The sequence below is a fragment of the Chiroxiphia lanceolata genome, chromosome 11 (assembly GCF_009829145.1).
Source record: "Chiroxiphia lanceolata isolate bChiLan1 chromosome 11, bChiLan1.pri, whole genome shotgun sequence".
Classification (NCBI taxonomy): Eukaryota; Metazoa; Chordata; class Aves; order Passeriformes; family Pipridae; genus Chiroxiphia; species Chiroxiphia lanceolata.
This window is the reverse complement of record NC_045647.1, coordinates 11721355-11853403: the sequence shown is the minus strand read 5'-3', so window position 1 is coordinate 11853403 and position 132049 is coordinate 11721355. Positions and strand designations below refer to the sequence as shown.

Genomic DNA, 132049 nt, shown 5'->3' with positions numbered 1-132049 from the left:
CAGGGGGAGTTATCAGCGGTCTGAAAGGAAAAGGTAAACAGAAGTCAGAGGAAAGATTAAAGCAAATAGAGGTGTTAATACAAAGCAATTAAAGGCAGTGTATACACTCTATAAAATGCATAATGGCTTCCACAAATCTCATTGATATTTTCTAGGTGCTTAGGTATGCTTTGTTTGATTATTTGATCCCCAGTTTTCTGAGATTAATTTAAAAGACTAGCCTAATTCCCATTTAATTTTTTTTCTTTTACTTTTTTATTGGTGGACAGTATATTTGCCCTTCTCCTGGCTTCTGAAACCATGCATCTCATCTGTGAGTTATTGAAGACATCTGCCAATAGGTCGGAGAATATTTAATTTTTATCCATAGTTGCTCATTTCAAAACATTCAGTTTATTGAAACTGGTTTTAACCCACGCATTTCTAATTAGAGATAAAGGAGCTGCTTTCCAACTGACACACTGTCTGGCAGAGTTGGTTTGATAAGATTGTTTTGACCTACTAATGTCAGCACTGTGCTGGTTTACCAGAGCTGATAAAGAAGGGAGAACCAGGAGTGGTTTTGTGGAAGTCTGGACAAGGAAGCACAGCAGTGATTAGGGGGATCAGTGGTAGAAGCATGCAATGAGATGCCAGAATTTGCACAGTCACACATGCTTTTTCAATAGTAACCTTTGTCTGTGCCACAAGAATAGGGAAAAATATTTAATAGACTGTTATTCTTTGCACGGCCCACCTGTCAGTCTTCTTGTGTTCCTGGGTTTTTTAAAATTAATTTAGACAATAAAACAATTTTGTTTTCTACTGTAAAAAAATAAACCTTATAATTACATAGAATTGACTACTTAGACATGGAGGATGAAGATTCATTAGATTCTGCTGACATTTGTATTTTGTCCATCCTGGATCTGAACAACTTCACATTTTGGATGAAGTGGGTACAGTCCTACAGGTGAAATTTGCCATTGAAGTTCAATTCTAGGTGGCAAAACATGGTTGATGAAAGCAAGCTTTCTTCAGACCTTACAGCGAAAAAAGAAACTATTTTGCTGACTGCAGTAGAAAACTACATAGAGAGGAGACAAGTTCAGCTCCTTTAAATAATCAGGTGTCACTCTGAAGAAATGAAAAGCAAAAGAAACTGAAGATACAGTTCTTGGGGCATTATTACAGTAAAGCCATGTGAGACACCGAGTCAAATTTTGGCCTGATATGACTCGCGATTTTGACAGTTTATCTTAGAGTGCTATTTTGGCAGCCAACTGCAGCCTGTGTGACAAAATGGAATTTTATACACTAGGGCTGATTTTTATACTGTTTTGGAAGCACCTACTACTTCAAGAGGACTCCGTGTAGAGTGGTGCCAGCTGGTACAACTGGAATGATGATGAGGAGGAGGAGGAGGATAGCATGTAATTTATAAACTGCTCTTTAGAGAACACAAACATCTGAGAAACAGACGTAGGTTTTAAACAGCCTGTTCTTTTCATGTTTTGCTATTCTTCTTTGAACCAAATCAGTCCCTCTTATATAACCAAGCTAATCCTGCTTCAGAAATAATGTAATTTAGGACCACTAAAAACATTAGTATTCATTTACTGGCACTGAAGTTTATTAGCCAGTGTGTTCCACTGTTTCACACAGTGCAAATCTTCAGCATTTACTGCAAAATTATATGTCTCAATATACCTCTATTGCATTAGTGCAAAACTGATGTTTAATTACTGCTTTTAAAATCAAGTTTTCCTCTGTGACAACTGACTACAGATGCTGGACTCAATTGTGCTGAATTTTCACCCTGATGCAAACAGTGAAGACTACATGATTGCTTCGATAGCCAGAGGTAAAAAGCAGAAAACAGAGGCAGAGAGAAGAAATGGGGAGAGAAGCACAGATATTTTCACTCCCTCTAAAGAGTTCCTTTTTATTCTAGTGTCATTGCTTGCAGAAATCAGTTACAGTCTCTCTTTGAAGAGATCACATTTTTCTCATCTATGACATGCTCACACCCTGTTCCCACACCAGTACGTTTTACCAGGGTGTCAAAGTTTGACTGTTGCACTGAGTCGAGGCCTCTCCTTACCAAGGAGGACAAAGGAGCTGCAGTTACCCAGGTCTCATAGCCCCTGTGGGCTGGGATCACCAGGGGGCATTACAAAGCTGTTTGTGTGTACACGTGTCTGTAAATACATACATGCAGACAGATGTTCACTTTGCAAAACGTGGCTAGTTAATACCTGTAGCATCAGTCTGCAAGAGGGGTCCTGCAATGTGTGCTTGGTCTGTTTAACATCAGTGTTCATGTGCAGTCTGATTTTTGATGTACAGGTTCTGCTAGTAGTAGTCTCTCTAACCACAAGGTGGAAGAACTGCTTTACTTATGATGTCTCCCTCAGCTTGTATGAGATGTACACAGCAGTGCAGGCAAGTTTTGTTAGTCATTATTTAATTGTTACAGTGCATCAATGCCCAAGGGCCACGTTCAGGACCAGAAGTCCTCGTGTTAAGTGCAATGTAACACAGTCCATAGTCCTGCACGGAGCTCCTGTAAATAGATCCCAGGGCCCCATAGAGTGCTCGGGTCTGTGATGCTCCAGAAGATCACTGTGACCTCTTTCTCTGCACAGCACAGCTATACTGTGAGAGATCCCTTCGCTTCAGTGAGTTCCCCGAAGAGACCAGCACGTGGGGAGCTCCATGTGATCATGCTCAAATGTAGCAGCTGCATCTCCAATGCTCTGACAGAGCATTCCAGGGAACAACCACAACTGTGACATGCTTTACCTCCCCTTTGCCTGCCACCCCCATGCTGTCTGTCAGGCTGCTTGACAGGTGCTTGTCAGATGTCCTTACTGATTTATTCATGCAGGTAGATGGGCTCTAGAGGTGGTAGCATGAGTGAAACAAGGTCATAAGTAGAAGCTCATGGTCTGAATGACAGCTGAGCACAGACATATAAGGATGACCTTCAGGAAACCCTGAGTAGACAACATTCCTAAAGCAAATTGTTTACAATTCTACTAACCTAAAAGAAACTTAACTGCTAGCTCCTTTAAGCCAACAGCCTAACTCCACTGATTTCATCACAGCTAGAGTTTCCCTTGTAGTCTGTAATCAGGAGACAATCTCCCAGCTTGCCTGAGAAATCTGAGGCAGTGTGCCAGTCACAAGTGGTGTGTTCCCCAGGGCTCAGTACTGGAGCTAGTTATGTTTAATTTCTTCATCAAAGATTTGGATAAGGGGATCAAGGGCAGCATCAGTAAGTTTGGTGGGAGTGTTGATCTGCTGTAGAAGACTCTGTAGAGGGGTCTGGACAGGCTGGACTGATGGGCTGAGGCCAATTTTATGAGGTTCAACAAGGTGAAGTGCCAGGTCCTGCATTTGGCTGTTTCACAGCTGTGGCTATTTGCAAAAAAATTTCCAATTTTGATACCTAAAGTGAGATATCCAAACCACTGATTAAGCAGAATATATCAAAAGAAGTATGCTTAACTTCCCTGCCAGGTATAAGTCTAATATTACAATGTACAAAAGCATTTCCAACATCATTATCAGGACATGAGAGGTTAACTGAATGTCTTTCTACCGCTTTACATGAAATGTTTTGAATCCTGAACTCCTGTTATGACTCACACCCCCATTTCTCAAATTTGTTCACCCAGGTGCTCCTAGAACATCACTTTATTCCGTGCATTGATGACAATAGTTAATAAGGTATCTAAAATACTGTATAACACTGTACCTTTAATGAGCTGTGCTCCCAGCTGGCAGTATTACAGCACTGCTTTCTCAATAACTAGGATCCTGATTTCTGGCTCTGATAAAACAGGCATTCTATATAACACACACTTTGTGTAACACAAAGAGTTGGTGGCTAAACCCCGATCCTGTCAAAGAACAACAACAAAACTGCAACAGGACCAGCATTTCATCCCGCATCTTTGGGTGAAGCCTCAATATTTCAAGTAGAAACAAATCGTAACATGTAGTTTTGCAATGAGAGCAGCGCTATTGATTCAGAAAAAGCTCAGTAGTAAAGCTACCTTCTGTTTGCTAAATTATGCCACAAGGAGAGATTATAAAAATTATGGTAAAATTATGCAGATCAGCAAACAAGGTCAGGCAGATACTTGCCATTGTCAGTAAATGCAGTTGAAATATATGCAAGAATGGTGAAGAGGTTTTACATCCTTCCCTGAGGGGATGCAATGTTGGCTAATGCTGGCCACAGCATCAATGCAGACCGGATTGATAAAGGCTGGTTCTCAGCTGATAGCCTACAAATTGTACCTGCTCATGGTGAACCAACAGGTGAGTATTTCACCAAGACTGGAAGGCCCACAGCTAATACAAGGTTAAAGTCTTTGTACCATCTAAACACTTCCCACATGTTCTTTTCCTGCTTTTTTTAAAGGTTTCTGAAGTCTTAAGCATGTTTTTTTTTATGTAAGAAAAAACAACCCATAGATTGGTTAATTTTCATGCCCTGCTTGTTTTACTGTGGCTTACCTAACTGGATTCTGTAAAAAAATTATAATAGAGCTAGCTAACCCAAACATGTTATATTTCTAGGGCATTGAGAACTAGCTTTCACTTATATGATCTGTTCTTTAAACCTCAAACTATTAACTTGGAACCATTGTTTAGAGACAAAAAAATCCAAAGCAAAACCAACAAACATCAGGGTTTGAAACATTAAGAAAAAGAGTGCTTGCCTTGGAAATACTGATGCCAATTTCCCTTAAGGGCCTATAGACTAGTAACTAGATACATACAGCTCTGATAATGGACTCATTTACATAAAAACCACTGCCAGCTTGATTGGAACAGTCACCCTGTGGAAATCAGCCAGGACTAGAATCATCCCTATTAACCTGAGAGCCTTTACACCTTTACAGAGACAGCTTTTGGCACAGAGCATTAATTTCACCTAGAACTTTATGAGTCATTAGCAAAAATACCTTTCATACTAAAAACACATTGGACCTATATTTGTGAATGGAAAAATACCAGTAAGAGGAGGCTCTCTGGTTTACAAGTCAGCAAATCTTAAATGACACTGGATCCCTTTAGTCCTCTTGGAAAGTTCTGACAGTAGCCAAAAAAATAACGACGTGAACATTGGATTTCTGTATCAGCTGTTGTTTTTCAAATCAATGTTCGGATATTGAATTTGAATAACCTCGTGCACACAGTGACATGGAGTTACACTCCTCACTTGTACATGAAGCAGTTCTGTTGGGGTGCACACAGAGTGGGGCTGAGCTCTGCTTGTAGTTGCATAACTTTTTCGTGCAAATGAAACGTGTAATACATTAACATTTTTGCATGCAGTAATTATCATATGCATACTTGAAAATAAAATGCTGCACATGCAAAATTCTGCTTTTGATCCTGGAATAGAACTGATTTCTGTTTAATTTATGGATATTTGCAGCTTGCTGAATAATTCTGGGAGTCTTTCAATTTTGAGCTCTTGACAACATCAGCTTTTAAATACAAACTGTTTGTAAACTACCTTTTGAGCTACTGTCTTTCTCTCTCTTTTTTTTTTTTTTGAATTCTGAGCAGCAGCAGAAATTCATCAAGTAAATTATCTTCCTGGCTTTAAAACCAAAGCTGAACCCTGGGCTGTTCCGTTTGATATGTAGTGAAAGAGCTTTGATTTGATTTTTATTGTATTTCGTTCAAACTTTATTATAAAACATCTCCCAGGGACACTTGCATGAGAAACACTTTGCAAGTAAAAACAGCATTGCATTTCCAGTCTCCCACTTATAAAGGTTATTATAACATTTTTATCATGCTTGCTTATCTCCATAATATACCACTGTATGGAAGACAACTGCAGCAGTTAGGTCATAGAGCTAGATGTCTCTATAGGTTTTTCTAATGGATTTTCTTTTCCCATACAACAAAAGGGGTTTCAGTGTGTCATTAACCCAGTGACCAGTGCTTCTGCAGTTGGACTGTGGGCTGTCCCCAGGCAGCTATATTTCCGGTGTTCTCTGACTCCAGTTTTGTCTCCACTGTTTTACCGACATGAAACTTGGTGTAGATTTGTAACAAATGCCCCTCAAAAACCTACTATAATTTAAATAGAGAAGATTACCTTTGTGGGTGACTCTTTATGAGTGGGTTTTATGTTGATCCCAATAGCTGGTTCCTTCTCTAGAATTGATCCACCCATATTTTTCAGTGGAACAATAGTGACTTTCAGCAGCTGGATACTTTCAGGCTTGTATTCAGGTTGAGCATACAAAGTGCTTACTTGATAACTCTTTCCTTCTAAAAATTGCAGTTTAAATCCAAACTAGATATAAATTACAACGTGTCACATCTTTTTATCAACTTTTGATTACTATTTATCTCTCAGTCTCAGAGAAAGCTTTTTAAAATACTAACAGGATGACAGGCTTGGGTTGATCCTGCTCCTATTGCAATCATTTGCCAAAAATCCTACTGGGTCATAGCCTCTGAGTGGATCACATCCCTGTGGATCTCCTAATGCACTTTATAAAATGTATCCAGTAAATCCCGTAACAACAGAAATATGATTAAATACACAGAGCACAGATGGTTCCAAAAAACCCCGAGCTATAGCTCCACTTTGAATTTTTACTTATAAAGATTTACTTTCCTTATAAAAGTAAGCCGTAGAAGTATTTTTCAATATTTATCTAGCTCAGCTAGGGAAATAAAACAGTAACTACATGCTGATCTGTGCAATATCATAGAAGTGCAAACACATTAAAGTCCTCCTTAAATGCAAGCGAGCAGGCCCCTGGCCAACTGGGAAGAGCAAGAGAACAGCTAACTCGGCTGAGTTTTATAGACATGCCAAGTGGCTTAGCAGCCTTTGCTGAATGCTGCTATTACAGCGGCTTGCCTGAAATAAGAAACAAAGAAATCAGATTAAAGACTGAGCTGCTTAGGACAGCAGCATTAGTACAGCAAATTTCCTGGCAAGAGAGCTGTGATTTTGGGCATCAGATGAGTGCTCCATGCTGCAGTGCTGAGCGGGGGTGGATTCTTAACCCATTTTGAAAAATACTGAATGAAAACCTTTAGGAAGGTTTTATCAGCTGTGAATACTGGAAAGAGGGTGAGCTTCCTATCCTGTGGTTTTGTTCATATTCTATTTGGCATCTTTGTGTAAGAGCCTGAGAAGCCATCAAGCAGTAAGCTGTTAATGCACCAGTTGCGACAAGGCTTTGGAGCAATTATCAATCTCTGTGTAGTCTTTGACTGTTTGTCCTCTTAGAGCACTCTGAAGAGCCAGCTTTATAGTGGGCTTACTCCAGAGCTGAGGTGAATGCTGGTGCATCAAGGCACAATTTGATGAGTGAATTTTCAAGTGGCAGTGCTGGCACAAGCGGCTGCCATTCCACACACCTGTTAGTGAGCACTTGCTCCCTGTGCCTCTCTCTGTGCTGTGCCAGTATAAGCAATTTGTAGCTTCATGACAACATGGACTACAAAATGATCTGGCTGCAAAAGACTTTTTCAAGTCCTGCAGCTGAATTACAGAGTTAGTCTTTTTCATACTCATTTAGGAGTTCTGACTGCAACATGAGTGAATACCTTAGTTATCTGCAGTTGAGCCTGACAATTAATGAGAGCAGCAAGCATGTAACAGCTTGGGCTTCATGATGGGCTGTCCAAGCCAGCTAAAGATCACACTGAATTGCTACGACAGCTGGCACCTGGACTATTGAATCTTCACATGCTAATCACTACATCACTACATCTGGCTTGGGTACATCTATTCAGCTTAAAATCACCTCTCACAACTGCAAGATGACTATAGCTATAGCTTTCTTAAGTGCAGGTGTGTCCCAGCTGACAGAAAAGAGGGGCTAGAATATATCAGAAACCTTTGAAGACCACTTTTCTTCTTACTTTTTTATCTTCTTACCTTTCCTTATACATTTTGTAATCTACCTGTAGAGTGTTTAAGTAGTTAAGTGGGCAACACAACCTTACAAGGTGTCATCACGGAAGGATGGTCGAGGAATGAGCAAATTAAGAAGCCTTTTAAGTTTTACCTAGTTTTACTCAGTTCTGTAACTGAGCAAGTAGATGTCACATTGTTTACACTTCAGCAATATCCTAAAACCCTTTTATGCATATTCTGTAGGTGATTCCTTGGATGCAGCAGTGCCTTTTAGCGGCTAGTTAATGCATCACAGGTTTGTTACAGAACTCCCTGGAGAGCTGAAGCTTTCCTATCAAAGATGTGGTAGATCATCTAAATTCAGGTCTCAGTTACCCAGTAAATCTACTACACTTCTGCAAAGCACCTTCTCTTTCTTTGCCTTATAGCAACTGTGGCTATCTGAGTGGAATAATTTATTAAATCAAATCTACCTTGAGAAAAATACAGTTCATTCATCTTTCTAATTACTACTGTTCAAATTTAGCCTCAATTAGTGACCTCTCCATTCACTGAGATTAGTTCTGCCTGTGTACAAGCGAGACTAGCTATGAAGGCACATGCAATAAGCCCTACATTTCTTCTACTTAATGTATCACAGGATTAGATATCTGTTGTTGATTTTCTATGAAGCAGTAAACAAAATGCCCTTGTTAGCTGCAAACAGCTCCTTTCCCAGGAAGGCTCAATTTCTGAATGTTATGGACAAAAAACATAATGTTATGTTACCAAAAATCAGGGAGATGACAGAAGTGTAACAATGTTATTGTTCTACCATCGTATAACACTTTTTAATATCTGGATCTTAACATAACATCACAGACACGTGAGCCACTCCCTCTAAAAACACAGCAAGGCAGACCCACAAAATGAGTAGAGGTGTATTATACTATTTTACATGGGTGAACCTAGGAGGGGAGACCAAATGCCCAAGGCTAGTAAATGGAGTCATTGAACTGAAAACACACTCCAGAGGTTCAAATTTCCAATCTGTGCTCTAGTTACAAGACATCACCCCATAATCCTCCTCCTCATACTGGAAATCCTGGAAAAAACCTATTGAATGGCTATCATAGCTTTTTATGTTTGGATTCAGCAGTTGTTTCAGCCACATTCGAAAGGAATGAGTCAGAAATTTGTGTATGTGGGAAGTGGTTTCCTCTCACATTACTGCATGTATGGATGAAATACATTTCCTCTACTATGAAGCTGCTGAATGAGAAAATAAAGTAGTGCAGCTGACTGGCATTTTAGTGGTTGTACTTCGACCCTGATAATGAAAAGCCAGCGGCCTCGGGAGGCCAGTTTGGATAATGCATTCCATAGGAAAGCTGATGAAGTCACCTGCATTATTATGAAAGATGACTAGAATAGGACAAAATGGAGAAAAAATACCAATATTAAAACCAGATAAATCAGAGACTCAGTTCTTTAGTGAAACCTGGCCTGGCTGAAAATGCGGGAGGAAGTCAGGCTTTAAGACATGAGCTGTAGTGAGATAATGAAGACACCTCCCTCTGTGCTTCAGTCAGTTTTTCTAGCAACTAGTGTTCAGAAATCAGAGATAATGATAATGGCTTGTGCCTGCAGTCATTACAGCTCTGGCACGCACAGTATGCAAGGCATTTAATGTCAAACTTACCAGCACCACGCAGGGAGACAGCGGCAGGGCTAAGTAGAACACAGGTCACCTGCCTTCCAGCCCCAGCTGTAATCAGAGGACCAGTGACACTGCAGAGCAGGCAGGTTTTATTTGGTATGAGAATGAACAGCAGAATTTGGCCTGGGGCTAGAACCTGCCCAAAGATGAATGTCCTCCAATCCCAGGGGCTGGTGTGATCTTTCTTCTGTCCTTCAAAGATGATTTGATCCTGGAGCGATAGGTTTTTGTAAGGTCTGGAGCCTGGTGAACACCTCGGGTGGCTGTCCCTAACTTCTGGGGAACTAAAGGGGAAACAAAGGAGTTCAAGGGCTGGTCAGACAAGTGGGCTGAGGCAGAAATGGGATTAAGGGAAGAGAAACAGAAGAGTCTTGCACAAAGCTTTCAAGAGAACTCTGAGCTTCTGAGGGGAGAGCTACATCCAGCAAAAAATTGGAGAAGAAGGAAGATATAGAGGAGTAATAAAAGATTTCCCCATTTGTTCCTTACCTCAGCAGGGAATTTAAGATTCTTTTTGACATGAAGCCCAGAATTGTTCCAATTATTTAAAGACCAGCACCTTTTTAAAGTACTTTGATGAGCTATGCAGAAGACACAGTTGCTAGGTATGTTTTATAAAAAAGGATCTTACTGCTGTCAGTAAAGAACTTCTAAAACTGGCCTTACACATGTATATATAAAACACATAGGACTGCACATCATGGGACACTTAAATGCATTTTTGTTTGAAGGTAATTCCTTATGGCAAGGCAGGCCAGTCTGTCAGGAGCCACAGCTCCACACCACGCTGGGTCCCTCTGCTCTGGCAGCACAAACACGTGGCCCCAGCCTGATCTGTGCTGTGGTTGCAGTCATGGGTGATTAGTAAATCATTCCATCAGACACCAGGCAGGGCAGTACACACCAAGGGACATTCACCAAGAAAGAAGGAAAGTGCACTTCCGGGTGCTTTTTATGTATATTTTAGCCATTTTCCAATATTTCCTTTGCTTTCAACCTCTGCATGTCAAATGATAGCAAATTGCAAATGTACTAGTTCCAGCTGAGCACAACTGGGGGTGAAATAGCTTTTCTTTGAAGCTGGAGCTAGAGTCCACTTGAAAAGCTGTAGGGAGAGGCACAGACATTTGCAAATGAGTAACTGAATTTCTGACCAGGTGATTTTTCAAAGCATTGTGATTCATGGAACATATTTTCAGAGGAGCTGCATAATCCATTAGGAGAGCAACCTGTGAAAGGGATCATCCCCATAGCTAAGGCAGCAATCACTAGGTAAACAGCTTATTAAAAGAATGTCATCATCTACCAAATCATCAGAAAAGCAACATAGATCTTTATGAAAATATTTTAACATAAAAAGAAATTATAGCATTTTCCCCATTGATTTTCATATGATCATGGATCTCATTACACATTTCAAGTAGATTTAAAAGTACAGGATAAGGATCCAGGGCCAAATCCTTTTACATCTGAACCATGCCTAGGAGGAAATGGGGAGGATCATTCATCCCACCTTGGCTCCACTGCATGTTGTAACACTCTGGGAGCACTTCTCATGTCTTGTTGCTGGTCTCAGTTTTGATACTCCCTCAGCCTCTTACCTGGAGCATATCTGGGAGTGCTGGTAGAGGAGCTGACAGCTCTGTGTGCACAAAGGCAATTTTGTTTTGGCAAATCAAGGCTTTCCAAGCGCAGTGTGTGTCTGCTGGAGCACAATGCAGACACTGCCCCATAAATTTCGATATTGCACATGTGCTAAATGTGTGTGTGTTTGCCTGGCATGGGCAGGGACTGAGGCAAAGGCAATCCCAGCAGGGGTGTGTGAGGGCGGGCAATCAGATGCCTGATGGTTTACATATGTGGGCAGTTCCTGTGACCACACATATGAAAACAGAGATGAGAAATCTGTAGGGATCCTTATGCAATCAGTTATATATGTACAATTTCAAAATAAAACATTAGCTGGGGATAAAAATGGGGAGCTTCGATTAGCTTTTTATAGCACTTCTTTTTTGGCTTTACTCCCTGCATGCCACACAAACAGCTACCTCTCCAAAATTTTTCTTCATATTTGGGAACCAGTGATGTAACTTCAGCACTTCAGGTGAAACTGTTGTATATGCCTTTGCTTCATAACCCCTCATTCATTTAAACAGCTAGTAGCTTCCAGCACTGCTTTGTTTATATTTTAGAGTTATGGGTGATGTCAAATCAGCCTTGATGAAACACTCAGCTAACTGCTGCTCAGACAGAAAAGGGCTGCAGTAAAGTATTATTTCAGTGAAACCCACAAGCTTGGAGAATGCATATTCTGTAATTATTTAATAATTTTTCTTGCATCAGGTTTTGTCATAAAGGAAATTAAGACTCTTAAGGATTTTACCAGCAATGCGAGATTATCCATGGACATAGCAGACCTGCAGTATTCTTACAGTCTCAGAAGGATTTTGGTTGAGATCTATACCTCTCAATAAGTGTGCTTTCTTCCTCTTCCTTCCTCAGCCAAGCTACATTTCCAAATATTGGTTTAGAAATTGTAGTCACCCCAAGGAGAACCCATGAACTACATAGGGACAACATAAAATGAAGAAGTTAGTGCCCCCATTTTAGATTAATAAAAAAAAAAAAAATTCTCCTGCTTGACATACAGTGCTAGACATTCCAACTTGGGCAGAAACTGAGAGGCACGCACAAGTGAGTCCCCACTGACAGTCAGACCCTGTGGGCAGCAGGAGAGGTGATGCTCGGTGCACAAAGGGGGAAGGTCACTTGCCAGTGCTGCATGAAAAATAAACCTGTTAATTGCCCACTACAGCTCAAGATCACTGATTGCAAGGTCAGTATTTAAAATATGTCATTACTCTCCTCAGTTATTAAGTCAGACCTTCTCAGAGTACATACTTTCCTTTCATCCAGCTCATTAAATATCAGTCAAAAAAGCAAAACATATGAAGTGGGAAAGAAACAGTCAGCTCACTACTGGAATAAAAGTTTAATAGAGGAGTGTCAGCTGCATTTCACATACGTGGTCAAATATGACTATTGAAAGCCTGCAAATGTCTTCCTTCTCCCCTTCAAATATTACAAGTAGACTGTCTTTCAGAGAGTAAAATCAAGTAGATTAGCCCAGGCTTTAAACCTCAGGAACCATAAGTAATAGACCATAAAGCAGAGACCGAAGAAAAAACCCCACCCTTTTAAACATTCTTCCTTAAAGCAAAAAAGGTGAAAGAAGCAAAAGCACTACCTACAGTCACAGAATTTCACAAGGAAACACTTAACATATGCTCAAGAACATTGCTTCCAGCTGCCCTAAGAACCTTGTAGAGAAGTTAGAACAAGATTACCTTTACTTCACAGTAACAACAAAAGCCAAAGAGTTTCCAATATCGGATGGTTATCAACTGGAAGGACTTTCCATTGAGTTTGTTTAAAAACCTATTAAAGCAGAGTTTGCCTCCTTGATCTTATGCCTACAACTGCACTTAGCAACCAGAGGGGTTAAGATTGTAGGAACTGGCCACTGATTTGTACTGCTGAAGTTCATGCTTGTCACAGCTCTGTTCTAGGCAGATGATGACCTACATATGAGCAAGAGAAAGAGAAAAGAATGGCTGGATAATACAGAAATTATACAAACACAAGAGTTTAAGCTGTCACACTCATTCTGCTTGGGAAACATAAGGAGAGACAAGTGATTATCTGCTCACAGATTTACTTCTTTTCTACATGTTTTCCTTAGTTTCTTCTCCCCAGCTCCCTTATTATCTGAGCACTTCTCAATGTCCTACTAGTGTTATCAAATAAGATTTAGTGACATTCATGCTAGTAATTTTTACATGACAGCTTAATACTCCCACTGGGTATTTTAGAGAATAGTTCATAAATCAGAAAAGTCAGAATTGGGAAAGGGCTTTCAGGTCATCCTCTCCATCCCTCTCTGCCATAAGCATTTCAAGCAAAAAAACTCCAACCAAAAAAAAATAGCTGATACTTTTGCAGCCTAAAATAGGACTGAAAAAGAAAATAGAGATGCTCTGAAGCGCAATCCTGCAAATAACTATAAACGAACAACCTGATGGATTCCCTCATTTCATTGCCAGTTCTTTCCTTTTAGTTTTGTTGCTGCTTTTGTGGGATCAAAAGCAACTTCTTGCTGACAATGATCATGACAACGATTATTCTCATATTGTCTCATAAAGCATGATATATCATACTTTACTCAATGTTTGTCTCTGACATTCATTCTGCATTGCAGCATACTGTCACTTGCAATTGTGGCCCAAGAGCACAACTGAGATTTCCAATTCCCTTGTCTGTACTGCCCAGGCAGTGACAGACAGATACACTGTAAGGTAGGCACCAGAGAACTGATGAATAGCTATTGGTAATTTAAATGGGATGGTGGTACTATAAACAATTTTCTCTCTAACCTACTGTCTTCAAGCTCTACAAAGGCTAACTGTGCCTTCAGAAACACTGTTTGAATTATTCCTCTTCCCTGTGATTATAGCCAATTCTGTTGGTAGAGAATTTACCTTATGCTACTTCATTAAAGCTATTCCTATTATATAAAAATTTATTGCTTAGCATGTCTAGCCTTTCCCTGTAGCTGCAAAGCTGATATGCAGATAATACTGATCTGCTTTGTTATTCTCTTCTCCATCTCTCAAAGGGAGTTTCCTAACAGAGCTACAAGATCTTGGTCAAAAAAGGCCTTACAAGAGATAGGCTCTATGTGAAAATTTAGGATTCTTCTTGTCTTTGGTGCAGACTGACTGACCTTGCTGGAAGACTTTCTTGTGACTTGTTGCCAAAAGACTAGTTTTCTACTAGCACAGGTTCAGCTCTAGTGGCAAAGATAGGACCTCTTGACTGTCCTGTCTGTGGGTTAGATAATGTTTGCTGTAGCTTGTGTACTTGGCTAATGAACCTTGGCTAATGAGTTTTTTTTTAAAACAAACAAAGGCTTGTCTGTGTTTTCCCTTTGCATTAGTCAGCTATGGTCTGGCACTTGTTTTCATCAGTTAATTTCATATATTTCTTAGCTTCCTGGGTAGCTTAGTAGAACCACGTGTGATGAACAGCAAAGGAGGGTTTTCCGTGGCTAAAGCTTTCTGTCATGTCATGCTCTGCTGTGAAATGAGCCCTGGGCTGCCCCTTGCCTTTGAGGCAAAGGGTCCCAGCAGCCCATGTTGTGCCCAGCACTGAAGCTTGTGCAGCCAGATTGAAGATGAGAAGCCACACACAAAGGCTGGACAACCTTGACTTTCAATCATAGAAGTGCAGAGTACCAGTACTAGCAAATAAAGCATTGTCCAAGAAGCACAGCCCAAAGGCAATTCTGTCCTTAAGCACATGTTGCCATTTCCTCTCTGTGGCACTCAGCTCTCACCCAGAGCCAATGCAGCATTTGTCTCTCCACATTCTTCAGTTCCTGAAGAATCTGGAAGCACTGAGAGTCACTGAACTTCTATTGGTCCACTAAATCTGGGGGAGGAGGGATAAGATCCCGTGGGTTCAGCCGGGCAACAAGGCAAACATCATAACTGTCGTGCATGAGGACGTTGGTGGCCACCACATTCCACTGGTTCTCCCATGTATCCAGCTCAAGGATCTCTTTGGTGATAACCTCGTGACGAGCTGAAAGACAGAGGCAACAACAGCAGGCATCAGGAGGCAAGTCAAACAGGATCAAAGAGGTTTTTGCAGTTGTTATTACGACCCCTCTGAAAGGGGGTAATAAAAAGGTAATTTCTGTGGTATGAATGACTACACTGTGTGAGGAGCACACAAGTTGTCAATGTACAGCAAATGAAATAGTGCAGAGGGAGATCTGTGCAGTGCAGTCAGTCCTCACCCTCTGGGCTCCAGGTGCAGCTGCAGGGACAAAAGCATCAAGTGCTCCATCTTGGCACAAGTATGCAGGTGGCATTTCAGCCTGCAGTCAATTGTCAAATGTTCATCTTTTTGAGGCAGAGTATTGCCTCTTGTTCACAAGTATGCCTACATGCAGTATATTGTCTTTTCTTTGCCCTGACTAAAATGCAGCTCTCAGGCTGCTGGAAGCACTCCAAGACTATTTTTTCCTTGGGTGCAAAGTCTGGACATCCTGTGATTTAGGAGAAATAAAAAACCTCCAAGGCTTTAAATGTACTTTAGATGGTCTGAAGTGCTGAGGAATTTGTCATGAACAGTCAGGTTAGAAGAATGCCATTAAATCACAGCCAATCTCCAGACAAGACGCTTTTTACAGAGACTAACAAAAAATGAAAGAATCCCCATGCAGCAGAGAACCATAGCTGTCAACCAGCAGTGCTATATTAAACTTCTTACAAGACCACAAGCCCTTTCTCTGCTGACAACAGTCCTGAACTCTGCAACAATTGTTACTCAAACCCAAGTTCTCTCCTAAAAATAAAAAGCATCTTTCATTTCTGCTCACTTTTTCTTTTCATCTTAAAGTTGCTTTCTCACAGTAAGTAACCTTAGCCTAAACTTTTCTTACTTTGAGCTGAGGACATGCACGTGCTTTGCTGTCAGATGAGTTTCTGGAGAGATGCAAGAGAACGGACAATCCACAAATATCAGGATAAGAACCATAATAGCAAAAAACCATTGAATACTTCATGCTGTTTTATTGAGTCATAAGAGACTGGTGACAGGATAAACTTTACAGAGTTCAGACTGAGGCTCCCATTCAGCTATCCCTTATAGAAAGCTTTTTTCTAAAATAAAAAACCAAACCAACAACAAAAACCTCCCACCACCGCCAACGCTGTCTCACGTCTATCAGCTGCACCTCATTGTTTGGGCACTGCCTTTGTGTGGAACTGGCAGCAAAGGATTGGAGAAGGGGGAAAGTGAAAAGCAGAAGAACATTCAGAGACATATATTGTTTCCCTTGTTGGAAACAGACAACATATTTTTCCAGAGGACAACAACCCAGGGGATTTAGTGCCCCCAAAGCAGCGCTGTCATGGTTTAGGTTCCATGCAAAATTGGTGTTGGTGTTATGATGATGTTGTGTGGTGGGATGTAAAATACCTCTAAGGCTCCTCTGTGAGGAGGAATTTCAGGATGTGGGGATGTCACATGGAAACAAGACTTCTCCTCCTCCCAAGGTTGGCTTCCTTACTGAGTGCATACAGGAGAGCTCTGCTTTCTGCAGGTCCTGCACGTGCACAAGATCTGTGGATGTTGCAGTTTTATGAACGTTTCTGCACATTTTTGTCATGTTTATCTAAGGAAACCACTCACCAACCATTCACCACCTCTGCCCCCTCTGATAAAGAGGGGCAGCACATTGTTTCTACCCCACCATCCACAGCCTGTACTCATTTTGTCCTTAGTTGTGTCACAATTAGTTGTGATACAATTTTTGTTGGTCCAAACTGAGACCTCTGAGACTCTCACAGATCTCTAGGAGCTTGCTTGAGTAAAATTTGAGTAAGATTTCATGATATAGTCACACCTGAGTAGTTTTGTTCTCTTCCATTCTGTGAAACAAGTTATGATGGTTTGCTTATTGAACCTGGATATTAAAGGAGAATAATAATAATAATCCATAGGAAGGGTACAGTCATTCAAGACAGAAGACAGCAAACTGCTAAAAAAACCCAGTTACATGTGAAGAGAGAAGGCATGACTGACAAACAGCAAACAAATAACCAGCCAGTTACCAGTACCAGCAAAGAGCTCACTTCTATATGACTCTGCAAGAGTGAAGAGGTTTTTCCTAAGAGGCAAATACAGACACAAACAGACCTAACCTGTGACATGGGAGGCTCCAGTCGCTGTATTTTTTTATTAGATCATCTCTTTTATACAATAAATTTTTGTGCCTGGGTTTTCTTTGGCATGGATGATGACAAAAATAAGACAATCAGAGGAAAAATAATCAAACGTTGGAACCAAGACATTCTGTGAGTGATTGCAACACTTCAGAAAAAAAAAACATAATTAAAACATCAAAGGCTTATTCAGCAACCCTTCCTTACAAGTCTTGCTGTGTTTTTTCCTGACCCTGGTGACTCCCCACCTTTGGTGTCCCATGTTTCCCTTTTCTGTGGGATGTTGTAACTGGTTTTGTTCCAGTCTACAAATTCTGCTTTCCAGCACATGGAGTGTTAGTTAACTCTTAACCCTTGAGAGATAAAAAGAATATGTTTTTTAAATAAGGGAAGCAATAATTTCTCTAGTCTTACCTTGTTTAATATGAAAGGAAACAGCACTCTTTAGATGAGAAAGTTCATGTGAGGAAAGGCACTGCTCAAAATAGTCATACTTGAGAAAAAAAAATTACATCTTTTCTTTTTAAAAGAGAAATTAGTTAAAGCACCTCAGTTCTTAAGCCTTTTTTTAAATTATTTTTTAGTTTTTCCTGGTAAAACCAATAGAAAAGATGATTCTTTTCAAAGAGAATAGCACCTTTGACTTCAGGCTCTAATGCTGGATTTCAGCTTTAAAGTTTTAAGCTTGAGGGTGCAAATAATTCCTGATTCTGCTTCATTGATTAATCTTATTTAATTGTAATTTATTTTTTTAAAGGTAATATGTTAGCAGCCAATTTGCTTACAAGAGAATCGGGGAAAACCCACAAAAATAAATTGGCTGTATTACAGAACTTAAAAACTTACCTACTTAAAAAGCCACCCCACACAACTCCCTGTCATCATAGCATTATTCTGCCTCACTTACCAGATGACCACCTTACCTAATGAAAGGATTTCACTAATTTTTTGTACAAAACCAGGCAGTATTTTTCTGCACTTTCTTGTTTAACCATGAGAAGTTTTAAGAAACTGTTTTACACTGTGTTTTTCTGCAAAGGACTTAAAGTGAGAATTATTCTGGTTGTACAAACCTAACTCTAGTGCAGATACTTTTCCAGCAGTAAAATTGTGCTTATAACAGTATGATTTATTCATACTCAGGAAAGGAAAATGCTAAACAGCATAGGGAACATTAATCATAAATTTATCCGCAGTAGAAACTGTGGTATATTAAAAAGAGTCAGAACACTTTTGGTACAGTTATGCCTTTTGGATGTGCAAGTGCAGACTGAAGCTACACTGAACCTAAAAACTTATCTTTTCCCAGTGTCAAGACTTGAGTTTATACCTGAAAACATTTACTATATAAACATTAAAATTTCATTTCATTTATGCAAATACAGCAGTCAAAGCAAAATGAATCTAATCTTTAAATTATCTTTTATATTCTCGTCTGTAAACACAAAACTTTCCTGCAATTTTTCATATGACTTTTTTCTTTGAAAGTGCAGAAGAAGAACAAAAATATTAATTTTCAGTAAGTGCCTGCCTGCACTCCCTATACACAGTCATGCTTTTTCTTTAAAAGATTTTTATGATTCACTCCCCGAATATGGCCAGACTTCATTTTATGATGTAAGTTTTCTCATGTCGTTTGAATGTTTGATGAATGATTCTTGGAAAGGCCCCCAGTATGACTGCAGGCAACATAAATATTTGATCTGCTTTTTCATCTGGGGTTTTTTTTCCTTTTTTTTCTTTTTTTTAAACCACATTCCATTTGTGATTCGGAGGTTGAGGGGAGGAAGAACTTTCCATGTGACAACGGTATTTATTAGCACTTTTGTCCTTTTTTTTGACCTTGCTTTCTCTTTCCTATTCATAACCAAAAATTCAGATACAATTATTAGGGTTTGGGTTGTGAGGGTTAAAGGGAGGCAGATGTAGAAGAATTAAGCAATATGCTTAACAGGTAGAAAATCCATAGTTCATCCAGGATTATTAATCATGCAGCTATTATGTTTGTAAGCCAAGAAAAATAAATTTACTGTGCTGTAGCCTGCTTAGTGTCCAGAGGACTGAACTCAAAAAATGCTGAAATTCCATTCACTGGAGCTAAATCTATGGCAAGTTTGCTAAAATGTGGTCAATATTTCATTATTTCTTCCAGAATTCCATTGACATCAGCTCGTATATTTGCTCCAGCTTATAAGTGAGGAAGCAGAGTTATGGAGATGGTGAGAGCATGTGCCAAGTCACGAGTCACAGTGCCTCTGCATCAGTGCAGGGCACAGACATCCAAAGTAGTTTGGGGACAAGCTCACCTGCCCACTAGCAGTGACAGAACCACATTGACACACTGTTGGATGGCCAGCAGCACCTTAGCAACTTTATCCACAGTAGGCCAGCATAGAACCAGAACCTCAGCACAGAACCACCTTGTGTGTTCGGAGTAGTCTCAATGTCACATCTGTCCTTGAGCTCTGTGCCCTGGGACATCCTCACACAGGCCACTCACCTGAGGTCCTCCTGACATTGTCCTCAGGTTGTCACAGCACCTTTTCCTTTCCAGTTTTCAGTTTCCTAATATGCTTTGTCTTCTTTTGCATAAATCAATTTATATTAAGGAAAAAAAAACACCAAACCTGCAGCAAACTGCTACCTCTCTGCTCTTTCCATGGAAAAAAGCACTTGTACATCACAAGGTGCTTGCCAGTTCCCAAACAGTCCTCAAAATGCTTACTCAGGTGTTTCTTTCACGGGTTTCCCCAGTTCTTGACACATAAAGCCACCCCAGGGTTGCCTTGAAGCAGTTCAGCCTCCACTATTCATTTGTACCTGTTTTTTCATGCCATTATCTGTACCAAAGAATGATTTCAAACATATGGGACTAGCCTCTGCTACTTATCTTTCTCACCACTAATAGCTGCTTTCATAATTACAAGATGCAGAGTTAGGTGACCTGGGAATTCATGTTTGTGTTGCAATGGGATAAAAGTGCATTTAGATCATTACCACCAGATGTCCTGGCTCCTCATTTTCAGTAGGAAAAATAATAAGTTCATCAAGTCTGTGGCCTTCAATCCCATTTGTGTATGTGAGCTGCCCCCAAACTCCACCAGTGTAACACAGGCAGCACCCCTCGTGGGGTCAAGGACATCCATCATCCGTGCCTGTGGGCAGAAGCAGTCAGAGAATACACAGGAGAGGGAACTTGGTTTGGCTGTTTAACATGCTGGCCAGCCTTTGTGATGTGAAGTACCAAGGCAGTGTATCCCACCAGACACAGCCAAAACTGGGAAGAAGGTTACTGTTTTCAGAGCACCTGCACGGAGTAAGGTAAGATATTCAATCTCATAGAGAGGTCCTCTATCCTCCTGCTCTGCTGTGTAATTCTTCAGGATCACAGTTTCACGATCCACCCATTTACTCACAAATCAGTGTTTTAAAAAACATGTATAAAGAACTGGATGGTCTATGGAAGGAAACTTCTAATTCAGTTACTTCAGCTGCTTTTCTTGATTGATTGATCCAGCTACCTCAGCTTTTAAAATCTTTCCAGATTTTGCCTGCAGTTCATAGTCAAGGCCCCTTTTAGGCAATCTTACAAGCACTGGTCCTGCTTGCACTGCAGGTGATAGCAGGATCACAGGTTACAGAGGCAGCAGGGTCTGTGCTCTGGATGTCAATGCACCATTCATAAGAGTGAAAGCTGCAGGATCAGAATAAGAACTACTGGGCCCAGCCCGCCCTGAGATACTGTTTCTAAATGCCTTACAATGAGTTAATACATTATTTATAGATGATACAAAGCATGTTTAGACTGTATGCATGACAGGCAGTTATGAACACAATAGAAGATGTCATACATGGCTACAAGCCATGTTTCTAAACAACCTATTGACCTCTTCAGCAATTAATTAAAATGCATTAAAATATCTATTAATCATTCATTAACACTTTATAAACTATAAATGAGATGTAGCAAGAAGCAGGGCTGAATTGCTAATACCATGCTGCCAGAGAGTGGGTCAAATTTAGATGTGGAACGAGCAGGTGCTGCTCCCCAGCAATTCCCCTGACCTGATTTGGCCTCATTTATGGCAGCACATTTCCAGCTAATGAGCAGGGTAGATGGGCAGCCCTCCCTGGGCAGGCAGCCTGGTGCAGAGATCCCTCCCAGTCCCAGCAGCTCACGCTGGTGCTGGGGGAGAATTCGGTGAAAGATCAAGCAGCACTTTTTGGGGGTGGAGAGCCGTGGCAATGCCTGTGGCACAGTGGCCGGCCAGGAACAGATTTCTGTGCTGAGCAAAACACAGGGGCCCTGAACCCCTTCCACTGGTGGGAATATTTATTCAAATGGTAACAACTGTGGGTAGGAGAGCTTTAATTATTCATCAGTGCTCAGTAAATTTTAACAGAGGGAAACGAACAGTGCTGCAGATAGGCAGCCCGGGGTTTGCACCTCTGCTTTATTTAGCTGGGAACATGGGAAGGTGCTGGAGAAACAGGTTTTGTTCCAATCTCTCAACCCCCAAACTTCACAAGTGCAGTATTTACTGCGCCAGACTCCTTAATATGTCTATATTTAATTTGATTCCAGTAATGTTCCATAACCACTATAATAAAAAACAAGCACTAGAACAATTCTCCATCTAAATCACATAATGGAGGAGACTAAGGGGAACAGCTTTTATAGGAGATTAGTCAAAAGAAATAACTATTAAGCTAGTCCACTGTCAGGAGTGCATGGTGTGGAGATGCAAACTCATTAGCTCAGCTGGAACACAGTAATTACTACACAGTTCTGCGCTGCTGCAAGCAGTGCTGCTTCTATTCCAATGCATGGATTGCAGTTTATGTAAATGAGGCAGAAAATGCTAGAAAATTAATCCAGGGTAACTATTATTTTTTTTTTTTTTAAGAATCAGAATTACACAGTTAGTAGGGCCCAGTATCACTATCATCCATCTTGGCTAACAGTTGCAAACACAAAATTGAGATTCTTGCATAGATAATTTTTACCTTTACCCTTCCTCTGACTGTAACAACCCTTAAATAAAAAATTAATTTCTACTTGATATCAGTAAGTAAATAACAAAATGGAGTTGAGCAGCTCTTGTCCTATGGCTTGTTGATTGGGAGAAGAGACCAAAGCCCACCTGCCTACGATCTCCTTTCAGGTAGTTGTAGAGAGTCAGAAGGCCCCTCCTGAGCCTCCTTCGCTCCAAGCTAAGCAGCCCCAGTTCCCTCAATCACTCCTCATCAGATTTGTGCTTCAGCCCCTTCCCCAGCTCCATTGCCCTTCTCTGGACATATTCCAGCACCTCAATGTGTGTCTTGTTGTGAACACAGAATTCAAGGTGCTGCCTCACCGGTGCAGGGGGGCAGTATCTGTCCTGGTCCTACTGGCCATGCTACAGCTGATACAAACCAGGATGCATCAAGTTAAAAAAAAAAAAAATCCAAGTCTGGATTTCAATTTCTTACTTCAAATCTGTGAGACAGGCAGTTGTACTGACCTCCATAATCTGAAACTAAAGCTACAACCCCGAGACACAGGCTATGAGATCTGTAATTGTGCAGCAACAACAGAAAGTCAACAAACATCTGCCTCTGCCAGTGACAGTGACAGCAGATGACATGGTCCCAGCAAACAGGCACACACCCTTGCCTTCGTTATTTTCACCAGAAAAAAAAGATTTATAATGCTCAGAAGCAGTCCAAAAGAAAGGGAACCCAATATGGTAGGCATTTTATAAGGGTGTAATTCTGCATACCTGAAGAGCTGCTCCCCTCTCCTTCAGAGAGCCGCACTAACGAGGCTCCTTCTGCCAGGCACAGGGTAATGTCAGTAGCTGTCAGCCTGTGCAGGTGACAGGTTTTAGTTTGATGCAAAGGAAATCAAACATGTCAACAAAAACACTGTACAGTCAGACTGCAAAGGCTGGTTTAAAATCCATAGTTAGAGCAGGAAATGTGGCAGTGCATTTTAGCAGTTAGTGAAAAGCTGCTGGCCGTTTGCACACTGAACCCTGCTGAGTACTCATATTAGGGATAATGTTTCCACTCTCTACAACACTATAAACTAATGGACAAAATCAGCCATTTAAAACATGTCTGATTATCCTGATGAATGCTACAACATTGCTGAAAAATGACAACATTCACAACACAATGCTACATGAGCTGGAGCTGAGACAAGCAGATTAATGGTTCCTGTTTGACATAGCAGTTTTAGTAGAAAATGAGCTAATTTGTATAAACTACTGGCTAACAGATGAAGTTTTGCAAGTCTTGCTAAGGAGAAAAATTGAGAACAAGAATTGCTGGTTTTGGGTAGTTATAGTGACTGTAAGAGCATACAACATTCATCAGCTAGTGATACAACACAGAGGTCTCAGGGGTGTTTATACCATCAAACCATAGACACCAACATCCTGACGTGTTTGGCTTAGGTAAGCCAGGTTAGAACCCCTCATACTCTGATCAAAACACAAAGCGCTTTAAGAGACAGGAGAGCTCCTCAGGGTTCTGAATTGCCTTCTGGTCTTTCAGAGCAGATGTAAAGCACCAAGGACCTGAATCTCTCTCTGAAGTGTCTGTTCTTCTCCATCTGCTGCCGGAAGCCTGGGGTCACTAAGGTCTTAGTGTAGGCACTGCAGAGAAGTGTCTAAGCTTCAGCTGAATCAAACCCCTTTCCTCTTTCATGGGCAGGCTTTGAGCAAACTTCTAACTTGAGGAAGCCTTACAAGCTTTACCAACACACCTCAACATTGAACAACAGTTCAGAGGAAGCTTGAGCACACTTTGGAGCTCACTTATCTTTTAGAAAGACTGCTATTGCTACTTTCAGCTGGCCAAGCTGACTTTCCTCTCGAGTAGCTGCAGGTTTTCTTCCTCTGCTCACAAGGGGACTGTTCAGGCTACACCACTTGTCCTCCCTTCAAGCAGACAAAGATTTGTGAGAGGCAATATATACAGAATGGGAATCCTGCCATCACAAGAATTCAGTTGTCACATGAGACTCAGAAAAGATGGTAGCTCAGCAGTATTGACCTTATTGTCCAAATTTAAGGCCCTTTGAGCAGTTGACAGCTGCCTTTCAGCTTCGTGGACTTGGCTGCTCTTGCCAATCAGGCGAGCAAGGGGTGTTGCCAGGCCCAGTTGAGGGTAATTTAAATAGGTCAAGGGAGCGCTGGGAACAGGAGGGGGCAGGCAGGGAGGTAGCACAGCAGTTTGCAGGGCAGTTGCACGGCAGTTTGCCCGTCAGTTCGCGCAGGCACGGCGAGCAGGAAGGGCACGGCCATTCTGCCAGCTCTTACTGGTGGGGTTTGTGATAGGTGTGCGGGGGGTTTTCGTGCTTTTTTGTTCGGCTCGTTTGGTTTTTTGGGTTTTGTTCCCCCCCCCCCCCGACTCGACTAGATCCAGCGACGGTTTACAAGTGATCAAAAGCCATTGCTGCAGCTGCTGCCAGCAGGAGTGTGCTGACCCAGGCAGAACCCCCCAGGAAGGACGCAGCAGTCCAGGTCACCAGCTGCAGGGAGTGTCTGAGCCTGGCATTAGCACCAGAGGACAGTGCAAAAGACACCCTCGTAAGGTGCAATCAGGTGAATGATCTGCTCTGTTCCGTGGCAGAGCCTACGGAAGAAGTGGAAAAGCTGAGGAGCATTAGGGAGAGTGAAAGGGCACAGTCTTAAGCTGTGCCAGGGGAGGTTTAGGTTGGACATTAGGAAGATGTTCTTTACAGAGGGAGCGACTGGGCATTGGAATGGGCTGCCCAGGGATGCGGTAGGGTCACCGTCCCTGGAGGTATTTGAGAAGAGACTGGATGTGGCACTCAGTGCCATGGTCTAGTAGACAAGGTGATGTTAGGTGAAAGGTTGGACTTGATCTCAAAGGTCTTTTCCAACCTAGTTGAATCTGTGATTTAGGTCTATAGCCATGCAGAAAGGCATATAGATCATGATACATACCAGTAAAATTAAGATGCAACAATGTCTTTTGCAGGCTAAATTTCACATTGCTGGATCAAGAGTGGGTTTAAGCAAACGCAAAGGCAAACTGAGGCTGAAGAATTTGGAATAGATCTATAGTATACAAGGGTTTGGTTTCAGCCCCTTAGGCTAAGACTTTTCACTGCAGCAATAATTTTGGCTTATTTGCTCTTGTTTGCTTTTGGGGTTTTTTTGGGTTTTTTTTCCTCTGAAGCACTTTTTCTTGAATGTTCCCAGCAGCCCTTTAGCGTTCAGCAGGCAGAAAACCCAAAGACTACAGCTGTGCTTTCAGCTTGTTCCAAGAACCCCACTTGGTTGAAGCTAAATTACAATGTTTTGTAAAACTGGAATATCCTCTCTTGGTCTCATTCCTCATAAAAACCAAAGTGACATGCCAAGAAGCCCAAAAGACTAAAACCAAACAAGCACATTCTAAAATAACCCTGTCTGCTACTGAAGCAGTAGCAGCACATGCTGTTCTGTACCTTGAAGCTGCTGAGCAGCTGTAATTGTGAAAATGCAGAATCAAGCCACCCTTTCCAAGCTCCCATATGACAGTAACAACCATCTCTCACTCCACCCTTCATCCCTAAAGAGCACATCGGGCAAGAGCCCTTTCTAGCACACAAAGCAGATGGGGTCAGGAAGAGAGGCCAGCTAGGTAACCTCTTCAGGTTCAACATATGGCCTACACTCATCTTTTTCTTCGTGATGGTAGCTAGAAGCTGCTACTGGTGTCAAAATTTAGAAAGCCCTTTTCCTTTAATAACTAGAAAGTCACATTAAGAAGCCTGTCTTTAAGGCACAGGTTTCTCTCAACTCCTCAAATATGTGGTTATACCTGATTTACAGTTGACAGTGAGAATCTTATTTTGGCTCCCCTGTTAATAGGCACCATAACATCTAACAACACAATTATATGCTACTTCTTTACAGGCTTACAGAACACACCCATAGGGGGTCAGAATTCAGGTTGCACAGGTAACTGCAAAACTGGCATTTTCTAACTTTGACTTCCTGTTTTTCAGTCTAAATAACAGTATTAGTGCAGGAGAGTTCTATACATAATTATATAGATTGTAATAGTAGAGTGAGGAATCGGACCCCCTTGAGCTGGCATTATTCAAACATACAAAAGATGGCCTTCCTGAAATCCACAGGAGGACTTTCAAACTCTCCCAGAACAACCACTCCTTATACATGACTCAGTGACAGAACATGGTGGTATTGTACAGAAAGTGTTTTTATGACTCTGAAGCTTCCCTAGTCAGAAAAATCTCATATTAATCTCTTAGTCATCTTGAACAAAATTGCTTAATTTCTCAATGATAACGATCATAGAACTGTTTAGGGTGGAAAAGATCTTTAAGATCATCCAGTCCAACCACTAACCCGGTGCTGCCAAGCCCACCACTGAACCATGTGCCTAAGATCCACATCCACACATCTTTTATATCCCTCCAGGGATGGTGACTCAACCACTTCCCTTTATCAGCCTTTTGAGATTTGTACCCACTAACTTTAGGCTTTTTCATAATATTGCTGAGAAAAAGACAACTATGGTGGCACTATGGAAACACAGTGATGTGTCATAACCATAATTGCTCTGAAGTCACACAACTTCTATCAGAGATGACAGGAGAACAAACCTGTTAGAAGCTGCCAAACAATTGTTTTCAGGAAGCAGCTTCCTCAAACAGAAGCCAATAAAGGGGTTAGAAAGCAAGATGTGAACTAGCTGATGAAAATCATAATTCTAAAATAACAGTGGCTTTATGTTTAGAGGTTGTTATACAAGTCAGTGCAACTGGAATCAGTGCAATAGGAAGACATGTCACCCAGTGATACCACATGACCATTCCTGGGCAACAGTGAGCCTGACATGACATTTATTAGTAGTGGATAATGCATCTGTGCTATTCCTTTCTCCTAGAAAGAAATTAGGGTAGCAGCTCTATGTAGCAGAAGAGTTTAAGTGTGTTTGTTTTGTGACTCTTTGCATTCATAATGAAAAAAAAGTAACAGTTATAAGCGCTGGAGATTTAGAAAGAGCTGAGCACAGCTGGAAGGTTGAAGAAAAAAGAAGAAAGGTGTCCATGAGGCTAGGATTATTTAAAATCACCAGATCTGGAACTTTAGTCTGTTTGTATCTCAATTCCCTACGCAGAGTACTCGTTAAATACACAGTCTTTTCCAACACCGGTAACAAAAAGCATGTAAGTAAATAGGCAGAGATAGAGTGGCAAAGGACAGATGGACAGGGCCTTAACGTTCAGCAAATATACCCAAGTTCTTTAATGTCCATGAAACACTAAGCTCCTGATCTGTAGCTCTGGATATAAATCCAGAATAATTCTGCTGAGGTTTTAGATTTGGAGAGGTTTGGTGCATATTGGAAACATCCTTAAATGTTCATGCTTTGTTAAGGAAAAAAGCAAAGGTTAAACAGAACACAATTCATATTGACATTAGGGGTTGGCAGTCCAAAGGGCAGAATCATGTTTGTGATTCCAGGGCATGCCAGTGCCACCTGATAGGGTTGATCAGTCATCAGATCAGTCTGTATCCTGTGAAAGTGATTTTAACTACACAAGGAATATCGGACTCATTTTAGTACCTGCTCCATGAAATCCTCCACAAAGGTACAGCTTCCCTTCCACACAACCTGCACTGGTAGAGTTTGTTCGTAAGGAGAGAAGAGGAGAAGGCATAGGAGGTCCATCTCTCCAAAAGTCTCCATCAGGGTTATAAATCTCCACTGCATCAAGACATTTTCGAGTCTGTCCTCTGTCATAACCAAGGCACCCAATTCCTCCTGCAAAATATATGTAGGTCAAATGTAGTCCCATGTTCTTCTGAAAAATACATTGCTGGCTGCATTTTCTGTTTACATGTTCTTATCTCCCTTTCTTTTCCTTTTGCAGCTCCAGAAGTTTGTGAGGAAGTAAACACAAAGCAGAAGCTACTGCATATTATCTACAGACACCGAAGCAAGATCCTTTCTGAAGCCTTGTATCTAAATAAGGACAAGCAGCATGTCTTCAAAACACAAAGGTATTTTGTTTTGTTTTCTCCCCATATAGTAGAAATTGTCATAATTACTTGTTCTGTTTGCTGGACAAATTGTAATGGATCAAAAACTATTTTTCAAATACCTTCAGTGGATTTGACCCTCACACATGTTAACCAACAATCATTTCCATTTGTTGGTTAGTTTTCCTCAATAAAAGAAAAATGTAACACTTATTTCTTAAGGCAAATCAATTTCCAGAAACAAACCCATCCTATACACAGGAATTCCAACCAAGTTATATGCAACAGTATTACTGTGGAAGGGTTAATTAGGGTGCTTGAAGGCAGTGTGCAGGATTAAAATAGATCCCAGTTTTCTTTGGCTGGGACATGCTGCAACAGGCTGCAGATATACCTGAGATAACAATGCGTGCTGGAAACACTAAAAATCAGTGTAAACACTGCCTTCCCAAATCCCTTCAAGTGATCAAATCCAGATTTTGAATTCACAGCCTTTGGTTCTCCAGAATTAATATGCTGACGTACCCACGCAGGTTTTCCATCTGTGCCAATGGACACAATACCCATAATGAGCACTGATGGCATGCTGAAGGGGTTCTTTTGTGCATGTGAGTGTATGTGACCACTTTTAAATATAAAATGACTGCAATATGCAAGCAATTTCCACATGAAGGCTGGCATCCCAGATACACGTGTAGGACTGCTCAGTTGTGGAAATCCAAAGTGCATTGTGTGGCATGTAATTATGCCCTTGCATATGCAAAAGGGAAACGACTGCAAGTGCAACCTGTGCAGGGCTGGTGCAGCTGCTTTTAAAATATATTGCCCCTAGAATGCTGTTAAGCTGGTCTGTCAGAGAAAACAGCTCCTAGTGGTGCTCCAAGTTTTACTTGCATATGGTTTTCCGCTCTACATCTTAAAACTGTGTTATTTTTTATAACCTTTTTGCATTCTCCAAAGGTGTTTGCAAGAGGGAGCTATATATAAATGGGGACCACAATGCTCCAAACACTATTTCTGATCTGTATTTTAGAGTTAGGTAAAGATAAAATCAGTTAAAAGCAGCAAAAGTAAAACCAAATTCAGTGTTCTTTATTATCAGCAGGAAGTTTTCCTCTGGCTGAAGTTAACAATATTTGATTTTGTTCAATATTTGAATTTGGAAACCTTAACTGAATTGGGTTTTGAGCTCCTTTTCCATGCACATAAAATCTTTACTTGCCTCAATACCTACCAGCAAGGTCCTAGCAGTTTGGTACCCCTTAGTGTTTACTTGAACTAGGCTGGCATCCATATGCATTTGGTATTAGCTTAACACCCTCAACTAAGCAGCATTTGCTCTGATGGGCTCCTGCTCTGAGGCTTGATTCACCTAAGAGACCTGAGGTAGGGATTAATTGTGGTCATGGAATTTTGCTAATCATTTCCATGCCAAAAAGGGAAACATCACCCCACTTAGCCTTTCTCATGATGAAGTCTCACTGAGCTGTTCCTTGGGGCTATTTAGAAACAAAAATAATTTTCAGACTTCAGATGTTTACTCATTGTATTGTTCTCTATGAAAAAAGCATTATCCTCTTCTATGTAGTATTTTCCACTACTCCTTCATGACTTATAAGAGAGGTGCCACTCTTAGGACAGGACACTATTCCCCTAAATTTATCAAGGAAACTTTTAAGAGCTAATAAAAATGTTTAACTGAAAAGTATTTAATTGATGGTTTATCTCATAGGCTTTCTCATTCTACAGCATCCATTGGTATGATCAAAGATTACAGAATGCAAGACAATTTGCTACCAGGGCATGTACAGTCCACAGAGTGCAGTGTAACGCAGAGAGAGATTCTCAAGGCAGTTTTAACTGGGAACTAATAGTATTAAAGCTCCCCACAGGCTAATTTGACCCCTTCAAAAGACAGCTTTGTGGTACCAAAACCAGATTGCTGCTGATTATCAAGCTGGGTTTTTTAAAATTAGCCCAGGTGTTACTGTACCCCACTGAAGAATATGCACTCAGCCACAAGAAAAGTCTTCATTTGAAAAATGAAAGAGCTTCTTGTTCAATCAAAGGAATGAATGGCACCAGTTAGGGAATGCATGCAGCGTGTCAAAAAACAATAGCTCTGCTGATTGCCTCAATATTTCAGCTGGGAGGGGAAGGTGAACAAAATAGCCCAGAACTCTTCTAGGGCGATAATAGCTGCTTATTTCTTCATGTATTTTTATTGTAATTTTCTAAATAGAGTAACTATAGGGCAAGCTAACTTCAGAAAGAACACAAATAATCAGGTACAAAACTGATACAGCAGTCAGTGGCTTTTTGCAAAAAAAAAAAAAAAAATCCCAACCGTTACCTGTAAATGAAGACATTCAGCTGCCAGTCCAGGGGAGCCATCAGCAAACATTTTTCATATATAGCTATTAGGAAAGTAATTTTCAAGGGCCTATTAAAGCATCTTTTAAAAAAATTTCAGAGCTACCCTATTCTCAAGCACTTATGAAACCTTCATTGGATAGTTTAAGCAACTTATATTTAACCTCCTTTAATCCCGTCATTATCAGAGACAGCCCTGAATATACAAAATATCTTCCCTTTATGTAAACCCTGCACAGCTATTTCAGCTAAATCAAATCTTATATTCAATTTACAAGGGCAAAGCTAAGTTCTCAGAAAAAAAAAAAAAAGGAAAAATCAGAGCAGAATAAAGTTTAATTTTCAAGCTTAGAAAAAGAGCATTCTGAAAAACAAGAAATCAAGAACTTCAACCTCCTCTCCTAAAGCAATTCTAACATTAAAATATTGTTCACAAGGAATCTGAGGATATTAGGCTCTATGAGCTCTGTTTTGCTGTGTTCCCAGATGCACAAGCTAAGAAATGCTCCTCTGAAACAATATAGTTTTTCCTCTATGGAGTCTGATGTCTCAGGACTCTTTCCAAAGAAATTAATACACAAATCAGAAAAAAAAAAAAATCTCAAATTTAAATCAATTCACATCGACAACCAACTGGAGGAATATCACTTTTACCAGGCCATTCATCATGTACAATGTAGAATTTAAATTGGCAGAAAAAAAAAGCTTTCTGTGTCAGACAACTCAGGCCACTTTCTGATCCATCACTGAAGACTGCAGATAACCCTGTCCCACAGGCTTCTTCATTTAGATTTAGGAAACCATTAGGAGGGCAAGTGGAGACATAGGGAATTACAGTTAAGACCACTAAGATTGTCTTTATCTCATATTCTCTGGGTAAAGCAGCAGAACAACTGAGCTCATACTCCTACAGGAACCTCTACATGAAACAGGGATAAGCTTTAGGAAGCTAAGGCAGGGTGCAGAAAGAGGACAGAGGTGCTTAGGTCATCTGAGGAAGACTCTTGTACCAAGTGACCTGTCAACAGTGCATGGTGTACTTGCAATTGTACCTTAAACCACCCAGAGCTATAGATGGGGTCATTAAAACACACCTGCTGTGGTCACAGCCTCCTGAGAGCCCCAGCAGGTGTGCCAAGGGCAGCAGTGGCTATTTCCATGCCCATGGTGTGGAATTTATGCTGGGGAGGGTCCTTCATTAACCCACATTCACAAACAGAGCAGGTGAATTCAACTCCACCTGGCTTAGCTCCCTGCATAAAGCCCTTGTGCTTGTTTTTTGTGCAGGGGAGATGGATTTCTCACTTGGAGTTTCGAACATTTTTGTCATTTTCACATTGATCACACAAGAGGATTGAATCACAGAGCTCAGACTTCTCCTCCTGTCCCTTCCAAATGCACCCTTTCAACACTTTAGGCTTTTTACATTACGTATTTTCCCTAGGAGATATTTCAGATGCCACTGAAGGACTAAAAAAGCCAGTGAAGCCACCTTTGTGTTCCCAAATCCATTAATGCTTGAGAGCTTTCTATACCACGCTTGGATGAGTCTGCAATCAAACATACTTTCAAGGGCACTCTGTAAGCAGTGATTCTAATGGACTTTAAATTTAACATGAAGCTCCATTAGTAAAATAAATATATAAATAAAAATACATGATCTTTATTAAGAAATCAGGATTGAGAAGACAAGTCTTTGATGCAGGAAGGCAAGGCGGGGTAGGTGATGTGATTAGTACATCTTCAGAATCTCAATGAGGCACAGTTCTGTGCTGTGCTCTGCCCACACACTGCTCGTAGCTGGCTGAAGGCAAAGCACACAGCTTTGGCTCAGGTCAGCTGCCTCCCTGGCCCCGTGCTCGTCTGAGAAGACCAAATGCAATTTGAGCCACATCAGCTCTAATAACAGCACACCCTTCCAGCACTTAAGGGGAAATGTCCATAAAGGATGGTGAAGTGGTAAAGAGTCACTGGTAATGATTAGTTCAGCAGGTGCAAAGGCAATATTTCTATAGGAGTGAGCCTGACATGCAGTTGAGTTACAGGGAACATTCCTACCTATGTGCACCCAGTCACTTCACCCATGTCACTGATACTTGTAAAAGCAGGCACTGACACAGAGCAATTGCACTTCTAAGGCACATCCAAACCAAACCCTTTTGCAATTAAATTTCCCAGTCAGCTGGGTGTAACAAGGATAATTTTCTTTCCTACAGGAAAACCACACAGCTCCAAGTCTAGATTGCTCTTTGCATAGACAGAACAGCTGACCAAAAGTACACCTAACAAGGTGGTTTGGGGTCCAGATAGAACTGGAAAGAGCTCTCCATTGAGACTTGGCAGCAGATTTCATACCACTTTATTTGGTTCCCCGACTAACAGGCACCTGAAGTTAGACATAAAGTAGTTTCTCAGCCAGAGCAATATATGAGGGAACAACTAGAGCAAAGCTGTTTTCAAAAGGAAGGTGACCCAGGTAACAAGCTCACCATCAGGGCACAGCTCCACAGGACCAGGGACAGGCAATTGCAGAAGGTCCCACCAGCAGCTGCCAGGCACAGACAAGGTTACAAGGAAGGAGTGACTTCCCAGGCCTGTGTTTAAATGGTGCTCCTGGACCTATGGGCAGAGGGCTTGGGTGGAGGCCCCAGGTGATGCTGATCAAGATGATCAAGACCTATTAGTGCCCTCGGGGCACTGACATTGTTATTCTGTATCATATAGTCAAGTCCTCAGATCATAATAAAAAGGAATGTGTGTTCTTACTACTGTCTCTGAATTTTTATCAAAGGAACCTGGGGAATGGGTAAAAAAAAAAAAAAACCGAAAAGGAGTAATTCTCCAACAAGCAAATGAAATCCAACTTTGCCTCCTGTAAAATAATTCACTATTAAATCGATCTCTGGAATGCACAATGGATTTAATAGCGCTAATCTCTTAGGTAACGTTTCCCTTCATTAACAGCACTCAAGCTGAGTCTCAGCAGTTACGTTTCTCTTTCTCTCTCTCTGCAAAGCAGGGCTGCATAGCTGGTTTCTCAGAGAAATGAGGGAGCCATAAAGCCCTGGCAGGCACATCCAAAGATGAAACGGGGGAGCACTGTCATTCTTTACTAACCCAGAGCACAGCAGATGAGGTAATGTAGCTTGTAGAAGACGTGAGGGCAAAAGATTGATTAGAAGCAGGGCTGAAAAAAACCCAGATGATTGTCTTCCTAAACATGGTCAGTGTTTCGGATCCAGCTCCATTTCTCATGAATTGCCTTTTTCTGATTTCTTTTGATAATCCCAAAGGGTGTAGAGAGCATTTCTGATCTATTCTATCAGACCAATTTTTTGCCTGTTTTTGTTCCTCCCTGCACACTAAGGAGGCTGTTGCACAGGTATAACAGAGCAGAATCAGGCCCATAAGCTGTTACTTGTCACAAGCCCAAAGTATATTTATAAATAGACAGGTTTATTTTAGAAGAAGTTGTTATTCAAATGCACAGTTAATACTCAAGCATGAAAGCTAAAATGTCTCCTTCCAGCCCCTCCCACACACACTTTCTTTTCCAGAGAAACCCCAAAGTACATATTCAAATAAGCATTTTATGATTGAGGCATTCAGTATTTAATTGAACTTCATGTGACTGCTTAAAATTTTTGAAAGAAGCTCAGAACAAGAACTCAGGGAGAAAAAAACCCAAGTTGTAAGAGGTGGGATGCCAGGCTGAGGAGGATAACTGAAAATTCTTTGGTTTCTAAAGCTTCCCTAATAGGATTTCTCATTTAAATCCTTCTATACATTCTTATTTATAAGGTAGAAATTATATAATGATAAAAGCAACATATGGTTAAGGATGTCATGGTGATACAACATCTTTTACCAGTGACCTGTATTTCAGAGACAGTAGTTCTACTGAGTGTGTTTTAACATAAAGTAATGAATATGGCATTCAGATAGATTCATTTGGATAAATTTTCCTAATTTGTATGTTGGCTGTGATAAGTTTTCAGAGACTTAGCTGGAAAGGATATTTTTTTTAAGCAAGAGATTAAAATGCATGACCTTAAATAAAGCCCTCCCATCTGGTTTTCTTCCAAAAGTGTCTCAATTGCCTCTGTCATTAAGAACACAATACTGCTCTTTCTTGGGCTTTCCGACGAATATAGTTATGTTCCTGGGAAAATATGGAGAGAAAGAGCTGAGACCAGTCAAATGAGATGAATAGGAGAAAGGATTTTGAGGCTTAGGAAATGCTGTTCATTTACTTATGAGGATTATGTATGGTGTATAAATAGCATGAGATTCTCTAGGAACATTACACAACAAACAGACAATTACATTGCAGGACTGCTGATTAAGACACACGGTGCAGGTTCCTGAACAATGCTATTACTCAGACCAAAAACTCTAATCTATCTCTCATTTTCCCTCCATCAGTGTGACTCTGGAATAATTCCATTTAAGTCATTAGGGTTTTACATGCTGGAGCTGCAATTAGGCTGGGAAGAGGTTTTGGACAGTGACTACATACTCTCTGTTCTGCGCCAATAGGACTTCTCAGAAATTAACACTTCAAAGGCTAAGCATCAGGTTCTGATCTGAGTTAGAATAAAATGAGCCTGACACAACACAGTTGACATTAGCAGACTACTTAGTACAGATTTACACCTGCATGCATGCAAAAATTGGACTTGTCTGTCAAAGAAACTGCTACTGCACCTTATTCAAACCTAGCATTACGTATCTTCTTTCTGCTTCATATTTATGATAGAAATTACTTTCATACATCAGGGATATTAGAGAGGATCAACTTTCTCTGCAGTGATTTTTTGTTTCTGCTCTAGAGTCCTCAATGTGTTGACACCTGTATAAGTTATATAGAAAGACAGAGATCCTGCTGGAAAGAGCTGACACACTTACATCACTTAACAACTTCATTTTCAAGACTTGTTGGAAAAAATTCTCATCTCTCTGCAACACTGCTTTATATACCCAGCTAGAGCTATTTCTTTATTTCATGTTTTTATTTCTGGGAAGCAGGGCTTGGTCCTGAAGACATACTGAAGATATCTCAGTTCTACCCTTTTACCTGTTTCCTTTTAGCCTCTCTCCCTTTCCTCCCTCTGTCCCCAGCAGCCCCCAGTGGATCTTCTTAGCTGGGTGCAGACTGCAGGAGGCCTGTGGAGACAGTGCACCCTGTGAGGAACAAGTATGATATGAGAAGTGGGGGATGCTTGTGGGGATGCCATTCTATGCTTCTGAATGGCCCCTTCACTGAGTGTCCCCTCAGTGGGGACGTTAGATGTTCAAGTTCTGTGCACACAGACTTCACCATGGGGAACCCCCATTTGGAGCAAGGAGGGGGATCAATAGCAGTGGTAGAGACTCCACAAAAGTATCCCTCTCATCTAGAGCACAAAAGCTTAGTCATTATGCCTGAGTATAGACATCTCTGAGCCACTACATGAGAACAACCTCTCCTCTTCAGAATGTGTCTTTTTGCACAAATCACCCTTGACAGCATCCTTCCAGACTCCCAGAGTGCTCGACACCCTTTATGAAGCAGGGTGATGTCCAAGGGATCCACAGCTTTGAGGAGCCTGCTATGCTTTTACTGCCCTCATGACAGTTGCTATTCTTTGCTCTGTCACTGTCAACCTCTGTTCTTTCCATTTCCATTCTCTCCTGAATGTCATCTGCATGATCAAGTACCACATCAGCCAGAGTAAGAACATTTTCACTGTCTTTCTTTCAATGTCATGAATCTCCCATTCACCTGGCCGGGGTTACCATCACAATTCTTTCCAAAGGAAAACTGGACCCACCTGACAGCCCAGCAGCCTGACAACTCACAGGGTAACAAGAACTTGTCACCATGGATAAACTGTGGAATGCTGCTTTTCTGTGTGAGGTTCTAATTACAGTTGGCAAGTGTGAGTTTACAGCTGGATATGAGGCCATGTGTGATAGCAGCAGAGTAAGATGTCAATGTCATGACTGTATCAGTGTTTCCAAACAGAGTTTGTTTGGAAATTGCTCCATCATTTTGAGAGGCCTTGGAAAATGCTTTAATGTCTTCCACAGAGTTTTCAGATCATGATGGTTAACATTTACCAACTACATTGTCTTCTTAATTTTAACAGATAAATCTCCATTTCCACCCATACTCTTAGAGATGGATTTAAATCAGAATATTCAAAGACAGAATTTGTTGACAAATCATTTTTGGCTCAGTGTCAGGCATGTTTTTCAATTAAAAATGTAGTTGTAATATTATTTGATTTCCTAAGAAAACAAGACTTATGCAATTACCCTCACTACAGGTGTGTTCTCTATCTGGACTTACATTAGTTTCTTTGCCTTTCATAGCTTTTGTGCCAGTTGCCCAGTTTCAACTAAATTTTGCAGATTGATGGATGTTGAAGTCCTCACGAGGTCTGTGAAAACAGGCAATCAGGAGTTTGCAAAAGCAGCCCAGACCTAGGTCAAAATGTCTTCTCTGCAACTGATATTCCTGCTACCTGATGGTAACTCATTCGTGTCTGCACATGCTGCAGTTACACCTTGAGAAGATGGAGCATCAGAAGGGAGGCAGGCTCAGAAATGTAATGGTAAAAATAGCCCAATCTTTCTCAAAAATCTGCTCCCTGGAGCAGCGTGTGAGCTTAGTTACCCTTGGTATAAATCACAAGCAAGTTTGTCCATTACAGTGAAATTACCCCAGATTTACACTGTCAAAACTGAGAACAAACATTGCCTTTATGAGTGCTTAACTAGATTTAGTGGCAAGAGTGAAGGGTCCACTGCAGCAAACCGTTAATCTCAGCATTAAGTGCGTTGGTTCCCTTAGGAATAGGCTGGAATAAGGAGTGCCATGGGAAGGTATGTGAACCAACAAAGTGATGGAGACAGATTGAGAGCCTGTTACAGCCCATGTGCAGATTTGATTGTTAGCAAAGATTCTCTCACACATACACAAAAATTATTGGTATTGGCTAGCATGTAAGAAAGAATTCAAGTCAGTGTTCAGCTCCCTGAATACAGCAACACTGCCAGCTATAGATACAAAAACAAAGCTTTTAATTTTTTTAACATTAGCAAAATGCTTCTGCAGGTCTGTGAGACCATGAACTTGCCTCAATGCCATTTAAACAGGCACTTTTCAGATTTAATGCTGTGCTTTGTGTTTAATCTGTACATTTCATTACTGTAATTGTTCAGATATGCTTCTTGCTTTGTGAGATTTGAGAGAAGAAAATGGATGCAGTTTTCCCTATTAGCCACTCCTTTTCCTTGTCTCAGTGTCAGGCTTGCTGTGAAGAAGACTGTCAATTTGTTTTATCACATGCATCCCAAGGCGGCTCCTTTTTTTGCTCCCTGACTCTCTTGTGTCATCACAGTGTTCAAGGTCTTGATCTTGGAGCACTGTCTTACTGAAATGCATGAATGCAGCCTTTCTCTTCCCAACTATTCCAGCTGCTTCTTCTGCCCCATTAGAGCATCAATGTCAGTATAAATAATTATATATATTTAACCTTTTACAAAGGATGGAGTTTTCACATTTCTGAAGCACCTTTGAACCTGGGCAGCCAACACTCTTATTATTTAACAGCACACTGACATTCTCTATCACTAACCTTTGACAATAATGATATGATTTTCTGGTTGCAAAACTCTCTTTTCCATATGGGCTCCTTTCACCCTTCCTGCTGGTTGTGACTATGGGCCTCTCTCAAGCCACTTAAGAGAAAGAAGTTTCTCTAAAAGAAGACAGATGCAGCACTAAAGGCACTTTATTCTTCTACTTCAAAGATGCTTTTCTTACATACACCCCCTGGAAAACACTTTCTGTATGACATGCAGGGAACAAGCTCTGCTTTATCCACATTATATAACAACCCAGACAAAAACAGAACACCCCGATGCAGGAGGTGTATTATGTTGATAAGACTGTATTTTTTGTTCACTTTGATAAGCTTGCAAGCAGGAATAGTTTGAAGTTGAAGGGATTGAAATGTCCCAAGGTACTGATGAGATTGCTGCCTTCTTCATGTGCGATGCTGCCCATGAGACCACAGGAGCACGGAAGGGTGTGAATCACTCACAGCCCACTTGTGGATTACTTGGCTGTATGAGTTTTTCCCTCACTTCTCCAAGAACTTTCCAGTCACACATCTGCCTGTAATACTTCTCTCTGTTACTTGGACACCTCTCTGACTCCTATTCCCCTTCTAAGATGCCCCTTTTAACTTTTTCCTAGTATCTGCAATGCCTTTCTTCTATAACTGTCTTTCCCTGGCTTTTATCTTTGTTTTCTCTTCAGAAAAATCCCTTGCTTGCCACCTTCTGAGCTGTTTGCCAGTGTTCAGAAACAGGTGATGTTCTCTCTGTTAGCCTGTACATAGGCTGGGATGGGACCATGAAGAATGGTCTTTGGGAAAAGGGTCCTTTTATGGATTTACTGCAGAACTGAGGAACATGGGTGGGAATCATTTGGGACAAAAGATTTTGGGGTAGGAGATTGTTGAACTTTTTCACACAAATCAATTCTTTTGGTCGAAATTCTGTTTTGAAACAAAAAAATTGAAAAGATTCAGTAAAAAAATGACAAAATGAGAGATTTAAGTTTTCAAAAGAATGCACTGTGTTGAGGTGGGTGGAAAAGAAAGATTCGTTGAGTTTTATCAGGATATAGAAATAATGTTGGTTTTGACTTAGAGATCCAAATTTTTTTTATCCTTATGCCATTCTTTCATGGTGCTGTGTACTTTCCTTAGCTGATCAGTGCTCACTTGTGAAATGGTCCTTACAAGGCTTCTCTACTCTCCTTTTAAAATTCATTGCTATTTATAAAACGCACTGATACCCTAAAGAAAAGTAGCTTAAAAAGTGGAGTATCTTTGTTTCATTTATCCAGAACACTGAACGTTCACTTAATTTAATCTACCTAAATCAAGGAAGGAAGAAATAACGAGGGGAACAGACAACTTTAGAAAAATACCACCCATTTAGTCCAGCGTACTTTGTCCTACAGCACATAACAAAGGGTGAGATATTTCACTTCACAGAGGCAAACTGCTGGAAAGAAGAAAAAGTCATGGTGCTATCTGTTAAAAATCTGTTTCCTCTTACCCAAGACATAAATCTCCCCGCTGACTACGGCTGTGCTGAAGCGGTACTTTGAGTACTTCATTGGAGCTCCTTCTGTCCATTTGTCTTGGCCCGGGTCGTACCGAAACGTTCTGTTACTTAATCGATCCGGCTCATCGTCAGGCAGATCCATCTGTATGAAATATGACAGCCATATAATAATACAACATTTGGAGCCCTCTGCACATGCCTGCATGCAATTAATCACGGCAGACAGCTCGGCAGATAAATAGCATAAACACATCAATTACAGCCGCAGGGGATTGTACTCCCCAGGGTTTAACAGCACCCGTGGCTTGTGGCTGGGAGTCCTCTGTAGAAGGCAAAGGAATAAGTGGGCATCTATATTCTGCAGCCATAAAGTGGAGGATTTGGGTAATAACAATACATTCATGGTCCCAGCTCTGGAAGAACGTACCCCTTTCACAAGGCTGCTGTACAGTCTTAATAATAATGAGGGAAAACCAGTCAATCTGTCTTTTTTTTTCCTTGCTGAATGTTGAAATCTATTCCCACTGTTATTCAGACCATACCATGAGTCTCAGTGAGGTACTTTTCTGGCCTTTTTCAGGCCTATATAGACACATAACTTATTCTAATAAACATTTGCATGTTTATTTAGTCAGTCTCATCACTGTAATGTTGTTCAACTACTGTAACTTTGATGGTTTTCATAATAAACTCCTAACCCCCTGCAATATCTTTGCTGCCATAATACTTCTTTTATATTCACTCCTACTCCTCTTGTTCTCTGTAATCTTCTTCCCCCTTCTCTGCAATCTTCTTCCCCCTTCTCTGCCTGTCTCATACGATGCAGGGAACTCAGATTATGTTTTCTGGGTACAACACCCTTGAATGTAAGCAGTGGGATGTGGGGGGAGGATCCAGAAATATTTTGGGTTGAAAGTTTTCACATAGAGAGAGTGAGAAGGAGAGAACTACTTTTGCTTGCTTGTGATGGTGTTATATGTGTTCCCATTTTTCTTCTTATTTTTCTTTCCCAAAAGACCTTTCCAACACTAATGCCATGGACAGGATAGTAGGAGACAAGCTATAAAGTAAATATATAGGCCCTTGGTTACTCTCTGTAAGTGCCCAGGGCATGTTCATTCTCCATGGTAAGTGTGAAACACTAATTTATTCACTGAAAGGGGGGTAAGCTGTGTGTTTTCCACACAGGCTAAGCATATACTTAGGAGCAGGCACCATTTGACATGCTGTAAATTCATGTCCAACCTCATTTTTTGTGGTAATGCCTCAGAGTGCACCCTGTGCTCTTTACATACAGAAAACATAACTTTCAGCAGCCCTTCTCTGTGTCTCAAGGGTCTGGAACCTTCCTCTCAGCCTCTCCAAATGCTTCCTTCTGCTTTAACAGCCCCCAGTTACCAAGACTGGAGTTGCTTGGGTTTCTAACTCTGCTGGCACCAATGAGGTCAGACCAAAGCTGAGCAGAGCAGTGCTAATGTGAGCAGAGCCCTTGCCCTCCTAAGCTGTCATTTGATGTCCTGGCTTGACTTTGTCTTGTCTTGTTTCAATTACAAAGCCTGAAAGGGAAGGGAACATGTATTTATCTCTGTCCTGTAATGGACATGTGCACTCAGGGCACTCTGTCAATGCTGCATCGTTAGTGTTTGTTCGGGATCGACAGAACATTCAGTGCTGTTCAAACAGAGGGACAACCCCTGCCTTGGAGAGCTCATTTGCTTTCCCAGTGCAGCTGTGGTATCCCCACATATACAATCGCTGCATCTGACAGGAGGAAGATATATAGTACCAGAAGAATTCAGCACTCTGCAGTGCTGGTCTTAAAGCACTTTTTTGAGAGCTTGAGCTAATTTATTCTCATTTGTTCTGGTACGCCCTAATCTTGCAAAGCTGTGGGTTTTAATCAATTACTGTTAATTTGCTCATCTCAAACCTATTTATATATAAACTCAGACTCCCATGCATTGTTACTGATAGTACTTGTAGGCAGGTATCCAATTTAGGTGTTTTTTTTAAACCATTCTTGGCTCAATATTCCTGACTTGTGCTTCTAAGCCACTTTCCCCTCTCACAATCTGTTCTGGAAAAAAGCTTAACAAAGCTGGTTGTCTGACTTCAACACCTATCTTTGTTATATGACATATCTTTCAGTTCAAGTTGGTTTTTTTACAGACAGACTATTTCTACATTAAGTGTTTTCATACTTTAATTCTTTAAATAGTGAGATACCCTTGCTCAGTTGCTTCTGTATCAGAAATACTCTCTGATCTTTCTGTTGTCTCCCTGGGGACTCCTGCACTCAAAATATCCAAAGAGATGGAATTCTTCTTAGCTGAATGCATCTCTCTTTTAAATACTTTAATTTATTTCAAGAGGATACAATCCATTGAATTGTGATGACAGTCTGAACATATTGCTGTCAGCAATGAGGATTACAGATTGTCAAGTAACTGTGGGACCTTATCCTGAACTCTCAAATTTAAACTGCACCGAGCAGTAAATAAAAATGGACTATGCTCTTAAAAAAGATCTTTTGCACTGGGAGCAAATGGAGAGGGCATGCACTGCTCCTGACATCCATCTTCCTTGTAGCACAGTTCTGTATATTCCCTGTACTACCAAACATGTTACCTGTGGCCCTGCAGAAAATTCCTGTAAAAACTTTACATGGCCAAGCAATACAACTGAAACAAATTAATGGTTTGGTTAAAGGACTCTGTTTTCCAGAGAATGCTTTGACTTTTCATTTAAAATGTAATATAATTAAAATCAAATAAATTAACTTTAGTTAACCAAGAAAGCTTCCTGAGAAATTGAGGTGAACTTTAAATGTCATGTGTAAATCTGTCCCTGAAGTGTACCTGTGTACATGCTTTTTGAAGACAGGGCACAGTTAAAGGTGCCTGTATAATTAAATACCATTATTTATGATTTCTGGAAAAATTAAGAAGATGATAAATAAGGAATGGAAAGGCTGGAATCCATGATGACACAGGAGATGTATTTTAAACTCTTGCTCACTGTACACATCTCTACAAATAAAGAACTGCCCTTCCTGAAGTTGGTGTTTACATCAAGGATGCCACAGATGGATATTGTTCTTCCTCACCCTGTTTGGTTTTCCTACAAAAGACCAAAGGAATGTGAACAATTTATTCTTCTGTTATCACTGATGTACTTTTCCCATGCAAGAAGCACTGTAAAATGACACAACGCTGCTTGTTAGTGCACAAACCAAACACAGAAAGAGGCACATTTCTCAACCTGTGGTGTCCATCCACCCAGCACGTACAGCTTGTTCTTCACTGTCACCACCACATGGCATGCCAGTGGTATTGGGAGAGGTGCTGTGCCTCTCCAGGTGCCTTGCTCCATGGAATACTTCTCCACACAGTTTGTGACCAGATACTGATTTTTCACTTTCATTTGCCCTCCTATTACGTAGAGGTCGTTGTGGACAGTGCCCAGTGCGTAGAGCTCACGGAGCTGAGTGGTGCACAGGCTGTGCCAAAACTGGTTTCCTCGCTGGTGGTATCTGTAGGAAAATCCAGAGTTGTAAATGCCCTGGTTCACCAAAGTCCCATCAGCTTGTTTGGAAGCATTACTCCCATAATCATCAGTGTTTGCTCAGACAATATCACAATGGCAAGAGGAGCTTTCTCCTTCACAGAGAAGTTATAAAATTGAGCCCAATGTTAGCAAGATCAAGCATTTTTAGTGTGAGGAACTGTAGGTGTCCTTTCAAAGATATTTGACCCTAATTAAGGTAAGAAGCCCCTTATTTCTGCGTGTGGAGCTCAATCACAATTTCCACTGAAGTTAGTGGTAAGAGAGAGCTCAACTCTGCTGAAAATAAGGCTACTTCAGCTGACTCAGTATGGATTTATTTCCTTAAACTTAGGCATTTGTATTTGAAAATGCTGCCACCATTTTAAAGTTTTATCTTTAATCCAGAAAATGTCTGGTTTTCTTTAAAATAGATGCATCTGAAAAAGACATGAGTAAAAACAGAATGAGGGTTTAGAGATATCAATCATTATCTTTAATCTATGAAGTGCTATCATCAACATTAACAGAGAATTAAGTTTTCTCTGTCTTACTGGACTCATTGGGTCATTTGCTTGCCTCATTTCCCCCTGACAGCGACCTAGAAAAGAAGTATCCCTGGAAAATATTGAGATTTGAGTAGGGAGAATATAAAATCCACATGCATTGATCTAATCAAGCTCATTTAAACAGAGAGAGAAAGAGTAAATCCATAAGAATAAATCCTCCATCTTTCAGGAGAAAATGCATCAAGATTTGGTTGTATGTATATAATTCAGTGATACGAAAATAAACTGTGACAGACTGATTAATGTAATCAAAATCTCTGGGAAAAATAACTTCAAGGAAAGAATGCTTTGTCTAATGGACTTTTTTTTTTTTTTTGCCCCCAGAAACATTATTTAGATTTAAAATTTTTAAATAATCGGGGATTTTCTGGCAGAAGGTACACACCTATAAATTTCAATGTTCCTGGTCTTTTGTCTAGACATTTTGACGGCGCTTGCCTCTCCTGCCACAATGATATCATTTTTCTCAGTGACAACACCAGTACAAACACATCCTAAACCCTCTCCATACTTTGGAGAGGAAATGAAGTAAGTCTTCCGTGTTGCAGGAGCGTAACAAAAACTGGCATCAGCATAACTACCATGTCTGGACCTAATACCAAGAGAATTGTTGCCGATGCAGAGCAAGAGATCAGTGGTTTCCATGCCATATCGCAGGCTGAGGGAAGGGTGGCTGGATAGTTTGATGGTTTTCAGTGCTTCCTCAAACATGTCATTGCATTCTGAATTGCACAGAATCATTGTGTTCCTTTTCCGGGCTTCCACAAGAAAGGAAGGGCTGATGAGTACCAGTCTCACTTGCTTGAGGAGCTCAATAAGGTGTTCCGAACGTGACTTTCTGCTGTGCTTGACCCATCTAATGACGAGGTCCAGAATGCTCTCCTCCCTGGAAATATTCAGATCATCTGACTTTATGAGAGCCATCAGCTGCTGGAATTCAATCTCTAGTATTTCCTCCTGCAAGCTCACCTCAGCAAAATGCTGATACAGGTATTTCCGTGCTTGGTCACACAAATCTTCTGCCCCGATGTGGTTCGCAAAGTAGTAGATGCCCACACAGTTGGAAGCATCCATGTGGTCCATCATGTACTTCTGACACATGTTGCAAACGTCTTCCATCTGCATGAAGTACGCGGCCAGTGCGACAGTCTGCACGTTGTGATTCGTGAGGAGCAAATCCGCACTGTACATGTAGTGGAGGATCGTGGACACGCTCTCTGCGGAGATGTCATACAGCACCACCTCTCTCTGCGTGCATTCAACCAAGCCACAGGTGAACATGGCCTTGAAATAGGGACTGAAGGCAGCCAGCACCACCTTATGGCAGGGGAATTTCTCACCTTCTGCAACCAGCACAACATCAATTATTTGTGTTGATTCCTTCATTCTCTTTACTTGTTCTAATAAAGTCAAGCTGTGGTGCTGCTTCCTCTTCTCCTCAGCCTTGTGATCCATGGTTGACCTTCAAACTTCCTCTCTTTAGATATCCTCAGAATTCAAGGTCTTCATTGGGAATGTTTCTAGAAATAGAAGCATAACACTGTTCAATAGGAACAAATTATTGGGCAAATGAATATTGCTGTTAATATCTAAAGATAATCATTCTGTAGGGTGTGATATAAATCAGAAATGCACAAAAAGTATGTAAAATTATGGTGAGGTCTCAGGTTCAATACCTCCAAGAAAAAAAGTAAGAAAAATCAACACTTCTAATGACCTTCAGTATTCAATACCTAACCCCAAGTTTTGTGATTATTTAAAGACAATTATAGACTTCCTTTCAAAGCAGTCATTTTCAATTGCCTTCTCCCTCCTTTCACTGTTGCTGATCAAGAGCCTGTTAAAATTGAGGGAAAGATTTCCCCTGACTTTAATGAACTCTAGATCAGTCCATTAGTCCCTTGGCTATTCAAGTTTTGCCTCTTAGGCACCTGAAGAACATTAGTCCTTGCTTAGTGCTGAAAGTACCTCGTGTTTCCAACAGGCCCTTGGGTGAGACTGCTGCAATGGGGCATTCTCAGTGTTCACAGCATCTCTCAAACTAGGAGTTATGTCTAAGCAGAGATTTCAGAAAAGGGTTTGACAAGATTAAAAAATGGAAAAACATTAGACTTGTTTCTCTATTTTTCGCAGTGATCTACACCTCTGCAAAGCAGGTGGGAAATAAATAGTACCACCCAGTTCCCTGGCACTTCACAGAGCCGTAAGTGGATGTGTGGATATTTAATATTCTGCCTTACAGCAGGCTTGGGTACCAGTTTGCAGAACAGTTTTGATGCAAAAGCCCTGTACTTACAGCCTTGCAAAGCAGTCAGGAAGCTGCTGCCTCACTTTACCAATGGATTTGTCTGTGTCCCAATCACTCCTCACATCACCAGTAGCTTCTCCCCAGGCTCCAAGCTGAGAGAGCCAAGACAATGGTTTGGGCAGAGATAGCTTTGAGCCCCAAAGGATGGTGGCAAATTGGCAGGAAGCAACTTGGTCCCATTGGCCAGATTTCTTACTCTTTCACACCAAAGCATAGGTCACTGGTTTCTACAGAGTTGCTACTGGTTTCCTTTGGGGTAAACAAAGGGTCAATAAATAGGGTCCAGCTTTTGAGCTGTACTCCTGCTTCTCAGTGGGATGTTTATGTGCTGCAGATTCACAGAATTGTGGTTTTACTTACTGCAAGCTCAAAGGAGATTTTTTATAAAATTGTAATTATTCACATATTCCCTCCACTTTTATTTATGGGGAAAAAATAAGGAATTCCATGGCCCTATTTATGTTTTGTTTGTTTTTTGTTTGTTTGGGGGTTTTTTGTTGTTGTTTTTGGTTTGGTTTGGTTTGGGTTTTTTTGTTGTTGTTGTTGGGGTGTTTTTTTGTTTTGTTTTGTTTTTTTTTTTGAGTGGGAGATACTGTAGTGAACCTCTTTGCCTTTCAGATAAGCAAGCTGCAGAATTTGAGGTACAGTGGTAGAGGTTCAGTGGGAGAATGACATTTACCCATCAATCGAGGGATACCAGTCCTTAGCACAGTTTTTGCCTCTAATGTGGTCATGAGACAGTTCTGTTTTGGAAATGCATTAAGGACTCGTGTCATGAATCACCAATACTCAAACAAATCCTAAAGCTGTGGCATAGTCATGTTTGAAACACATTGTAAACATGATATGAAGTGCTTAATGAGACTGTTGAAATGAATAACATTCCTCACCAGCTTAAATATTTGCAGGATCAGGGGCTCATATGGAAGATCGAACTGATTTTCTCAAATCCTGGCAGCACAAAGTCTTAGTTTCATCAAAGAAATCTGTATTGACATAAAAAATAAGCATATGAAATTCTTTGAAATCCATCTAAATGTATTTTTAAAAACAGCCCAGATTTCTCTACAGATTTAGATAGATGAGTTTTTTAAAATACTATAGTTATTTCCCAGGTGAAAAGGAAATCTACATATCATCAAACTCAAACCTACTCTTTTAGCTGTTCAGTTGGGTTTGGAAGTAGTCATCATTCTGCAAATTACATAGATTCCTCATTTTGAGTGGTAAATTAAAAGCCAAGTATGCTTGAAGACTAGCATTTCCTTGATTTTATGAATTCTTTCCATATTCCAAATCTGGAACTAGAAGCAACAAATCTGAGAAATGAATCTGAGTTATTACCAGATTTTAAAAATGGAATTGGAAGACAAAACATTAACTTTATAGTCTGGATGTGGGCCAAGCTCTGATCTCTTCTTATGGTACTTCTAAAAACCAATCAAAGACAGAAGTTGAGTACAAAAAATACAGCGATGGCATTTTGAAATCTAGAATTTTTTGGTCTTTTTTTTTCCCTGGCTCCACTGAAATTAAATATTGCATGTGAGAAAATACAGGTCTTAATCCTGCATCAAATGCCTCTGGAGAAATCTTTACAGTCAGAAGAAGTCTTTTAGGAGATAGAAAATGTTCTTTTTTAAATCCTATATGATAATTAGATGTTTATTGTTTTCCCTTTGTGCTATTTTATCACCTTATAATATTTGATCTTCACTGCATTTTGATAAAGGTCTGTGCTCAAAGATCATAAGCACAGACACCTTAAAGAAGATGAGTTGTAGTGCCTTGAAACAGGTTGTTCACTCTCCAACTGTAAGAAAGTGTTAGTAACTACCAACAAGTCCCCAATCATCTTTTGCAATCTGACTAATCAGGATTTTTCCTCCAAAACTATCAACTTCTCTTCTTTCTCTTTTGTAATGTCAGATCATCACACATCCCCCAGTTTTTCCATAATGGTCAAAATGTGAATTTCTAATGTGAAGAACAAGTGAGATGATTAATCACCGTCATCTTTCCCAGACTTTTGTGCAGATCAGGAAGAAGCTGTGTGTAGAACTGAGTTATGATTTCATTTCCTTTGCTGGTCACCTTTAAGGTTTTTTTTTTTTCACTGTTAATTTAGCTTTTTTAAGAGCAACACTTTGTCTTTGATTACACTGTTCATCAGATTTGTGAATTTTAAGTGTTCATACCAGTGATTAGCATATCTGGCACAACATGCTCGCAGCCGTTCTCTCCTCTCTTTCATCAGTAAGACATTAGCAATAGGAATCTTGAGGCACAGTGTAGCTCATGCCATTTATGTACTACTTTAGGTACTAATTATCTGATGGATAGGTCCTACACCCACTGCCCAGGCAATGAAGGCACTGCCCATCTGCACCCAGGGCAGGTGGGCTCCTCAGCTGCCCACAAAGCTGCTGGGTTGGCTCTGGGCATCGTCCCCAGGAGCCGCAGCAGAACTATGTACAGCCCGGGAATGGGAGTTAGTGAGGCTCCTCTTCTCCTGGAATTGGTCCATACTCAACCATCACCTCATCCTTGGGCAGAATTGTGCAAGGAGGGTCCACCTTGCAGGCAGGATTGCCTGCAACCCTCCAACCTGTCTTCACCCACCTCATTAAGCTCTGCAGAGCAATGCTGCTTCCCCAGACAGAGCTATAGGAAAAGTGTGGTTACCTCACATTTTCAAGAAGACAGTATTTGCCTTTCCTTGTCAGAATGCACCTTCTTCATCTCTGTGCTTTGATAACACAGCAAGCTCCTGACTGAACTGTACTCAATAAAATCATGCTTTTGACTTGTATGTAAGTCTACTTTCTCCATCCAACAGCTGAGGAAACTGAAGTTAAAAGGTTAAAAAGAAAACAGGATTAAAACTCAGAGGTGAAATGCTTCCATTAACTTCAGAAATTCATCCCTGCACATTAGCTGCAAACTTGTCACTTCCCTCCTGGCTTTTAGCAGAGTTTAGGTGAGGTCACTGGAAGAATATTAATATTCTCCTTTATATCACTGGAAAGACTATTAAAGGGTAATAATGAAACAGTGCTGCTTTTCTTTCCCTCTGGGTTACAGAGGGGGAAAGATGGTACATTGATATTAAAAGAAAGGATAAATGTGATACAAATATAATTTCCAGTGAGAGACTGCTCTGAGATTGTGCCAGAGGCTGGGTTGTCATTATAAAACCTCCAGCACAAGGTTCAAATCCTTTGTAATCCTTTGCAATGTCACCAGGAGCTGAAATCAGAGTTACCGCCTTATTCAGAGTTTTGGGATATATTTTTCTTCTACTGTGAAAAATGGACTCAAGTGCAAATTTTCACTGGATGTTACTTTATTTCAGAGCCAGGCTCTTAATTTTCCTCCAGTTCTGGCTGCTACTTTAATTTTTTTATCAACTGTTTTGTTAGTCTAATTTCACTTTTTCTTTTTTGCCTTTGTGCCATGGAAGAGCCATATATAATTTTATGCAGGAGCTCCAGCATACGCTTTGCAAGGCAGTAGGGTGCTGCATGAGCAGTTTAAGACATAAATAAGCACACTGCTGTGAGCTCAGCTCTACAGCTTTTATGAGGCTATCAAACTATAAATAAATGCTGTCCTCGATTCTCAGTTACATGGCAGCCTCTTTGAACTGCCCCAGCACAAAGGCACTGTAAACCAGATGGAAGTATCTCATCAGGAATTTCCCTCAACCTCTGGAAAAAAAAAAGCTACCTAGTAATTAGAGACATTATTTTGTCTGTATTTTTGTCTGGGACAAAGGTTTTTCTTGTATTTTCCCAAGGAATCTCCTCTTTCCGTGCCGTGGTGGGAGGGTGGGAGCTGCAGGACCTGGCCCGGCAGAGGTCACAGCACCCAGCGTGGGGGGCACCTCCTGCATCCTCCTCTTCCTCCTCTGTTTTTTTTTTTCTTTTTTGTTTTTCTTTGCCTTAATGAGGCTGCCCTGCCTTCAGCCTGCCTCCCTTCAGGTGCTGAAAGGATCAGAGTTCAGTCACATCAAAGAACCGGTGCCTCTGCCTATGAATTATTTGTGCTTCCTTTGTTATCAGTAAGCTGAGAAGCAAATCTGTTAATTGTATGCATTATGACATTTGGCTGACAGCCACAGCAAGGCAGAAATCAGTACCCAGATGATAATAATGTTATAATCTCGGGGTTTAATTATAAAAGCCGTGCTGGCATTTAAGATCAAGATTTTAAACCGTGCAAAAGATCCCGCAGTTCTCTAAAAGGGCAAATAATAATGCTAATCTTGATACAAGGAAAAATATAATAAGAATAAGATATAAAAAGGAAGCTTGGGGGAATTATAGATATTCCTGTACCTATAGGATAACAGGAATTATTCTCTTAATTCTGGTACCTGGAAAGATGCCAGAAGAAATTATTATGTGATTGAATTATAAGGATTTAGAGGGTAACAAGGCGATAAAAGCAGTTATAACACCTATTTATCAAGAACAAATTGTGTCAATCCAATTTAATTTTCTTCATTTTTTTCAGGAATAATAAGGGATAAATTAGATACTTTATCTTGAGTTACTGATATGGTCCTATGTGATAATATTGCAAACAAATTGTGATGAAATCAACAGACTAAATCAACATCAATTAGGTGCCCAACTGGCTGAAAAAACAGATTCAAAAAATAGTTATTGGTGGTCAGACTGGGAAGCATCTCTAGCCTGTGGCTGCAGATCTGTGCTGAAAAGGTCACTCACAGTTTCAGGGAACACTTACTTTCATGCTTTGATTCAGATATTATTTCTTGAATCAATTCCATCCATTCTGTCCAGAAAAAATACACAGACTTGTGGCAGAGCATTAAGTGAGAGGATTCTTTTTAAGAAATTTGTGTTTGTATGAACATACAGGTAAGTGTCTCTTAAAAATGGTTCTCTGTGACAATTAGACATGTAGTGCTTGGACATGTTTCAAGTATCACCATAGCTACGAGCAGCCTCAGTACCTTTCCTGAAGTTTTGCATATTCTTCCAGCTGCCACTTACTTGGGGATTTAGGATTATCAGACTTCCAAAGGCATCTAATTAAGTTAAAAGTCCAGTTCCTACTTAAGCTCACTGTGCAATTTAGGGACTGAAGTGTCTGTATCACTTTTAAAGGTAAAACTTCAGCCTTAAGTAGTTTAGGCAGTCTTAAAGGGTTTGCTAGATGATGGAATCTCCTTCCATAAAAGCCAGAGAAAGAACACTCTTTGCTCAGCCCTCTCAGTCTCCCAGGATCAGCCCCATAACAGGTACAGTTCTGGTGATCTGAACTGATTTATTGCTGCCAGGGAAGGAGGAATTTTGAGGTTTTGAAGCTGTGAACACTTCAAATCAATTTATGTCATTGACCTACATAAGATAAAAGTTTAAATATCCTTCTGAGAGAGACTTTAACTATTTTTCTCCCTCCATCCCTGTGGCACCTTGTTTATTTTCACATGCCATCTGATACTGAGGAGCCTGAGTGAAGGCAGTCTGAGGTCTCACTATATCCTAGCATGGCCAAGTCCTGCTGGGATGTGCTGCTAGGCAGGCTCATGGGAGCTTTCCTAGCCAGGTACAGGCTGCAAGTGATGTAAAAGGAGACTTTCAGTGCAGAAAGACAGGCTGCTGACCTACAGGCTGCTCCCGTAGATGTAGGCTCCTGTAGCTGTGGCAGTGTTGTGTTCCCCTGTGTGCATCCCACTGTCAGCAGAGCCTGCAGCTGTCTCCACTCAGACTGCTGTGGACACAGCCTGGCCTTCCTGCAGCAGCTTCATTTATTTTCTTTCTCATTGCATTGCTCTTAATTTAAAATAACAATAAAATGGGACTCAACAAGACTCTCTGGGCTAGGAGAAACTTGGCACCTAACAGGGAGAATTTTGAAGCAGTCTGCAAAGCTCTAGAAACTGTGTTTGGGAGCATGATTGACCATTGGAGACCTGAAGATGCTTTGATCAGTTTTCAAAGCCTTTGGGTAGTTTCTGATTCCGGGAAGATTTGACAGTTTGAGCTCCGTTTACTGCCAAGACAGGGGCCTAGATGTGGGATTGGATTAATATTGATCATATCTCAGCAAATACCAGGCTCTTTTTTTAAAAAAAAACTGTTATAGATTCATGAAAAAAATCAAAGCAGCTGGAAATGAAAGACCCTGTGGACCATCTTTTCAAATATGCCTTTACCTGACCTTAATTTTACTCTAATTCAAAGCTCAGTGAAGTCAGTCAAAAGAATCCCATGGTTTAAGTAGAAAATGGATGTAGCTCTGTTCACAAACAAATACCTATAAACAAAGACCAGTCTGAGCCAATTATGTGCACTAATTGCATGAGAACAATAGAAGCTAAAGATGTACATACAGAGCCCATTTCTTTTATAGTTCACATATGCAGATCATTTTTCTTACAAATAAAAACTAATTGAAATCATAAAGTATTTATTCAGAGAAGGAGGATGCACAAGTTTTTTACAATGACAGATGCCAGCAGAAAGAAAATGTATTTCTAAAATGCATCTCAGTAGCTCTTTAAGTAGCCTGACAAAGGTCTTAGAGGTTTCTCTTTTTGCATTTCTCTAAATATACTGGAGAGTTTAGGAAAGGCCCACTTTCTGGAACAGTTATATCATACAGTGTAAATTGCACTGCATCATAATTAAAAGAAACATAATTTATTAAGTTGGTGCAAACTAGACCCTATTTGCATTTTTACAACAGAAAATATTGTGAACTCCTATTGCTAATATTTATATAACTCTGGAGCATGCATCCCTCTGGTGAGCAAATGCTAGTATGTAAAAACCTTAATATCCTCATCACTCAGCAGCAAAATTTGAATAAAGGGCAGATTGTAAATCCTTATAACTTTGACATCAGCATTCTGTTGATTACTGTTTGAATCCAGACTTCCCCTTAAATTTCTCAAGTTTCAATTTCAACCTCTATCAAGCAAATATCTGGGTATGTCCATATCCACAGAAACAAAAATTCAGAGCTACCCATGGCAACAACACAGCACCACCTCCAAAATGGCCCCTGCTCTAACACACATATTTGATACCTTCTAAATCTGCATTCCCACTGAACCCTTATATTGGAAATGTTCAGCCCCTTGACAGCAGAGATCAGTGCCAGGCACATAGATACACCCTGATGGGAGACGCAAGAGTTTCCCCAAGCTTCCTTTCTGGAAGCAAGTCCAGATGTTTGCAGGTTTGTGGAGTATGCAAAGCTTCCCACCATGTACAGACCTCAGGCACTGACATTTCTGCATCCACAGGCTGATCCTGCTTCCACACTGCTGGAAAACCCCATATAGCTGGAAACAGACCCCAAGTTTGATATTGTCCAATGGTTCCTGTCCTAACTTCTTTATTAATCTCTTACATTTCCTCTACAAACTGGACAGTAGGACCTGTAAGGAACTGAGAGAGCCTCAGTTTTGGCACCAAGAGTGTCCTACAGCCTCCTCCCCATGTCACTGCCTTGCAGCTGGCCCTGCATCACTGTATTTAGGTTCCCTCTCCAGGATCTTTAAGGGTTCCCCAAGACATACATTCAAGTGTTCCTGCCCACAAGTTTCCCATGCAACCAGCAACCTAAAGCAGCCTGGCCCTGGTGATTTCACATTGCCCATCTGTCCCAGCACTAAACTCCCTTTCTTTTCCCATTCTGAGTGGTGAAAGGATTCAAATGTACCTTTCCGACGCTGGGAGCGGCAGGTGTCCGTGAGAGTGGGTGGGAGAGGAAACAGAGCTCTGACACAGCAGCACAGAGCTTCTGGTGAGCAGTGAGGTGCCAGGGCTATAAATAGCCCATGCTGGGCTCCTGGCTGGGATGAGAAGCTGCTCCAATGTCAGGCACAGGGACACATTAGGACACAGCCGACTGGCACCAGTGCCGCTCTCCTTCCCCCTATCTGTGTGCTGCCTGCCCTGCTGCCTGCCCTGCAGCCTGCCAGGGCTAAGGAACAGCAAATTCCTCTTTGGGATGTCATGGCCACAGCTTGTGTTGGTGGCCCACCTCAGGAATTATGTCTCCCCGCAGACCTTGCCACAGAACTGGGCACATCTCTGTGTGGCAGCTGTTCCTGGGTGGCTGGAGCAGTTCCAGTGTCTGTGATGCTCAGACTGACTCCCACCTACCTCTGAGGTCTGGGTACCAAACCAGAAGAGATGCTGTTGCTCACTGACGCCATCCAAGTCACTCTCAAAGCCAAGGCCACTGGCTGTCTCCACAGCTGACAGAAATTTTCCCAAACTGTTTCTCTTCTACCCCTATTGCTCAATCACTAAGAGCAGAAGTTGTACATAAAAGGATTGCCAGCCAAGTGTTATCTGTATATTTTAAGGGCTGACTATCTTCTTGTTTCTGCTGGTGTAAATCAGAAACAGATCTACTAAATTGGTCCAGAATAGCGGGGCCACACTGATTTACATCAGCTACAGATCTTGTACTCTGGAAATTAAAGGGGAACAGAGAGGGCCATAATACACTATTTATATCTCCATATGTTTAAGCAAAGACGGAAAAAAGATTAAGCAAAATTCAGGGTTATAAAATTGATTAATGTTGAGCCTATACTTTTAGTTGAGAACGACATTAAGGGGTTTTCAGAATGTTCTTTTTTTAAATTGCATTAATTTATTTATTCACCGTACTAATTGGTTGATTGATCATAATAGCTTCTGAGAAAATTGAAAATGAAATGTATTTCCTTCTCTAGATTTTTAGTCTGATGGTTTTATTACAGAGTTTTTCCAAAAGCCATAGAGGAAGTGTACAGAAACATTCAACTGTTAATAGCAGTTTGTTGGTTTTAGAGGGAAAATTAAAGTACATAATTTTAAAAGAATATTTCATACCATTTGTGAACAAAACTACGAAAAAGATCAAAGTGATTAAAGTTTACTCATGTCAGAAAATTCAATAGATCAGATTACAAAGATATATATTGTCTAAACTCCCATATTGTTCTTATTAAAAGTTCAGTTTATCTTAGAAATAAAAATAGCCAATCTGATACCAGAGCTTTCACAGAAGCCAAGATGGAACAGTGAGCTGATGAAATGCCACAGCTGTGATAAAAATGGACCATATCCCCTAAATTGCCCTGTTCTTCTCTGACTTGGAACAATTTATAATATGGTGCTGGTTAACATGGAATGTTTATGTAATGAATTTTATTTATATGAAACCACTCCTCTACCATAATAATAATCATGTTTCCCTTACGGTGTGTTTCTTCAGGTAATTTCTATAATAAGCCTGTTTCATAAAAATACTAATGCTTTTAAGGCAAATTTCCTTTTATTGCTCATGAAATTCTGAATATTTCTCTTGCACATCACTGAATTAAGTGGGACACCCCATCTTGCAGTGGGGCAACCAGCTGGGCAGCTCTCAGCAGCACTTTATGATGATACAAATGGAATGTGTGCCACCCATATTTTTGCTGAATTAAAAACTCTCTCTGCTGTAAGCCAAGCCTGTTTTCACCCTCATGTGATTAAGTCATAATCCTTTTGTTCTGATATCATTATCTGTTGCCATGGTGATTTTAATTATAAAAATGAATGGCTGAGAAGTGGGCAAAGACAAAAGTTTTCCCTGAACTTTGTTAAGTTAATGGCAAAAGGAAGAGTATCTGTGGTAATTCAACAAATGTGTGATCTTTTTACACAATGTATTTTAAAACAGTGAAAAGGAATAGGCACCAGAAACAGAAAAGGCTCATTTGATGTGAATATGTCAGTGTTTAGGAAATATGTGTTGAATTCAATGTTTTAGAACAATGTTTTCATGACACCAGTACATTCTGGCGCTGCATTAACAAATATTCCCTTCTAAATCTCAACTTCTAGCAATTCACCTACTGGGAAAACAGCCCTTTTTTTTAGGAAAACATTTAACCAGTTTCCAAGAGCATGTTTATACCTGTACAGACTTTGGGAACAGCTACATTACAGTCACACTTCATCCAAGAGCAGGACACCTGTTCTGATGGGTGGGTGCACACAAACTGTCCATGGGTGAAGCTCTGCTGTGGTTTGCCATGAGCCACAGTCAGTTATAGCTGAACTTTAGAAGAGAACTGAGCTACATCAGCTCAGTTAAACTCTGACTGGCATCAGGATGTGGTTTTTCTTTGCTGTCACTGAAACATCGCACCAAGGTGCTGAACTGAACTCATGTCCTCTGTCACTCTTGCCGTGGTCCAGAGCAGAACCTCATCCTCCACTGAAAAATACACTGTGTTACATGGTTGCATCATTAAGTGGTGACACATCATCATAGCTCAGAAGAGATTCTCACAGTTGATTCTGTGAACCCAGGTGACTTCCCAGTGTGGCCACTGCTCTTCACATCTCCCATCTCAGCAGCTCCTCGAAGTTCCTCAGCCTCTTTTCCTGGAGAGCCGGACAGCCTCTGATTTGGCGACTGGTACCTCACATTTGCTTTACTTCCCACATGAGTAGTTCTGGCATGCTCATTCATCCACTTGGCACCAGCCATGCATGGAAGTGACTCCAGACCGGCTGCAGCAGGGATGGCACCGGCCCCACTCACTGCCACAGCTGCTCCCTCCTCCCAGTGCATCCTGTGTGGGCAGCTTTGGCATCCTCCTATCTGAGCAGAGAGCTGGAGTGCCTTCAGGTCCTGATGGTGGGGTTGGACCACGTTACTCTGGGTGCTCTACAAATGAAGACTCTTCTATTTGTATTATGTCAGGACCAGTAATGATGTTTTGGTTATCAATACAGTGCCAGTTTGGATACATAGGGAGAGAAAAAAAGCAGAAACACAGAGATTTCCAGTTTAATCCTGTTATCTCTTCTGTCAGTCCAGAGACAACATTGATTTTATTTTTTCTTTTCTTAGGGTAAGTGTTGACCTTTAAAGCAGACCAAGGGCAATCTCGAGCTTGCCTGTGACCACCGGTCCGGGGGGCAGCACCCTGCAGCCCCTCTGAATTGAAATCTCTTTCTGGCTCTGTCAGCTGATTCCCAGGTTGCCTGCCAGATAATGTGGCATGGCAGCCACCCGCTGCTTTTTCATTTAAATAAATGAGAAAGTTGTGGTTAAATTAACACTCCAGCAGAGGTAATAAGGACCGACTCAGCAGCTGCCATGATGTATGCAAATTGCAGTTTCACACATTAGGGGATAGATGTTGCTTAATTTGTAGGTCTTTCTGTCTTTTAAATGAAAGAGTCTCTATCAAGTTCAGGCAATCTTAAAAAAAAAAAAAAGGGCAAAAGAACCCCCCTGAAGTCAACTTACTCACAAGTGCTTCTAATTGCACCTACAGTCTTTCTTCTGGGTGTTCCCTCCTGAGCCCTGACAAGCAGTTATTGCTGAGTTACACTGCACTGCTTCTAGGCAAAATATCTGTTGATTTCCAAAGAACAGAGAGCCTGATTAGAGAGGTACTGCCAACCCTTTGGTATAAACAGAAACCTGATTTTATTTGCAGTGGTGCCACAAACCAGGGACTCAACATCCATCAGGGTTTTTTCCTCTGGAAATGAAACTGTAATAGAGCAAAGGAAGAGCTGTGATAGCTGCCAGTTAATCAGACAGCAGGAATGGGCTGATAGGAGAGTACCTTTTCTCCTTTTAGCTCAGTAGAGATGGGAATGGAGATGCAAAGAAGCATGTAACTGGATGGGGTTTGTGGAAAGGTTGTTCTGTGCATTAGTTTTAGTCCTCTTTAATCTCTGTAAGAAAATTATGGATATAACTGTGTTAGGCTCAAAAGATTTCTAAATGGACACTAAAACTGAAACTCAGAAAGGGAAGTGCATCCTCAGAATAGCAGAACTTGGGGCTATTATGGCCACAGACAGTAGGAATAATTAATGTTTTTCATGGTATCTTCTGTGAGAAGAAGCAAAATATTAAAACATTCTAAATCAAATTTCAGCTGGCTCAAAATGCTGAGGCCACAGATATAAGGCTAAAAAATTACTTGAAACTCAAAACTCACTAGGTATTTTCCAGGTTTTATTCAGAAAGGCAGAGGTTTTCTTCTAAAATAGTTCCTGTTCACATGATTTGGGGATTTGCCTATCTTTTTTGCTCTTCTGACTTAGACAGTCAGTTCTGTCTAAGCTATTGCCACAGGGGAGAAGATGCTCTTTCCTCTGCTCTGGTCACTCCTCACAGCATCTGTGAAGGCTTCCCAATTCCCAGAAGTGAATGCATGGTCAGGCTGGTTTCCAGCTCCCTTTTGCAGGCAAAGCTGGCATACATCTTCTCCACACTGCCCTTCCAGCCTGACTCCTTCTGTGATTCTGTGAAGATGATGCTGGTTCATACATGTCCACTCCTGAGCACTTAGATGGAGGTGGTTCCTCTCTCCCACTCCCATGCTGCACCAAGGGTGACTGGGATTTGTAATGTAGTGCTGGAGCTCCAAGCCACGTGGTGAAACTCTGTCCCAGAGGGACACAGCCAGCCTGAACTGTCTGTCCAACCATGGGTGTCACGGCGACAGGGAGACAGACGGTCACAGCAGGAACACGAAGGAAGGACCACCAGCAGGGCTTTATCCTCACAGAGCTCAGTAAATGGTGCACATCCTGACTCGGGCTGGGCACCAGATATCCTCCTGAGTCATCAGGCTGCAGCTTTGAGTTCACCTGTGAGGGATCTCATGAATTAGGAGGTAAAAGCTTAGAAAGATCTCCAGTACCGTCTCCCTTTTAACTGCCCACCTACAGTTGCCCATAAACATGCAGCTGATTTTGCTCAAACCTTGCAGCTGAGCATAGTGGTTTATCCTAGAGCAGCAGTATATCATAGAAAACAAATAGAAATTAGGATCCTTTAGAAAAAGTAAAATTTCTTCTACTTTTCTTCACAAAAAAAGGATGAAGAAATGGAGCATCTTCCAAGTTACATCCCATGTGGCAGTCTTCCAAACCTCTTTCCATATGTTCCTAAGTGTTGAAAGCCCAAATGTTCCCTATCTTGCTGCCAAATTCTCTAGCTCAATCCAAATGGCTCTTACAATACAGTTGGGTATTGTCTAGTGAAAAAAAAAAATCCCCTCAGATAGATTGATAATTAAAAATATATTTGATCATCAGATAGATATGAATGGCCAAGGGGTGCTGTGCTGAATGAATCATTCATGCTCACATATTTCAAAGCAGAAGGATATCTTTCTAATCTTACTGGAGTTGCCCCAGAAATCCTTGATTGTTACAGAACATATTGCTGAAGAGATTTGAAACTGGGGGCAGAGGCAGAGGCAGAGGAGCCCCAGCAGAGCTGCAGTGCCAGGATGCAGTCTGGGGTACGTGTCTGGACTGGGTGCAGAGGGAGGTGTTGGACATCATCATTTTGGTTTCACTCCTGTCGCATTTCAGACTGAGCCCCACAGAATTAAAGGCTAGGAATTTATCCTTGTTTTAAACCCAAACATAGCTGCTGCTGTAGTCCCATCCCTTGCTGGTATTGAGGTGCTGGGCACAGGTGTCAGGGTGGAACTGAGGACACACACATTGTTTAGCATGTCTCGCACATATTTCACAGCCCAGGAGGGAAAGAGATGTTCATGGTCTCTGGCTCAGGTGCTGAATGTTGCAGCTTCTCCTCTACTCAAAACCTCTCAAGCTCTAGGAATGATGGAGCTTCATGTAGATATCTCCATCCATGAGCTGAGTCTTTGCTCTTGTGTCTGAAAGTGTGGCATCTCCAAACCTTAGTTTCCATTTAAAAACTTACTGTAACTCCAGAGGAGAATCAGTGATCTACTGGGAAAAGTCAACAAGTAAAAAAACCCAACACATGCTGATATCAAAGCATAGTACTGTGGACTGGAAGATTCCTGTATGCAGGAGTTCAGGAATCCCCTCTGACAGGTCTGTAACAGGAATATGAACTGACATTACAAGCCCAGAGCAACTGCAGATGCCCGTGACTCCAAAGCACAAACAAACCCACAGTACCTTTGCTGCATGAGAGTCAATGACTGTAGCCAAGATATAACGGATAACTCATGTTGGAGGAAACAGGATGAGGGTTGTGGGACTCCAGGATACTGTAACTTTTGATGTTATTAACAGTACATGCTGCTAATTGACAATAAGATCAAATGAAGGGTGTTAATGGCCTTGGGGCTTGAAGCCATTCATCTCTAAAGCCCATGAGGGCCTGGTAACAATCCCTTGTTGTCCTGAGATATAACATTGTCATCTTTTATAGGAAATACTTTGACTGGGGAAGCTTTGTCCCCTTTTTCACTGCAGTGCTCATTTGATTTCTCCTTCCTCTGTACCTTTGGGTTAATTATCATATACATTAATTCAGCCTAGGAGAAAAACCAGTGAGTGTGTTTTCCTGCACTAGAAAGTATAAAGTAATTGTAGCAGACACTGTAAAAATTAAATAACTGAGAGGGAACAATTATGAACCAGATGCAAACAATAATGACTGTGGTGCTTAGTACAGAAGAAGTCATGTGTGAATTCATGGTATTAGGGCACAACACTGAGCACAACTGGACCTTAACTCTGTTGGTCACTTGGTGCTACCAAGTAAAAGAACACTCCTAGGACCAAGTAGTGTATCTGGGATAAGGTTTCTGCAAGACATGGAGGTACTGCCTAGCACCTATAACAGGAAGGCAGAGTGTCTGCTACAATCCTCTTGCTTTTCCATACCATAATGTTTATTTTTTCTCTAATGTGCATTTCACACAAGGGATGTTCTTTATTTTCCCTGGTACTATTCCTGCTTTATATCAGTGTGAGCAAGAGCAGGATCAGGCCTCCAGTTAAATAACTAATGCAGCTGTTTTGCTGAAGCAGCTTCCTGGCTGAGAAATGAATCCAGTCAGCTGTGGATAACAAACCCCAGTAATAGAGATTTCAAAGATTTCATACATTAATTTTTTTCTTAATATTTGCAGAGTTACTTTTCTTACAAAATCTGTTAGGCAGATGTTAGGAAGCAATTACTGTACATGAATCAGAAAGAAAATGAACATCTTACAATGAACACGTGTGAGTGGACTCAGTAGAGAAACTGATGATAGATGAGAGAAAAATCTAAAATATATCTTAGTGAAATCTGCCAGAATTTCCCTCAGGGTTATAAGGAAGAAACAGCATAAAGCAATGTCTTCTCATGAGCCATGTGTTCATTGTCTTTCCAAAACAAGCAGCCCACTACCTTTTCTGTCAACAGCAGAACCATACTCACCATTTGCGGAGAGAAGTTGGCCCTGGTCAGCCAGGGAGAGTTCCCATCAACACCTAACAGCCTTTCAGGCAATTGCATCAGTGACCAATGTGGTGGACAGAACTAAGACACTGCAAAACTAAAACACTCTCTGATATCACAAAGTATCCTTAGATCATGGAGCACATAGATACGACTGATAGGACTGATCATATCCGTTAAACTCTTGTCTGCGTGTACAGAATGACTGTAATTTTTATACATAAATACAAAAAATCTTCAAATGATGGTGGCAGGAATAATAACACCAGGAGAATTGGGTAGAAAGCAAAATTGTAGGGAAAACATTGCCCTGAAGAATGCAATTATCCAGGCTGTAGTTTTGTTCAGGACACAATATTCCCTACATTCCCTACAAATCTGAGTAATCTTCAATGACTGAAAAAGTTACTGCTTCCATTGTACACAGTGCTTTAATAGATAGATTTTGAGATGAAATGGGAATTAGTAATGGTATAATTGGGTAAACAAAATTAGGAGCATTAAGAATGGATTCTGCCCTCAGCTTGCCTCCAGTGTTGAGTCCTACTTTTCTCTGCCCTGATTTCTCCTACACAAAAAAAACCCAACAAACCTTCCTTTCTCAAGTACTTTGAAATCTCAGGTTCAAGGTACTAAATCAGAGTTAAGTAAAATATCTTCATAACTAATAATACAAATACTGTGTGTCTTTTTCCATCACTAGCAGTCAGTGCACTTCATAGTTGAGATTTGTATAATTCCCTTTACATCACAGTGTGGCTGGAACAACCAAGGCCAAGTACAGAAATGATTCACCTGTACTGTGAAAGCTGCCTTAAGATGCCTTTTAGGGACGTAAAGCAGACCTCTGGATCATGCTTATTGTCACACATAAAATCAATTTCATTCAAGAATTAAATTTCACATCAGTAACTATAGCCTTCTAAGTTCCATTCCATCGTTTATAACCTACAAACACTGTAAACAGAAATGCTACAACAGAAGATTTTAAAATTACAAAGCAGCCAGGATGCTTAATATTTCAAGTCTAATTTGCAATATAAAACCTCATTTTGAGAACTGCTATGAAAGCATCGGGGTTGGGTGCATTTTAGAACAGCATTTGTCATAAAAAAGAACTTGAACATTTGGGTTGCCAAAGCAGAAACAAGCACCACAGACACATTTTACCCTTATGGGGATTCATCAAGGTTGTGCAGTGCAGCTGTTGTCTTAGTAAAAGAAAGTATCGGCCCCTGGCTGAAGGAAACAGAAACATAATTATGTTATGATGATCTGGAAAACGTGCAAGGAAAAATTGGAATGCAAAGCGTGATAAATGAGGCTTTGTCAGTTGCAAAGCAGCAAGAAAACCAGGCGGCACAATAATAACTCTCCTCCAGTCAATGCTTCCAGTTTGGCTACCAAAATAAAGCACCACTCTAACCACAGCAGAATAGCAGTAGCTTTTGGCTGTATGATTTAGTCCTACTACAGTGACTCTGGGTATGGAGAGTGGATTACACAGTCAGCCTTAGGAATAGAAATGAGAAAAGGAACGGTCAGGCACTCCTCAAAATTGAGACCATAATTCCTGCTGGAGAAAATTTATAAAGTCGTCTTACCATGATTTTTATGCATATTAAAATTCAAAGCTTAGGACCTTTTCCATTAGGATGCCTTTCAATTATGTTTTCTGCCATCAAAATCAAGGTTACCCATATTTTATGAACACTGCTATGGCCACAAACAGTCATATAATGGTAAAATAGGAAATGCCATCCTGTAACCCACTCTTTAATCTGTCTGTCCTCACAGTGACAAGGACAGGATTTCCCTTCTTGTGCTGCAGCAATGTGGTTGTCCAGAGTATAAACCACTGAAGTTTATTCTCATGATGTGAGTGAATCCAGAGGGAAAATTGGGCTAATTATATACCAGCACAGGAAACTTTTATTTAGAAACCAATACTGGGCTGCAAAGATAAAAAGGAACAAATGTTTAAAGAAAACCTCGAGATAAAGGGGAACATGATTGAGGGGAAAAAAAAAAAATCAGACTAAGGGGTTTTTGGCAGGGCTGCCATGCCCACATGCTCTCAAGGCCCAGCAGAGCTGAGGCTGTGCCCTCTAGTGCCGGCCACCTGCAACACTGCGCTGAGATACAACACTGCTGAGCCTCTGCAGTTCCAGACCTCTATAAGAAAACTATTTATTCCCAAGGCAGATCTTCTCTCAAGCAAGAGGGTTGCTAGAATCACTCCATCAACTTCCCTTCCACAGAAAAAAAACTTTAGGGCAGAATTTCCCCTTTCGTTTTGAATTTCCTGCCTTGGGAGGATGCCTTCCATACATTTCATACTAAGAAGGTCTCAGAACTTGTTACTAATAATCCTCTGGGGTTTTCAATTAAACAAACAAACAAAGAAAAACCCCTAAATGAACGACCAAACAAAATGTGTACTGTTTCTGTAATTAAAAACAACCAGCTCTCAAGTTAACATTTATGTAGGATGGGTCATCTTCTGTACATCAGTTTAAAGGGCTGAAAGCTATACTCAAATAATGTAATTTCAAGTGTGTATTTTTGGCCCTGTCAAATAAGGAGCACAAGCAAGATACGAATCACTCCACTCATACAGTCACTGTTTGGAACCTGCAGCTTTGCAAGTGATTTCTAATGACTGTGATTTGCAGAATTTTTATTACCTACAAAAAAATTAGGACTATTTTTACCACTAATTATTCTCATTTACATAGCAAAATTACTTTATTACTTGACTGTAGTTTACATGTAGGGGTATTAAACCACTTGTAGCTTAATCTAATAATTCCATTTGCACAGATCGGGGAAAGTGAAATCACTGATGGGCAACAAATTCAGTGGAAGCCTGCAAACAATTTCTGTGATACTAAGATATGCCTGTGCTTACCCTTCAACCTTTCTCCATTTCCCTTGGCAGTAATTTGTGAGGAGGTCCATGAGGTTGCACAATTGCAGACTAATGCCAAGCTACTTATAATTTCTCCTGATATTGTTAAGATTAAATGCTCAGTACAATATTGTCCTTTAATATTTTCTTCCTCAATTCGATTTGCCTGACACCAAGCTTGTTTTTTGGCTGTAAGACATTAAAATAGATATTTTATCATAAAATAAGAGCAGTTCATGTCAGCCCCCACTCCTGCCTCATCCCTATACATGTCTTATTCAGGAATACCAACAGGCAAGCAAAGGCAGATTACAGAAATAAGTAAAGCTGAATGACTGGACTCTGTCTAGGGATTCATAAAAAAAAAAAACAGCCAAAGAGAAGGGCAAATCCAAATTAATGACTCTAAATCGACAGCTTTAGTGGTGTTGGCTTCTTTCCTTCTCACTTGATTTTAATTCTTCCTCTTCATGCTTCATCTCCCATCATTTCCCACATGTTCTCTTGCTTGTGCTGTCTGTTGCTTTCTCCAGCTGCTCCCTGACTACTGTAACTTCCAGGGTTTTTCTGGTTTTGGAGCAGATATTTCCATAACCACATACTTCTTAGATATTTTATTATTCTTTCCTCCTCCCCTGTTATTTTTTCCTCCTTCTTGCCAGCAAAAGTTCACTTTGTGGCCCTGATGAGCAGAATCCCAAACAGTTTAGCACCCACACCCTATCCAATCCACTTCTCAAACAAAAATACTCCTTTGCAGCTTAAGGGCATGGTATCCTCAACCAGAGCAGAAGGATCTACCTTTGCATGCCAACAGGATAGGATCCATAAAAAATTCATTTTGTGAACAAAAGCCTAACGGCAAAGAAAATTCTGTCTCATTCGCTTACCCCACCATCAGAACCACATGCCAGTCTGCTACGCTCTTTTCCCTTCCCTTCCCTTCCCTTCCCTTCCCTTCCCTTCCCTTCCCTTCCCTTCCCTTCCCTTCCCTTCCCTTCCCTTCCCTTCCCTTCCCTTCCCTTCCCTTCCCTTCCCTTCCCTTCCCTTCCCTTCCCTTCCCTTCCTTTCCCTTCCCAAACCTTCCCAAACCTTCCCAAACCTTCCCTTCCCAAACCTTCCCTTCCCTTCCCAAACCTTCCCTTCCCAAACCTTCCCAAACCTTCCCTTCCCAAACCTTCCCAAACCTTCCCAAACCTTCCCTTCCCAAACCTTCCCAAACCTTCCCTTTCTCACTCCTTGCTTTGATAACAAATTTCATTATAAATGTTTTCTCTGTCATTCCAGCAACTGATTTTTTTCCTAAAATTTTTTTCACTTGAAGGTGTATTCCTTTTCTCTGTACTCCTTTGTGTATCTTGGGGGTCATTGGAGATGCTGAAGTTAAGCAGGGCTCAGCCTTTAATAAACCAAACACCCTTCCCTACAAGGCTTGAGCAATTACTGAGTCAGTGTAAAGATTCACCAGGTGTGAATCTATTTTTTATTAGAAGTTGATTTAGCTTAAACTCTACTTCCAAAACATACTTCACTCCACTGAGACAAGAGAACATGTTACAGTCTCATAAATACTGCATGCTCAGGCATCCCTTTGATTTCTCACAGGGAGCCAGGATGCAGTAATTGCTCTGCTAAAGCCCGGTGTACACTCTGGATACCAGCTAGGTGAATTCCTCAGACCCAATCCAGCTTTCTCAGGTGCCTTTTCATTCACAGCTTAAACTCCACAAAATAATAGGGCAACAAGTCAGCAGTTGCTTCTCATTCATTTCTTATTATGTTAACCTTGGCATGGGGGGGTGGGGGGTGTGCTACCTATGGGAAGAAACCTCCTCAAATTCCTGAGAGGCTCAGGGAAGCTGAGGAGAAGGGAAGGAGGGGTCAGCTGATTCTTCACTCCAGTGCAGTGGTGAGGGTCTGGGCTTGGAAGAAAGGGCAGGCTGGACCACAGTTCTGCTGTCTCCAGATTTAGCTACACAGAGGTTAACAGGGTATCAAGGACATTGTGTATCTGGACTGACCAGGCCAAGCTCTCAAATACAGGATCTCCCCCTTGTGTCCTAACAAAGGTCATTTTCCTTGAGATGCTATTTTTAACCTGAATTTTAGAAAGAGATTTTTTCCTCAACTCCCTTCACCCCTCCGTGGCCCTGGGAACTCTGATATTCCCAGCACCACAGCAGGAGAGGAACCTGTTCCTGGCATCAGATTTCATGGGTGGTTGTAGGGAAGCAGTAAACTGTTCCTGGCAGATAAACTGTGAGCAGGGGAGGAGGCTCCTTTCCTTCTTTTTTTTTCTTAATGCAGTTATTATCTGATCTGTATCCTTTAAATAAATATATATGTCCTTGCTTCTACCAACTGTGGAGCTGGCTTGTGATAACTCTTTAATTCCACCCATCCGTGCTTAGACAGTAGCTGGCCCAGCAAATGGTACATCTCCAGGTACAGCTCCCAGGGCTCTTGTTAAGACTCATCTGACCTAAATCTCGCTCATCATAAACAACCATAAATGTTGGTTTTGTTTATTTTTTTTCCAAACAAGAGCAGTTACGGGAATATGCAATTTTGCTTTTGCCATTTATAACTAACACCCCCCCCCCCCCCGGGCATTTAATATAAATGACAATGAAAGAAGAATAAAATAAGGTCTGGTTTTGATTTCCTTTTTATTTTTATATGGCTCATCTCTGAGGTTTTGCATTTATTGTTATTATTGTTAGCACATTCCTTTTTTCTTTCCTCAGCCTTTGTTCACAGATTTGCACTTGAAGAGCACATTACCTCACTTTAAGAAATAGGGTTAATAGCTGCCTCTTCTTAGAAAGGCTTGAGATTTCTAAGTATATGTAGATGTGTAAAAATTAAAGAACTTGGTGAAACGTGAAAGGCCTGAATCTGTGCTCAATAAATGCTAAGCACTTACCAGTATTAAATGACAAAACTCTGTATTTGGATACCTTAAGGCTGGGAAGCTATGTTAGCTTCAGGAAACCTTGCTGTGACAATTTTTATAAGCAAGTATCATATACCACCAAACAGGTCTCACATTACAGAGTTGCAGCATATGTGTTGCATACCATCTACGGTGATTGGGGCACTATTAAAAGATGTGCTTATAAATTATATACTGTATTCATGGTATTTACCGTGAATGAGGGTGCAAAGTAAGGGGCTGGGGTGCTCCTCCGAACTATCATCTGAACGATCTTTTCGGTGTTGTATCAAAGCCTGAAGTGATGCACATCTAGACGCAAACAGCGAAGTTTGGTGTCGGGATCCCAAGGAGCGGTTCGGACCGGGATGCCCAGGAGGCAGCAAGACTCCACGGTCTCCCCTCCCTGAAATTCAGCGCGAGAAGCCGCCCACGCCGCCGGGGTGCCCCCTCGTGTCCCCCAGCCCGCAGCAGGCAGCTGAAGGGTCGCTCCCACGGCCAGAGCCCGGTGCCGGGGGGCTGCGGGAGCGCTGCTGCTGCTCCCCCCGCCCGCGACCATCCGAGCACAGCGGGGCGGTGGACCGGGCCGGCTCGGACCCCCCTGGGCACACCCGGGGAGGGGGCGGACGTGCCTCCTCCCTCCCCCCGGCCCGGGGGGCACCGCGGGGCTCCCCCGCTCCCCGCCCAGCCCAGCCGAGGGGGCGGCAGCACCGCCCGCCCCTCCATCCATCCATCCAACCACCCACCGCCCTTCCGCCGCTGCCTCCCTCCTTCCCGGGAGCAGCCGGTGCGCACCGGGCGGTGGAGCCACCGCGCTTCGGTTCCGCCGGGGGACGCGGGGCGGCCGCGCTTGGCCGAGGCGGGAGGATGCGTGTGCGGGGTTGGCGACCTGGCATCGCGTCGGTGCTTGGATCCTCCCTCCTCCTTCTCCTCCACCTCCTCCCCTCCCTCCCGCTCCCCGCCTGGCAGCGCGGGGCTGGGGAAGTTGCGCTTCCAAGCGAGATGGCTTCGCAGCGGCGATCGCTTTGAGAAAAGGGCTCCCCCTCCCTCGCCTCCCCCCCGTCGCCGCGGCCTCCGAACTGTAAGTGGCAGGAAGGAAGTAAAGTTGCAAACAACCTGCAGCGGCAGGAACTTTGTGAGCTGCTCCAGCTGCATGTGTTCAAGGTGCCTTTGATGTACGTGCAGCAGCTTCTGGAAAGTGGACTGCAGCTTTCTCACCCGCCAGCCCTCCCTCTCCCCCACCCTTCCCAGCCTCCCCTCCCACCACCGCCACTTCAGCCCACACACGCAATTTGTTTGAGAAGGAAAAAAAAAAAAGTGATGAACAAGAAGTGGTGAATTACCCAAGCGACTTTCCTCAAAGAGCGAGCGAGCCGGGGAGAGGAGCCGCGGCGAGCCCCGCGCAGCGCCGGGAGGGACCCGCCGGGCGCCCGCCGGGGACCGCGGGGCTGCCGGGGTGTGAACGCGGCTCCGCAGCGGGATGCAAAAAGCCTTATCTGCTTGCGTTTGACTTGCGATGCCGGCTCCTCACTAGAATGCAAACCCTTGCACAGGATGAAAACAGGTTTGTGGCAAATTCTCCTGGAAATGTTCCGCTCCCTGCCGCCGCCACCTTCCTGTCTGAGATGTCAGAGGAGATCTTAATGATGACACGGTGGCAGATACCTCTGCTGCGTACCCTCCACTGTTCTTTGGAAATGTTCAGGCAGAGGGAAATCTTTTATGCAGCTGCCTTTTCATATCTGTAGCGACTGCTGCACAATCTGCACTTGATTGCAGTTAAAATATTCTCTTTAGGATCCGTTTGACAAAATGATGCAAAATAAACACAGATGGGAGAAGTGGGGGAGAGAAAGCTATAATGAAGTACTGGTGATGGATTGATTTTCCCTTCTTCCCCCTCTCCCCCCAGTGCTCTACCTCCAAATGTGAGCCTTTTCTGAAAGAAAACATTGCTACATCTCTGTTTTAAAGCGAAGATTTTGGGGGCTTTTTGGCTGGGGTTTTGGAGGGAGGCTCCCATCAGTGATGCTTGCCTTTTTGATTGACTTTCTTGAATGTCTGTGGCTATCCAGCCTATCAGCTTTTATCTTGGTTCACTTGTTTTAAAGTATGTCTTGTTTCTTTCAACACCTTGCAGGTCATTCTTCCAGAATGCCAGAGGAAAGTTCGCCAAAGCGGAGTCCTCAAAACATCCCATACAAGGACCTGCCCCATATCATCAATGCTGATGGGCAGTATCTCTTCTGCAGGTATTGGAAGCCAACAGCAACTCCCAGGTGAGCACTTGAAAGCAAATGTCCTTTTTTACTATCAGTAAATAAGACTCTATTCATGTAATTATTATTTATAGCTTGACTGACATTACAGGGCTGTCTGCATGGAGCTTTACAGAGCCACTGAGAGAGATTTCTCTCATCTGAGAGAGCCTCTACTGTAAAGACTGTATTCTCCAAACGTTTACTTTCTCGAGTCAACCTTACAGATGTAAAACACGGAGTCACTGTCATTCCATGCACAGCTGGCTTGGTTGGCAGTTTGGTTTGCTACCGAGTGGCTCTGGCAGGTGGCTGATGCCTGTCAGCAATAAACAACTAAACTAATGGCACAGGCAGTTAGGGAGGGGTGGGATACAGGCTTAGAGATGTCCACTCTTTCTGAGTTTCTCAGTGTCAACATATGAAACATCAGCAACATCTGACTTTGGTTTCAACAGTAGTAGCCGAAATCTCAGGGCAACAGGCAGAATGTTTGACAGCGTTGTTTTTTGACCGTTGTTTGGTTTGTTTTAAATTATTTATAGTTTGTAAATGATTTAGGAAGCTTTTTCACAGTCAACTGCAATTTCAAAGCTGTCCCATGTAATAAACACAGACGAAGAACCAGACAGAGAAAATTTTCTAATATTTTTGTCATAATTTAAATAATCCCTTTACTGTAATAGCTTTCTGTGCTGATTATGATCTGCTATAGAAAGGTATCTCTGCTACTCCCATAGTTATGATCTTCCAGTATCTGCTGGCTTGGCATGTATTTATGCTGCCACTAGTTATTTATGTAGGTACCTACTTCATAAAAATCTGGATATTGTTTTATTGTTTTCTTTTTCTGTAAGCCAACAGGAAGAACTGTGTTGATTTTACAGAGCTAGAAAACAGTCACAGGAAAAAGTTGTTCAAGCTGTAGTAGGGAGTTAAACTTTATCCTTGACCACCCAACAGGTTAGACATCATCCTGTGTCCGAATCTGCAACTGCACTGAGAGAGGGATACGTGTCCAAGTTAGCTGGCCTTGGGTTTTATGGCTACAAAACTAAGGGACAACGGGAATAACATAGGGCTGGGTGAGCACCCAGGTAACGTAGAGGGTGGACAAGCACTGAAGTACACTGTCCCCAGAGGGGAGGACAGTGCAGCTACCTCACCACGGCTCCATCACACTGGTTGGGCTGTAGGACAGGGGTCTGGCTTAAGATCACCTGGCCCATTTTAGAGTTTTCGAGTTACTTCTACTCACTGCCTTTCAGAAACAAGGGGGAAAGTTTTTGGCACCGAGGCATTACACACAATCTTTGTGCCAACCTGAAGATTTCCTCTACAGAAAACAAACGCTGTGAAACTAAGCTTCTACTGTGAAACCAGGCTGTCTTGTATTATAATGCCAGTTAATCATTAACTACCCATGACCTTCAACACCCAGTTGTGAAATTGCTTTTTTTTTGTGTTTAATTTTTTACAAAATTAGTAGTGAGAGGATGGGTCTTTGTTCCAGAAATGAAAGGATGATAAAGAGCTGAGAGTTAAAACTTGGTGTCTAAGTCCTCTGGGTAGTTAATTTTTTTTAGAGCTCTGTGCACCAAGCAGTTAATTGAGAGTGAGCTTGCCCTAGTTTTGTGACAACAGAAGTGGATGGAATCAGTGTTGCTCATTTACAAGTAGTTCCCGAGTGCATGCATGTGTGTGTGTGTTTGCGTGTTTGTGTATAAGGAGGGGGTGTACTGTTTATTATTAGCTCTTAATGCATTGTTATGTATGAGAGAGATGGTAAGTGACTGAATAACAAGTCAGTGCCTGGATCCTACAGTCAAGAATGCTCTGGAAGTGCATTTATAGGCAGACCAAAAATACAATATTTTTCCCCTGTCACTTCTCATAAGAACCTCTGCTTTTCTGCTTCCTGTGTAGAAGCTCAGCAACTTTCATCTAATTTTAAATGTTCAGCAAAAGTGATCTCTCTATATATGTATAGGGAGAGAAAGACACCTCAGGGGACTTTTACAGGCCCGTTACAATTTATTTCAAGCATTGAAGGCAGTTCTTTCAATCTTCTAACTCAATTGTTGATTCAGGTTCAAATCTTAACGCTAATGAATGATGCTATAACGGTCAAACGGTGGGATCTTTCATTGATCCATTATGTGTCTAATCCCAGCTAGGGCTACAGAAATACCTCTTCACTGCAGATGCCCAAAGGTTATCGCTGACTTGTCTTCTGTTAGAATAGAACTTACCGTCCTTGATCCCACCCCCAGGGAGGGGGAAAACCTGGGATATCTGCCAAAGGAAAAATTAAAAAGTAGCCCTAGCCTGGGGTGGAAGAGCAGACAATGGCCAGGCAGTCTCTGAAAGTTGGGACAACTGATAGACATCACCCCTTGGAGCTGGTGCTTCTCTTTTATCTCCTTGAACAGCCCCACAAAGGTGGATAAAGGCTGTGGCAGATTAATATGCTGTAGCATATTTTAAAAAAAAACACAAACCAAAACAAAAAACAAACAACAAACAACTATTTTTCAGGAAGAGAGGGAAATTTCGTGAGGCTTTATTGCTTCGTACCCACAAATACCCAGGCTCTGATCCTGTGTGGTGTTGATCAGACTGATCAGCCCATACTGGTGCACATATGGAAGCTTTGTTGTAAGTGCCACTGAGGCCAAGGTTGTCCTGCCAGTGAAAGGCACCTATTGTGAGTTCCTCAGCAGGGTCCGCTTTGTTTCAGAGGGGGATTTAGGTGATTACTTCACAGGAAGCTGACACACAAAGGCACTCAGATGTCATAATGATTAGATGGGGTAGATGGAGTAGGTAGTAATGGCATTAAGGAAGGAGAAAGACAGTGTTTTCCACTTGTTTTTCGGGTGGGAAGTCACTCCCAACAGCAGAGCTGGAGACTGGGTGTTGTCTTCTCTTGCTGCCTGCTGGCAGCAGTGCAGACGCAGCTTCCTCGGTCAGCAGCCCTGCAAGCTGCCCAACTTGTTGAGCCAGTTCCATCTTAAAATGTAATTAAGTGGTCTTGTTGAATGCAGCAGGGGAGAAAAAGCAGAATGTTCTGGTGTCGTTTCCATGCTTTGTGTCAACAGCAGGATTTGTGGAGAATGAAATCGAGTAACTCTTTGGCACTGAGTGCTTACTACTGAGTGCAACACAAGATTTGGACAAGGCAGGGCATTTTCAGGACTATGTAATGTTTTTTGGAGGAATTAAATCATTTGTACCAAACAGGATTGATCTCATGGCTATACCATGTCCCAGTAGCCAAAGAAACCCTACTTAATGGGAAAGCAGTAATTGTGTAAACAGAAACAGCAGCTCCATGCAAGGTTAAAACCTCTGCCACCACCCTGAGAACTCTGAGTCTAAATATAAGGTAACAGGGAGGTGAGAAATTGAGGAACCATTCTCTATTCCCAGCTCTCAGACAAAACTGCTAAGAATAGGGGTGGGATGAGGAAGGGGAAGGAAAGTTGGGAGGAGAAGTCAGGATGTTTCCTTTGAGGCCTCTAAAGGGCCTGGAGAGTTTGAGAGATGACCTTCTTTTCCTTTGTTTCCTAAACCCACAGCTTTTTCTGGATGCTTCCTTCTCCATTCTTCACTGTTTAGATAAGCATAAATGCTTTCTTCTGGGGCGCTTTTAGTCCCTCTGCTTGACCTCAGGTAAACCCTGTGAAATTTACTGACCCACAGTAGTTTTTTCCAGAGCTGAGCCAGCTGACCCAGAGCTGCTTATAGCTGCAGCCACCACTGACTTCAGACAGAGTGATGCTGGAGTCTCTCCTGGCAGATCAGCCACTCTAGGTTGGGCAGATGAAGGTTGAGACACTTGTAGTTAGAGGATGTATTTGAAAATGTGAGGTCTAGATATCTGAGCTTCCTCAGTTACCAGACAGAAATAATTTTCTGGCATGGTGCTTGTGTGTCTCTCCACATAGTGGTCTCTAGGTGATCATCTCGTAGATGATTGCCAGCAACTGGAGTGGTCTGCCTGAAACTGAGACACATGTGGGCCACAGATGCATTCCTGGTCAATTGTTAATGTACACTAGAATGGGTTGCCTCAACTTTAGACATCATGACCACAGTTTAAGTAAACAGAGTTGCAATTGTCTGAGTAAACAGTGCCTTTGTAGGAGTTCTTTCATTTTTACACCCAGCAAGTGTGATTGAAAATAGAAAATTAAACAAACAAAAAGCACCCACTTTTCTATTTGCTTTTTACATTTGTTTTACTCTGTGAAAAATGCCTGTCATTCATTCTGACTTGTTAGAAATTAAAGGCCAATCCAATAAGGAGAAAATAAATTTCTCTCTTCCCCAAGGATTTTGCAGATGTGCCTGTGGTGCAGAAATACAAACTGCATTTGTATTTGAACTGGCCCTCAAATTGTAAATATTGCTTGATGGCTTTGGCATCTCATTACCAGCACTTCCACAGCATTTCCAGAAGATCAGCACAGCTCCCAGCAGGAGCAGATGACAAAGTTGAATTTGACTTTCAGACCTTTCCAAAATGAATAAATAAATAAATAAATAAACCAAAGCGAAGTCAAAGCAAAGAGTCAAGTCACTGATTATAATATCTTTAATTACAGTGTGTGGTTTTAGTGTCTAGAAATACTTGAAGGAGTTTCTAATTCAGCGTCACTCTTGAAGAGCACTTTGTTTGTACTAATGAGGTCAACTTCAAATTAATGCCAAATCTGTGTGCTACAAAGTGACTTATGTCAGCACAGTTTGTCATAGGATGAATTCATCTCCCTCTGTGTGTCTGATCACATCACACACACTGCAAAGAGAAATAACAATGATCATTGTCGAATCAACATTCCAGGCTTTGCGTGCTGTATTGCTATTGCCCGAGTTTCTAAAGCCTCCCTTCTATTCATCAGCATGTATGTGTTCCTTTAATGCCTCTGTTCTCTTTGCTCCATGTGACTGTTATTCACTGTGAATAGGGACATCCTTTTATGATTCCTTATGCAGCTTCAGAGGATGGGCAAATTAGCAAACCAGCTTCTCCTGTCTTCTCTGAAAGACAGGAGAACAGCTTTGGTTCTTGCTGTAGGTACTTCCAACAGGCTTCTTCAGTAGGATAATTTTTTTTCAGTCTCCACAGGAATGTTCTACTGAAGCAAATCTAAATCTGCCTTTATTACACAGAACCCAAGGGAAAAGGAGAATAACAAATGGAATAACAACTGTAATTAAACCACCCCTTTTGCTCGTTGCCCTGTTAGGATCAGCTTCTGAGCACAGGTGTACAATTTTGTGGTGTCTGGAAACAAGGTGACTTTTGGAGTTCCCTGTTGTGAGTCTCAAAGCAGAAAAATTTCATCCTGATCCTGGGAGCAGCAAAAGAAGCAAAATCAGTGTTGGTTCTCAGTGTGCCACCTGATGAACTGGAAACAGTGCTGTGCAGCATGGTGAATATCAGAGGTAGAGGTAGAAATAGGAGGAAAAAAGAGAAATGGTCTTGAGATTGTATTGCAAAACTCATTTTCTGCTCATTATTCTGCCAGAGACTGAATGATAAGCAAACCTTGCTTCTCTCATGCAAACAGTTCATGTGCTTTTAATTGGAATGCAGGTGTGATGATCAGTACTGGCTTTGTGCCATGACTCTGACCGATCCCCTCTTTGGTCACTCAGCAATTAGAGACCTGCCAGTCCCTCCAGGTCTGTTTGTCCTTAGCAGACCCTGCATTGACCCCTGCTTCAAACCAGCTCTTTGTTGACAGTGATGCCATAGCTGAAGCAGACAAACTCATTGATCTTATCAGGGTTCCAGATGCAAGAGCACTTTACTTCACTAGCACAAGAAATATGTAGGTTTAGTCAAAATAATAAAACAGCTGCACACAGTTCCTTGCTTCAATTTCTCCAGCGCTCTTAAACATCCCTTGGGGACACACAGCAGCTCTTTTAGGTCACCATGAATATATCTGCAACAAGAGTTGGCCGGTATAGGTGTTCTGAGTAGAGGAGGGTATTTTTTTCTAGATGCCTGTAGCGGAGGAGCTGGCTTTGCAAGTTCCCTTCAAGCTGCTTTGACTTCGTGCTTTTCAGAGCCAGGGTGATCTGATCTCTTTGTTCTTGTAGGGAAATTGCATTGTTCTAAGAGCTGTCCCTGCAGACACATTTGGCTGAGTTGCCTTCCCCAGGTCCAGAAGCACATTGTCCTAATGTGCTTCCACTTGAATGGAAGCCATCAGTGTTTTAAACCTCCTATTGTCCCTTATCCAAAAGATGTGACACAACCCTGATAGCAAATGGCTGATTATCCTAAATATCCAAGGAGATAGCATTGCACCTTGCCCAAGAGATTCCTTAAGATGTGCTTAGGCAGTTATATCCTTTACTATACTCATACATCCCTGTCCTGTACTCTACCAGTACAGACATTCTGACGCTATATCGGTATGGCTTATTATCCATAATAGGAAGGAAGAAATTAGCAACACCAGGGTAAGTAAAGTTTTAAACATCATTAAAATTATATCTCCTCTAGGGTTTCCTCTTGCAGACCCATAAAATTTCACTTATGTTAACTGAAAAAAAGGTACTGGTACAGCAAACCCAAATACCAACCTTGGGCTAGTCCCAGCCATAAACATCTTCTACAGCAACCAGACACGGGGGAGTCACTGGGTGGTGGTGTCAGAAAGGTGTCTCAAAGCTGACCAGACTCACTGCCTAGACAGTGACACTGAAGTGTGGCCTTGGAGACAGGAAGGGCACCGCTGGTGGAAGCTGTCCTGGTGGCCAAAGTGATGCAGTCAGATTTAGCTGCCTCCAAGCACACTTTTACAGGATGTCCCCATCAGTGAGTCACAGGAGATGGGGTAGGTGTTGGTCTTTCTCTGCTTGGGAATGTGTTTGTTTCCCCTAGACAGATGCAGTACGTTTGTGTCTGAAGGGACTAATTATTTTAGCAGACCTTGAGTAACACCAAACTTCATGAGTACTTCAACATGCATGAAAGTGTCTCCCCTTCTGCATGACAGACACTGGCTCTCCAGCCAGGAGCTGTCTCCATTTCTGTTTGGCAGGCGCTCGCTTGATGATGGGAGCCTCTGAACCCTCCTATACTGAGTGATAGCAAAGACAGCTTGCTAGACCTAGAGAATTTAGTGTCAGAAAACAGAATAAAGAAGCCAATGAGGAGCAGAGAACAGGCAAAACACATGGTCAAGACAGTCATTAGGCAGTGACACAATGACCAGTGATTTACAGAATCGGACTCTTAATTTCACTGTACTTTTATTTCCTTGTCTAAAATTGGGTGTAGTCATCCATCCAAGTGATACGAATTGAGGTTGGAGTCCCTAGACAAAAGTTGCCAGAGAAAGTAAGTTATTCCTTGAGCAGCTGGTGGTTGAAGAGGACTTGATGTTTGAAGAGAGATATTAGAAAAAGTCTACTAAGTGATGCATTAGTTCTCTGCGGTTCAGCTACAGGTAAATGGTCTCAGCAGCAATCATTGAAAAGAAAGGATAGGAAGAAAAAAGGGAACAAAATATTGACAACTGGGCTAAAGCCAAACATTCAGCAGTAATCGTTTGCTCCAGTGTGGTGTTCAGAAGGGTAAGGAGAAAATGTACAAACTGCTATGGATTTGCTATGCAAGAAAGATTACTGATCTTTTTGAGCTGTCTATTTGACCTGTGGTAAAAGAACTTGCTCTATATGTTTTTTTCTTCCTTGTTCAAGCTTGAAGCTTGCAGACTGAGGGAATAAAACTTAAATCTTTGGCCTTTCTTTAGAATAGAAAGTTGGTTTAATTTGCTATAGTTGTCAGCAGGTTAGCTGGTTCACCAGCTGGCAAGATGTGCTTATTTTTATAATTTTTCAATGTACTTTTTACTTTTATTTTCAAAACTATCTCAGTGGGGTTTCAAATTCAACTGTCAAATTCCAGAAATCTGTGGTGGCTTAATTTGCTGGGCGAAAGGCATGAGGAGTGATCGGGAAGCTGTAAGTAATTAAATTGCAGTAGAGATAACATCTACTGACTTAATGGTTAAGCTTTTTCTTCATTTTTTCAATTTTGTGTGAGAGCTAATCTACAATATTTGGAAAAATGTGTTATCATATAATATATTGTATATTATTATATATTATGTATTTTTATTATTATTATTATATTAAAAACTGTATTCTGAGCAGCATTCACAATCTCATGTTATTAAAAAGATATTCAGGCAATCAGCATTGAGTCATCCTCTGGCCCACTGCAAACAAGGGGCAGGGAACATCTCAACCCAAGCTGTTCTGAAAATGCATGGAGCACCTCTATGATGTTATTTGATGCCCACAAATTCATTAGGGCAGAAAGCTTTTTAAAAAATTTTTTTCCAGGTTCACTGTGGCCCCGTGCATGTAGCACAAGAAACCCACGCTGACATCTTGAATTCTGCTGTTGAACTCCTGCTGGGTGCTGTAGGGTCATGTTTTGCCTCATGCTGTGTGTCCATCCTTGCCTCTGGCACACAGTGTTGCCATGGGCAAGGCTTTTTACCTCTGTACTTCAGTTTGTGTAGCAGTGGGAGAAAAGGTTGATCCTTGCTTGGGACAGGGTAATGGATCAGAGGATCTCTTGAGGTGCCATTCATCTCTGCCTTATGTGACTCTACAAGTGGCCTAGTTGCATCCTCTGTAATTGGGTTTTCTGAATGAGGAGTGTTGTACAAAAGCCAGCTGTTGTTATTATTTATCCTGTTTATTTACTGGTCACATTTCTCAGAGCTGGGGAATGGGGAAAAAAAAGCAATCAGCAGACTCACTTTGTTTACATTTCATTTCACTTTCAGTGTTTGGGGAATGTTGATTTGTTAAACACTGTTCCTCCCTTTGAGGATCTTAGTTTCACATCGTGGAAACATTGCCTCATTCTTACACACAGGTGTATATTTCCCTTTTGAAACACCATTTAAGGGTTCTGCCTGTCAGAGATTTTCTTCCTGCTGTGCACATTCTCCTGCTGCCTTAGGAGTGGTGATCAGATCCCTCAGCACAACTACATGCACCATCAAGGCTTGTTTACATTTTACTGAGCCCAGAATATGTTCAGATGTGTCGCTGCTTGAGCAGACCCACCATCCTGCAGGCACTTCCAAACCTATGCTGCTCCAAACGGCCCTGCCAGCTCTTGGGCACCATGCAGGGCACAGGCACAGTGCTCCAGTGAACCCCATCCCTGCCTCACAGCCACAGAACTCGGGGGTCTCTCCTGCCCCGGGTCCCACATGGCACGTGCAGTGGTTCAAGCCTCATCTGGGAGCTCCGTGACTCTGATGCCTTGAGCCACCCTGGTGTTGTGCTGCAGCAGTAGAGCTGATGGAGCTTTTCCCATTCCCTTGGCAGGCTGTGACAGGTGCACCCCTCACATGTGATCCAGCACATGTCTTGGAAGTTGGCAGAAGAGAAAGTCGGGAGGAAAGGCAAAACATCTTCCATGCTGCTAGCTCAGACATTGGCTCTGACTCCTTCTTTGCTGGAATTGAAGGAGTCGAAGCTGGCATGGTAGTGGTGGGGTTAATAACTGTGATATTGAAAGTATTTGCTCTTGATATTGCTGATGCTTTTTTAAAATGGTCAGAAATATGTGGTACAGCCTCTGGTGAAGCACTCCACATAAAACACAGCATTTCTGCAGCAGAATAACAGCTTGTGGTTTAAATAAATGTTGTTATTTCTGCTCATCTGTAGGTGTACATATATGTTTTGGTTCAGTGGCTGCCAGATACTGTAAATGAGTATTGATTTCCTTTTCTATTTTAAGCTTTTCTGCAGAAAAGACATCCCACATGCCTTTAGGTTTCTTTGCCTGTAGCTAAAGTGATTGCAGCCAAGTATTTATCTAACTAAATACTCTTTTATTTTATTGTTACCACTCATCCTTGTTTTAGTAGTTGCACCCCAAGCTGCCCAGGACCCCATTCACATTTTGGAGCTTAAAGCTGTTACATCTGGCCCTTTTTGAGAGCAAATCAACAAGACAGTGATTAAAACTCATGGCAGGTAGGTTCTTTATTTATGTTAGCATGGCAGCCCTCACTGCCAGAGGTGAAGATGCCTGGGTGCTAGAAATGAAAGAACATTTTCGGAACCAAACCCTCAGTAGCTAAAGTCTTTGGACACACAGATTAGCTCAGTGCAGCCAAGAAATAACTCATCTGGATTTGGCAGCCATAGGCTGAAGTCTGTTTCCATTTGTTAACTTTCAAGTCGTCTGTAGGTAAACCATTGCACCTCACCTGTGATTAAAATTTACTTTGATTCAAAATGTGAATAAACATTTCAGCCTTTAAAGCCCATGTTGCAGCGATCACTGTCTCAGCAGCGTTCCATGTCTCATGTTTAGCTGCTTACACTCAACTTTCCTTCCTACCTCAGGTCTACAGCAAACATGGAATAGTAAATTAATTGGAACAAGCTCAAAGCCTTGGCAAACGTTTTGCCTGTGACATTCCTGATTTCCCAGAGGAATAGCTCTTGATATTGATTTTGACAGAGCCTGTAAAGACTCACTGTGAAGATTCCTCTCATAGCTGGACAGGGCTGAAGTGCAGCTCTGGGATGTGCCAAGATTTCATTGGAAATTAATGTGTTTAATCTCAAAATATATTAAAATATACATAAGCGCCTTATGATTAGGAAATCAATCCTCGAGTTTCTGTCTCTAAGTTTATGGGATAATTCCATCCTAGCTTTTGGAAAATCACGCAGAAAAAAATTGGCAACTTGGAGACTCGTGTTACCTGTGACATTTGAACTTTTAATGAGTTCATCAGTTAGTTAAGGATAACCAATTAAGATCTCTGCCAACACAGAGGACTGCTGACAAAATTGGCAATTGACTCAGTGCAGGAAGCAATCAAGAGTTGCACATTACGGGTGGGATTGCCTGGCTACAAACAGTGCTATTAGGTCTAAGTATGTCAGGGAATTGAAGTTTTTCTCTAAAACCGTTGCCATACAATTGGGAATTGTACATTCAGTGTTTTATTAAAAAGCAATAATAACATACTATTTTGAGTTTACAGAACAGGTAAGGTGTCATCTCTTTTCTTGCTCCTTCTTTATTCACAGCTCTCTTCCTGAAAGGTGCCCCTGACCGTAGTGGGGGGTTGGAACTAGGTGATCTTCAAGGTCACTTTCAACCCAAACTATTCTGTGATTCTGAGCTAGTGAAGATTTGCCCACATGAGCCCAAAATGCCTGATCAAAGTACTTCAGTCATGCAGTTTTTATTACAAGGAATAGCTTGGAAATGCTCTGACTCCTTGTGCCAGGTGTGCACTTTTCAGCCTCTTCCTTGCACAGGTGCTGAGGTGATGAGTTGAATTCTTCCTTTAGTAGCTTTTTCAGTATTGCTTGTCATGAGTTGTCTGTACCATCTGCTCCTGAAATAGCAACATGAGAATGGAGGTGATCAGAGTCATGGCTAGAGAATAAAACATGGACAATCACATTTTAGAAAATCATAAATTTTGTGGGGAGATTGACTTTGAAGGACCTCTGATGTGCCCAGGTTCAGACCAATAGTGATGTCCTCCATCAGAAATACCTTGTGAAAAAACTGAAGTCAGAAGAAGTCTACAGGGTTGAGTTGGATTTTGAGTTGGATTTGTCAGACTATGAACTTACAGCAGCAGTAGTGACTTGTCACTGAACAGGTGCCAGTGTTCTGAATGTGCCGAGACCGCAAGCGAGCTCAGTAAAAAGGAACTGGCTTTGCACAGCTGCTTTGAAGCAGAGACATACTTTTATATTAAAAAAAAAACCCACCTTTTTGGTTTAGTGAACGGGGCTAGTACTGAACTAGTGTGTAGTGCTGAGTTTAAGCAATAGTAACTGTGCAGAAGAAGCTTCTGACCCTTTAACAGCAGCTTTCTCATGCCTCGAAAGGACAGTCTGTCTCATTACATGGGACTTTCTTTTTCCAAGGCTTTGGCTCACCAGGCAGTGCCTGCATTTTGGTTTCAAGAAGAAACTGCTACATGACTGGCTAAATGGTAATTTTTGTCCCTTTGGAAATCATTAGAGGTTCAGTGCAAGTCCATGAAAGAGGAGGGGGAGTCTGTGAAAACTGTTCTTGCTCTTACTCCCTATCTGTTGGTTCTCCATTGAGAATGGTGGTCCTGCAGCTGCCTTCCATCTGCAGTAGCTTTGCTTCCAAGTCAACATGAATTGTTAATAAAATTAACCAGAAGTATTTTATTTTTCCTGATTTCCAAGGGGATCTGTACCAGAAACTCTTTTGTTTCTTTCCATAACTTTTCTTCACACCCTAAAGCTGTTCTAAAAATTTGGGGGGTGATGTCAGATTGACTTGAATTTTGCAGCTGATGTCTTCTATTTAAGCAATGCTTTGCACAGTTTTTTTAGAAAGATACTGACTGTTTTGTGCATCTATCCTTGTAGCTCCCCTTAGGAGATCTGACCTCCATTTTATCTCTCTTGTAGCCCTTGTACCGAAGAAGGGCTGAAGCAGAGCAAAGTACAGGACCAGGATGTCCAATTCCAGCCTTCCTCCCAGTCAGACCCTGGGACAGTTCTGTCCAGGCTCCCCCAGCGTCATCTCTTCCTCAGTCCTCTGTCTGTGGCAATGCCTACACCTTCCCTCTTTGGAAACAGAAGTTATAGTTCTTCTTTCAAAGATTCCTGTGTTCTGTAGAAGGGCAGCAGCAAGAGGGAAGTGCAGCTCCAACCCTGGGCTGCTTGTGCCTCCAGGGATCTTGTCTTCCTTGTAGGTTCAAAGCAGCAGGTCTGGCAGTCAGTTTTGCCAAGGAAAATCCCATCTCTGATATCAAAGTGGAGGATTGGCTTCCCGAGGCAGCCCGTGTAACCCTAGAATCCCTCCTCCTCAGATTTATCCAAGAAAGGGGTGGGAAGATCCGGCCCACGAGTTTTAAGCTACACACCATGCATTTCAACTCTGATCTCAGCCTCACGTCCCCTAAAATATTACTTCAAAGCTTCCTTGAAACAAAATACAGCTGGTCTCAAATGTTAACTTTGCAGAGATTTATCCAGAGCCATGCAATTTCAAGGATCCAATAATTCCTTCCCTCCCACCCCCACCTGAAGTTTCCTTCCTGTCTTTTCTCTGTATTAGACAACTCCTGAGTTATTCTTGGTGAGGGCTTGCATTTTGAAAAGCTACAATAAATCAGTGTAAACTGTTTCTCCACATTGTTTTGCGCTGGCTCTCTCTAGATCCTGTTGAACCTTTTGTTTTGAAATATGTTTTTACTACCCAGTTCTGTCTCTGCTCCATTGATTTATGTGTCTGCACTTTCTGGTGTTGCTGGAGAACTCCTGAATGTCATTGCAGTTCTCAAATGCCCTCCTAACTCTGTGCTGGTGAGGAATTGTGATTTTGAAATGTGTCACGAGAGGAGGCTTACAGACATATTCCAAGAGAGCTGCTTATACCAGCAAGCACAGATTTTGAGACTGAGCCTGAAATCTCTATGGTGTAAGACAGTAAGATGGTGCTTACACCAACAGGAGCCTCTTCGGACAGACTTACATGGGAACTTCCAAGCCTGAGGAAATGAGGAAAGAAAGTGGGAAGCAGAGTTTGCTGAAGAGGCTTATTTTTTAACTGCCAGTTTAGGATCTGGACAGGAGTGAAGCTACTGATTCTACTAGACTGGACCAAACCACATCAAACACCAATGTGCAGAACTCTCAGTCCCCACAGGCTCTGTAAAGGCAAGCAGAAATTGTGCAGTGTGACATAGTGTATGTTCCTTTGGCACGTTCTGTTGTGCTTAAAGGATTTTCACAGTTAAACTACTATATTTGTGAACCACTACTTACCTTAGTCTATCTAGAGGAGGTGAATTCCTCCAGATTCAGAGCTCTGTGAGATATCTATGCTCATGTTCTGTGGTCTGTGAAATTGAGAGAAGGTTGACAGAGACTCGACTCCAGGCTATTGCCATTCTGACTTGCTTTTTCCCCTGAGTTGCTAAAAATAGCTATAGAACTGCTAGTTTCACACAACAATGTTCAATGGCAGTTGAAGAAAGAGTTGGCCACCCAGATTACAGACCTGCATGGCAAAACTGTGGGCCAGTAGGACAGAGGCTAAGAACACAGTTCTCAAGAAACCTGAGCAAGAGAGCAAGCAAAGCCCTTGGATGTAACGCCTCCTTGGCATTGGATTGGAATTGGGAGCAAAGTCATTGCCTCTTAATCTCCAGAAGGACATAACTCACATGTTTCCTAGAGACGGAAGGATGGCATGAAGGGACACACCTGACTCCACCATAAATATTCCTGTCTAACTGGAGTCATCAGGCTGAACTCTTGGCTAAGCACAACATGAGAGAAACTGTCATAGCTATTTTGTGATCCCCACCCATAGCCCAAGTTTTTTGAAGGTCATGTGGGACACAAATCACTTCAGGAAAAAAAAATGCAAAAGCTGACTCAAAAAGCAGACACAGAGACATCCCTCTTCCAAACTTCAGGTCTTGCACTGAAAGCAAGGGGCTGAAGAGGCCTTCAGAGAAAAGGTCACCAACAGTGAACAAAAAAATTCATTCTTCATTACAGGTTCTTGGAAATTATTAGCTGAATTCTTTTTTTTTAGTGGTAATCTTTAAGCAAATACCAAGGGTAGAAAATTAGATTGACGCTTAAATCCAGCAAACTTACAAGCTGCTTAATGCACAATCTTATCATGTGAAAAATAACCAATCTTCATAGCCAGTGAGGCTCAGTCACCCAGCTAACACAAGAATGCACACCTTTCAGTGACTTTCCATTATAATATACTTTGGAAGCAAAATACACACATAGCATTACATTTTTAACACATTAAAAGATCTGTGAGCAACTGTCCAATTGCTTGTCCAAAAATGTGACTAGTGAAATGTTTTTAATAAATAAAGGTTAATTGTTCAGCTGCAAAGGAACTGATAAATCAACTCAAAACAACAGAACGTAATACTTAAGCCAGTCATTTTTCTGGCAGTGTAGCTGGCTAAGAGCCTTCCTGTCATTTAGTTTTTAAAAATTATTTTAGGAATTTAGTGTCTGGTATTCAAAACTGTTCAAGTCAGATGTTCTTTGTTAGAACTGATCTGGTTCTGATAACAGTATACATAAGACCAAATGAAAAGCATGGTTGCCTTACACAGAATAACATAGTATTAGCTTAAGTTGAGAGGACTCTATTCAGGAAATCACTTCTGCATGTGATTAAATCAATCCTTATTCCGGACAGCATTTATAAATCCTTTTGTAACTTTCATCTTGTACTTTGCAAGTCCTGTTGACTTTCATGTGTTGATGAAAGTTTCCTGAGGTTAAGCAAGTACTTACATATTGTTCTGAAGAGGGATGCTTTTGAATGAGGTGGAAAAGATAGCATTTTTCATATATGCAGTCATAGGAAGTTTGTTTTCCGTTCTTTAGTCTAATCCCAGTGTTTTGGGTTATTTTCTGGCAATAAAAGAGCATGCACAGGATCCCACCGTAGTGGCTCTCTCCCCAGAGGACACTAGATGTTAAAGTCATACCGTCCTGCTCACTACCTCCTTGTTTAGTTCAGCTTCAACACGACTTTTGTTGAAAGCAAAGCAAGAACAGGGGTCTTACACCCAGCAGGACCCAAGTGCTGAGTGGTGTTTCTGGCCTGCAAGGTTTCACAGCACAACAGCTTTCCGCGTGTTTTCATTTTGTTTCTGACAACTGAGCCTCAGTTCAAGGAGGCTCTTGCTCAGGTGTGTGATTGCGACTGATTGTGGAATTGCATCTCCAAACAATTGTTCTGGCACAGCAGAAGGGTCAACATATGTCCAGCACAAAAGAAAGTGAGAACCTCTAAACCTGGTACTGCCTTTGTGTGTAAAGCTGCAACCTGAACACCACCCTGCCCTGTGAAGCTGCTCCCCACACAAGAAGTGAAATATTAGTGCAGGTGAAATTACAGTGAGGAATAGGGAAGATTGCAAACAGTTAAAATTTGGATCAACTGGTGACCTCCCCAAGAAGCAGGACAGAAAGACAATGTTTTCATGTGGATTTGTGCACATTGGCATTGGCTTTGTGTTGCAACCTGGCCTCCACCAACTCCCAACATCCCTGATTCAGGAAAGGGTGTTTGCACGTGCCTTGTACCAACTGCAGGTGTGACATTGCTGCATATTACTGGCTTAACAAGCCACAGCTGCAACATAGGAGGGGCTGATACCAGTGATGGGTGACCTGCACAGTGGAGTGTGGGAGCAGAGACTGGTCACTGATGTGTACCATCACCTCCTTATGGGAGAGAACTAAATACAGTCAGTTGGTGATTTAAACAGAAGAAGACAAATATTGTCCTGCTCTCTTGTTGCAATAAGCAACTGCATCTGTTTGCCAAGCTGTGCGGTACCAGGAGGCAGAAACCTGCGGTGGGGAGGGAGGAGGAAGAGGAGGTGGTGAAGGCTATGGGAAGGGCAAGGGATCTATGAAAACCATCTGTTGCTTTTGCAAACTGCTGTCAATAAACTGGTTCCCTTTAATAGCCACAATTGTTGTCGCACCAGTTGGGTGAGAGCAAGTGCATGGGCAATTACTCATGTTCAGCTCACACCTTGGCTTTGTGTGGAGACACACCTGCTGAGTGTGGGGGAGCTGTGCTGTTGTGTGAGTAGGTGCTTTCTTGAACAGATGCCAAAGTAATGCCATTTGGAGATGTTCAGCAATCACAGTTCCACCAGCCAAAGCCAGCTGGAGCATCCAAAGATACATCAGGTTTCCCTGTCTGTGGTCAGAGAGATTGGAATTAGTGTGTATTCAGGCACAGGTCAGTCTCCAACAGAAAGCTTTGCAGGCTGTGCACTATATTTTCTACCTGATATGTTTGAAATTCCAATGATTTCAGCAGCACAACTTCAAGAGCTGGAATTGAAGAAATTTCTCCCCAGTACCAGTTTGATGTATGGCCAGTACACAAACCTTTTTTAAACAAAATTCTCATTGAGGCTGCACACAGAGGCACCGCAGCCCTGCAAAATCTTAAACCCTGCAGGATTCCTGTATTAATTTTAAATGAGTCTATTGAAAGCAATCTCTGATATTCTGTTATTCCAGCCATTGTGGTAAGGAAGGAGCAGGCTGTGATTCCAGAGCAGGGATGTCTGCAAAAATGTTTACATACAGTAAAGAACTGCTGTCAGTCAATCTAATCACTCGTTGCATTTTCCTGGCAGCTTGCTAGTGAAAATACATTGAACCATGCATTTGTTTTACTGCCTTCAGGTATTATTTGCCAAATCTAAATTTGTTTTGTAATGGAAAATGAAGGATTAAGCAAAAGAGCCAGATCTTTCAACCACTGTTCAGATGATACTCATACTAATTTCAATTTTTCAAGCTATTGTGTTTAATGTATGGCCTCTGTGCTTAGACCTGAAAGCTGGAGCTAAAGAGCTGTGTAGATGTGACCTAGTTCTAAGTCAGTAAAGCCACTCTCACTTTTTATTGAACAACAGAACAGGCTACTTTTGTTTCATCATGACAATCTGGAAATTTTACTCCTTGTTTATGGTTTTTGATAGGACAAAACTTTCAAAAGTATCTAAGTCTCCTCAACAACTGCTGTCTTTAGGGCTCTTAAGCCACAAACAGGCTCAGGGATTTTATTCAGTATTTTGCAGACAAATAACAACCCAGATCTGTTCCCTGCGGTGTGCAAAGGCTCAGTTCTGCTCAGTTCTGGCAGCTGTGTGCTAGGTGAGAGGAGAGGTCACAGGAACACCTTGCCTCTCTGAAGAATTGAGGTTTTTTCTTTTCTCACTGGTTTCACAGCTAATGAGGGGTCTGAGCATCTAGGAGGATGCTGACAGGCTAAGTCATGGTTCTGTATCAGTGTGAATGAAAGCAAAATGAGGGCTTTGTTGTCAGGGGATGAAATAACCAAGAATTTCCCGAAAGAGCTTCCCATTAGGTTTCATTCACTTGATGCCATTCAGTGCATAAATTCAAATAATATTTCCCTGAGAAATGAAGGGCTTTATTCAGTCAGCCAAGTTATACCTTAATCTCTGTACCTAGTCAGCAAAAACAAATATAGGTCCTCTAAAGAGTAACTGAGGGCTTAAGTAAGATACTGAGCAGGGAAGCTGTCAAGGAGATAAATGGCAGAGAGACTTAACCTGTCTGAGTCTGTTGGATATCAAGGTGATGGGTACATGGGAATTTCTCTCATATTCCCTTATTTTCTGCATCACTGTCCCATGCAGGCAGTGCCACTGTGCACTGTGCTGCAGAGTCCAGAGCCTGTGGGTTAACAGCCTGGCTTTGCTTCACTGCCTGTGGCGTTTCTGAATGTTGGGCAGGTCTGCCAGCCCCTGTGAGGTCTCTTTAGGTGGCCCAGGACGAGGGCTGAGGTACCATTTGGTGTAGGTGGAGACAGAAGCAGCTGGATGGTGCTTCCAGTTTTCAGGAGCATGTACAGAATAATGATCTGCTTTTCCAACACTGGCTGAAGCATTTCTGCTGTGCTGCCTGTGTCTGGGAGAGGTGGGACACGTAAAGCTATGATGTCTCTGCTGCAGAAAGTTAATATTCTCCACTGTGGAATGAGCAATGTCTCAATTCCTTCAGTGTTTGGAGCTTTAATAGACCCTGCACTCCTAAAATCAGTCTGTCTGCCAGATGCATAGATAACTTGACAAACCTATTGACCAGGGACGATGACAAAGGAAGGAATGACTGCTCCACACAGATTGTTTTGAAACCCTCAGTGACACTAAGACGATTTGTAAGGCACAGCAAGTTAAATATGGTGCATGACCTAACCTCACCCTTGCTAATTGGTGTTAGACAAGATACCAGAGCATCTCTGTGTTGCTGCTTTTGTGGTGCTGCTCTGTACAATCCTTCTGGTTTCAATGGATGCTCTTGCAAGTTGTCTAGCTGAGAAAACACTTTGAAGCAGGTGCAAATCAAAGAGCTAGAGCAGGAGTTTCTACACCATCCATCATGTTTTTAAAGTTTAAATATATTAAGATTTTATTGCAGTTTATTGCAGTGAATACAGTCTAAAAAGGTATTCAAAACCTCAGTCAAAATAAAGTTGAGGAATTCACTAGCTCTTAACTGCTGTCATTATTTTATGTTGTCAGTTCATGTAATATTTCAGTGTTCATGTACTAAAAATGTCAAACTTGTAGCCTTCAAATGATTTTGTGGTTGCTGATGTTGCAATGACAAATGGTTCTTTTAAACAAACAAGTTATGTTTATGTTGCTAAAGCTGGATTTTAAATAGTCACCTGTCAAATCCAGCAAAACTTCTGCAATTTCATTCCTACTTCTGCTATAGTTCTAGTCTAAGTCTATACAAACTTCATCTAGTAAAAACACTGTGGAGGTTTGTTCCAGTTCAGTCACTCTCACTTGATGCCATTCCAGGAAAAGTAAAGTATTATTCATAAAACTGGAATCTTCAAAGATAAGTATTTGCAAAAATAAGTGTCTGCAGACTGTATTTTTTATTGTCTCTGTCTGTAGCCTTGCAGAGCTATGTAAGAATCACTTTAATCACGAAAGCGAAGTAACTGTTTTGGGGCAGAAACTGGAATGGTAAAATTACCGGAGTTGGGTCAAAAGATAAAATTCCAAAGTCCAACCAAAGTTCTTGGCTGAAATTTCATCTTGGGGTACCCGCGAGCATCAATGTTGCAAGTTATAAAGTTGAGGACAATATTTGTATTTGAATCCACAGAGAAATACCAGTTGCAAAGGAAATAAATGGCAACACTTACACTGTAGGAGAGTGTAGGCACCTCAAGCCCAAGATGGAGTTATCCAGCTCAGGGACTCACTCACATTTAACTTGCAGCAGACCACGGTGGCTCTGTCCCATGGGCAGTTGACTTCCATGTAGTCTGTCCTGCTACCACCTGGTGAAGACCAAGTCAATGGAGGATGACAATGGTTTCCTCTCTGTTCAAACCCTCTCAGCCATTATGTATTTGCCTCGTATTTGCTGATGTCTGAAATGCTGTTGCTGAATTGAATACGCTGGTTTCACTTGCAGCTCTGAAGCCTTTGTGGGTTGATTGCCACGTTAATGATTTATACATTGATGCTCCATTTAGGGCCCTCGTGTTCATCGCTCACGGAGCTGGGGAGCACTGCGGCCGCTATGATGACTTGGCCCAGAAGCTGACAGGACTTAACTTGTTTGTGTTTGCCCATGACCATGGTGAGTAGCCCTAAATCTGTACTTGATTTACAGCAGCTCAGGCCTTTACTGAAGTAAATGCTGTTAAAGCTATTCAGCACTGAGAGAAGAGTCAATAAAATATTTACAACTAGACATAAATGAGAAAGGGATCATCTGTTGCTTTGTAAAGATCTGCATGTTGAATCTAAAAGCTATCCCTGTTTGCCTTGAGTTTTCCTCAGCCTTGCCCTTGACATTACTGCTGGTGCTATTTTAACCTCTCTGTAAGGGATTATTTCTCTTTTTACCTGCCTCTTGGGGGTGAAGTGGTATTATCCACTATGGAAGTGGGACTAGGTTGGTGTCCTAAATGATCCCAGAGGGGACGCTGAAATGTCAGCATAACTTTCATTTATGGATACAACTAGACAGCTGCATCCTTGGAACATGGAGAGGCACGGAGACATCACAGACGTCTTTGGACACATCTCCACAGTCCAGCAGAGACACTGGAGCTGTCTGTGCACAGCTCAGCTCTGATGAGGAACCAGCCTGAGTGTGTGCAAGGCTGTGATAACACAGCAACACCCCTTTGGCCCTCAGCTAGTAGGTTGGGGCGACGCTGGGCCATGTACACTTATTGTCCCTGCTTCTTCTGGCTTGAAGGTCTCTGTTCTTTGCTCCATGATGTGACATAGATATGCTGGGTATCACCAGATCTCCTGCAGTGCATGGACTGGGACATCTCAATAACGTATTTGAACCATCTGTCCTGGTTGTTTGATAGCCTTCTGTCACACCTCACCCTTGCAACTTCATGACTTCCTTGTGCTTGCAAATCTTTGCCTTGATTTTACTGTTGCAGGCCACTGCCTCCCTGCAAGAACCAGTCTGGATATTAGCAAAATGAATCAGAGGGATTAATGATGGCAGTGGGACAAGAGGCAAGGCCAAATTCTGAGCTGACAGGTTGAAATGGGATGAATATCAGTTGGTGTAAATCTGATGTCCTTTGGGCAGATCATTCACAGACATTGGAAAGTATACTGCAATTTACTTGGCTGACAAGCCAAGATTCAAACCTGCCCTTAGGTCTCCTCAAAGACAGGACTGCTTAATTTGAGCTTGAAGGTCCCAAATGCATGTGAGTCATTGCACCATTTAGTCGGAGAGAGGAAAGGTGAAACCTTACTGAATCCAGGTACCAAGGCTTCCCCTCACACTTGCTCTTGTGACACTCTCAGTCACAGCACTGCACTTGATGCACAGAAACAACACCTATATTTTCTCTGAAGAGGAGAATACCTGATCCTCAGGACACCTTGCAGGGAAAATAAATAAAACCCATGTGATTTTTCTGAACCACTGATCACATGCCATGTTGGGGGCTGGCTTTGCAATGACAGTAGACCTGTGCAGAAGTATTGTTGCTGACCACCTGAGTATCTTTCTCCCTGTGTAGGCACAATATTTCCAAGTGTTGATTAATTCATTTCTATACACACTTTCCTCTGAGTTGGAGGTAGGCTGGCAGGAGTCTGCAGTAATCCCATTAGAAGGTGTCTCCATCCCCCTCTATTCATCTGCATGGAATAAAGTTCATGGGAAAGGGGAAGGAACAGGCCAATTCTGCCCACCCTGCAGCTGCTGTTAACAGACCACAGACAGTCCATACAAAAAGTAACTGAACTACAGGACACACAAGCCACTTGTGCAGAGTCCCCATGAGCCTGAGAGAGACTGTACATGTATAATGCTGTGCCTTAGTTCCTCATTCCCTTGAAGCTTGATAAAGGTTGTAAGAAGTAGAGCTCATATAACAATATTTGAAGCAACAAACCTAGAAAAAAATGACAAAACTGTATTTATCACATGGTTTTGATACAGAGAATGCCTCTTCTGTTGGTGGGGAAGGGTCTTTGGTGTGCGGGTTCCTGTCAGGCATGTTTTCTGCTGTGTAATTATTTGCTCTCTTTTTTCCTTGAATATCTTTTTCGCTATAGAAGCGTAAATATTTTGTAGGGTTTCTTGTTTTGGTTTTTGTTTTGGGTTTTGTTGGGTTTTTTTTTAATGTACTGATGTTGCTGGATTAATTAGTTTAATTAGTACAAATCTGGTTGCTCAGGCTGGTTGTCAACTCCATTCTCCTTGTCAGACCTACAGTTTTCTTTGTAAATTCCCTTTGGTTTTCCTCATCAGCAGAGAGGAGAAGGTGAAGAGTAACCTGAAAGCAGAACAATGGGAACACAGTTGTGTTACACAAAGAGTTGATTTAACTAAGCCTTGATTCACTGTAAATTAGAAAGACAATTAACATCTTTTAGGCTCTGTAACATAATCTTTGCACATAAAGAGGTAAGCATGGAGGATAAAATTTGTTTGATGGAATGCAAGTTACAGGCTGAGCTGGATGTTAGAGAGAGCTGAAGGACACAAACACCTCCATTGCCAAAACTGCTTCAGTCAGAAGCACTTTATAGCTTTTCTCCACTGTTTTACCTATCAAGTCACTTCAACAGTGTGTTCCCCTTTTGTGTCCTGTCATTTGGGTATCTGTGGGTAATATTAATTATTCCATTGTGTTAGCACAATAGTAGCTGTCTGTTCCCCATCTCATACAGTGGATCTTGGTCATATGAGTTCGGTGTAGGTTTCCTGACCTGGACATTTATTCTGGTTCTGATATTCTCATGGATAAAATTCCCAATACAGGCACATTATCCATGAGGTCATTAATGCAGTTCCACAGTGTGGCTAGCATGATTTCCCAAATGAGTTGGGAAGTTACTAGGGCTGTAATATGCGTGACTTGACTGATTTATATTGTGTCTATCCTTCAGTCAAAAGAAGGAAAAATAATTTCCATTTTTATTGCTGAGTCTGTAGGAGCTTACACAGCAGCTCTAAATCTTGCCAAAGGCTGCTCTACATCGGTGTTTCCTCTTATTCAAGGCTTCAGCAAAAAGGTTGGTACTTCACAGAGTATAACACTATTCACCCCAATTTGTGTCTTAGTACCCTATTGCCCTGCAGAAGGTATCACTGACTCAGTTCTCTTGGTATGTCAAGATTTGAACATTTACTCTTTGGGGTATTTCATTGTAATCACAAGACTGCTGGACCTCATAGATATGTATTAGAAATTTTCTGTGGTAATGGTGGAAATTGAATTCCAGAAGACCTCTTAACCTTACCTTACATCTAACATTATTAAATGGCTTTGGTTTATATCAATCCCATAAAAGAGGAAAACAGAATTTCTGTGTAATACAGCATTTTTTTCTGTGGTCTCTTATATGGTGCTTTTAACAGGCAGATAACTGTTTCCCATGATTTCTGGGATTGCTTGGCATGCAGCCTCAGGAAGGCAGAGTTAAGGCTGCCAGGTCAGGTACCTTTCTGCAAGTTCAGATATTTTGAAATGACACCTCACTTTTTCAATTTTGTTTCTATGTTGCTATTATTTTATTACGGCAAGATGCTTATGACAGAAAAAAGAGACAGACAAACGCATTAGGTTATTGGCAGTCAATTTAGGAAAGCTCTCTTAGAAGAAATACCTGTGGGGATTCATCAAACTGGAGTGCTATTGTAATTCTTCAGTCAGCTGCCGATTGCAGCTCCTTTAGCTATAATGCAGTATTTTTAGGGATCTGTAAAGCTGGGAGCCAAGGAAAACAAGAATAAAGGATAGAGAATGTGGCTTTGTTTTCTCATACCAAGCATTTTCACTTGGTAAAGCACATGATGTTCCAGCTATCCTCTTCTCTCTTCCTATAACATCTCATTTGCTGAGATCTAATGGTCTATGGTTGCATTTGCATGGCCAGAGCCCAGAACAACCACAACTTAACCTTCAAAAGCCCTAGTGTCAACTAAGAGCAGTCAAAAATGCATTACCAAGATGCAGGAGCCACAAAAATGTGTTTACTTTTCTCTTACACTTTTTAACAGTAGTTGAAAGTAGCTCTCTTTTTCACCTGGAGTTGCTGGTGCTTCTTACAGGTATTGTGGCTGTGTTATGTGAAGATGAGGAAGGAGAAATACTTAGCCCTAACCTGGCAGCAGTCCCTAGCCACTAGATTCACTTCCAACCTCCTGCTTTCTCCAGGCAGAATAAACCCTCTACCTGTCCTGGTACATGGAGACCTCTGACTCTTTGACTCTCTTTGAAGCTGTTGAATTTCCCACTTTCGAGTTATGTTTAATGTCAGATCAAAGCAGAGGGAAAGGTTGCAGCTCTTACAGCTTATTCACATTCCTTAGATGTTTGTAACTGAAGTTCAGCTTGCTTTGGCAGCCCTGCTGGTGCCTTGTGTGTGGTGAGCATTTCTGATGGGCTAGCAGGTCCCTCTCAGACACCCACTGCTGCTTGTGCTCTCCAGTAATTTTCTCACTGCTTTCTCTGTTTAAAGAAGGATTTATTTCCAAAATGTAGAAAATAGCTGGAGTGGAGATTTTTAAATGCATCAAATATTAGCTGCTTTTGTTTTGTTTTGTTTTTTTTCCAAGTGGTTACTGTGTTGTTCTTGCAACTGTTAAAAGACCATTTTGTTGATGAGAACAGAAGGCTTTTATTTATTCATAGCACTGAGAAGGATTGATCTACACAGAGAGGTTAAAAAGGACTAAGCATGGTCAAATGTGAGAGGAAAATGACCAGGAAGGATGTCAGCATTAATAAGAACAAGAATTAAAGTAGCACTGTAAGTGTGAAGTCAGAGCTCATGCACATCAGCATGAGGGAATGCTCTGGACAGCAGCGCTCCCTGATGTTATGATAGGGCAGGCTTTAGGGCCGTCTCCAGGGATGGAGTCAGGAAAGCCTTGGCAAGCATTATTTGCAGCTGGTTTGCTCACAGAGCAGCACAACTGCTCCTTGGTGGCTGGGTGTGGGCCTGCTTACCCACCACAGCAATCTGCTCTTTCTGATTCCTCCAGCGGAGCCTACTGCACTTGAGCAGGAAAGGTTTAAACTGCTTCTCTGCAGAGCCATAGGAGAGAATGGCACTCACTGTTTCCTTTCTTTGGACAGGAGGCATACAGTGGGTTGTGGGCACTTTTAATTACTTTGCTCCAGATGAGGGCTCCCGGCCTTCAGTGTGATACGTGAACACTGCTGGGAAATAGAATCTTCCATATGCACTACTGGACATAACCATGGGTATGGACACATCAGCATTTGCAGGAGTGCAAAATGACTGCTCTCCCCATGAATACTGTTCTCATGCATGTCCCCCACAGCAGGAAGATACTCACACAGGACTGGGATTTGCTTGCACACAAAGTTGCACTGCCTGAACCCTACTAGCAGCCATGCTCAGAGCAGTTGGGCTTCTGCTGTTGCACTCATCCTTGGACAGATGCTCTTCTTGGGTAGGAAAGAGAATAGAGCACTAGCTATAGTGTACCTGTGTTAGTGCATCCTCTTCCAGGCTTTTTCTGAAGGGATGAGAGTTGTTCTCCCAGGAGAAATTCATAGTGCTTCACAACCCCATGCAAAAATAAAAGTCCTGAACATACTGTCCTGAACCTGAGGTCCTGTGGTAGGGTAGCATGGCTGGCAGGCAGTGAGATTGCAGTCGTGCCAAAGCAGAGTGTTTCACAGACTGTGAGGGCAGAAGGAGAGTCAGAGCCCAGCTGTCAGGTTGAGTTCCCCTCTCTCCCTATGCATAAAACCCCACTCTTCAAAAGTCAGGAAAACATTTAATGTTTTTACTAATGGTTTGAATCTGAAGACTCGCAGCCTGTTTGTATTTGTCAGACGAAGACTGCTGCAGCAGTGAGAATTGCCAAGCAAAGAAGAAAATTCTTCAGAGTTTCAGATTAAATTTTGCAAGGGCATTCCCTGTGGAGAAATTAGACCTTTTGTCTTCAAATTATCTCGAGTTGTCTATCTGTCAGTCCTTTATGATAATTGATTTGGAGTGGAGAGAGAGCTGCTAAGGGGTGATTACCCTGTTGCACCATGATGCAAGTGTACAGACATAAATCTTTGTTCATATAGTTCTGAAAACTGGTAGATTGAAAAGTCATGACAGAGTAAAATCAGCAAGAATATAAGGGAACACTTAAATGATTCCCTGACCCTTGATCAGTGTTAAGTTTCATATGGACCTATGAGCCCTGCCTGGAATTCATCCATTCTCCTGTTTTAACCTGGGGAACATTGAGTCTTAAACACAGCTGTGGCATCAGAAGCAAGCAGTGATGTGGGCAGAGATGGAAACTGAGGGGATACACCAGAGGACAGTCACCCTGGTCTGCCCCACCTCTCCTGTTCTCTCTTGTAAGCATCTGCTATAGGTTCCTCTCAGCAGGATCCCAGAGGAGATGGCTCTTTGTCCTGGCTGGCAGAGCACTGCCACTGCCTTTTATCCCTGTTTTGACTCCATGTTCAGTAGGGTCCCAAACATTTCCTTGCCTTTCCTTCTCCAGATGTTGAACAAAGGTAGCAGTCAGGCTTATCTGCCTTCCAGGGAGTGGCGAGGAATGCTCAGCATGTGCAGGGCACGCAGGAGGTGAAACCACAGCACGCAATTGCAGGGTGAGAGTTCAGATGCTGCAGTACACCATGTAATTCCTTAGGCAGTGAGACAACTGTGAGAACTTGGAGCAAAGTCATCCTATAAAACAAATAGTGAGTAAACTTAGTTCTGCCTTCCTTCTCTAATTCTGCTTTGTTTTTGAGGATTCTCATGTAAAGAGATGAACCTGGAGATCAGCCTGCTCACCACCAACGAGCTCCAGTCAAAGTGAAACCAGTTGTTTCTCACCTCCAGCTCCTCTGCAGTGCCTTGTAGCACTGGATCTCAGAGCAGCACTGACAGCTTGCTGAGAAAACCAGGTCACTCAGTTTTAGCCTCTTGGAAATTATAGACAAAATGATTCCTACTGCTAAGATGCAACTTTCCCCAGGTATTGGACAAGCTCTCGAACACAGTCTTTTCCCTGGATGGTGTATTTTCCCTTGCTTTCTCCTAGATGGCTGCATGGGGTTGGGCTCTGTTGGTGGTTGTGAGATGGTACCTCCCAGAGGGACCACAGCTCATGTAGGAAAAAGTGCTCTGGATACACCTCCTATAAGATAATGATGCTGAAATGTGCCTGTAATTGTATCATAATACAGTGAGTATACCAAAGGGAGTATCCTGTGGCACAACTGGCAATTGTAAGCACTTTGAGACAGTTTTTATTAAACGGAGGTTTGCACACTATTATTTTTATTTTTGAGAAGCTCATTAGACTTCCACAGCCTGGTCCTGCTCTGGTGAAGCAATTTCAGCAGTGAATATGTCACTTTAGCGCTCACCCTTCATTCACACTGGGATCACAAGGTCCTGAATCTCTGTGTGCACCCCATGGCATCCTTCAGGGCAGTCAGCATTGTTTCTGTTTGAGAGGAGCAACTACACAACAGAAAGAAACTGGGTAAAAAGCAAATACCTGCAGTGTCTCATGCTCTAGAGGAGGCCACAAGCTGGGACTTGGAAATGCAAGCACAGCTTTTATTTTGTTTGTCATTTGAAGGCAGATGAAACAACGCTCTCGAGCCAGGAAGCAGTTAGACCACAGCAAACTGAAAATAAAGAGGCAGTGAGGCTCCACACAGCTCATGTGTCTGACAGAGCACATATATGCTGCAGCGGAGTATTTTGCTTAAAATGTTTGAGTTAGGAAAGGCACAGGGGATACTCAGAGTTGTTTCCTCTCTACTCTGCTCAGGGGATGAGACTTTGTTTGTTTTGTGGACTTCCCAAGAGTAATACTGGAGCCATGCTTATGTAAAAGTAAGGAAAACCTGGTCCTGCACTTATCTTTTAGGCAAGGAAGTTTGGAAATGAGGACTTATCCAAGTGAGGACTTGGATACACCTTTAGCACAGATGCTAGAAGCGAGAGCACCTGAAATCAGACATATAGTGTCATCTGCTGTATGCTAATAAAACATGCCTACCACACCCAGGCTGCTCAAAGCAATCTGTTTGTTTATCTGACCGATTATTATTCTTAAGTCAGATTTAATTGAGGGTACAGTCAGTGATGTAAGCCAGGCAGGTAAGTTCTGTGCTGTAACCCAGAGCTGGATGCAGGCATTGTTGGAATGGGGGAAAGACAGTGCAGATGCTCCTTCATCACTGCCCCTGTATGTGGACATCACTAGATGATAATGTTGGGCTGCAGTAGAGATTGCAGAAGAATGGTTATGGTTTCCTCAGTTCTCCCAATTACTCTGCTCCTTCCAGCTGCTCAACCATTTCCTCACTGCTGTAGATCCACCCTGTAACAATAGGTTATTGAATAAACAGCAACATTGTCATCCAGCTGAACAGGACCTTTGGCTTGGGTCCTGGCTGAACTGAGCTCACTTGTCATGCAGCAGAGCTGTGGTGTGAGCTCTGAAGGAAGAGGAGCTGGGACTCCCTGTACCCCAGTCATGCCCCATCCACCTTCTGGCACAAGCCATTCTCTTTCCTCGCTCCATCAGGTGATGAGAAGGTGTTAGAGAGCCAGCTCCTCTGGCTTTGCTGCAAGCCCATTTCATGAGGGAATCCCTTTCGGGGCACGCTGGGCTCTGAGGGTCTGGCTTTTTACTCTGAAAGAAATGGGCTGTGCAATCTGCCCCAGTTCCCCTAATTATTCACTGCTTACTAATGAGCAGGGGGAGAAATGTCAGTGGGTCATTCCATGAGATAGTACATCTTCTCAGCAGCTGCTTCTTGAACAAAGCCTTGCTGTTGGCCTTCACACAAGGAGGCGTGAGGCTGGAACAACAGTCCCCAGTGAGAGCGGACACGGCGGCAGAAGGAACAGAGTGCTCCCTTTTGAGCTCAGCGGCTGAACGTGGGGCTGTCAGCTCTGGCCACTGTCCAGACCGTGCTCCTCGACCTGTCACTGTTAACTGTTAACAGACAGACTGCATGACAGAGGAAAGACATGTCATTCATTCAGGAAACTTAAAAGGCTTCTTTCTTCCCATAAGGGTTGAGCCCCTCTGGCTCCCCTTCCGCAATTCTGCCTCCCAGATGAGAGATACCCTCTGTGATAATGAGGAGCGGGCCACTGAATTTGTGTGTGGTGCTGATAATGTTGGGGCTAAGTGATAGGCATTTTGGATGAGTGGTCATGATAATCAGGAATAAAACATCCTTTATTTGGACAAAAGGTTCACTTTGGTGAATAAGAGAAACTGAAGGGGAAATAGCCCTGACTGAACTCAGCTCAGTTTGTTTTACAGCCTGTCGTTTTGCTTCTGTGCAATTGTAATCTGTACTCACTCTTTACCTGTTTAAATTAATCCTCAATGCAAGGGTCAAATTCTGCTTTCACAGCTGCTCAGGTAAATCCAGGATAACCTTGTCACCACGTCAGGAAGCCGGTTCAAGCAGGTTCAACTTGCAACCACATTTCCTATTAGTGAAGGAGGGTTGGCAACCTCATGTAATGTTTTCAACAGCTTACTTGCTCTTCCATAACCAGCTTTGCAGGCTGTAGGCGTATGTCTGCGTGCAAGATGGTTGAGGGTGGAAGGACAAGGACCAGATGGTTATTAGAGCGAAGACTGAGAGAACAGATCCTTTCATGTTGCTCGCTATGTCTGTTCTCTGGGGCTACTGGATAGACATCAAACTTGTTTCATACTTTGTTCCTTTGCTGACTTCCATGACAGGACATTAGTTCATGTCATCAAGGACTTTGGCCCCAAGAAGCATTAGAGGAATCTGTACTCTTTAAGGAAAAAAATAATAAATCAGTGTTGCATATATTATCAGTGAACCTTTTTCATTAATGGTGTGGGTGATGGGATGAAGGACACTTTCAGTCAGTTTACAGGGCAGAAATTGAGCGTGTGCTGGAAGGCTGCTATTCATGGGGACCCTGACACGCTGAAGAAGAGGACTGGCAGGGACCTTGTGAAGTTTCAACAAAGGCGCTTGTGAAGTTCTGCATCTGTGGTGGAGTAACCCCATTCAGCACTAAAGGCTGGGCACTGAATGAATGGAAAGCAGCTTTGCAGAAAAGGACCTGGGGATCCTTGCAGACAAGTTGAACTTGGGTCGACAGTGTGACCTTCTGGGGAAGAAGGCCATCACATACTGAGCTGTATTGGAAAGATTATAGCCAGCAACCAAAGAGAAGTGATTATTCTCTTCCATTCAGCGTTTTGGAAACCACATCTGAAACGCTGGGTCCAATTTGCTCCCCAGTGAAAGGAAAACATTGACATACTGGAGCAAGGCCAGAGGAGGGCTGTCAAAACAATTAGGGTACTGAAGAACAAGATGTACAAGGAGAGGCTGATAAAACTGGGCTTATTTAGCCTTAGAAGAGAAAGCTAAGAGGGGATCCTACTGCTGTCTACAAGTCCCCAGTGGGAGCGTGTGGAGACTGCAGAGCCAGATTCATCTTGGAGGAGCCCAGTGATGGAATGGGAGGGAACTGACACAAGTCACAGTATGAGAAATCCCAATTATGTACAAGAAGAATGTTTTCACTATGAGGGCAGTCAAATGTTGGAGCAGGACCCAGTGAGATGGGGACACCCTAGCCTTGGGAATATTTAAAACCCTACTCACAAAGCCCTGAAAAACCTGACTGAATGAAGTAGGGGCTTGAATTAGATAATCACTGTATGTGTCCCAGCATCAGTTATTCTTTATGAGTTAAAGAGCATCCTAGCGGCTGCTGTTTGGGATGTTGCTTCCAAAAATGAAACACAGAAGATTTTGAAATGGTGAAGAAATGACCCTCTTAAATACAGACTTTAATGGTACCTACACTTAGGAACAGCTTCATCTTCAGGGAGATACTTTTTGATGGTTTTGCACAATGAGAAAAAGGAAGCGTGTTTATTTTCACCTTCACAGGGACAATTTTTCCATAGCAACAGCATTTCATTAATATGACTAGCATTCCTATTGTTTGTCAGACGTGTCTAATTTGGATGTGGTTGTTTCTGAAGCTAATTACTGATGATTCCTCACCTATAAATGTATCTTCATGCAGATGTGGAGTTTGTCATCGTATTGAGTTACAAATGACTGTTTCAAGTTACTGAACACCATTTGAAAAGTAAAGAAAAAATTACTCGGTGTATATAACTCCTGTTGGATTAAAATATTATTTGGTTTCCTTCAATACCTTTTTAGATAGATAACAGGACTCAAAGGAGTACAGTCCAGCTTAGGTGAGTGACTAGTTCAGCACTAACCTGTCAAGGAGTGTGATACGCAAAGAGAGCTCTTATTTGCACTGAACAAAACCAAAGGACAGGCAGCTTTACAAAGAGAAATAAAATGTATAACCTGTCAATAAATGGTCTGAAACTACCATTTCATCTTCATTTTCAGTGCTCTTTGTGCCCTGCCTATGTTGGAAACTGATGAATAAAATTACTCTTGCTGAACTGAACAGCCACAGTATCAGGGGAAATGATTCACTAAAGCAGAAAAACTTCTCAAAACTTGTAATGAGAGAATTGATTTTCCTTATAACATAAGTAGTGGTCTGAAGTCATGGGAAGACTCACTTAAGCTGCATGCATTTGTGTGTTTTGATCAAAACTGTGTCAGTGTCAGTGTAATTTTCACCAAAATTTGCTGTTAACAGATTCCCTGGGCCTGCTCCAGGCAAACCTACTGCACTGTGTGTGTGTGTTGGCACAGTGTGAAATGCCAGGATTTGATGCAGGGTCTGATCCAACTCCAGGCTCCTTGTGAGGCATCAGCCTCCCCAGTCTCATGTTCCTTCATGGCCCAAGCTCTTATGTCAGGTTAAGGGCTGGGACCAGAGTTACACTTGACAAAGTAAAGACACAGAAGCAGCCCATATACTCCTTTTTATACTTTGTAGTTCTAATGTTTGTTGTTTGTTTATTTGCTCATTCATAAAGTGTGGCATGTCATTCTGGGGCTGGATTGCCTGATTCCAGCTGGTGGATTTTCTCCCTGTTGATTTTCCAGGGAGCGGCTCTATATGTTACAGACCATGAGCAGACCTTCCAAGGGACTGTCTCACAAGTCTTAAAATGAATAGACATTTTTTATAACAAAAAATGGAGAGAATTTTTAAAAACCAAAAATGTTCCCTAGCAGTGACTGCAAACAAGTGCATATTGCAGCAATAAGTCCCAGAAGCAAAACAGTCAGTGAACAATGGGAAAATTAATCCTTTGTCAATTCATATATTCAGGTTTTTCTGTCTTCAATAAGTCAAAAGATGTTGCAGAGAAATATCTTTGGTTACAGTGTCTGGTGTTTTAAGCCAATCATGCTTCTGCTATTGCACTTTCATTTTGAATGTAAAAGAGGACATTTATTTGTTTGTTAAAACATACTTGTATTAGCAGCACAGGCAGGAAGACACTCCCTGCATTATCTAGGCATTTGTTCCTGCAAATAGCATCCTTCTGTCTTATTCACAAGTGGTTAAAGCTCACTTTTAACCAAGTTTGGTTGCCAGCAAACACTGTTCCAGCTGAGCAGGCTGTTCCAGGTTCTTGCTCCTCTGACTCTTAGAAGCTCCTCACTTTTTGTCCTAACGTATTCCTGCCTACACTGGGGTCTTTTTGGTCTCACACATTGTCTGTGGAGCCTGGCAGGCATTAACATTGACATCTTTCACTTGTCTATTACTCATCCCTTGGACCTTTCCTGGTTCTGCCTCTCACTCTTTCAGGGATGATGCCAGTGTGTATATGCCCAGCACAGCACTGCAGCTTCTCTTTCACTTCAGAATGCCTTTAACTTAAATCCATGTTTATAATATGTGATTCTTACATGGTTTGGGGATTTATTTCTTAGTTGCTCGAGCCTTAATTGCTTCTGTGCCTCTACAAGCACATGCTTGCATCCTCTGAAGGCAGTACCTAAATGTCACTAACTTCAGTGGGGCCAGGATTTGACTCAGGTTTTAAGGTTATTTTTCCTATTTTAGTAAAAGCTAACATATCCTGGACTATTACTTTAGAGAAGAAAACGTAATTCGAGCTGATAAAGGGGTGTACAGGGAATTAAGAATCATGGTTGGTGATTTGGGAAAATTATTTCAGAATTTTAGGAAATGAATCTTGATAATTTAAAGCCTCTGGCAGTGTGATCCTCTTCACTTCTGAGCCCATTAGTAAAGTAAAGCAGAACATCTGGTTAGTCTCTGGTTCATTCTCTAACCCAGATGAGATTCTCTAGCATTCCAGTAACATTCCTTTTAGCCTTGAGCATCTTCTTTCTTTATAATAACAAAATGCGGATTGCAAAAGGTCTCACAAAACCTAAGGCCATCTGGAAGAAGTCTTACCTGAAGGTGTATGTGAAGCCTGCTTTGAAGTCTCCTGTGCATTCTGGCTGTCAGAGATCCAGTCACAGTGGGGGTATTTAAGTTTCATAATGCACTAAGACATCAAATGAGAACTCATCAGCCCATTTCTGTGAGCCACAGCCAGTCCTCAGATGGTAGCATGTCCTGGTCTGTGGCAGCTGTGGCCATTTTAGTGACCTAAATGAGAAAATCTCTTTTGCTTATATTTTTGAAGACTTCCCTGAATTTCACATAGATTTGGTCTGGCCTATGGTCTGTTATGTTTCAACAGAGCAGCAGTTTTAGCCATAGATAACTTTTGCAGGTAGTCCTTCCATTAGTCCTACGATGGATCCTGTATGATTCAAATCAGGATGTGACTCATTCTATATCACAGTAGCAAACTATGCAAGAAGGTGTTTGGAAACCCCCACTTGGCTCTGCCCCAGGAGTGTCTTGGATCTCAGAAAAAACACCTCACCTCAGTATATCTCAGGTCAGTCATGGCAAAATTGGAACATGATGCCGACCCACTTCCAGAGAGCTTGCAGATGAAAAGCCCTGAGCTCCAAGAATGCAAAACCATTACTGTGAATGGCTCTTCACAGGCTGAAAGGAAGATTCAGCCAGTGAAGAGAGGAGCTTAGAATAAATCTCACCAATATTTAAAGGGATGAAGCAGCAGAATAAAAAAAGTTAAATTGCAACTATATAGTGTTTTCTTATGTCCAAATGCTGTGTGTGCTTTCAGAGCTGCTGAGGAAGGGGGCTGTGGGTGGAAAACAAACAATCACATGTCAGGTAATTACATGCCACTTGACTAGTTTGGTATAGTTACATGTCCTTTGGCTGACTTTGGGATTGCACCTGGAAACTTGACTGCTTCACCAACAATGCAGAAATGTTATTCTGTGCCAGCCATTCTGAATTGTTCTAAGCTTGTGCTTTACTCCACCCTTCATCAGTATTACTGCATGAATAGGAGTAACTGGGTTTAACCACAAGGTGAGATTTCCCAGAGCATTGAAACTGATGCCACAGAGCCTGTCCTGTGGCACTCGAGGGTTAATTTCTCTGAAGATACCGTCTGCAGATTCAGTTCACAGGGAGAGCTGCTATACCCACAGCATCGCTAATGTTGGGATTTATTCAGGGCTTGGCAGTACTCTCCAATCTGAGAATCCTTGTTTAGATTCAAAAATAAAATCTAAAAAAAAAAAGTGCTGAATTGTAGATGGTACAAAGACTAATGCTATCAACCCAGATTCCTTAAAATTGACATTCTCCATACTGCATTTATTTTCTGGTTCTGAATTTACCAGAGACAAAGCCTGCTGGCAGATCCTGGCAGCTTGTCTAATGCTATGGAGCAGGCAACCTGACCCATCCTGGTGCCAAGTTCATGCTCGGCTCAGCAGAGGACTGGGGGAAGGGAGAGGAGGCTGGAGGCTCTTCTTATGTGAGGCTGCCTGGTACTGGTACCACCTGTCATTTTGACTACAGTCCCAGGCCTTTGCATGAACCTTGCACCTATGCTGCCCAGATTTTGAAGAGAGCTCTCTCTGAGCTGCAAATATGCCCTTGCTGGCTGATTGTGTAGTAGCTCTCATAGCCCAGGAGCAACATACAGGTCTGTAACCTTCAGCAGCTCAACACTTGTATCTGTGTGTTGTTTACTGAACTGCAGACCTACCAGCCAGTATTCACTGTCTACTGTCACCCAGCCATGGTTTGAAATGAGTGATAGAGCACAGAAAGCAATAACCTGCCTATTGGATCCTGGTTCATTTGGTAAATATATAAGTAGTGAGAATTTCAGAGTTGCACGGGGGAGAGTTGCAGAGAAAACGGTATCAAGTGAGAAAAAGCAGCTGAAACAATAACTCTGAAATCAATCTCTAGCAAGAAAGGACAACAGCTTTGCTGCAAGACGAATTTAGGAGAGCTATTTTCTGCCCTGCCGCTTCCCCGTGACTTCCCCCAAGCACCATCTAAATGCCACCCAGCCATGAGCCAACTGGCAGCCCTGGGACTGTGCTCTGGCACCCTGGGCAGGACTGGCCCACCCAAGAATGCTTCCTGCCAGACCTGCTTAATCAGGAGGTTTTTTCCTTAATTGTGTTGCTCCCAAGCAGGTTTGGTAGGGTTTGAGTGAGCTATAGCTCTGTGCGGATGTACCCTGTTAAAAAAAAAACAAACCCAAATTAAAAAAAGCCTGTCTTTATTTCAAATAATCCACCTGCTGCACACCCATTGAGCTTGTGCAAAGTGGGTATAAAAAGCTATCGGCTCTAGGAGAGTGGTATTTCCTTTGTGCCTTGTCAGAAACAGGGACAAATCCTGTCTAATGAGGGTGGCACTGCCATGTGGGAACGCGAAGGAGTGAAGCAAAAAGTGAAAATCTCTTTAACTCTGTGGGAAAGCTCCCTTTGGACAGGCTGATTGAGAACTGGAAGTGCAACCCACGGGGAAAGCTGACCCTGAAGGCAGGAGCTTAGGAGCTCAGGTTTGCTAACTACCTTTTGGCAGATTAGTTGGTAAAACACCTTACTGGTATCCTAGAACCCTGGTATCCTAGAACTGGTATCCCTCTTTTTAGAAACATTATTATTATTCATTTGCCAGTTACTTTAAAAAAATTATATAACCAAAAAATCTGTGCCAGATTGTTTTGGAATAGAGAAATGCTGCGCTCCTGCGCCAAGAATCTCACAGACTAAACAGAACCCACTGGGAGCCCTTGCACTGTATGGGAACTTGTGTTTATTTTAACATGTAAATAAATCGGATGAAAAATGGGTCTTCTGAATTCTTTTTTTTGTTGTTGTTGTTGTTGATGTGGGTTCCCAGTGGGTGGTCTGCATGGAGGGGAACCTTTTGAAGATAGCTTGAAAGGAAGTTGCTTCCGTCCCCCAAGACATTCGTCAGCGGCATGGAGGGAGTTCTTACATGATCCAGCTTTCATCTTCTTTCTTTCGTGATGCCTAATCCACTGTTAGCAGGGAAGAATTAGGTCTGTCTTCCACAACATGAATTGATTCAATTGTTTTCTCAAGCATAAAAATATTCAAGGCAGACGTATGGATTTTGCAATGTAAGTAGCCGGGTTGATGCTGCGGCAGCGTGCCGGGCACGGCTCCCTGCTCAGCCATCCAGAGGTGGGTCATTAACTTGCAGTGCTGTTTGGAGGGGAACAATCAGGAGGGTTGTGCAAACTCTCAGGCAGGTCAAATGAAACCGTCTTTAAGCAAATAGAAGAGCAAGAAACGAATAGGCTTTGTTAGGGAAAAAAAATGGAAATGTTTTCTAGTTAAACAAGCTGTCATTTAGGACTTAAAAGCACGTGCGTGTTGGAGAGTCAGCCCACATGCCAGCCTGCTTTGGAATAAATGGGCAGGGAAGGGGAAGGGGAGTGTGCAGTTCCACTCCAGCACTGGCTTTTTCATTGAAAATCCTCACATTTGGAATTGGTGCCCCAGCTGTTTTAAAGCTGTAACTTGGATCAGAAAGTTAATGCAAGTGGACTTTCATCCTTGTTTTCAGTTAGGAAAAAATAAAGTTTGCACTCTTTTTTTTTTGAATTTATGATACTAAGACAAGAGAAGAAAATTTTGGATGGTTTTAAAGCTAAATTAAAATAAGATTGTCCTTGTCTACTTGCTTCTTTCACTGAAGGTGAAACTCTAGCAACCATTAGTGGTATCTTAAGTCATATGTGGAGAGGAGAAAAGAGGCCCTTCTCTGTTCTTAGCAGATCAGCAGCATATAGGTCAAATGAACTAGTGGGACCCTGGCTTAACTCCAGCAAAGTCCATTCATTTTTTTTCTCCAGTATCTGGGCATTGATGCTGCTTCCTATGTCACACTAGAATAAGTCTTTGAAGACCAACTCTGTTGCTAAATAAAGTCATCTCAACGATACTTCAGAAAATTATCTGCTCCTCTTGAAAGAGGGCAAAGTCTTAGTGCAACACTGCAAGAACAACAGTTAAAAATTATAGGGCCTTGTAAAAATTATTATAGGACCTTAAATAAAATCACTTAATGACCGATTAGTTAACGTCTCTGACTCCTTAGAGGCACAGTAAGTTGTGCCTCGCTGATTATATATCTTACATTTATATTGTGTATAATATCTCTTTTCCATGGAAAAAGAGATTAGACAGGAATCATTTCATCCATCAGTAAAAGAAACTCTTTTGCAGAGGAACTCAACAGCTGCTCAACCATCTAAACCGGCTTTGTGCAGCATTATCAAACCATGGATCCCAGTAGCCTGGTAGAGAAGGGCATTCCTGCCAGCTGTCTTCTGTTTTACTGTTCTTGAGGGCTGGCTGAGGTGGCATTGCAGAAGGGCCTGAGGAAGAAAGTGGAATACTGTTGTCCATGTGCTTTGTGGAAAAGGAAGTGGGTTCCATATTCCTCTTTCGTGGGCCTTAGCTTCACCAGCCACACCGTAGCATCTTCTTGATTTCGTGGTAGGAAAGACAAAGCTGCCCTACAAAGCTTCCCCTACTGCAGGCAGTGTGGGAAGTGACTGTGGTGTGTTGCAGGTTTTCCTACTGCTTTGCTCCCCTTCATTACACAACATCCCAGGGGACACTTACGTTTCCAGTCTGGCCACGGTGCCTGCTGTTTGTAAATGCAGCTCATTATTTTGCAACAGAAACACTCAGATGGGTTTTTTCAGCATATTTTCATGAGCAACGTGATGTTCCAGGAAGACTTTTAAGGAACTGCAATTCAGAGCCAAATTCAGCAACAGCATAAGAAATGGGCAAGACTTCTAAAACCAAAAGAACCCTGTTTGTATCCATTAGAGAAGAATTGGCGCTTAATATTGACAGAAACAGTTTGCCTTGTTGGACAGAATTAACAGCTGCTCTGATATGTACCAGGGCATTTTGTTTGTCATCTCTGGAGTACAGAAAAAATTTTACATGGCTTCAGCAAGATGACTGGTTCTCTGCACCCCAGCAATAAGGCACAAATCATTTTAGTATGGAAAATTGCGTGTTTCTTTTTTTTTTCTAACCAAGACAACAAACAATATTTCTCTGTGTGCACTGTTCTAAAAATATCTCAGCTCTGCAAATGTGTCTCTGATGTGGGAGGAGACGGCTTTCAATTTGCTGCACTCTTTATATGAGGCAAGTGAATAAAAACTACCCAGCAAATGCTGAAAGGAAAATGATTTTCCTAACCTTGAGGAGGAAGAGGGAGGCTGATGGACTTGTGCCTTCAGGACAAGATTCCCTTTAGGTAGGAGAAGCAGAATCCACTTGTAGTTCTTAGTTACATGCTTCATACATAAAATACCAAGCGTGGAGAGATAATACTGTTGAGTACCATATCTAGTGGTTGTACAATATGCATATGGTCATGGAAAGCCCAGCATTCTCACTGCACCTGTACAGGTGGTGCAAAAGAAGGGATGCTGAGAACTACCCAGACAGAGAAGAGAGGTCAAAAGTCACTAAGGATAAGCATATGTTGAGCTATATTTCAGATCCTTGAAGAACGTAAAAATGGAATCAGTGGTGAGAGGGAACCTTCTCCTTTTAGTTCCTAATGTTTCCCATCTGATGTGAAAGTGGTCCTCCTGGAAAAGCCTTAGACTGTAGGCTTGTGTCAGACTGCTTGCTCTTGTGAAAACCAGAGTTATCAGAAGAGGGGGAGAGAGATGATGCGCATCTGAGGCTCAGTCAGGTGGACATTGAGACAGTCACCTCCAAGGTTCAGCTACCAAGTAAGCACAGCAGCTGGCCTAGATGGCAGCTTGACTGGAGAAAAGGTAGCATGGCAAATCCTAGGACAACTTACCCTGCTTTCTCCTAGCTCAGGTGCCTGTCCTGCTTCTACTCTCCACCTGCAGCAAAATGAAGAGTAGGTACAGATGGAGGGCAGACATTTCAGAGTGCCCTCTGTGCATCAGACTCAATTTGGTTGAGGAATGGAAAAGAATTGGGTAAATGCAACCAGAACAGGCTCCCTCGCTGTGCTAAGTCTGTTCTGAGGGCAAGAAAGCTGCTTTGTTGGGCAGGAATCTGCAGGATGATCTTCTGAGGTGCTTCCTGTGTGTATTTGTTCTGCCAGTGGAACATTTGCTTTACATGTGACTGACAATACAACCAATCTGTTGACTTTTCCAGATGTTGATTGTCCTGCTTTGAAGCTTCTTCCTGTTGTTTTAGTTTTTTGTGTGTCTGAATGGTGGATTCGATGTACTGCTTGTTAAACAAATAATTAAACATTGAGAGCTTTGAAATCCAGTATGTTTAATTAATGAGCTTTGCTCACTTGATGAAAAGGATCTGTATTTGATTCATTACAAAACAAGTATAGTTTTTTCAGTAGTGAACTGCTATGACAATTTCAAGTGTTTACTAGTTCATTAATTTTTTTTCATTAAACCTTAAAAAAACACCCAAGTGGAAAATCAAGGCTTCACACAACATTTGCTATGTAACCCGTTATTAGTGTCCTCTTGTGTATTGTCTCCCCCACATTCTCCATCTATGTGCTTTCTCCCATCCCCTCCTCTGCAAAACCATGCTTCCTTACAGTCTGGGATTAGAGTTAATTAATATTTTTAGATCTTGCTGTACTTTGGACCGAGGTCTGTGGTTATGCCCTGCAGTGCTGGGTGCTGTACAAGTGTAAAATAAAGCAGACCTTACTCAGAGGGGTTTCAGTAGAGCTCATAAATGCAGGCATCAGCCACAATGCCTTGTGACACCATTTCATTAACTGCTGCAGTGGCTTCCAAAACCGAAACATTCTGGAAAACTGTATCTACTGCATCTTGTGCTTTAAGGTTTACCTCCAGCTCTGAATGCATTTTGGAAAAAGACAGAGAGGAAAGCAGAGGCAGACAAGGATCTCTGTCTCACAGTCTGTGGAATTTGGGTATTAAAATGTGCTGCTGAAATGGTCCCTTCCCATAGCAGCGGAATCTCAGGGTAGGTTGAGGTCCCCACCTGAGCAACTGTCACAAGCTCAGGAAGATTGTGGGAGAGGGATTAAGTTGGCACTTTACACCTTGTGCACCAGAAGAGCCATCCAAATTTCTGTCACTACCATCTCCCTCCCACGGGCTCCAGACCCAGCATTGCTCCTCTGTGTGGGCCACCTGCAGAGGGAAAGCATTTATGAGAACTTTTAATTATGTAGTTTTTTTCCTTAACCCAGATAGTTGAGCAGCAGGGAGGACATACTCTTCTCATGTCTCTCACCAGCAGCATCAGTTGTGGTGGGGTGAGAGTAAAAAAGGGTGAGGTGGGCTCACCTTCCTGCGTGTTGCAGTGTCCAAACACCAGTGAGAAGTTCATCCCATCTCAAATTTGGGGCAGAAAATAGAGGCAGATGACTTTAGGAATAAAACAAATCTTTCAGAAAGCTAATAAACACATAATACTAACCTTAATACCTTCTTTTCCAAAAGCCATTTCGGCATTTGTTTCAAATGGAACTGTCAGACTTCAACAAGCTTATTGAGCAAGAGGCAGTGAAGGAAGATGGTCTTCAGCCTGAGCGTGGATGTGGGCTCTAACAAAAACCCTTCCTTTGCACACCCTGTCCATGCTGTAACATGCTACTGCCCACTGCTGCTGCAGTGCCAGTGCTAAAGCACTAGAATCACCTTTTCTGGCCTCCAACAGCTCCATTGGGAATGGAATCACACCCATGCTCCAGCTTATTAAATCAGACACTGCAACACAAGGCCTTGCCAATGGCCCCCTCTGCCATAATTAAGATGTGTCTTTCCAGTGTGGGATTCTTCAGTACCAGAGAGGCTCCTCATCTGTGTCTGTGAATCATTGACTTTGCAGTGGTGGCAGTTCTGACCTTTAACTGCTGAAAACTCTGGTGCTCCTGTGTTAGTGCCATTGCAATTTAAAACATATTTATGCTGAGGGAGTCGTAAGCCTGGAGTGCCTGACCTTACTCCTAACTCTCCTTGTTGTGGTTCTCTCACTCCAAAATCTTGGAATCATGCATCTAGAGAGGAAAAGAAACAGATAGTGTGATGGATCCTGAGGCAGGAGGCAAGTCCTGCATCCCTCCTGATTGTTTCTACCATCAGTTGGCTAGGGAGAGCATTTCGCCCCATTGATGGTGTCCTCACTACAATAAAAATGGATCCAAACCATCCCCTTTCTCCCAAAGCTGGAAACATCAAAATATGTGAAAAGCCAAGATCCAAATTCTGCCTGAAGAATTACTGCTCCCCAGGCAGATTTCCCCTGTCCTGTCTCTTTGTTTTATAGCTTTTCCATAATAAGTAGGGAGCAAAGGCTGAAAAAACAACACAGCCTATAATTTCTGCTTTCCCATGACTGTGAGCTTTAAGGAACGTCACTGAAATTGGTAAATTTACAGCAGCATAGCTGAACTCAGCATTTGACCCTGCATTTCCCCTGTCACCTCATCTTCTGCAGCAAAGGTCTGAGGAGCAATTCAGTTCTCACCTGGGTCAGGCTCTGCCTTTGTCAGGAGGGTTGGGCACTTGGAAAGAGAGAGGAATATGTATAATGTGTGGCTCATGTAAAAGTTAGTGTTTAGAACACAAATAGTGCAGATGTCTGAGGGTGGACGAGATGTGCTGCTGCACTCATCCATCCCCACGGTGCCTTGGAGGGCTGGGTGCTGATGCACCCTATGGTGTGCAGGGACAGGCACTGCCAGGCTCTCCTCTTTGCTGTTGGTCTTGCTTAGTACATTTAAGGACAGATTTCTTCAGCTGTGATGTGCCCCAACAGCCCCAGCAGAAAAGCATCGTGCTAGTGGAGATCCAGCACAGCTCCCCTCATCTGACTGAGTCTGCCCAGCAAGCCCAGAGCTGGGCTGGTTATTTCTTCAGGCAGTTCCTTTTTGGCTTTTACTGAAGGGAAGGGAGTGTCGAGTTGGACTGTGCTTTTTATTTACGTGTTTTTCAGCATATCTCCAATCTGACCAGGATGTAACATTTTTTGAGGCATGTGAGCCAATGTCAGATGAATAATGTGGCTGCTTGGGAGTGGTTTTCAAAAGGAATCCCCAGAGCATGAGAGATAATGGGATTTGAGGAATGGAGAGCCTTGTAGAAGTACACATTTGCAGGGCCACAGAATCTGTTTCAAAGGCAGAGTCATACCTACATGGTTATACGCACTCCCTGGAGCCCTCACACCCTCAAATATTCCATTGCTGAACTCTCAGCTTTGTCTTCCTGCACACTCAGTCAGTATTATTCCCTCCAGATACATGCGTAACTTTGGAGGATCTATAATCATAGGTGAAATCATGCTCTGAAGTCATGCTTTCTGACAGGACTGACTGATCATGAGTTGCTGTTCTTGACTCTCTGGTGACAGAGCTACAGTCTGAGCAAACTCATGCAGAAAATACAGAGGGAAGAACTGAATAGCTATGACATATCGGTCTAGATCATCACAGCTCTTATTGAGACTTCGTTTGAGCAAAGTATGTTATTTTTGGTGTGTTTGGTTGGAAATGGATGCCTAGACCTCCTAATTCTAGATTTGCCATTTGAAAATATGTGGTTTGGATTCTTATTTTTAAAGGAAAGGGTACCCACAATTAGCCCAGTCCTTGCAACCTGAAGTGGTCGGTCACTGAGCCACTGCACCTGCTCAGTCCTAGCAGTGAACCACGAGCTGCATGTGAAACTAGATAGATAGGAAAACCTCTTTGACAGTTTTTGAACACTGAGGGTGCCGTGTGGATGTGCACCATCAGTCACAACTCTGTACAGATGAGCATCTCGTGGTTATAACCTCATATTGCCCTGTTGAAACCTGGGGGCCCCTGGGGGAGTGCTGTGATGAGGAACTCATGGAGCTGTGATTCTTGTGACACTTCCCTGTTGTCTCCCTTGGTGTAGTGTCTCTTGGGTGTTCAGCAGCCTCTGGTTAGTTCCAGCTCCTGGGTGAAGGTGGTTCCCCTCCTCTTGCACCCACTGTTTTGTCACTGGCACTGTGGAACCACTACATCAGGTTCATTCCAGCAAAACCCAAAGCAAATAGCTTTACATCAAAGATGAACCTGACCTTTCACTCTTAATAGCTCCAAAGGCAAAAGGTCAAAGGAAAACATTCCTGTCTGTATTGATGTTTGGTTGTGAAAAGTCTTTCAATCTAATAGAAGAGGTCTTAGTTCCCTACCCTGAAACTTTCTTGCTGGGGGATGCAAACTTGCAGTAAACTCATTCTCCGGTGGAATAAATTCGATTTCTTGGAGGGGAAGAGAGAAAAATAGTAAAATAAAAGAGCATGACCTAGCAATGCCACCCAGCTAACCTTGCACAAGGGACAGGGATAGTATCAGAGTGAAGACTTGCATGGCCTTCCTTTCCCATACATGCAGACAGACTGCTGCTCAGGCGTGGCTCTGTGCTATCGGAGTGGGGGTTCCTTAAGTTTTAACGAAAAAACCCGAACTCCACAGAAATTCAATGAGAAGCTTGTCACAGCATTGCACAGGTATTTCTTGGACTCCACAGTCATTACTCTCACTGTTATGAGCTGTGTCACTGTTGTGTGGTAGGACCAGGGGAAATACTCCACACTGAGGACCAAGGAGGCTTTCAAAAACTGTCTCTCTCTCATTCAAAAACAGACCAAATCCTCACAGCTCCACAACAGGGAGTCATGGCCCACATACAGACCTGGGCCACGGGGGATTGCTGTCTCTGCTTGCTCAGCTGGAGAGGAAAAGACTAGAAGCAAGTGAAGCAGCACTGGAGAAAAAAGAAGTTGAAAAGCAGAGCTCTGCTAAGAGAAAACAGTCCTTCTGGACTGTTCAACTCATGTTAACCTGCTACATTTGAAGTTAAATAATAGGCAGATAACACATTTGAGGGCCATAAAGTGAGTGAACTGGATATGTATAAAAGTTGTAAAAAGCTCACTTTCCATCTGTAATAAAAATCAGTTTAAAATTAATAGATCCACTAACCACACACATGGTTTTACTTCTGTAGATTATCACAACTTGCATTTTAATTTGCTCGTCAATTTGTTCCTGGTCACTGAGCCATGGAGGATGCTTGCTGTACCGTATTTTGGCAGGAATTGGAGTATGTGCATGGAAAGTAGAACCAGTAATATGCTATTTATAACTGACCAGCATGACATGTATGGGTTTCTCTGCAGCCAGCATGGCTGATTACAGCCTTCACTGCCAGAAGATCCAGCCATGGAGACCACCTAGCAGGACAAAAGAACAAGTTTGGGGGTTCAGTTTTTCCTAGATAGAGTGAATTTAGTCCAGCTTTTTATTAGAAGTTCTGCCTAATTTGCAAGGTGATCCTTTTGGATGGCTTACAAGAAAATTGAGATATCCTGCTTTCTGGTATGACCATTGGCAGCAGATGTAACTACCTTTGTGGCTGGGCCAGCAATGCTTTTCTTTGCTGGTCACTGGAAGGACATCCTTCCAGCATGTAAACAGTTATCAGGCACTTCACATTCTTTGACTAGTCATTGCCCCTTTGTGCCTTGGTGCCCACTGGAGAAAGTCTAGAGAAACACATAACAGGAGGGAGATGCTGTTTGAGACTCCCTATACCCTATCCTATTTCTGGAATGTGTTTTCCCCTTCACACTTTTTCTTAAAAACATACATGGAACAGAAACAAGCTAGGAGGCTGTTTTAAAGGATGAATCCTATTTGTAATAGACAATGGCATGCTTGTATGGTCAGGTAAACATGCAAACTTATTTCCCAAGGTAGTATTAATTTCAAGCCTTTGCAAGCTCAAAATTGCCTGGGGCTGTGTTGGTGGCGATGCTGACTCCACCTCTGCCAGGGATGCCGCTGTTCCCATGGCAACTCACCATCTCCCATTTTAATCTTCCCCTTCCCTTTGATCAGACAAGACAATTCCCAGATACAGAGTGAGGGAACAGTGTCCAGGTGCAGTACAGTTTGCACTAACACTTGTTTAGGAGGAGGATGCCACTGGATAATTGCCCACTGTTGCAGCCTCCACCACTTGACCTCCTCTGTTGACCCCTCACCTTGTACAGGGGAGGTTTCCAGCCCACCCAGTGCTCCAGGGTGACCATGAGAAAAGGCAGGACTTTGGAAGCTCATGAACACCCAGGCCCTGGAAGAGGCAGTGTCCATGGCTCATTAGGTTTATAGTGACCATATCACGTCTTCAGAATTTTTCTGTTTCTTGCCAAGACTCTACATAGCAGTTACAGCTGTACAGTTAACCACCAGATCCATATGACCCCTGAGGCAAAACCCCATTTTCCAGGATGCAGTAACCAGGGGGAATGGGGGAAAATGCACCACTACAACCCACAATTTCTATGGCACGGCAAGACAGCCTCTCTACTCTCCTCAACCTGATGCTGGAGGCTGAAAGAAATAGATCAGTACTCTTAGTTTTGAAGAGCAGGTAGAAACACAGAGGAATAGAAGTCCAAATTTAAGGTCCCTTCCAACCCCTTAATGTTTTGTGATTCTATGATTTATTTTTTTAAAATCAGATCATAGACAGTATGGCACTTGTTAAACAGCTCTGTGCAGCTTCCTCTCTATTTCTGCAGCACTCTTTATGTTGAGAGCTGACTGCAGGAGAAGGTCAAGTTAGGACAGCAACAGTACAACAGGCTTATTTCTGCTAGGTCCTTTCTTGATTGCAACCACTGCTTTGAAGGACTTAGATGTGTGCTCTCCTTTTCCCCTACAGTTGGCCATGGGCAGAGTGAGGGTGATCGGATGGTTGTCTCAGATTTCCACATCTTCATCAGGGACAGCTTGCAGCACATTGATCTCATGAAGAAGGAGCACCCTGACCTACCTGTTCTCATTCTGGGGCACTCCATGGTAAGCACCATCCCCTACCCCTCCCAGCATCCAGGACACATGCTGTGGTACTCATGTGGATGGCAGGAAATAACTCGTTCCACAGCAGGAAAACAAAACTACAAGGAATGTTCCCTTTCACTTCATTCACTGACTGATTTGCCAGCATGCCATAATCCTGAGATCTGCCATGAGTGTAGTTAGTCCTTAACTTTTCTACCCCCATCATGGCCCTAATCAGTGCCATTTGCTACAGCAGGCCTGTTTTTTAATAGGACCATTCATTCCCATCAGGTACATGCTAAGTCTCACCAGCTCCCTACAGCATCAGGCTTCCTCTTTCATTTTAACCAGTAACCAGGAGGTTAAGCCCTCCAAAGCTTTGAGAGCAGCATGGGGATGAAGCATGAAAATACCCTGTAGCCTCATTCTGTTAAACAACTTAACAGGAAAATGTACCAAGGATTAGGGCTACAAAAACAAAGGCACTGATTTGGTGAACAGATCTGAAGCCTGATTCTGACAGCACGGGCCAAATCCCTTTATTCAAGCTAGCAGTATTCCCACTGATGTCGTTGATCTGTTCTCCCTGACTTCCCCGAGGAGAAGAAAATGAAAAAGTACTTTGGGATTCAGCCCATGCTCAGATAAACAAGTGTTCTTGCATAAGAAGGCATGGCATGCTCTGAAGGGCTCGCCAGGCTCCAAAGCCGCTGTAACAAGGAGCTAATTTCCCAGTGAGGTCTTTGAGATGCTTCTCACTGCTGCTCCATTTAACAAGCCCCTGGTTCTCCAGCAGTGTGGAAGTTCACCAGATATTTCCCTTGGCAACTAATCCTCTGCAAACTTTCCCGAGCAAGCCCTCCAGATCCCTTCGATCCCCACCTCTCGCCATCAGCCCCTGTCCTCACGTGGGACGGCTCAGCCTGGCTGGTGTTCGGCTCTGCACCATGGGCTGTGTGTTGGCTGTCAGGCCCTGGGCACAGCGCTGTGGGGCCAGAGGGGCTGGGGACTCTGAGGAGGAGACTATTTAATTCCCATTAATTAGTGAAGATTTTCACATGCCAGTGGCAGCATTGCTGTTGCCCAGGTTACCAGTGCCTGGCACGGAGCGAGCCCGGCTTCACGGCATCTTCCCGATGCAGCACTGGTCTGTCACACTGAGAGAGCCTCAACTTATTTTTCAAGTCCTACCTGAACTACCACTTCAGACACTTTCTTCTTACTTCTTAGTTCTTTTAAGTGAGGAGGACACAAGAAATCCCAGGGAGCTGATGGACATTGCATGGAGAGTTGAGTTTGGTGTGATGTGAGGGTTTATAGCATGAGAACAGAAACCAGGTCTCTTCTCCCCCACAAAAACCAGACACTTCTGGTGCTCCTGCTCCTTTGGCTTTACTCATTGACCACACTGCACTCTCAGTGGGGCAGAAATGACTGCTTGTTTGGACTAAACCCCTTCATATAACAGGATTACCATAAAAACAAGACGTTGGCACCTGTATTAAGCTGTGGGCTGTTATTTTGCATTGCAGGGGGGAGCCATCTCCATTCTGACAGCTAGTGAGCGACCCAGTGAGTTTTCAGGCATGCTGTTAATCTCTCCTTTAGTGGTAGCCAGCCCAGAAGTCGCCACTCCCATCAAGGTAAGAGCAAACCCATGTTGTCCCTGGTCACCTCGCTCTTCTGCAGAAGGAAATGTGTTAAGACATCTGGCCTTGAAATGCAAAACCCTTCTGGGATCTGTGCCAGTCAGTACTTCTCTTCTAAGTGCCTCCCCCACAGTCTCACCTACTTTTCAGAGGGGAGGTGAATGCTGACCTGTCCAGAAGAACTTATTTAATCAAGAGTCAGATAATGATGGTACCTTGGAAGGTGATAGCAGACTGTGCCTTCTTCACCTCACCCTGTGTCAGCCCACACAGTGCCGTCCTTTCCCTTCCTCTCCCACAGCTTTCTTACTGACTCATGCAGAGTCTGGTATAGTTGCAACACAGGCTGCTGGCTAAGTAAGGTCAGGGTTATTTTTGGCATTTGGGGGTAGACCAATTTCTAAACAGAACTAGAGCTCTTGAGTCCCAGGCATCCTTCATGAGCCTCAAAGGAGGCTTCCAGCTAAAGCATCACTCCCCAGCTGCACCCCATTTGGCTTGGTACCATAACTGGTTCTTGTCAAGACCATCTCCTTTGGTTTGCATTTAGGCTTTGTTCCCCTCCCGTTTACATTTGCCTTCCAGAGCAATTTCTGATTCACATTTGCACTGCCCTGTTTGCCCTTCCCCAGGGAGGCTCTGCAAGGCAACTGAGTCTCAGCTTTCTCCTCCTTTCTGCATTTTTAAAAGAATAAATAACAATCCTGAAAGAAGCTGGAAGCAAAGGGAAGGAGCAGCTAAACCAGCAGGAAGGACAAAGCATCTCATTCCCACAGGACATGTTCCTTTATCCTTTCTCCTTAGACTCTTCTCCTAGGACTAGCTTCTTGTTTTAATCTACTTCTAAGCTATTTCTCCTTTTTTATTATTTCTGAGAGGAAGAAACCAGATTACCTCACCTTTCAGTATAATCCTGTCCTACCTTCTGCTGTAGCTAAAGACATCTACTGACTTCACAAATCATTACAAGCACCAAAGGGTGCTTTCCAATCACCTCTCTCTTCCACTGAAGGAAATACATTAAGACCTCTAGCCTTAAAATGCAAACCCTGCTGAGATCTGCACCACCTGGATGCCAGTCAGTATTTTCATTCTAAGTGCTTTTCCCACAGTCCCACCTGTTTTTCAGAGGGGAAGTGAATCCTGAAGTCATCTAATCCAGGTAAACTATTTTAAATAAGAGTCAGCACAGAAGTCTGCTTTTAGAAGGCTGGTTACTGATTCTCCACAGGTGACACTACACCTGACTCAACATAAGGGTCCCATGAGCACCAGTACCCCTACTTCTTCTTACTTTGGAATGGGAAAAAATCCCATGAGTCTGAATTTGAGAGACAGTTAGCCTTCTCTTTCTGACTGAGTCAAGGAAAATAAGGAAACATTTTCCTTCTTCTAGAGCTATATATCTTTTCCTCGGTGCTAAACCCTTTCTGAAAAAAAAAGACTCACCAGTTCTGTGGGAACTAGCATTACTGTAGTCTGGTTTGTTGCAAATCGTACCAGATCGTTGCTTTATTTCAGTGTAGGAAATAAATGCAATGAAGCATTTATGTAGGAAATCCTACTCTCTAACTGAAGTATTTTGGACGTGTTTATATGGTCTCTTTCCTAGAGACTCTCTTACATACAGTATTCCAAGAGCACAGTAAGTTTCTTTCCCTTTCAAATCTATTATTACATCTCAAAACTGATAAAAAAATAATTATTCCTGAAATAGCTCTGCTCTGTCAAATTCAGTTGAATTCAGTCCTGGAGTTGAAAAAGAATTTACGAGAGGAAGGACTGAAAACAGGCAGAGTATTCTTCCATAAGTCACATTTTCCCATAATGCTGTGTGTTTTTTGTCCTCTGAGAGTCAAAAAACATTTCATGGTGGTTGTTCTTCTGAGGCACAAAGGCTTGGGTTTTCCCTTGGAACTGGTATGACTTCTCGGCCCTGGGCCATTTCCCAAGGGCCATTACATTCATCCCTTTGCTGGGGAAGTTTCCAGCTGAGCAAGAATTTACCTTGTCCTGAACAAACGAGGGCTCAAGGCAACAATAACAGCAAGCCAGACTACACACTGGGTCCTTCAGTCCCTCATACCTTCCCTCGCTGCTGAACTAGCCCTGGCAGCAGCAGAAGCACAGTGTGTTTGCAGGAATTTCACAATTTCATCAGTGCCCTATAAATCCTGTGTCCTGATGGAAGCATCCAGTTCAAATCCAGTGGAGTGAGAAGGATCTTGCTGCCTTCCCCCTTTTCTTCTCAACTGACCTGTACAAAATTCAGCTCTGAATCTTCAAAATTTCAAAGGATGCAGAAACAGGAGTCACATATGCTGGCAAAGGGCAGAGCAGGGGTGAAGGAGCATCTCCAACTTCATTTCTGCTATTGAATGCTTTGAAATCAGGTGGGCAGGACAACCCCTTAGGACATACTCCTTGGTGATTAATCCTGTACTAACCCTCAGCCTATTGTTTAAGGACTCACTACAGAATATTCTCTCTTTACCTTCAGTGTTTTCCATTTTGCCTCTTGCTGATCTATTGCTTTCCAACCCAACCGGACATTATGTTGCTCACTGTCGTTCAGCCTGAATCTGCACCCAGCAGAGGACTTTTTCTAAGGTATAATCAAACTGGAAGAAAGTACTATATTAAACCCTCATTTTTTGGCTTTGTACTGTCCAGTTTAATAGAGATGTTAGTTATCAGGTTCAAGGACCATAATCTTGCCCACGATTCGTTACGGTGCAGAGCTCAAATCATCACTGCCTGGAGTTAATATGAAACAAAGAAACCCCCATTCCTGCTGTTTGCATCATAAGGTCATTCTTGCATTGGTGTGGATGTGTTATTTACCAGTCTAGCTTCAGAGACCTCAGTTTTGCTGCCACAATGTCATAGCCAGTGAGGGGCTCTACTGTACTGGTAGACAGTGACACTGGTTCCTAGTCATACCCATCCCAAGGTACACACGTGTTCCCAAGTCTGCTGTGAGTCTTTACTGCTTTTCACTCTTGGATGACTTTGACTTCAACCTTGTGTTATTCCTCTAATATCATAATTACTCAGTCGCGTGTCATCTGTGATCTGAAATGTCAGGGAGTGCTTCAGAAGTGATTACATATCTGCAGAAACAGAGGGCATGGGCGACAGCCTACCTGTAAGTGTTAGCTGGAAACATCAAAGGGCCGTAAAATAGACCAGTGAACACTAATTGCTGACTTAAATGGTGATCACATAAAGACAGCTACCAAAGATTCAGAGCAGAACCCTGGTATCGACATTCTTGTACTGCTATTGAAATGAAAGATATTACCCTTTCTTCTGCCAGCAGTTTTCAGCCTGGGCTGCTGAGTCCTTTTGTGTCTCGTTCCCAGGAGTCGTGTGAGCAGTGGATTCCCGTAGCCAATGCATGCTCACTTTGCTGTTGTTTATTTACAGGTTCCCCAGAGAATATGCTTATCAAAATGAGTGCAGCCTAAGCAACTACTGCAAATTGCACCCAATATCACTTATGCACTGCAGCCTGAAATCAGAGCTGTGGCAGCAAGGAAAGGGCAATAAAACACCAAAACCCACCCTTCCCAAGAGTTGGAAATGACCTTTTCCTATCAAAGTGCTTGACTGAGGCTTTTCAGAAATTAACTTGAGAATGCGAAAAAGGCACAGTACAATGAAGTTGTGCTGTTGCATGTGGACAGACAGCTGACGGCATTTCAGTCTAGCACACCCACTCGCTGGTCCCAGGAGCAGTTTAAACACTTTCTCGTTAAGAGAAATATTTTAAATATAGGACAGATCTTTCTGCAGAGTCAGTTGACTATTCTCAACTATTTACCTACCATGCTGATTCGCATCAGCTCAGGATTTGGCCCTCTATGTTCTCTCTCTTGCTCTAACTGGCTCTTTAACTGGTTCCTTTCCTCTCCCACAGGTTTTTGCAGCAAAAGTGCTCAACTTTGTTCTCCCAAACCTGTCACTGGGATCAATAGATCCAAATGCGATTTCTCGGAACAAGAAAGAGGTGAGAACCTTAATGCCATTGAAAGTCACTGCATAGTTGGTATCTTGTCCCAGTCCTGCCATTTCTCTCTTAAAAACAATCACAAGTGTTTTGCTAAATCAGGAGCACCAGCCTGTGCTGGTGTAAAAAGGTGACACATCTCTGAAGTCAGTGGAACTGACTGCACACAGAAGATTGTAGGAAACCAGCTGTTCTTCCCTTCCCTTGCATCTGCAGCCACTCTGGGTACAAGAGCTTCACTGATGCAGTGGTCACTTCTTCCTGTGCTCTCACATCTCTTTGAGAGATACTGTAATTTTCTCTGCTGTTCATGTAATAGTTCATATCTTAACTAAGAGTTAATAAATTACCTTTCTCTGGACAGGCAGTACAACTGGCATTAGAATTGAAGCTGGAAGAGTCAGGGGCAAAGACAGTGCCAGCGTGTGAGTGCAGTGCATCCAGCCCCAGCACAGCCCATCTTTCTTTCACCTATTCAGAAAACTGGAAAGCAAAGAGTCTCCCAGAATAGCCTCAAGGCTTTCAGGGCTGTTTCTTGGCACTGCCAGAGAGTTTTTTGGCCCAACAACTTTCAGTTCACTTATCTGTGAACAGAGCATAAGATTTCACTGTGTTGGAGGTGGAAAGATTCAAGGAGCTGAGGAAAAGAAGGCAAAGTCCTAGGAAACTGTGAGGACTAGCATGGAGAGAGATCATGTGCATCCGCTGATGCACCGTGGGACATATGTTCTAAAGTACCATATGAGGCTGCACAAAATATATACTTGGGAAGAAGGCTGATTCAAATCAAGCTGTAGAAACCTGTTCTTAATTACATTCAGCTGCCATAACTTGTTGCATGTAATTTAGAGAAAAGGTTTAAATTAGACTGCCAGTTCACTAAAATCACACAGAAGAAAGTTTTCACGTCTTCATTTGTGTTTAGAGGATGCAAACAATCAGTGGTCTGCAGGAGGAGAGGAATTTGAGAGCATTACCTTCTACCTGAAGGGGGACCATGGCTGGAATGTGTGGGTCTTTGCCTGATTCTGCATTGATTTCCTATGTGACACCCGAACTCTCTGCTGCAGCTTGTCCTTAAGGGTGGCAGTTTCAAATACACCTCTGAGAGCTGGATCCTCTGCTGGAAGATGCTATGCTGCACTCGATAACTTTGCAGGAGAAAAGTGATGATGTGGGGACATCCTGAATAATAATCTATTTAGGAAAGTGTCAGAGAGCTCCCTTAATTTGGTGCATAGTATTGACTGAGCATTTCCTTGTTGGGATGATGTTAGGAGTCACCACAGCAACCACTGGACATAGTTTATAATAAATGCTACTGTGTTGCCTTTCTAACCACGTATTTCCTGCTGCTTCTTCTGCTCTGTGATGCTTCAAGTCTCGAAAGCTTTCTTAGGGCGTTGTTTTTCCTCTGCTCTTTCCCTTTCCATGGAGCAGGGGAGACCCTTTTGCAGTGGATAAAGGTGTAGGTCGGCTACATTAGAGCCTGTTTATAATGAAACACTCTTCAAAATGAGACAACAAACCCCTGTGTGCTGTGCTGCCTTCACACCTGCAAGTGAACATGGAGGTGACAGTAGCTGTGGGTTGTGACGTAAAGCACTTTTCCTGACCCCCTTCAAACACCAGGATTTGGGGCTCCAGGCACTCACTGAAAACAACACTATCTTGGTCCTCTGGCTGTTTCTAAAGCACACTTCGCTCTCCTTTTGGACTCAAGAAGCTCGACTTCAAAGCACACAATGTGCTGGAAACATCCATTATTTATATGTTACACATACTCTCTTGCCAGACCAACTTTCTATTCACTAGAAATATTTTTGAGACATCATCCAAGAATTTCCTGATGAGTCTATGTTCCCAGAAGACTGTCTTCAGTGTATACAGACTGTATACACTTCAGTGTATACACGGGGAGACACATGGAGATGTTTGTTTGATCAGTTTGCCATATCAAACACGAAATGCAAAAGAGAGCAAGAAGTAACCTTGAAAACCCAGTCCTGTTATTCCAAGGAGGAATGACATCACAGTGGCAGGCACCTCTGTACCCCGTTGATCTGTGGTAGCTGCTGTTGATTTCAGTGGAATGGTCCTCCTGACTTCAGTCTTGTTCCTGTAAAGCCTGTTTACAATAAGGCTGCAATTACCTTATAATGACTATTGCTCTGCAAAATGCAAAGGGAAGATGCAAAGGGAAGGTGCACAGGGCAGTGTGATGCAGCAACCTGATGGTTGCCTGTCTTAGAATTACACAAAGAATAAAAAGAGCTGGACTCTGCAGGGCCCTCATCAGACTGCAGCTGGAAGCAGTTACAGGCTCTTACAGGGTCACTTTCAATTCTTGTCCCCGCTGTCTCAGAGTTCAGTGCAGCAATGACAGCTTTGGGCTTGCAGGGTTTGCAGATTATAGCCTGCAAAATATAAAGCCCATTCCCTATCTTTCCATCCTTCCCCATCAAGCTGCTGCTTGGCACTCATCCCATGCACTGAGCATTAACTCTGACAAGGATTCCTGTTCATTGACTGGGAACAGGATACTCCCCCTGATCAATCAGTTCTGATCAATCTGGGTTGGGACTGGGTTATAATTTTTTTCTTCTGTCATCTTCTACACAAAAATATTTGTTGGCTGCTCAGTAGCTAAAAAAATCCTTGTTCTTTCAGACAAGAACAGGAGAAAGAAGGAAGCCTATTAGGTCATTCTTCCAGCATTTATAGGGCTGGGGTGGGGGCCAGCTCACATGAATTCATCAACACTGTTCACTTCATGGGAAGGGACCTGCTGTCAATCCATTCACCCACCCCTCTTGAATCCCCCCTGGAACGTCCCTCATTTATTGCCTTCAATTAAAAAAAAACCCCAACATAAAAAGAATGAAAAAAATAAAAATAAATTTATTCTAAAGCTGTGTTGCTTTAGCACAGCGCTGTGACATAGATCCACATTAGGCTGAAGCCAGTTGCTAAGTAGCCAATACAACACAGGGGTTTTGCTCAAAATGCTGATGAAAAGTCAACGTTTGGCTAAGAATATCAGGGTACACCCATCTGTCAACAGGAGAGCAAGCAACACCACACTGGGCTCTTGGTGTTTTGGATGTCAAATCTGAACTTTTTCCACGAACATATTCACAAGAGGAAACTTCTTTCTAAGCACAGGTGGCTTCTTGCCCTTTTTGGAGGATGTTGGAGAGCAGGGAAGGTACAGCTGAGAAATGTATGGGATGGAGGATGCAGGTGGAGGTTTCTGCACCAGCAAACTGGTTGGGCACTTGGAGGGTCCATGCAGAGTCAAAGGGACCATGTGCTGTTCGCCCTCTAGGTGAACGTTCCTAGGGATGTTAGCAGGAGCAGAGGATGTTCAGCATCTTTGCAGTGGCCTCTTACAAGCAGATTTCCAGACTCTCAGCATGCACAGGCACTTGCTTCTTTGAAAGGGAGATACTACGTGTAATGTCATAATATTATGATGTGATGATTATCTTTGTCTCCCTGCCAAAAATTACCCCTCACTTCAGAGTAGCCATGATCTTGCACAGAGACCAAAACGCACCAATGGCCCTAATCAAATACTAGAAACATCTACCACATCTAAGAACCCCTAGTAAGTTCTGTAACAACTTGAATGTCATTGGTCCAACTCCAATGCACACCAAATTGGCTCCACGGCTGTCTCTCCCTTGACCATCTTCAGCACTGTGAGCTGGGTCTGAAGGGTGCCAGCTGCTCTTAATCCCAAATTTCCCCCTTGCTGCTTTTAGGGATGGAACCACGGATTCAATCGGCAGGAAATGGTGGAGACTGGAAGCAGCAAAGTGATAGGGAATGACTTGCAAGCACCAACATAACTCACTGCCAGCTCCATTTTCAGTGCTTTGTGCTCCAGCACATTTGAGATGACAAAAAGGGAAAGTGGCTTTAAACCCTCTGGCAACTCAATGGCCCCAGTGGGAAAGGCCCACCACGTAGTGTTCTTCTGCCACCCTGAGAATTTCATCTCACGGGGAGATGAAGGCAGAACCCACTCCAAAACCTTTTTGTCCATGCTGTCCTACAGTGCACACCTGTGCCTACACCTACACATGGCTGCCTGTCCTTGGGGTGGCCTGATGGCTCAGCTCCTACCCATGGTCCTCTCAGGGCAGGCATGTGCTGCAGCAAGAGGACCTCAGGTTTCTGCAATCAAGGGAGAATTTGAACAGACCCCACTGCTTGATCTGAGAGGAGGAGACTGTTTTCAGCTAACCTATAAATAACCATGATTTCTATAAACATCTGCCAGGGTTGGGAGAAACTGAAGGCTGTGCCAGAGACCAGCCCATAATCAGAGCTTTCTGGCAAATATTGCGATGGTAGGGGCTGTGTGGGCCGTCTCCACATACAGTATACAAATATTTACTGTAGATTTGCCTGCTGTGGTAACTACTCCTTCCTAGCAACTTTCTGCACCAGCTCTTGTGCATTTTTATCCCCTCACAGTCTGGCTGAGCAAGTTGCTGACTATTTTTTTTTTTTGCCTAGCACGCTTTGCATCCAGAGATGACCCCTTGGCTTTTCAGTCAGATGTGTCACTTGTCTGTAGGTGTAGGTCATGGTCTGAGAACATCTGAGCCCTCAGCAGAGAGGATAAGGACCTGGAGAACATCCACTTTCAAGTAACACAGTCTGAAGAACCGTCTGAAGAAGATATATCACATTTGAGCAACAGAAGGGCACAGCAGAGGATGCAAATGCAGACAGGTGCCCCTGTGGGAACAGTCTTTGTTCAACACTGGTTGTTTCCCTGCAGAAAGAGCTTTAGCTTGAACGTTTTCTAGTGGTGTAAGAGAGAAACACAAAGCAAAGAGCATGCCAGGTTGTGTGAGCAGTTCTGGGAAGCCACAGTAAAGACCTTGACCTTGACTCTGATGGCAGGATGTCCTGAGAGAGTAGGAAATGGCTGTGCAAGCCAAAGGAAGAGATTCCTCACTGCCAGGCTGATCTGCTTTTCCTTGTCTGCATGAAATATTTCTAACCTTAAATTACCTCTTTCTTCCTGGCAGATGGAGTCTTACACGTCCGATCCCTTGGTCTACCACGGTGGCATGAAGGTCTCCTTTGTCATCCAGCTGATGAATGCCATTGCCAGAATTGAGCGAGCTCTGCCCAAGCTGACTTTGCCCATCCTGGTGCTACATGGCTCTTCTGACAAGCTCTGTGATATCAGAGGGTCTTACTTACTGATGGACACAGTGCAGAGTCAAGACAAAACGCTCAAGGTCCTCTTGCTTTATTGATTTTTAGGGTATTATCCTAAAAATCAGTGTTGGCCTGAGCATGGCTGACTGTGAGGGGTAGGGACCCTGCTGACCTCCAGAGCTGGAGGTGAAGAGGGGTGATGGGTTGGTGACACTGAACAAGTGTAACTTGCTCAAGTGACAGCCCCTTTCACCAGGAGGTAGCCCAAGGTCAGCCCTCCCTGGGCACGGTGTGGTGGCCTTTCACCAGCTGCAGCTGGGCTGCAGGCAGGGAGTGGTGGGTGATCTCCAGATCTGCCCCAGTGGTGACTGTGTGCCTAGAGGTCTCTTGGACATGAAGCAGCATGGCATAGAAGTAGAGTGAGGCTTATAGCAAGTAAAGTGCTGACCCTAAAAGCTCTTCTGAACAATGCCAACTGTGCAGGCACCAACCTTACCTCATGCCCCAGCGTGTAAAGGTACAGGGGGGTCTTTCCAAAGTGCTGGACAACAAAAGCCGCTTCACATCTGCTCATTTCAAGAGAGCCACAGCTGATTAACCAATTGTTAGCACATGAATGAGCCTGAAAGAGAGACAGGGAGACTGGGGAAAGCTTTTGTCGTTGGAAAAGTAACTGGATAGTCTGAGCATAAAAGGAGTAAAATTGCACAAGGCATGATGGGAACATCCCCCATTGTTCTTTACACTCCAAGGGCATGATAAGTATTTCCTCCTCCTTAGTGGGATAAGAAGCAAGAAATGGATGGGGCTGGGACATGCATTGTATTCCTAAAGGGCAGCAGGGTGCTTGAGTACCTGCAGACATCAAGCTGCAATGCCAACACCTTCCTGCTCGCTGAAGGCCAACACCACCAGTGACATCTCTTTGATTTCATAACCTGCCACATCTCGGGAAAAAACTGACAAGGTGTGGGCAGGACGTGTCGGACCTGGGGGTGTTGAAGAGAGGGGACTGGTGGCTGTTTTTTTCATGCAGATTTATTTTTTCTGTGCTAATCTCCACTCTCTCCCTGGTTGCAGGTGTATGAGGAAGCCTATCATGCCCTCCACAAAGAGCTGCCCGAGGTCTCTACCTCTGTCTTCACAGAAATACTGACATGGATTGGCCAGAAGGTTTCAGCAGCTGGGGAAACCAGCCATACTTAAGAGCAATTGCTTTTGCATCTCTTACTGGGGTTTTCTGGGAATAGATGCTTTTCTTATTAGAAGTCTCTCAGAAAAAGATCTAACACGGAGGGACTCGTGGGATATTTTATCACGCACAGCATAAGGGAGGGTGGGGGGAGAGGCACAGGGTGGGGCATTATTTGCTGATGTAATTGGCCATTGCTCTAATCTGGAGAAGAATTGGCAGCTGTGGGAGCAGCTGTCAAAGCTTTCTGGGTCGGGTGACCTCACGGAAATGCCCCTCACCCACCAAACTTCCCCCATGGCTTCCCCTTCTCTGCTTTTGCTGGGGTGACAGGGGTGTATTTATACTGCAATAATTTTTAGTATGTAAAAGAAGCCAGTATCTTCCACTTCGTGGTTTTGATTCCAGGTGTGTACCATCCCTTCCCTTTCCCCACAAGTCAGTACCTTAAAAGCCCTGGTCCTTGTGAGGAGAGTACTAATGAAGGTGCTGGGTGGTGAGGAGAGGCTAAAGATGGAGCTGATGGCTCCCTGAAGGTGAAAGTCTGATTTTCAAGATCAGACCCCTTTGAATACTACCTTTACAAGCAGGCCAGACTAGGGGAGAGCATAGAGACAGCCTCCCCTGCCGCCCTGTGTGTCCTCTGCAAGTTTGCACTTGGGGAAAGCATGTTGAACAGCTCTTTAATTTTCCTCATCAGAGCAGAATTCCAGAGGGAAGAGCAGGAATGTGGAATCAAACCCACTTAGCGTATTCAAATCCCATGCTTTTCCCAATGCCAAACCTCATCTCCTCTGCAAGATGAAATATTCTGTAAATACTCCTAGAGGCTGGGGTTTTTTCCTTCCCTCCTTTTTTTTTTTTTCATTCTCCTTTTTTTTTTTTTACTCTTCTTTTTTTTTTTTTCATTTGGAATTAATCACTTGTGCTACTGAAACTGAAAGAGCAAAGTCAAAGATATAAGAGAATATAGTAATATAATATATGATGTATATAGAGGTGGCTGGAAGCTGGGGAAGAAATGGGAGAAGAGAAAAGAAGAGGTTAATCGTTCCTTCTCTTGGCAAGAAATAATGTTGTCCTACCAGGATCCAGTCCTCTCACCATAACTTTACAGTCATAATCTGTTGTTTTCCTTCATCAGTTGGAAAGTGTCCTGAAAATAATGCTAGAGAAAAGCACGGAGCATCTGGTGGGTGGGGAGTAGCAGTGGGTGTTCTCATGGTCCACTGGTTTAGCAGCATGAACAGAGATCCTGTCCAAGCTCATCCTAGTCTCCTCCTAATCAGCACTGGAGTAGATCACTGAGGGGCCAAGCTCACCCCTTTAGGACGTGTGGAGAGCTGAAGACAGAGTACAGGGTCTGACCATCCATCCAACATACACCTTGCATACTGCACAAGCTGCCATGGAGGAGCTTGTGGTCTGGTCCAGTGGTGCAGATAAACCAAATACTAGAGCTGCCTGGGTCTTTGGTAGCAGCAGGGTGAGGGGAAAGAGCTTAGACTCAGGTATAGAGCAGAGACATTGCATTGACACAGTAAAAGCTGCGTAGCGATGACAGTGGCTGTGCAGGTCCTGTGTAATAGCCCTAATCATGAATATACTTCTTGGCACTATCCAAAGGGAAGGGGCTTAACCTGCACCTCTCCCACCAGTTTTGCAAGAAGAAAACGCGAATGTTGCACTATGAGAGGGTGGGGCATCTCCCCCAGAGGCAAACCAGCCCCTCTGACTGCCTTCCCACGGGAGCAGTGGGAACAATTGCTATGTCCCCAGGGCTGGATCCCACCTCCAACACTTGTGGGGGTCACCCACCTTTCTTCCATTTGAAAGCAGTCCTGGCAAGGTTCATGGAAGGGACCTCTGTGCAATAACAGTCAGAATCAGGGCCTGGATCCGTTCGGTCCCAGTAGCACGGATGGATGGAAGATGTGTGGATGGAGACTGTGTCCTTGTAATTGCCCTAAGGAGCCCAAGTCAGGGAAGCCCTTTTATACAGGTTGATCCAGGCACTTTCACATTTGTATTTTCTTGCCTCTAAAGAGAGGAACAAGCTGTAGTTCTCCCAGCAATGCCAGCTTTTTATTGACATATTATTCCAGTGCAATCAGCTGTTCTCAGCAGCCCCTGCTAAACCTCTGGTGGCACTTTTTCTGGGAAAGAGCAATGCACAGGTCACCTGCTCTCCATTTTCCAGCAGCCTGCCTTGAGGCAACTTCTTTTCCCCAAGCAAGTGCCCTCCTGACCACATGCTGCTAGCAAAAGACAGTAAGCAGAGAAACACTATAGCAGTGATAAATCTCACCTGCTTCTTCAGCTGGAAGGGGAAACAAGTAGGCGTGATCCAGAGGTGACAGACATTGCGGGGGTAGTAGCAAAATGATCACTTAAGGATGGGATTTTTGAAAGCACTTTTCTCGAGGAAGTCAGGAGGAGTAAATCAGTGCCCACATTCTTTACATCCCTTCCAAATTGACAAGCACTTTGCAGGAGGGGAGAGGGAAGTGATGCTTCAGCAAGAAGGTCAGAGCCCATCTGCTCCCTCCAACCTGGCTTCAGGCAGAGGAAGGTCCGTGGTCAGTGCCTTTGCTAAAATGTGTCCTTTCACCCAAGAAACACCTGCAGCTCAACAGAAATAAATCAATTACACTGATCTGGGGAAGACTTGTCACTCTATGTCTATAGCTAAGCTCAGCAGTAGCACGTGGCCTTGGGAGGCTGTGTTTGAAAAACGGGTTAACAAACAAAACCTACAAAGAACATCAACAGCAACAAAAAAAAGGGAAATGAGCCCCAAGCCTTGGCACAGCAGCAGTTATTGCCACCCTCAGCCGGTTTTCTGAAGCGTTACCTTCTGAGGCATTTAACATGGGGAAACCTACCCAAAAAAAGCCAGACACTGCCCACCCTGACCCCACACATCCCCGGCCCTGCTACCGAGTGGAGAGGGGCCACAGCCCCTCTGCGGGTGAGGATATGAGTGCAGAGAGCAGGAGCCAGCAGCAAATCAGCCTGGGTCAGGTGAGACACTGCTCTGCACCTGCCACAGCTCAGCCTGCGCATTTCAACTCTTGCTGCTGTTGCTGATCCCTTCCCCTGCCTGTAAGCTACTTTATATTGACCCAGTTAGGTTTCACCAAGCCCCGGAGGAATTCTTCCTTCGCTGACCAGATTAGCAATGAGCAGAGCAGCTGCTGAGGGAAATGTAATTACACTGTTTCCAACTGGCAGGTACCATTTGCAGGGAGCACAGCCAGCCCTAGGAATGTTGCTGTGCGGAGCCGCACCAGAGACCAGCCTGCCTTGGAAAATAGGTGGCACTCATGACTGAGCAATAGCAACGTGTAACTACTGCATATATCACCACCTGTAGCACTGAGAGGCCATTCCCCACTGCCTAACCCGTCACGTTTTCTATTTAGCCTGTTCTTTTTATACCACTCACCTTAGCACACTGCCAGCACAAACCCTTTGGGATCACATTTCCTTTTACAAGTAATTCCTGAGGTTGTCTTTCTTGTTCCACTGTGTTCCAGTTCAATAAAATACATTTATATATATATATATATATAAAAAAAACATATATACATACACATGTATTTTCAGTGGATAAACCATATACAATTTAGGATTCTTAAAGGAATACAATGTATATTGCAACTAATAATAAAGTTATGTTTTCTGAACTGAGTGAGTCTGAGGGCATCATTGATGACTGCCATCCCTCTGAAGGGTGAGAAGGAAAAGGCAGAGAGATATTAAATTCCAGTTCAGCTTGTAGAGGAGAGAGCTGCAGCCCTTGGGTGCTGTCAAATTGCCAGTGTGGTTGGCACCCGCTTCCCAACCACTGCCAACCAGGAGTCTGGGGGCAGCTCAGTCTCATGGAGGCCTTAGGTTCCCTTTCTGCTTCAAGGTCAACTTTTTGAGGTGTCCTGAAATCCATGGCTTCATGGCTATGTCTATTTGGGATAGCCCAGAGCAACCCAATAAAAAATTACCTCAGGGCACTGCAGGATGTCTTTACAA

General features: G+C 42.6%; 2 protein-coding genes across 8 annotated transcripts; one reads left to right on the top strand and one right to left on the bottom strand.

The window, feature by feature from the left end:
* Nucleotides 1-12573: 12573 nt before the first annotated feature.
* Nucleotides 12574-54107, bottom strand: KBTBD12 (kelch repeat and BTB domain containing 12). Of its 2 annotated transcripts, none has more exons than XM_032699592.1 (6): nt 54028-54107; nt 44401-45535; nt 43165-43435; nt 39895-40045; nt 27986-28183; nt 12574-15239 (listed from the first exon to the last, which is right to left on the bottom strand). In XM_032699592.1, the coding sequence occupies exons 2-6, from the start codon at nt 45468-45470 to the stop codon at nt 15070-15072; spliced, it is 1860 nt and encodes a 619-aa protein (XP_032555483.1). In that variant the 5' UTR covers nt 45471-45535; nt 54028-54107; the 3' UTR covers nt 12574-15069. The 2 variants fall into 2 exon arrangements, with proteins under 2 accessions (XP_032555483.1, XP_032555484.1); XM_032699593.1 differs by lacking the exon at nt 54028-54107 and adding an exon at nt 51079-51178.
* MGLL (monoglyceride lipase) lies at nt 24629-131709 on the top strand. 6 transcript variants are annotated; one of them, XM_032699595.1, is made up of 9 exons: nt 24629-24698; nt 28293-28422; nt 69550-69688; nt 89796-89902; nt 115865-116001; nt 117516-117626; nt 121555-121644; nt 126693-126908; nt 127909-131709. In XM_032699595.1, the coding sequence occupies exons 2-9, from the start codon at nt 28404-28406 to the stop codon at nt 128032-128034; spliced, it is 945 nt and encodes a 314-aa protein (XP_032555486.1). In that variant the 5' UTR covers nt 24629-24698; nt 28293-28403; the 3' UTR covers nt 128035-131709. The 6 variants fall into 6 exon arrangements, with proteins under 6 accessions (XP_032555486.1, XP_032555489.1, XP_032555487.1 ...); XM_032699598.1 differs by lacking the exon at nt 24629-24698 and adding an exon at nt 27184-27239; XM_032699596.1 differs by lacking the exon at nt 24629-24698 and adding an exon at nt 27883-28010.
* The last annotated feature ends 340 nt before the right edge of the window (nt 131710-132049 follow it).

Excerpts from the sequence above, each read along its gene's own strand:
- MGLL (XM_032699595.1), top strand. Across the intron at positions 69,689-89,795 it reads AAGCCAACAGCAACTCCCAG|GGCCCTCGTGTTCATCGCTC; the intron begins GTGAGCACTTGA and ends TGCTCCATTTAG. Across the intron at positions 89,903-115,864 it reads TGTGTTTGCCCATGACCATG|TTGGCCATGGGCAGAGTGAG; the intron begins GTGAGTAGCCCT and ends TTTCCCCTACAG.
- KBTBD12 (XM_032699592.1), bottom strand. The coding sequence starts at position 45,470 with ATGGATCACAAGGCTGAGGAGAAGAGGAAGCAGCACCACAGCTTGACT. Across the intron at positions 43,436-44,400 it reads AGGAACATTGAAATTTATAG|ATACCACCAGCGAGGAAACC; the intron begins GTGTGTACCTTC and ends ATTTTCCTACAG. Across the intron at positions 28,184-39,894 it reads CGGGGAGATTTATGTCTTGG|GAGGAATTGGGTGCCTTGGT; the intron begins GTAAGAGGAAAC and ends TATATTTTGCAG.